The sequence below is a fragment of the Eumetopias jubatus genome, unplaced genomic scaffold (assembly GCF_037043125.1).
Source record: "Eumetopias jubatus isolate StellerSeaLion01/CBP00866 unplaced genomic scaffold, mEumJub1_p1.0 scaffold_1, whole genome shotgun sequence".
NCBI lineage: Eukaryota > Metazoa > Chordata > Mammalia > Carnivora > Otariidae > Eumetopias > Eumetopias jubatus.
The window spans coordinates 107,613,544-107,741,930 of NW_028274807.1; the positions used below are offsets into that span (position 1 = coordinate 107,613,544).

The window sequence follows — 128,387 nt, forward strand, 5'->3', positions numbered from 1 at the left end:
TTTAAACTATAATTTCTGTTAGTGTATTTAAGAACATTTTTTTCATTCTCTCTCAAATCTACCTCCTCTCTCTCTAGTTTATTTACTGCAGCGTCCCTCACTCTACAAATTCATCCACCTTGTGGAAACCTCCTATCCACTGACTTTACCACTGATCATAAATTCCTTTATGTTCTCACTTCTCTCTTTATCCAGCTGGGTACTGGGAATCCATCTCTGGTATCACTCTTTTATATAGGTCATTCATTTTCCTTGCTCCTCTCTCCCTTCACCCTTCTCTTCTGAAAATCCTAATTCTGTTTAATTCAACTCATGACTCCCTCTGCAGTGCTGGGAGTAAAGAGTTGGGTACTGTTTTGTTCTGTGCAGTTGAACAGAGCAGGTTAAAGACACACAATCGTCGTCTCCCTTGAAGTCTGAAAATACAAGTGGGCATTCAGCACTGCCCTGCAATCTAATTGCATTCTCTTAGTAAATTAACTTTCTTCTTCTCTTGGAAAACTAATTCACACCTTCCTTCCTATACTCAAATTTCCATTATCTCCTCCCTCCTTTACCACTTTCTCTTGATGAACTTGACATCTGTATCACTCAGAAAATTAGAAGCAATAGCACTAAGTCCCCTCCAGTGCCAAATATGCTCAACTCCCTACTTCTGTATCCATATACTCTGCCTTCCCTCCTGTTGCAATAGTATTCTTAACTGTATGTGTCATGTATGCATGTGTTTGTGTGCCTGTGCATGCGTGTGTGCACACGTATATGCTGAGACCCTTTAGCAGTCTGGTGAAGCCTATGGATTCTTTTAAGAGTAATGTTCTCAAATGCATAAAACACAATGCTTCGGAATACAAAGGAAACAAATTACATTAAAATTCAACTATCAAAATGTTAAAAAACCTATGGTATTATAACACATGTGTTTCCTTATTAATGCATTATAAAAGATGATCTAGCAGGTACTCTAATAACTACCATATCTTAAGATAGTGAGGAGAAAAATATTGAAGATATTTCCAACAGTTTTGTGATTTGAAAATATCTATATTGGTAACCAACTCTGGCTTGTTGATTCATTATTAAAGGAAACATTACATTTCAGTTAGAGATCAATAAAAATAAAGATGTTGTTTTTTTGCCCATCTGAGCTCACAAATTTTCTGAATTCTTAACTGTGGGCTTCGTGGAAATCGGTGGATATCACATTTTAAATCCCAGACAAAGCCAACTATTCCACTTATACAAAAATTGACCATATATTGGGTGAAAAGCAAATTTCAGGGAATTAAAATCTGACCTTAGTGAAGCTAAATCATAGAAACTGATAATAAAAAGATAACTCCCAAATATCTATATATTTAGAAATTAAGAAATACTAAATAACTCTTGCATCAAATAATGAATTAAAGTAAAAATTAGAAGAGTTTTAAATCTAAATTAAAATAAAATTATAACAAAAGATGAAATATCCAAATTTTTGTGATATAAATAAAGAAATGTTACAGGACATTTATAGCCTTTAAATTTAAATGCATAAATCAGAAAGGAAGGGTTGAAAATTAATGAACCAAGTATCCATCTCAAGAAGTAAGAAAAAAAACCCAAAATAAACCCAAAGAAAATGGAAAAATGATAAGAGCAGAAATTAATGAAATAAATAAATATACATTTAGAGGGAATCAACAAAGCCACAGACTGATTCTTTGAAAAGATTAACCCGTTGGTAAAACCCTTGGAAGAATAATGAAGAAAAACAAGAGACAACACATACCACCCAAAGAACATCACTATAGATCCTACAAACATTGAAAATATATATGAGCATGTTATAAGCAACTTTACACTGATAAAATATTGAAAATTTAAGTGGTATAACACAATTCTAATAAAGAACAATTACGAACAAAGAAGATATAAAAATGTGAATAGTCTTGTGATTATTGAGGAAATTAAGTCCATAATTAAAAACCTCTTAAAGAAAACTCCAGGCCAAGATGGCTTCCCTGGTTAATTTTTCCAAGCATTTAAGGAAGAGTTGTCCTCAATCTTACAAAAACCCTTAGAATATAAAGGGAAAAGTGAAAACTGTTTATCTTGTTTTGCTACCATAATCTTCATATCAAAATCTGACAAGGAAAGCACAAGGAAAGAAAATTAAGTCCAATCCCACCCATGTACATAGACACAAAAATCCTAAACAAGATGTTAGCTAATCATATTCAATAAATACAAAATAAATAAAATATAATAATCAAGATGATAATAATCAAGGTTGTTTTAATGCTTAAAAAATAATAATTCACATTAACAAAATGAAGAGAAAAAATGTGATCTCAGTAGATGCAGGAAAAAAGTTTCATAATATTTGACATCTATTTTAATAATTTAAAAATAGCAACTAGGAGCTTCTTTAATATGATTTTTAAAATGGACAACAAAAATATCTACAAAATATAAAATTTATCTAGGTTAATGAATATAAGATATTCATAAAAGAGCTTTTATTTTCAGAATACCAGCAAGAACAACGTAGAAAATAACCTGTACAAAATAGTATCACTCAAAATAGCATCAACACATACCAAATCGGCACCTTTGTTCCTATTTTCTGGGTGAGGGGAAGCCTAAAGTACGCAAGGAGAAATGAGTAGGAGCAGACGGAGGTGGAGTAGGGGTGGCATTTAAGGCAGGGGTGCAAGGGAGTTTGGAGCTCTTTGATAAGAAAGTGCCACAGACTGTTGAACCAAAATGAGGAGGGACAGCAGGTGCTGCAAAGATGGTGGCAGCTATGGCAGTGCTTCTATCGACATTTTATGTTACATTTCAAACACTGGAAATAAAATGGGTTCAAGTTTATGAAATCAATTTGCAGGATCAGAATTATACACAGCTGCATGTTCTACAAAATCTCCCAGATCAAAAGAAGCATTTTTAAAAATAAATGTCAGGTTTATTTAGCTACAACATAGATACGGTAAAATTGATTCCTTCCTTTGTATATGAGTTTTGACAAACATATTCAGTCATGTAACCAAGACTACAACCAAGACAGAGACTATGGCTGTCACCCTCAAATTTCTCTTGTGCCACTTTCTGGTTCAATCTCCTCCCCTTCTCCCTAGCCTTTGGCAAGGATTGGTATTTCATAGTTTTGTCTTTTACAAAGTGTCACATGTCTCTTTGCTTCCAGAAATATCTTTTAAAAGAATATAGGTACTGGGGCACCTGAGTGTCTCCATTGTTTAAGCATCCAGCTCTTGATTTCAGCTCACTTCATGATCTCAAGGTTGTGAGATGGAGCCTGGAGCCCACGCCGGGCATGGAGCCTGCTTAAGATTCTCTCTCTCTCTCCCACTCCCTCTGCCCCTCCTTCCACCCTCCCAGCTTCCACAAGTGCATGCATGGACTCTCTCTATAAATTAAAAAAAATTTTTTTTAAAGAATATAGCATTTAGGAGGGCACGTGATGTGATGAGTACTGGGTGTTATATGCAACTAATGAATCATTGAACACCACATCAAAAACTAATGATGTACTATAGGTTGGCTAATTGGATTAAAAAAAAAGAATATAGGTATTTCTAAAACACTTTGAAATTTTCTCACTACAACAGAATTTTACTATAGAAATTTCTGATAACTTCATATTCTAAGCAAAATTTTAAGTAAAAATCCTATGTACAGCATAGTCATGTGTATTAAAACAGACAAAATATTAAATACAGATGAAAATACAGTAGTCCCCCCCTTATCTGTGGAGAATATGTTCCAAGACCCCCAGCAGATGCCTGAAACTGCAGATAGTACCAAAATATATATACTATGTTTTTTCCTATGCACGAATACCTATGACAAAGTTTAATTTATAAATTAGGCATAATGAGAGATGAACAGCAGTAACTACTGATAAAAATAGAACAATTATAACAGTATACTGTAATTAAAATTATATGAATGTGGTCTCTCTCTCAAAATATCTTACAGTTCTGTACTCATGCTTCTTGTGATGATGCGAGCTGATAAAATGCTGATGTAATGAGATAAAGGGAGGTGAATGATGCAGGCAGTGTGATGTAGCATTAGGTTACTATTGAACTTCCTGACTATTCAGTTCATCAGAAGGAGGATCATCTGCTTCCAGACCGTGACTGACTGCTGGTAACTGAAACTGCAGAAAACAAAACTGCAGATAAGTGGGGACTACTGTATATGAAAATAAGTTTAAGAGCATTTATATAGTCTCTTCTATGTGTCAGATACTTTCCTAAATACTTGAACACATATTAAACCATTTCATCCCCAACTACTTTTTAAAAAGATTTATTTATTTATTTTAGAGAGAGAGTGAGCAAGGGGTGGGGGAGGAGCAGAGGAAGAAGGAGAGAGAAAACCCCAAGCAGACTCCCGCTGAGCACGGAGCCTGAGGCAGGGCTCAACCTCAGGACCCTGAGATCATGACTTGAGCCAAAATCAAGAGTCAGTTGCTTAACTGACTGAACTACCCAGGTGCTCCCATCCCCAACTATTATAAGTATTTTTATACATAATAAGTCATTTAATCCAACAATGCTATAAGGAAGCTATTGTAATCCAAATTTTATGGATGAAGAAATTAGGGCTCAGACAAAGAAATTTGCCCAAGGCAAATTTACCAAATGACTGGTAAGGGGCAGAATCGCTGGCTTAGCAGACAAGTTGGTTCTATAGCTAGTTTCCAAAAACAAACAAACAAACAAACAAACAAAACAAAACAGAAAAACCAAAAACTGAAGAAAAGAGAATATAAAGTTCAACTAAAATAGATTGGGTCATAACACCCCAGAGTTTGAGGATGACCTGGTCATGCATCTACACATATACGCTAGCAAATTAGATTAATCAAATCAGCACACTGTGTATGGAAAGGAACTTGCAGCCATCACATCAAATTCCCTCATTTTATCACTGGAGAAACAGATCCAGAGACAAAAATTTGTCCAGTATTACTAGGCTAATTTATAGTTTACTTGGCAGTAAAATACAGGCATTCTCTACTACACTCTTTCAAAATATCCTTAAATCACTTTGAAGTAGATACTCCATGCTAGTTTCCTGTCATGTACAGAGTCCTTTTCTGAAAACTCTCAAGGGTCTTTATTCTCACAAAAACCTTCTGAATGAAGTTAGATGAGATGTGTTACACATAGGTGATTATGGCTTATTCCACACGGCCTTCCTAGTCCAGGATCTTTGCATCACCAAAGGGGCCTGTGAGGTGTTTATTACGAGAGCTGAGCCCTATAGGGTTACTCTCTACTGAAGACTGGAAAATCTCGGAGGGGGATACTTTAAATGAGAGAAACAGACATAGTTGACAGGTACAAATGCAGAGGGAAACAGAAAATGCAGAAGTTTGGAGGCACTAGATTCTCTTGAGTAAACCAAAGACTTGAGATCCAAATAAAAACTGGTATCAGAATAAAATGAAATAGGAATATGGAAGCAACATTGAAGGAACCAAGTCACTAGTCCTAGGCTGCCCTACAGTCAACATAGTGACTTTTATATTACTAGGCCAGGGTGCTTAAAGTGCAGACCCAGTCTAGCAGCATCAGAATCACTTGAGAACTGGTTAGAAATACATCAGGGCCCGCACAGATTTACTCAATCCAAAATGGGGTGGGGTCCAGCAAACCGTGTTTTTAATAAGCACATCAGATGATTCTGATGTATCATAAAGTTCAAGAACCACAGCACTAGGTCAGTGACTATACCCTGAATAGTAGTCTGAATGACATTCCATTTCCTTACTTTCTTACTTCCCTAAATCCTTTAAAACAAAATCCTGTGTCCTGGAGTCACCCTGAAGTTTTTGTTCCTTGCAGCAATCTAATTAACACTCAGCTTCAAGTGTTGGAGAACTGTATATAATTAATTTTAATGAATTGTTTGAGCTTTAATTATTCAAATTATGCTACTCTTTTGCATATTAATTACTTCTTTTATTCATTAATTAATTCAGTAAATATTTATTGATTGCTTGCCATGCGGTAGACAGTACACAGCAGTGAATATACAAAAATTCCTGCCTTCATAGAACTTAGACTATGGGGAGAAGAAACAGAAAATAAACCAAATAGATCAGATAAGCTATGGAAAAAAATGAAACAGTGATAAGGAAAAGTGATAAGGAGTTTAGAGCAGGTTTTGTGATTTTAAAAAGGTGGACAGAAGTTAGTAGGAAGGGATAAGTGAAGGGGGGGAAATCGGAGGGGGAGACGAACCATGAGAGACTATGAACTCTGAAAAACAAACTGAGGGTTCTAGAGGGGAGGGGGGTGGGGGGATGGGTTAGCCTGGGGATGGGTATTAAAGAGGGCATGTACTGCATGGAGCACTGGGTGTTATACGCAAACAATGAATCACGGAACACTACAAAAAAAAGAAATGTTACGGTTTTGTAATTTAAAAAAAATAAAAAAATAAAAAGGGTGGACAGGAGGGCATCTCTAAGGTGACATTTGAGCAAACACCTGAGGGCTATATGGGAGTAAGCCTTGTGGGTAATTGAGGGAAGGGAGATTTTAGAGGCTTGTAGGAACAGCAAGGAGGCCAGCATGGCTGGAGCTAAAGGAGTGAAGAGAGGCGCAGCAGACAGAAAACCAGAGAGACTAACAGGCGGCTGGATGGTTTAAGAGTTTATAAGAGATTGTAAGGATTTGGGGGTCATTCATTAGTTTTATAAGGCATGGATATTTTATTTCTCTAGTCACATAAACTTTGGCGTTCTTTATTTGATAGGAATAAACTGCCTCGCTTGTTAACCAACATGTGAAGTATGTTGGTGTCATTTGGGAAGGCCAGATTCACCTACTAGCTTTACGATCATAATTCCTGGCTGGCTCCGGAGAGAGTAATACCAACAGAGGGGTCTAAACCACTCTAAAAAGGAGAATCAAAAAATAAATCTCTTCTGGTGGTCTGGAGATAGATGAATTCTGTGCAGCATTTTGAATAAAGTGACCTTTTCTGAGGTGAAAATGACTCCACAGGGAAAACAATTCTCTTTGGGATAGTTCATCTTTAGGTTGGGAGGATGCATGTGGTACTTTGTGAAACCTTTTGTTGCCAAGCACATAGAAAGTTACATGAAAATGTTCAGCTTCATATAGCTCTAAGATCTAAATCCATTTAAAAGGATGTCCCTGGAGACAGGAATGATTGTAAATAGCACATTCCTTCATTGTACATCTTCTGTATGTTGGGGGATCAGCAATGAACACAACAGACCGCACTTCTAGCCACATGGAGCTCACACTACAAGATAAGGAGGCAGAAAACAACACATAAACCGTAAGCAGGCAAATTTCGGGTAATTACAAGTGGTATGAAAAGGGAAGCAGGGCAAAGAGTGACTTGTAGAGGTTGTGGATTTCTACTTTAGATTAACTGGTCAGGGAAGCCCTTTCTGAAGAGATGACATTTAAGTTAAAGCCTAAAGGGTGAAACAGCAGCCTTGCAAAGGCTGGGGGCCAAGAACAGTTCAGATGGTTTATGACCCACAATAATCCTTAACATTTATATTGTGATCTGTGGCTCTTGCTTGTTTCACCTACACTGTTTTGATTTTTTTTATCCTCACAATATTACTGTAGACAATGTACAGTTGATATTATTTGCCCTATTTTGCAGATGAGAAACTAGGTTTCAGAGAGGTCTAAGGGCTTGCCAAAGACAGGATCAATAGATGGGCCTTGGCAGGCATTCCTTCCTGACCCAGTTTGTTGCACTGTGATTCCAAAGAAAATGAATATTCTCAAGTTGAGTGACACCAGTGTCACATAGAGGACAGAAAACAAGAACAAAATTACATTTAGGTGTCAGTTATTTGTAAAAGATAAAAGATAAGTAATTTTTTAACTATAGTTTTTAATTGCTCTTTATTTTCCATTTAAGAGTTTTAGTTTTGGTCATCTAGGTTTGAGGGGTGATAGTGTTCTCTTAAACTGCCTGAATTTGGGGGTGCCTGGGTGGCTCAGTCAGTTAAGCATCTGCCTTCAGCTCAGGTCACATTCCCAGGGTCCTGGGATCAAGCCCCATATTGGGCTTCCTGCTCAGTGGGGAGTCTGCTTCTCCCTCTCCCTCTAGGTGTGCTGTCTCTCTCTCTCTCACTCTCCTTAAATTAATAAATAAAATCTTTAAAAAAATAAATAAACTGCCTTAATTTGCATTTCCTCCTAATTTAAACAATAGATACTTGATATTATATACTGGATGCTGAAGGATTTAATAAGATTTAAAAAAACAAAGATACAACCAAACAAATTTCTGCTACATTTTGACCTTACATATTCCTTACATGCATGGATTTTCAGAACAAATCCATGTACAATTTCCAAATCTAGGGTTACCAGGGCAAGAATATATTTGACCAAAGGAGACCTTAAAGTTAAAAAGTTTTGAAAAATATAAACTATTATACTCTATTATTGATATTTGTATTAAGATCTATTCAATGGTAAGCTTTTCTTCAATTCCTAGAGGCCTGTATCACAGGGAAGACTATATTTTTCCGAAGAGTCTTTTGTTCCCTGGCATTCTGACATCAACAGTGTAAATAACAAGGAGATTTTTTTCTAGCTATTCTAGAAATGTGTAGTTCTCTTTGTCATTTTACAATGATAAATTTCAGGGAATAAATTTAAGAAATATTCTTGTCATCTTTTCGTGAGATGAGAAAGCCTTTCTTTGTCTCATGGATTTTAGAGGACTACAATTGTAAGTTCAGCTACTACGCACCACAATTAAGTGAGAAGTATTTCTAAAATTCACTGAAACGTAATATTTTGAAATTACAGGATAAAATGTGATCTCATTTAACATTAAAGCTGCTTTTACCACAGTGCTCTCTATCGGTACATAATAATAGACTGTTTGAAAGTTACAGCACATGGCAGGAAGACAGAGGGATAAAGACAAACATTGGTAGTACTGGAGTCAAACAGCAGATGCAAGTTGTGGTAACAGCAGTATTACAGTAAGAGAGACTATGTGCCAGCAGTAGCAGTATACCAGGTGCCAGGCTACGCACTCTACTCACTCTATCTTTTGTGATCCTAACAAACATTCTATCACATGGGGACTTACAGAATCACGGTATCAATTTTACATATGAAGAAACTGACTTGCAAAGATAAAGCAACTTGCCCAAGATCACATATTATTGACTCCCCCATGCAGGGGAGCCTGGATCTGAAGCTGTCCCCTATTGTAATTGTATAGTAATTCTGTGAAGCATATATGGCATATTTATATACTAGTGCAGCATTTGTATTCCACAAAATACTAGTGAAAGTAAATGGTATTTCTTATTAAAAAGGTCCCATGGTCAAATGATCTTAAGAAACCCTGCATATTAAAATCTCTTCTTGCAGATTTACAATGCACATTATCAGATGGAGGCCCGAAGAACTCCTGCAGCGAATAATTCTGTTTAACCAGCATTTTCCAAATGTGTGTGAGAGCGTGTATGAGCGTGTGTGTGCGCGCGTGCACTGTAACACTTCATGGATTTCTAGTGGAATATAGTTTGGGAAACACAACACTCTTAGATTTTTTTTTTTTTTGCCAATATTCCAGTACTTCAGATAGACTCAGGATAGGTATTAAAATCAAATTCAAAACTTGCCATTAAAAAAAAAAAACCTATGGAAAATTTCCAATGGCTTTTCACCTATAGCTATTGTCCCTACATCCCCCACTTCCCATTCACGAGCATGCCAGACATATGAACGTATAATACTCTACAGGATGTCTGCAAAATTGGGAAACACAGGACAAACTTATTGTTAAACAATGTTAGTTTGATTTTCACATATATTTTGTTTTCAGATGTATACTTCTGAAATTAAAGATATGAGTCTAATTGTTCATCTAGTATTTACAGACTTTTGAATTCCCTATATTACTATTGTGTGTCAGATTACGCTAAACTGAGAATTACTGTTAATCAAGAAAACATGGAAAAATAGCTTTACCAAAGCAAAACTGCCGCCAGTATGTAAAATGAGTTGTTGTTTGTATTAGACAGCTACCCATTGTGGGAAGTAGTCAAAAAAAATGTTGACCCTCCTTGTTAGGCATGATATGGATATATGTACATCCTTCATCATCCCATACCTAACTTCACAGCACATCTTTGTGCCCCACTCCCTCCCTTTCCCATGTATCCACTCTGCATCTGCCAGGAGTATCTTCATAGAATATCACATTCATTATAAACTTTCAGGCTCTGTGTTACCAAATCAACATCTCTCAAAGTGAACTCCACAGAGTATAAGCTCCTCAAAATGCACTTGCTATTTTAACAAAGCAAAAGATTCCAGTCAAGAAAGAATTATCCTGGATTAAACAAAATTAAACTGGTTCCTTTACTGTAAAATCTGTGAATTATGAATCTATAAAAGGAGGACATATTGTGCAGAATTTCTGGAATTTGCCTGACCATGAAGACCAGTTATCAAAGAGCATCTCATAGTCCCAGAATTTTTTAGAAGTCATTTGAAGAACTGCTGACCTGAAATAAGAAAAGCAAGTTCTCTGGGGCACCTGGGTGGCTCAGTCATTAAGTGGCTGCCTTCGGCTCAGGGCATGGTCCCAGGGTCCTGGGATCGAGTCCCACATCGGGCTCCTTTCTCCGCGGGAAGCCTGCTTCTCCCTCTCCCACTTCCCCTGCTTGTGTTCCCTCTCTCACTGTCTCTCTCTCTCTCTCTCTCTCTCTCTCTCTCTCTCTCTGTGTCAAATAAATAAATAAAATCTTAAAAAGAAAAAGGAAAAGCAAGTTCTTGGGCCTGGTTTCAAGGTCATTATTATTTGGCTGCATCCTATTCTGTTCAACCTTATTTCCCAACACTCTCCTTAATAAATCCTTCATTAAGCTTCTCTCTTTACTCTATCCCAAATGTGCTACGCTTATTACTGCTTTATTCTTCACTAAATATTTATTGAACATCTATTATATATTATGCACTATGAAATACAATCCCTGCCTTCCAGTAAGGGAGACAGACAAACAGGCAGGACTTGTGCATAAAAATGAGGGCTTTGCTGTTGGTGGCAAAGCAAACTGGTACAGCCACTCTGGAAAACAGTATGAGGTTCCTCAGAAAGTTAAAAATAGAACTACCCTATGATCTGGCAATTGTTACTACTAGGTGTTTATCCAAATGACACAAAAGTGCTGATTTGGAGGGGCACATGCACCCCAATGTTTATAGCAGCACTATCAACAATAACCAAATTATGGAAAGAGCCCATATGTCCATCAACTGATGAATGGATAAAGAAGAAGATGTGTTGTGTAATATTACTCAGAAGCCATCAAAAAGTGTATTATAGTGTATTATGCTAAGCAAAGTAAGTCAGAGAAAGATAAATATATAATTTCGCTCATATGTGGAATTTAAGAAACAAAACAGATAAACATGGAGGGAAGGAAAAATAAAATAAGATAAAAACAGAGAGGGAAGCAAACCATAAGAGACTCTATAGTTAAGAGAACAAACTGAGGGTTGCTGGAGGTGGGAGGGTTAGGGGCATGGGGTAATGGGTGATTAAAGAGGGCACTTGCTGGGATGAGCAGTGGGTGTTATATGTAAGTGATGAATTACTAAATTCTACTCCTGAAACCAATACTACACTATATGTTAACTAACTTGAATTTAAATTTTTTAAAAAAATGAGTGCTCTGATGGAGGGGAATACTGGATTCAAAAGCAAGCACAGGCAAACATCTAGCCCAGCCTTGAGAAAGCTTCTCAGAAGACGTATCATCAGAAATGAAGAAAGATGAGTGAGTGAGCAAGGTGGGGATAACAGGAAACATTGCAGGCAAAAAGCATATGCAGCGAAATGAGAAAGACCGTGTAGGATTGGGTACCATCATATGGCAGTAATGTACTCTAAGGGGGCGGAGTGCAGAGCAACAGGTTGGACAGATAGGCTGAAGGCAAATTTTGCTAGTCCCAGCATACCTTCCTAAAGAATTTAGATTTTATCCTCCTGTATGGACAAAAGATTGGCAAAACATTTTCTGTAAAGTATAAGAGCAAAAATTTTAGGTTTTGTGGGCCATATGTTCTCTCAACTATTTAATGCCACCATTGTAGTATAAATGCAGTCATAGACAATAGGTAAACAAATGGATGTGCCTGTGTTCCAATAAAACTTTATTAAAAAGCAGATGGTAGGCTAGATTTGGTTGATGGGCTATAGTCTGCCTCACCCCCACCCCTCAATACTGCACCTTTTTTTCTCAAAGTTTCATCTGAGATCCAGCAGCAGCAGCAGCAGCAGCAGCAGCAGCAGCCGGAAACTTGTTAAAAATGCAGAATCTCAGACTCCACTGCACACCTACTGAATCATTTAATTGTACGTGCACGTTCAAGTTTAAGAAGCACATCTGGTAAACACTGAATGGTTTTAAGCATAAAAATGATATAATCAGCTTTGTTCCAGCTACAATGTGAATCTTTGGTTTGGTCAATGTGAATATTCTCCATCCAATATTTTCCATATCTGCAAACCCTCAATATTGTTCAAACCCCAGTGTGAATCTATCCCACCTATAAAACCATTTGCACCCAACCTGAAATGATCACTTCCTTCTCTGATATCTTAGAGCACAAAAATATGTTTTATCACTTCATTGTTTCTGTGAATTTTCATAGGTCATAATCTGTTCAAGAATAAGAACTATATCCATATATCTGTATTTCCCACAAAACCTAACAATAAAATTCGTGGAGTAAAAAATGTATTCCAAAAGAATGTGCTAGTTTAGTAATTGGTGTTGATAATTTAGGGCTACAGAGCTGTTAACTGTGGCACTGGTATTACCTTGGGGGTTATGGTTTCATATTCCACAGAAACCAGCTATCACTGGGCTGGGAAATTCTCTAAAAGTATACCTCTAAGCCATGAGTACTCTTAGATGCAAGAAGGCTAGGTCAGAGGAACTGTATGATTCAGAACAAACTTATCAGAAGTTTTGGCAGGGGAAATCAACTCTGAACAAGGGCATCACCTGTGGATATTTCTTTAACTCTTAAAAGTCTGATCTTCAGAAATATCCATCAGAACTTTGTTTCACCATAGCAAGAGGCCTGTGCAATTCCAAATCAAGGCCCTAAAGTGTGGCTGTGTTCACTTGAGGCATTTATGGAATTTGTTATAATCTTGTAACCATCAATCGACGATATCCAGGATTCCAGCATTATCTCATTTTCTCCTGGTTGGTGAAGGTGTGTTGGTGGCTAAGTTGACCCTGAAGCCCTCATTCACACAACCTTGGGTCTCTCTACATAAAAATGAACATGAACTTTTAGTTCTTCAGGAAAATCTCTACACTGGAACACTCAAACTTAGGGCAATTGCTAACTCCCTATTTCTGGACAGGTAAGATTACCCTCTGGGATAATTTACCAGAACCAAGGTTCTAGGGGCCAGGACTAGGGATGGAGTAGAATAATGCTGGTCCATGGGCTGTAGAACATAGAACCCAAGAGGACAATAAAAGAGAGATTATCTAAAGGTAAAACCAGAATCAGAACGACTCTTCTGTCCAGTACAAAAAATCCAGATAGTTACAGAAGAATGTGGAACCATATAGCAGAGCAAACACATGACTAAGGGAAAGTGGAAGGCAGAGCCAGGAATGATTCCCAGAGGTATGAGAATATAACTATAAGACTTTATGGAGTGCCAGAAACCTTTTTTGTGAAAGAGAAGCTGTTACAAACAAGCAGCCTTTTGGAACAATAGGAGTTTGGTCTAAGTTGAATGTAGTTCATCTAGTTCTATAGATCAGAAGGTGGAGAAGAGGATAAAGTCACTCTACTTAACCCCATAGTTTCCTCTATATAATGAATATCACAATATTTTTTAAAACTTTTCATGAATGGTTTTGGGAAGATTTAGATTCATTAACTTTTAAAAGGAAACAGCTTTAAAATCCCTTTTCTGGCCCACTAAGACTTTCCTCATGCTCATCTAGAATGAAGATTGGCAAATAGAAAAATCCCATCAGAACTGAGATCTCACAGCCACAGTTCAATTTAATGACTAAATATTATCAGGTTTTCTTCAAAGAAATGCCATTAGGGAGACATTAGAAAAGCAATGGTTTAGGATTTCAGAAACTGTCTATAAAGATGGTACCACAAATTACAGTAATGAAATAAAAATTAACTTCGAGCACTTACAATATACTAAACCTCAGCACTCCATGCAGATGATATCATTGTTTTCTCACAGAACCCTTTTAAGTGACAATGTACTCCCCATTTTATAGATGAGGAAACTGAAGTACCAAGTGACAGGTTCACACAGAGCCAATCTGACCCTCTGCTTTTAGCCAACACATAGAATGGCACCCCACCATGCTGTGTACTCAACAGCCTATAGAATCCTGTCTTCTTAAGTGATCATTTGTTCAATGTAGAAGAACATCATCAACAGTACAAAAGATTATTTGAGACATTCCCATTTTATGAATAGTTTCACTGAAATAAAATACTTTTAGTTAAATTTACAAACTTTCCAAATATCAATGAGCTTTTTTTCTCACAAAATCAGCCTTAGTTCTGAAATTTATAAGATGGTTTGTTTTTGTGTATATAATGCAGATAGGCTTAAATGTTTCTCTAAATATAACATATTTTCATCAATTATCTTTAGATATCTTCCTGGAAAAAAGAAGCTAAAAGAGTCTAATAATACTGAATTTAATTAGAATGCAATGATTTACAGAACATTTCAGCATTTTAGTCCACAGTTTCTATGTGAATGTTTAAGACTGGAATATGACAAACCTCAATGAAAAAAAAAATGAATGTACTGAAAATACAGCAACTAAATGATATAGACATGGTAAATATTAACTAAAGAAGCTCATTTTGAACAAAATGAAAATGTTTTATTCCCTATAGAAATCTATAGGGAAAATGGTTGAGAAAATATTTTATTTATTTATTTGACAGAGAGAGACAGACAGCGACAGAGGGAACACAAGCAGGGGGAGTGGGAGAGGGAGAAGCAGGCTTCCCGCTGAGCAGGGAGCCTGATGTGGGGCTTGATCCCAGGACCCTGGGATCATGACCTGAGCTGAAGGCAGACACTTAACCAACTGAGCCACCCAGGCTCCCCAAGAAAATATATTATTTATTAAAGAAAGTGACTATTTTTTTAAAGATTTTATTTATTTATTTGTGAGAGAGAGAATGAGAGAGAGCACGAGAGGGAAGAGGGTCAGAGGGAGAAGCAGACTCCCTGCCGAGCAGGGAGCCCGATGTGGGACTCGATCCCAGGACTCCAGGATCATGACCTGAGCTGAAGGCAGTCGCTTAACCAACTGAGCCACCCAGGCGCCCAAAGAAAGTGACTATTTTTAATCAATTTATTTTTTTAGACAGGGGGTGGGGTGGGCAAGAAGAAGAGAGAGAATCAAGGCAGCTCCATGCCCAACATGGAGCCTGACACAGGGTTCAATCTCACAACCCTGAAATCATGATTTGAGCCAAAATCAAGAGTCTGATGTTTAACCAACCCAGGCATCCCAGAAAGTGACTATTTTTAGCAGTATATATAAGTTTACTTAAGTTATCCTTAAGAAACATAGAAACTACAAAATTCTGTATACCTATTCTGATTTATAGATCTTGCTTGGAATGAAAAAAAAAACACGTACTTTAAAACAGCTCATTTTCTTATTCCTTTCAAATCACTCTCCTTAATTGTATAATCCATCTTTTACAAACTGTTTTACTTCCATAAACTCTGGATGTAAGAGAAATATGGATTACTTAATACTTTTACTGTAAGTATGCGTACAAAGACCTTGGAATATTTTGAGCTTTCAAGATGAATAACTAAGTTATTGAGTATAAATTATGTCATTGGTATTTGTTCTTTTACACACATTATCAAAAACTGTGTGATACATATTGCTATCTCCATTTTGTAGATGAGAAAGCCAAGCGATTTACTCAAGGTCACACAGCTAGTAAGTAAAAGTCAAATTACCATTTGATTATTCTTCTTCATATCCCAAATATATCTGCATTCTCATTGACATCAAGAAGAAATCTTATATCAAATAGATCTAGAAGAATCTAGAGTAAAATGAGAATGAAGTCAGGAGAAATGGTAATGATTATAATTATGTTGATGCTATTTAAAAGGTTATTATATCCCAGTCATTAGGTTAAGCATTTTATATGCATCATTTCATTTAATCTTAAGAATATTATATGAAATAAGTAGTTTGACTATCTCCATTTTACAAATAACAGAGACAAAAACATTAAGAAACTTGTCTCACTCCAAAATTAAATATCTTAATCTCCCCAGAATCAGACATGAAAATGTACAGGAAGATTTGTCAAGTTAATTTTATGTAGTATATTATAAACCTATTAAATTTATGGTTATGAAGCCTAATAATGGAAAATGCTTGTGATAGAGTTAAAAGTAGGGTATACATATCTAATTATACTACATTATTATAACTATATGAAAACAGACTTAATGAAGGACTAGAAGTAGAAATATATATTGTTGGAAGAATTCTAAAATGATCTCCAATGACCCATGCCCTTGGTGAAACTATGAATACAACAGAATTTCACTCTTATGATTGTATTATGTTATATGACAAAGAAATTTTTAAAATGTAAATGTAATTGAGGTTCCTAATCAGTTGAGATCATCAAAAGGAATATTATTCGAATTTATTATAATCAGATGAGCTCTTAAAAGCGGGTCTAGAGACAGAAGAGTTTCTCCTGATGGCCTGGAAAAAGCAAACATCTGTGTTGTGAACTGCCTGCAGAAGCCATGTGGCAAGAACTGTGGGCAGCCTCCAGTAGCTGAGAATGGTTTCTGGATAACAGCTAGTAAGAAAACAGGAATCTTCATCACAGAGCCACAGGGAACTGAATTCTGACAGCAACCCTAAAGAGCTTGGAAGAGGACCTTGAACCCAAAATTAGAATTACAGCCTGGGACGAAAACCTTGATTATAGCCTTCTGAGACATGAACAGAGAGCAGCTAAATTGTCCCCAGACCCAAAACTGTACAGTTTTCTTCATCTGTAAATGGGGTTTAAAATAGTGTCCAACTCATAGTGTTATAGGAATTAATTAGTTGATTCATGTGAATTGCTTGAAATAATGGGTTTGACTTATATATTGTCATATAGCAAAATATACCCAAACTTAGTAGCTTAAAACAATCACTTTTTATCATCTCACAGTTTCCAGTGAGGAATCCATATGTAGTTATCTAGATCCTTTAGCTCAGGGTCTGTTTAGAGGCTGCAATCAAAGTGTTGGCCAGAACTGGAGTAAAGGCTTGACTAGGGAAGAATCAGCTGTCAGGTTCGTTCATGTGGTTATTGGCAAGATTCAGTTCCTCTCAGATTGTTGAACTGAAGAACTTAGTTCATTCTGGCTGTTGGCTGGAGGCTACCCATAGTTCCTTGTCACATGAGCCTTTCCACAGAGCAACTCACAACATGGCAGCTTGCTTCATCAGAGAGAAGAAGCAACAGAGTGTGAACACAATGGAAGTCACATTCTCTTTGTAACCTAATCTCAGAAGTGACAGCCAAACACATTTGCTGTATTCTATTCATTAGAAGTATGTTAAAAAGTCTAACCCATAGTTAAAGAGGGGATTACACAGGACATGAATGCCAGCAGGCAGGAAACATTAAAAGGCATCTTGGAAGGCTGATGCCTGAAATAGTAGTTCTCAATAAATGGTAACTATTATTGGTATCATTAAGTGCTTTTTAAGAATAAGCTAAACACAAAATAATAATTGCAAGATAGCCTTAATGAATGTTTTTTGAGTACTGTATGATAAACACAATTTTAAAAAGTAAGATACAAAGATGAAAGGGGCATGGACACTTTTCTTTCAGAGCTCACAGTCTAATGGGGGAGAAAAACTTCCATTTAATGTGATGGAAATAGGTATAAGATTCAGTGGGGTTACAAAGAAAAGAGTAAATGGTCATCTTAAGGAATAAAGTGATGCTTGACTTAAGTCTTGAACAATAAGTAAGTGTTGACAAAATTGGGAAAGAGCATTCTAAGCAAGACAGATATGGATAAAGACAAGAAGGGGCAAAAGAGCATGGCACATTTGGGGAAATACTGGTTGCCAATATGACTGGAGAGTACCAATAAGTAAGTCTACAAGGAAAACATAGATTTCCATATGACAATTCTTTCCAGATGAAAGAATTATGGTTTAGCTTTGAATGTGAAATATGAAGACTCAGAGGTGGGATGTCTAAGCATAGAAACTGAGGAGGCACTCACATACAGGTTTCTAGCTGAAGAGGGATATATCTGAGCTGGAGAGGTAGACTTCAGTATCATCAGAAAGTAGGTGTTAATTGAAATCCTATGAATAGATTAAGTCACCTGGAGAAAGTTTATAGCATAATTAAAGAGTAAGCCTAGGAGGAACCTTAGGAAATCAATATTTAAGATGGAGGATAAGAGCACAAGAAAGAAAAAGAGTAGTCAGAGGGGTAGAGAACAATAAGGAAAGCATGATGTCTTAGAAGTTAAGAAAGTAAATATATTCAAGAAATGGAAAGTGGTCAACAATGTCAAATGACACAGAGGGGTCAAATAAGAGTGACCAAGTAAAATGTGGATGGTCAAAAGAAATCCACTCAGTTGGCAAGAAGAAAAAGGTCAATTATCAATTCTTACACCCATCAACCCTCTATGATCACTTTTTTAAAAGACTTATTTATTTTAGAGAGAGAGCCCGTGAGTGGGGGGGAGGGGAGAGGGAAAGGAACAAGAAGCAGCCTCCCTGCTGAGCATGGAGCCTAACGCAAAGCTCTATGTCACGACCCTGAGAGCATGATCTGCCAAAATCAAGAGTCAGATGCTTAACCTACTGAGCCACCCAAGTGCCCCTATGATCACTATTTTCATCCTTAGTTTCCAAATGTATGCACTGAACTAGTAACTTGCCAAATATCACACAGCTAGTGGGTGGTGGAGCCAACACTTAATTCCACAGTTTACAGATCCCAAAGCCTGTTTTTGAACTCTAAACATAAAGTTTGGGTAAAGCTATTACAGTGGTGATGATGGCTCCCAAAATGATAGGTCTACATCCTCATCCTTGAAACCTGTGAATATTACCTTATTTGGAAAAAGCATCTTTGCAGATCTACTTAAGAATCTCAAAATGAGAACATTCTGGATTATCCAGTAGACCTCAAATCCAATGACAACTGTTCTTAAAAGAAACACAAAGAGGAGAGAGACACAGGGAGAAGAGGCATCCATGTGAAGACAGAGGCAGAAGTTGGAGTGATGCAGTGACAAGACAAGGGATGCCTAGGGACACCAGTATCCAGAAGAGACAAGGAAAGATGCTCTCCTAGAACCTTTAGCAGGCAGCACAGCCCAGCCTACATTTTGATTTCATATTTCTAGCCTCCCGAACTATGAGAATAAATTTCTGTTGTTTTAAACCACCAAGTTTGTGGCAATTTGTTATCGCAGCCTTAGGAAACTAACATAGTTGGTATCTTAGCTTGGGCTGCTATAAAAAATACCAAAAACTAGGTGGCTTATCAAGAAGAGAAACTTACCTTCTCACAGTTCTGAAAGGTAGAAGTCTAAGATCATGGTGCCAGCATGGTCAGATTCTGGTGAGAGTCCTTTCTGAGGCAGTAGATAGCAAACTTCACCTTGTATCCTCACAGAAACAGTGTATCCTAGCAGAAACAGTAAAGAGCTCCTTTGAGGATTGTTTTACAAGGGCACTAATCCCATCAATCCAGCCTCTAATCTCATGATCTTATCACTTCCCAAGGCCCTACATCCTAATACTATCACACTTGGAGTAGGATTTCAACATATGTTTTTGTGAAGACATAAACATTCAGTTCAAAACAGTTGGTAATGGTGTTTTTTGTTTGGTTTTTGCTTCTGTGTTGTTTTGTTTTGGCCACATTTTAGAAGAAAGAATCATTCCCAGGAAAAAGAAATTCCACTAATCAAATGAACCATTTTAAAATAAAAACTTGATTATTGCTATTTAAAAGACCATTACTATGCACATTCTTTAGAGAATCAAAGGTGCTTTTATCATTTGAACTCAATATCTATCACTGGTGTAGCAAAACGTCCTAATAAATCATCAAAACAAAACAATAAGCTTTCAATTAAAGCTTTTGATTATAATAAATAACATATGCTTCCAGAAAAGCAGAATATTTTTAAAAAATATTTTAGTACTTTACAGGAACAATCAACTGTGTCTTCTTAAATCAGATTTAATCAAAAATTTTCCAGAAAAATTATTTTATTCAACAATATTGAGATAGTCCAGCATCATGCAAAACTGACTTAGTTTGACTATTAGAAATGTTGGTGATCTAAGTTAAGAAGTAGTAAGTGGTGGTCCTCAACCAAAATTTTCCCAATGACTCAAACTCAAGATTTCTAGCATTTAATTTTTCAAGTTTATCACAACTTCTTTTTTCTGTGTCAATATATTTTCATTGATTGGGCACCAAAGACACTACATTATCTTCTCCAAAGGTATTTTAAGAGTACCCCATCAGTACTCTTTTCACCAGATTCATAAAAGATAAACGATTTTGCATTGTATATGTGGCTTCATTCCCTTTTGCTATTTGACATTATGACAGATCTTGATTTTAAATACTATAATGCACTCAACATAATTATTCCCTATTTTATAGTTTGCTACATTATATTTAAAAAGTACATTATTCACTGTAGTCTGAAAACTTTCATGGGATAAATGTGAATGTATTAATTTGGTTAACAATGCTTCAAGCAAAGTAAAGATAATATTAAAATTGATGTTTCCACTGACTGCTAGAACACACATATTATGGCAAACATAAATGAAATTACTTATTCTGAAGTCATTACACTAATTTTATTAGTACATTATATTAACATACTATAGTATATTTGCATGTTATATTAATATATTTATTAGTATATATACTAATTTTATTTAGTCATGTTATGCTAATATCCAACAAGTATGAGATAAATATCAGAAGTTAGATTTTACTTTATTGCAACATAAAGTAAAAAGGAATAGGAGATGGGGTTAGTGCATGAAAAATAAGTACATTTTTACCCTCTTAAGGCAATTTCAAAACAGTGTAGTGTTAATGGAAAGACTATGAACCTTTTATTCAAGCAACTATGATTTTCAATTTCTGTTCCATCACTTACTAGCTGAGTGATACAGCATTTGGTAATTAACCTCTGTGAGATTTTATTCTTATCTGCATAATGGGAGATTCCCTACTTTCTGGGCCACTGTGAAAATTAAATGCAGTAAATGAGTAAGGTATTAATAGTGACTGACAGATAGTAAATAATCACTACATGATTGATATTGTTATTGTTGTTGTTGAATCTACCTTTAAGATTTGAAGTGTTAAAAGCAGCAAATGCATGATTTGTGAATCTTCCTAGATACGATATCATTTCGTTCCTTAACATCTCTTTTCAGATTCTGCTACCATTTCTTTGTAAATTCACCTCACTGCTTATATGTTCTACCACAGAGAATCACAACTTTGAGATATCTTATATAACTGACTATATCATTATCATGCGGCTTCTTAATTTTTTTTTTGATGTAGTGTTGCATGATTCATTGTTTGCGGCTTCTTAATGTTTTTAGGCGACTAAGCTCACTGAGGAAACATGGAGTCCATAATGAATGAAGAATAACATACTTAGGAAATGCTTCCACAGATGTTTTCCTTTTACCTGATGTGAGGTAATAAGTTTTTTATACCTCCTTGTGTACAGTAAAGTATGCAAACATTGGAATAAAATTCAAAGTCTCATTAGCAGAGTCTGATGTAGCACCTCTCCTTTAAAACAGATAAATAAGTTTGAAAGATTTCCTTCTATTTTCTATAGTAAAAATTATTCTTGGGATGCGGTGTCTCAGTTGGTTAAGTGTCCAACTCTTGGTTTCGGCTCATGATCTCAAGGTCGTGGGATGGAGCCCTGCATTGGGCTCTGCACTCAATGCGGAGTCTGCTTCAAATCCTCTCTCCCTCTCCCTCCTGCTCACTTTCTCTCTCTCTCTCTCTTAAATAAATTTTTAAAATCTTATATATATATATTCTTTAAAAAAACTAATTACAAGCTTTTGGTACAAGGTAGTATCTTTCTTCTCTCACAAAAAATAACTGGCAAACTCATATAATATCATCTTTTCAGGTGCACTATCTATTGTCATATTATAAAGTTGACAAATATTCAAATTCCTCCATAAGTATAAGAGAGAACAGAAATCTACCTAGGCTGAGGTTCTGAGAGGCCAGCTTAAATGAGGAATAAGGTGGGGCCAAGCCCACCTTGTGTAGCAAGGAGCCTAGGCAGAGGTGGAGGCAAGCTTCCAGGGAGGAGGGCAGCTCAAGAGCCAAATAAAATACCTACAGAGATAATCTATCCCAAAGGACCAAGGCAGAGAAATGAAAAAAAAAAAAAAAAAGGTTTCAGGGTACTAGGTCTGTAGATAGAGCTAAATATATAAAGAGGACAGAGAGGACAGATAAGAAGATGAGCCTGATATATAGACCCAATAGGTAAAAACAGGGACTTTTTTTTTTTCCAGTTATCTGTGGTCTTATCTGTTTACATGAGTGGAGCCATTAAAGGTGTCAAATCAGTCCAAAGAATACAACCAGAAATGACCATCACTCCCTCAAAAGCTCACTTCCCAAATGGTGGTTTAAAAGGGGGCCTTCAGTTCTATCTTCACCAAATATTCTTTGAGCATTTGTATGGCAGGATCATCTATTAAGTGACTTTCATTAGTCACTTCAAGTTGACAATAAAATTTTCCTTTACTAAAAATAATAGTAGGGGCGCCTAAAGCTCAGTCGTTAAGCATCTGCCTTCGGCTCAGGTCATGGTCCCGGGGTCCTGGGATTGAGCCCCCATCGGGCTCCCTACTCAGCGGGAAGACTGCTTCTCCCTCTCCCACTCCCCCTGCTGGTGTTCCCTCTCTCGCTGTGTCTCTCCCTCTGTCATATAAATAAATAAAATCTTTAAAAAAATAAAAAATAAAAATAATAGTAATATTATTCATTGCTATATCTGGAGCAGAAAACATATAAATAAGCCTATAATATTACTTCTTAGCTATACACCAATATGCTAGGAAACTATCAAAGACTACTGGAGTTGTGTGAAAAGGACTCAAGGGCCAACTTTAAGAGGCTCTCACTAGCCAAAGAAGAAAAATCTGAGTATCAATAAAGAAAATTATAATTGACAGAAAAAATTAAAAATTTTATATCCATAAGTTCATAATAATATTTTAAATATAATAACAACTGGTCACCTTTAGAGGATCTTAGGATATTAATTCATTATTTTGAAAATTGGTAAACAAAGGGAAAGAATCCAGAATTTTTTCTGCTGTTTTAAAACATTCTATACCCCAGGATAACACAATAGTTGATGAGGGAGTTTCTGTTTATAATTATTACAGCTAATAAATGAAGATGAACTGACAGATTTTTGTAACCTCTAGTGAATTAATGGATCTGAGAAGTGAGCATCAGTGCTAATGGCATTACAAAAGAGACACATCCCAATATTATGCATTTCCTGGTGGAAATACACATCAGCTATGCAGTATTTAAAAAAAAAAAAAAGGTGAACCTGAATCTTACCAAACCTCTAAATCTAACTATCAATTCACAGAGGACAGAAAAACTTGTTATTTGACAGCATATGAAGCAATCTGATATACAAATTTTAGACTATGAAGAAGATCTACAAGACAAAAGATGTGTTTCTTCAACAAATAGATTTCAAGGACAGAAAAAAAGATTGAGGGAGTATCTACCGATTAAGAGATATTTAAGAGACATAGCAACTAACCTAAATGCATAGATCTTATTTGGATCCTGATTAAACAATCTGTTAAAAAGAAAGAAAAAATGGGGAGGTGGGGAGAGAAAGTATTAGGCAATTGGAAAAATATAAATACAATCTATGTACTTGATATGATAAAATTTCTTGTTAATATTTTTTATTTTAGATGTGATAATAGTATTGGGATTATGTTTTAAAAGCAGTCTTTAGGGGCACTTGGGTGGTGCAGTCGGTTGGGCATCTGACTCTTGGTTTTGACTTGGGTCGTGATCTCAGAGTTGTGATCTCAGGGTCATGAGATCAAGCCCCGATTTGGGGTCCGCACTCAGCTGAGTCTCCTTGAGATTCTCTCCCTCTCCCTCTGCCCCTCGCATTTGTGCTCTCTCTTACTCTTTCTCTCTCTAAAATAAACAAATAAATCTCTTTTTTTAAAAGCAGTCTTTATTCTTGAGAGTTACATATTGAAATATTTACAGTTTTGCAAATCAGAGTTGTCCAATAAATAGTGGTTATTACTATTATTTGACCAGAGAAACTTCCAAAATTAGTACTACAAAAAAGACAAAGCAGAATCTTCTTGGAAATGTGACAAATTGAGATTATACCAGAAGCATCATCACTGCACACAGTAGAGAAGTAATTCCCTCCAAAAGGAAAAATTGGGGCATTTCACCATAGGTAGGAGAACAATGCTGGGTAGCAAAAAAACAAACATCTACCATATGGAGAAAATAGGCAACTTTTGTGTTAAGCCTAGTATGTGACTATATAAAATAAGATTCAGATAGAGTAACATTGCCTTTTATAAATTTCAGTTACATCCTAAATCACAACTAAATTTCTACCCATGCCTTAGCAAAACATTAATCAGACACTCACGTACTTTGCCTTTTTATCCCCTGTATGCATATGTGTATGATTTGGTTAACAGTGTAAAATTTACCCCAAAAGGAACATTGAATCAGGTAATATCCTTTTAGCTTTGACAGTAAGCTTGTGTATAAGGATTATTTATGTGTTGACAAAAATGAACATGTTGAGCTAACATTTTGATCTAAATATGATCCATGCATTTAAGAGAGAAATGTATCATTGTGTCACAAATTAACTTAAGTATTAATTTATTTAATGATCCTGAAGTATGGGAACCTAGATTTAGACTGACTCTGTGGCAGCTTAATAGCAAGAAACCAATGAATAAAGATTTTCAAAATAATGGTCTTTATAATGGCCACCATTTTGTTCTTGGCTTATTTTCTTGAGATTATTATAGTCAAAAGTGTCACTTGGTTTCACATCTTGGGAAAGGGCTTTCTTCACTCTCATTCTCCTTGAGGTATAATTCAGAGAAGAACGATAACCTATCTTTCTATATGGTTTTTATTATTATTCAACAATACAGAGGTTGCAACAAAGATCTAGTATAGTTACCTCTCTTTTAAGTGTTGAAATACTATAGAGAATAAGTCCCCCTTAGAAGTAGTTGAAAAGTTTATAATGATGAAACAAAATAATTAAAAAACCAAGAAGGAAGGAACCAAGAAAATTGGCTAGAATATGGAATTAGTAGTAGAAATACAGTGGACTATAAAAGAGTCATTGGATTTCATACTTCAAACAATTCAAACCTACACATATTTTTAGAAAGATTATTCTGGCAGCAATGATGAAATGAATTGGAATGGGTAAGACTGAAAACAGGAACCCAGGAAGAAAGCTATTTTAAGAGGGGAGAATTAGACCACAGACAAGTGAACGGTGAGGAAAGCTGGACATGAGGATATTTAGAAAGTAGAATTCAGGAGACTTTGTGAGTGATCAGAAAGGAGGTTATGGAGTAAGAGAAGTGATTAGGCCAGTGGTTCTTAAAGCAGGGTACTTGGAACAGAAGCAAAGGCATCTCCTAGGAACTTTGTAGAAATATAAATTCTTTGACCTCACTCCAGACCTCCTAAATCAGAAACTCTGGATATGGGGCCCAGCAATCCATGTTTAACAAGCCCTCTAGGGGATTCCAATGCATGCTAAAGTTTGAAAAGCACTTGAAGCTATTGGTTCCCAAACATAACTGCATATTGGAATTGCCTGGGAAGCTTAGAAAAAGAAAATTCCCACCCCAGAGATTTTGGTTTAATTGGGCCAGACTCTCACCCACAATACACCAGGATTTTTAAAAGTTTCCCCCCAGGTGACTTCAATGAGTGCCCAGTTATATGGTAGACTCTTGGGTCTGGTTGGGGAGGCTGAGTGGATAGTGCTCATCCTCACCAAGGAAAGGGGGAAGGTTTAAATGAAAATCTGATGCCATTTTCCCAGGCTGTTGTCTGTTGAATCTCAAAATAAGCACACCAGACCTTTATCTAACTAGCTTTTCTATAGTTTACTGTAGGCAAACAGACCAACATATCAAATCTTCAAAAGTTCTCATAGCACCCTCTTCATTCTCTGAATCTTTTCTTAAAACTAATTTCCAGAAACTCTAATGTCCTTCTGTTCTCCTCCCCTTTTTATTACAAAAAATGGAATTCATCAGTGCTCCCTCTTCATTTAGTCTACATCCTTAATGTAGTGGTTAAGCACACAGGCTACCTGGGTTCAAATCCTAATTTCACCACTTACTAGCTCTGTGGCCTTAGGCAATTTATTTAACTTCCCTGTGCCTGTTTCTTCATCTTTAAGTGGGAATAACCATAGAACCTACCTCTTAGGGTTGACTGAAGATTGAATGAATTATCAATTGTAAATTTCTTGGAATAGTGCCTGGCATATGGTGCTGTGTGTTTGTTAAGTATAAATTTTAAAAATTAGTATGGAACATTTGGTGTGAGCCATGAGGCATTCAAGGGCTCCCTAGAAGGAGGGAGGTAATTTGCATCAGGTGAGCCTCACCTGGGCCTCCAGGAGACACATACAACATTATAACCCCTGTAACTAGAATGCCAAGTCCTTGAAGGCATGCATCATGGATTACTCATTTTTGTAACCCTACTTCCTAGCACAATGTCTGGCCCACAGTAATTGCTCAATAAATATTTGTTGAATAAATAAACTAATGATGGATTATTCATTTCATTCATTGATTTTTACTCTATATAGAAAATAAGATCTCAAATGATATCTTCTAAGAACAATAAACAGTTTTGAGACGGCGGTTTAAGCCAAAGTGTCCCCAGCTGGAGGCAGAAGAAAAATAGGGCTGACTACATTACACATCTTACCTCATTCAGATCTAGCCAGAAAATCAGGTGGGTCTGGGCCTGCAGAAAAATTTATTAGAGATGCTGGGAGGGGCAGAGGCAGGGAAATGAAGTTGGACGGACACTAGGAATGGAAGAAGAAGAAAAAAAGACTTAGAGCACCAGACATTCATTTCTGAAGCAGTTTCAATTGGCCTAGCAGAAGAACTGGGAGATTGCATAATCTTAAAAATGCTGCCAAAGAAATTAAAGCATTATTTAATCCTTGATGGACTTAGAATCAGGGCCAGCTCTATCATTAGCTAGCTCCTGACCTTGGATGAGTCACTTGCCTCTCTGAGCCTCAGTTTCCAACTCTCCAAAATAAGGCATTGACTAATGATCCAAAAGGTCCTTTGCAGCTCTATAGTTCTTTGATTGTAACAGCAGATTGAGAATTTAAGTTCTTCCATGGAAAAATAAAATATTTTTCTTTTTAATTCATGAGGCTATTGCAGAGACCCTATACCTCTTTTCAGGGTATAATAATACTGTCTACTCTTAAAATCCATTCATTCTTTTGGGCTTTTATTTATAATGATATGGACTGACACCCAGTTTAGGATAATTACCCAAAAATAGAGCTTAATGCACTAGACCAAATTTATTTTTAACTTTGAGTCACCCATCACAACTCTGTAATAGCAAAATGCTATGAAAATCTTAGAAGTCTCTAAAGAGTCTTTGTAAAAACTAGCTTGAAAATATCATGATACCAGTTTAGTTCTTGAACAATTTAGTGGTAAAACTTAAAAGGCTGTACCCATCATCTGGGTTATAGCTGCTCTCTAGACTTACAAAAACCAATTCAACCACTAACTCTGGATAGGTAAGAAGAATGAGTCATGATTCTATGACTTTTATGCTTAGATGCAAATTGCACATAGCACATCTAGGGATTTGTGTCAAACTCAGGTTTAAATGGTGGAAACTGATTTATCTATTTACTTGGATTACAAAGTCTCAGTGCCTCTAGGCAATCAATCTTTTTGCAGAAAGACATCAGTTATTTGAGATTTTTACCACTAAACCTACTATGCCCCCAGTGTGCTGTTCTGATTATTCTTAAATAAAATCCTGGTTGGCAAAAAAGTTCACCATACTAGGGATCTTGATAGCTTCAGAGAAGTACTTCATTAGATCCTAAAGCACTCAAGCCATACCTCCAAAGCACAGACAAACCTCCAGAGTCTCCTTCAGAAATTACTCACAAGCCAGCTACTACTGGGGCTATAAAACGTACAGCCTAAGAACCACAGAGTTAAGGAAGAAACCAGTTCTTTATTCTGCTAACTTCACAAGGAATATTTTCCATGTTATCAAGATCTCTAAAGCCTCATAAAATATCATGTTCCTGTCAACATCGACTTCAGATAAACACTCCAAACATGAAAGCAGTTCCCAGCAACTGAAAGTCAGTTCTTTCTTTGACACATAGCCAGGGCATGTCATTCCCAATGCAACATTCATCATGTTGAGTATTTCTAAGCTTCCAAAAGGTTCATGCCATGTATTAATTTATCAATAGTTTTGCCCAATTTGTGCATGACAAGTCTTTTGTGTAAGAGTGAGACATTTAGCTAGTGAGTAAATCTAGCTGAACACACAGCATCTCAAACTCTACAAATTTTATTGAAATCGATTTGTAATCACAGAAACATTATTCTTTATTTAAAATGTTCTCTGAAAAAAAAATGTTCTCTGAACGTGAAATGTTCATGATGGTCACTAACACGCAGAGAATCATTAGCTTCCCAAAAAAGAGATCATTCTTGACCAGAAAAAGAAAAAAAATCTATGAGGGAAATTATATGCCATAGTAATCTCTTGTACACTGAAAATTTTGAAATGTAGCTACGCATGCAAAAGGCAAAAGATAATGAATGCTTGTAAATATGTTAAATCAGCTATACTGCAGTAGGAGTAAAGATGATCACAATGTAGGTGAAATTGCTTAGTAAACTATAAATCATTTTACAAATAAAAATATTTAAAGTACTAAGATGCATCATCATTTAAGGATGCTAGAGTATAATAAAAGATACAAAGTCCATTTCTGTAATCCTTCTGAGTTCTAATTATATTTTGCCTCTATGCCATTTCTGTTTCCACAAGTTCCTAAAAGGAAATTCTGTGTTTGGAAGAATTACATGAGAAACAAGAAGAGAGAAACAGAAACAGAGACTGAGCGAGGGGGAGGGAAGGAGAGAGAAAAAAATTTAAACTAAAGAGCTAGATTTATATTATTGCATGTATTTAATTGTGGGTAAGTGGAACTATAAAAAGAATATTTTATAGTCTCATAGCATGCTTGCTGTCTTTTCAATAAACTAACAGGAGTTGTATGTTGGTTATTGGCTATGTTAACAGTAGAGTAAAACTCTCTTCTGGGACTATGTTTTAGAGGCAAATGTGTTTTATTGGTTTTATTAATCAAATACTAACTAGCCTCCAATTTACTATTTTAATGTGTGTCCCAAAATCTTCTAGGATAAGTTTAAATTTGCTATAACTTCAACATTTCAGTATCAAAAGGTTGTATTTTTATTTCTAAAAAATCACTATTTTCCTTGAAGAAATCCAAGAAATGGGTCCTAGAATCACAGATATTCGGAATTGGAATAGGCTTTCTAACCTTCAATTGGAATTATGAATTATTTCTAAAATGTCCCAGGCCAGTAAGGATCCAGGTGCTCTTTGGACACTTCCCATGATAGGGAACCTCACTTCTTTCAGTTGCAAAGAGTTCTGATGGGTTCCTTTTAAAATTCATATATTCACTTTATATCTACCTCTAATTTCCACAGTGTGGTCCTAATTTCTTCAGATGGAAAATCAAAGAATAAATCTAATCTCATTTCCATATGAAAACCCTATAAAATGTTCAGTGATGGCTATCATAAGTAAAGCATTTGGAAGAGACTCTAGCAGGTAACATCCATTCAGTAAATGCAAGGTATTATCACTTTTACCATCAAAACTGTTTCTTGCTCAGACTTTTCCATACCCAGTTTCTTCAAGAGCCTCTTATTTGGACTATTTTAAAGACTCCTCTCAAACTCAACTTCAAGCCATGTTCAGGACACCCAAATTTTTTTCAGAGGTTGAGAACCTGACCTAAAATGATAGGTTGCTATGACTCTACCTTCATCTTTATTTCTTCACCATTGTTTGTTTGTTTATAAAGGCAGTTTAGTTTGACTCAATAAAACAAATACTCAGTGCTTACTCTATGTGTGACACAATACAATCTGAAATCTTCCTAGCAGGTGATTCTGAAAGAAGAGAAAATCATAATGCAGGGTTTTTTTTCTCTTTCATAATTATTATTTATATAACTGTTTGCCCATTACCAATACATATTAAAATCCATTTTTATTTATTTTTAAGATTTTATTTATTTGTCAGAGGGAGGGAGGGAGAAAGAGAGAGAGAGAGAAAGTGTGCAAGCAGGGGGAGCTGCTGGCAGGGGGAGAAACAGGCTCCCCACTGAGCAAGGAGCCCGATGCAGGACTTGATCCCAAGAACTGAAGGCAGACACTTAACCGACTGAGCCACCCAGGCGTCCCTAAAATCCATTTTTATACTTAAGATTAATCAGTTTTCTCACCAACTGAGAGTATTCATTGGCTTTATTCAAGAAACTTGACTATAATATTTACATTAATATTATTGTAAATATTTTAAAATGCAAATGTTGGGTTTTTTAATTGGCCAAATCCCATTATAACCAAACTCTATAGAAATAAATAAATAAATAATAAATAAATAAGACATCAGGCTTCAATCTAACAATCCTCTAAGGAGATTCTAGGAATCAGAATCTTTAAGACAATAAAATTTTAGTATAAAGAGAGAATTGGAGGAGTACTGTGAAGTATTTTAAAGAATTTTTACTGTTGAACATGAGTGCAACATAGGCTCTCTGCTTTCACTTGAAGCAAATGAATTCTTGAGTTCTATATGTTTAACTTGTGTTTCATTATCATTATTATCTTCAAATTTTACTTTAAAGTATTTATTAGGGGGATTTCCAATCAAAGATAATAGTGAAAAGGTTCTTCTACTCAACTCTCCCCTATAAAACTAACCAGCCCTCCCCCAAAAAGAGAGAATGACAAATAGAGAATAAAACTCCATCTTTAATGAACGTGTCCAAATCAGTAAATTCCGTACTGAAGGTGGTGGGAAGAGGACAAGGCAAACACACGTTTCCATTACTAAATTAATTAAATGAGGAGGCCATTAGATGGAGGTGGCTCTAAAGCCATCATGGCCTACATAAGCAAACCAAAATCTAAACCTGTAAATAGCTCTAGGCTTGGAAATGGAAACCTAAGGACAACCAATTACAAACAGCCAGCTAGGCTTTAAGATCTAGTCAATGGATCATTTCCTTTCTTTGCTTCCACACCTTCTCCGTGTAAGTAGCTACCCTAGCTCCTCTCAGTGAAGCACTCTTAACCACTTCTGTTTTGCAGCTGCCCAACTCAAATCAATTTTTGCTAAAATAAAACTTCCTTTAAAAAAATTTATTATGCCTCAGTTTATCTTTTAACACTATAGTTCAGAGCAGTTATACAAAAGTCTATGAAATGCTGTATCTTAAAATAGAGACTATATCTTCTTTTTAAGTACCCAAGGATCTTTCATAAAAATGAACTAAATATTATACAACCGAGAAAACCTAAATTCATTCCAAAATTAATAAATAATGTGGGTCATTTTCTTTCATCCAATATAATACTACTAGAAGTATGTACAAAACATTTTTAAAAATCCATCTGGAAATTAAAATGAAAACTCTTTCAAATAATTTTGGATCTAAATGAAAAACAGCCCAAATTGCATATAATTTGTAAAATGATGATAATGAAAGTAATATGAATCCCTACATTCTCCTTCATCTCCTCCTCTCCTGTGTTGTTCATTCTATGCAAGTCTGCTGCCCATTCTATTAGGAGGCGTTGAAGAAGACTCTAGTATTCACCACAACCAGGGCAAAGCCCAAGGAAACAATCAAAACCCAAAACAGAAAGCTATTCATTTTCAAGCAGCAGATAAATCTTATTGAGATTAGTAGGGTTTGTCATTGAAATTAGAATAATAAGAGTTTAATTTGGTAGTCATTCAATGAAATAAACATTTCCACAAGGTTGGAAATGAAGGAACAAGATTAATTTGAGCTCAAAAGAGAAAATGCTACTTTACTTCAGAATTATTCTTCCACAGACAGCAAAATATTCACAATTGGAAAATACCATCTGGTTCCAGCACATACAAATACTTCTGTTCTTACTCCAAATCAGAACCTATGAGATTTAGCTATAACAAAGTATAGATTTAAAAAAAATAATTTTATATATGTATATTTTTAAGCATTCACATTGCTAAGCAAAAGCACATGGAATTAATCAATTATTCAATCCAAGAAGTTAAAAAATACAAATAAAGTGACTTTAATTTAATGAGTAAAAGAAGAAAAACAGTAAATTAGTAAATAAATCCAGAAGCTGGTTCTTTAAATAAAGCAATAAAATAGATTACCTACTACAATCTAATCAAGAAAATAAAGTGCCAAAATAAAAAATATTCAAAATGAAGCTTAGAAGGAGAAAAATAGTCAAGATATGGGAAAGTCATAAAAATCATTGGAGAATGATTTGCTCGACTCATGCAAATATATTTGAAAACCCAAATGAAATAAATTCTTTTTCTTTTTGTCCTTTATCTCTATACCCCAATCCCACTTCCCTTACTCCTTAGGGATCCAATGTGTTTATTATTTACAATACTGTTAGCCATTTCGAAGAGATATCTGAACTTCCATGTTCATTGAAGCGACATTCACAACAGCCAAGATGTGGAAACAACCTAAATGTGCCTTGGTAGATGAATAAAGAAAATGTGATCTAGGGCGTCTGGACGGTTCAGTCAGCTGATTGTCTGACTTTGGGTCAGATCAAGATGTCAGGGTCTTGGGATGAGCTCTGCAGCTGGCTCCCGGCTCAGTGGGGAGTCTGCTTGTCCCTCTGCCCCTCCCCTGCCCCCCCTCCCCACTCCTGCTTTCTCTTTCTCTCTCTCTCACATAGGTAAATAAATTAAAAAAAATATATATGATCTATCCATACAAGGGGATATTATTCAGCCTTAAAAAAAGAAGGAAATTCACCAATATGTGACAATATGACTGAATCTTAAGGACATTATGCTACATGAAATTAGCCACTTACAGATGAAGCTACTACTTTTAATAGACATTAATCATCTTTTGTTTCTCTTTGGTTTTAGCAATTATAAAAATATTCTTTCCTTTTGTAATCTCTCTACAAACCTTGTCCATGGTATTTGTTTTTTTAGCAGAAATACTTAATTCTTTTTTTAATGTAAAAAGCTTCATCAAAGTTTTCCCCTTTTGATTTGTATGTGTTCAATTTTAATTAGTAAGACCTTCACTGCTCTGGATTACAAGAGATCTTAATAGTTTGCCTTTTATATTGAACTCTTTCATTTATCCCAAGTGACCTTTAAATGTGGTACATGGTCAGGATCCTTTTTTATTTTTCTCCATAAAGTAAGCCATCACTTACTCTATAGCTCATCCTTCATGGGGACATATTTGTAATATATGTTGTCAGATATGCACAGGCCCACCTCTGAACTCCCTGTTCTGTTGCATTGGTAGTTCATGTGTTCTTGTACTAATATCACACCACCTTTAGAGCAATGGCTTCATTGTATGTATTATTTCTCTTTTATAACACTGACTTGGCTATTCATGGACCTCTATTCTTACAAATAAATTTTAAGTTATTTATTGAGTTCTTTAAAAAAATTCCACTACAATTTTGATTGGAAATGCATTGTACAGATAAATTTAGAAAGAATTTATATCGTTGTGATACTCTGTCACTTTACCCAGAATCGTGGGATATCTCCTCATTTATTTAAATCATCTTCTTTAGCCTGTGAAAGATTTAAAGTTTTTCCTAAGTAGAGCTTGAGTTTTATGGTTAAATTAATTCCTCAGACACTTCATGATTTTTAGTGCTTCAAGGGCTGAAATTATGAAAATAAGTATTTTATTACATTTTCTAGTTGGTTAGTGCTACTATTCATTTTTAAAAATTGATCTTTTGCCCAACAGATGAATTTTCTTTTTGGTTGTAATAATTTGTCTGTAAGTTCTTTTGCTTCCTAGGTTTATGATATCATTTGCACATAATACTGATTTTCTTTCTTAACTTCCATCCCTTCCAAACTTGTTTGTATTCCTTTCCTCATAACATTGGTTAGGACCCCCAGAAATATGTTCAACAGTAATGGTAATAGTGAGCATACTTGTTCTGTTCTTATTGGGAGACAATTAACCATGCATATCTCATATTTCCAAAGTCTTACAAGCAGAGAACTAACTGCCTTTCTATATTCTCTTTTCAATGATGTTTGTATCTAAAGTAAAAGTCAGGTTTGTTTACAGCCTTGGAAGAAAAAATAGTGTCTCCCTCCAGAGTGAAGGGCTTACTTACTGACTGTGATAAACTATTTGTATTTCCTAAGCTAGTTCAGGGTTTCTCCCCTGTAACACAATCTATCTCTATTGTGTGTGCACGTGGTCATTTGGCCTTCTACATGTTACTCTGTGGAAAGTTGGCCTTGGGAAGCTAATACAAGAAAATATTGATATTCTACTGCTATTGCTATATAATAAAGCTCTTTATTTCTAATCCAGGAATCCCCTGTATTTTGTCACGAAACTGTGGTAAGCTAACTTATTAGCTTGCAAGTAGGGTAAAATCTACAAGTATTTGTTTATAATAGCCCCAAACTGACAACAACACTAACGTCCATCTCTGGTGTAATTGATAAATTATGGGATATTCATAAATATGGAGTATTATACAAAAGAAAAAGAACCACTATATTAAAAAACATGGATAAATCTCACAAACATGATGTTGAGAAAATGCAGCTAGATACACAAGAGTGCATACTTTATCTTTCCAGGGAAAACTACTTTATGATTATAGATTAAAAGTCAGGACATTGGTGACTCTTGGGGTAGGGGAGAGTAGCAATTGGAAGGGACACAAGGGGGCTTCTGACATTTTGGTAATGTATTTCTTCACCTAGGTGCTATTTACACAGGTGAGCTTACTTTGTGAAAATTTATTGATTTGTACATTTATTATTTGCACACTTTTCATATGCATGTTATACTCCAATGGAATTTATAAAAAATACTATTTCATTGGAAAGAAATCAACAGAAAATAATCTGTGAATAGAGAATTAGAGACATAATTCATATGGGAAATTATTATATCTGTGTATTAAAAGTGTTATATGGAATCAGTTGGGAAAAGATAGATTATCTGAAATTGTGTTGGAGCAACTGGATAGATACCCATGAAATAAAAATCAAGCATAGTCCTTTTCTAAATCCTTGTACCAAATCAAATATATTCAATAAGTAAAAATATAAATGTAAAAAGTGCTTTCATAGTAGTACAAAAAAATGAGTTATTTTATGCTTTTGATATGAAGTATTTTGCGTGACACAAATGAAAATATTAATAATTTGCCTTAAAAGTAAAAACTTCTTTTAAAAAACATAAATGGATTAACAAGTATCCTTAAGAGACTATTTCTTAGATCCTGCTTCTCCCCACTCATGAAGTCTTTGATTACCTCTAAGTTGTTCAGTGACAAAATTTATTTTGAACAAAAGGGGAGTTTGACAATGTTGAACTTTATTTGAGCCTTTTGCTCCAAGAAAACAGTAATGGTTGAGAGATTCCCACCCTTTATGTTCTGAAATAACTAAATACAATAGGCCACCATGTTCTGGCATTTTTCCAAATAAGACCACCGCCAACTTTATCAGTAGTTCCTTTGTTTACTTGCCTCTATACAACCTAGGCTCTCTTCTTTGAGTTGTTTCTCATTGATGAATGCTCTCCCAAGCTCAGTAGCCTAAATAAAATAATCTTTTTTAAAAAATAAAAATTAACCATCAATAAGATCAAAATGTAATTGAAAAATTCAGAACAAATATCTGAACATATAAACTTTTTATTTCCTTCATACACAACAGGCACTTATAAATCCGTATTTTTTAACCTAGTAGATTGACCAGAAAAAAAATTTTTTTTCATAATGCTCAGTACTGGTGAGAATGTGAGAAAAACAGGCAGTCTTAATAATATTTGGATTTATGCTACTGTTATTGGTGTAACTTCTTGGTAAGCAGATAGTCAAATCTGTCAAAATTTAAAGTGACTTTGGCCTAGAAATTCCAGTGTTATGAATTTACCTTGCATATGTACTTATAAAAATATGCTTTGATATATGTACAAGGATGTTCATTCAATACTATTTTTAAAGCAAAACAATCAGAAAAAGAATTTATATGTTCTTTAATAAGGAACTAATTAATTATAGCTCATATAATCAAATACAAAACAGCTATGTATAGGAATGAAATGCTGGTATGACATGATCTCCAAGGTGGTTTGACCCATGACAAAAAAAAAAAGATGTAAGTATGATTACATATGTGTATAGATTCCATTTATGTGTACACATGAAACTGCTAATAGGAATTAACTTCTGAATAGTGAGAGCATAGTTTTCTTTTGTTTTATTCAGGGTTTTTCTGTCATCACTTTACAGTTATATCTAACCCATTTTCAAGCCTAACCTTGCTAGACTGGCCATATTCCTCCAACCCCAATACCTACCACCACCAGTACCACAATGTCTTGGCCCAGATACCTCAGGTCTACTCTAAACCCCATCCCCCCAACACACACTCCTTTTCTCTTCTCTTTCATTGCACATTTGAATTTGAGCATCAAAGGGGAAATGGTATAATGTGCACAGTGACTTTGTGGTTCTGATTATGAATCGGACATGGAAGGAAAGGAAGGAGATAAATGCTTCATCACAACTATTTCCCCTTCATTGTCTACCAGAGAACCCAGAGCTGGTGATGTTTTGAAGATAACTTTCAGTTATGAAGATGAACATACCAGAAACTCATCAGTATTTATTCTAAGCTCTTATGATGCTTTTCATCTGAACTTTTAAAGTTCTTCAGGATAGGTATTATTATCCTGTCTATGAAGATAGAGGAGCTGAGCCATAGACAAGATTAAGTGGCTTGTTGAAGGATTCAAAGCAAGCCTAATGAGAGTTAGAAATCACATCCAGGTTGTTGGATGTGGCCAACAGTGACCAGAGAATCAGTATCACTTTTCACCCCTTTAGGACTATTATTTCTAAGCCCATACCATGTCTCTCTTTCATTCAAGGTTTTATATGTTCTTTATAAATAAATAAACTTTCTATTCAAATACACCCAAAACATAGCTCAGAGACACCTCTGTCCTTGTGAGTAAATAACAAAAGAGGAAAAGAAAGAAGGTCGATTTTTACCTTAGTCACTGAATTATAGTATCATCTTGAATACATGATTTTACTTGCATGCTCTAACTTCTCAGCTGTAGAGTTTGGATAAAATTTCACTACTCCTTAAGGAAGTAAGAGCTACTGAGATAATTTCTTTAAAACCCTTGGAGCTCTAGGATACTAAATGAAAAGAAACAACAGGCGGCCATCTGCATCATCCTATTTACTGAATTAGGACCTCAGAAAAGTGTGTTGCCCCAGGACATTCTCTTCTCCAGCAAACCCTCTGATCTACTGAAGCGCCCAGGATGTTTGCAAAGGCAAGAAATCTAGAGAATAGGTCAGGAAAATAAAGCACATACAGTCCTGCCTCTATAAGCGAGGGTTCTGTCTCTGGATTACCTGGATTCAAAAACTAACCCCCCTTCACTTACCAGCAGTGTGACTTTAGGTGGTTTATTTATTCTCAATGCCTCAGTTCCTTTCTTTGCCTGGAAAATGGGGCTAAAACTAATACATCATAGAATTGTGAAATTAATTAATACATGTAAATAACTTTGAAGAATGTCTAGCACATTATAAGACCTAAATAAATGTTAGCCATCATTATTGTTATTGATATTATTACTAATTACATATAATTTACATATAAATATAATGTATAATTCATTATATAATGTAATATATATTATTATATATCTTAGAATACATAAGATATGGATGTGCTCTCACAAATGACCCAAACATTTCACCAATTTGAGATTACTTTGCATTAAAATGCTCCTCTTTCAGATAAACCAAGGATTAACTTTTTTTTTCTGTAAAGGGCCAAATAATCCTTATTTTGGCTTTTGTGGTTTGCAGAGTCTCTGTCACAATTACTCAGGGTTCAATTCTGTTGTTGTAGCTTAAGAGTAACCATAAAAAAAACTTAAATGAATGGGTGTTGTTACATTCCCTTAAAACTTTACTTATAAAGACAGACCATAGTTTGCCAACCACTAAAATAAACCAAGAAATCTTTCAAAGTCATTCACTTTACTTAATGAAGTAACCTAGGACCTCAATAAGGAAAGTACTCTTCTTGCCCGAAGATATGAGATAAAACATATTTCCCATTTCCATGCCATAGATACCATCTCAAGGCAAGACAATGACACTCCTATAGGGCAGAGTGCCCAGGTGAGAAAGTAAAGCCACAGCACTGGGGCACAGAGGAGCCAATCCTAGGGAAACAAGTGGCATTCATTTTACAAAGGACTGGAAAGAGCAACCGTCTCTGAGAACATGATCAATGAAGTTTAGGGACTTAAACCTTGAGCATTTATAGATGTAGAAACTGAAAAGTTCATCTGAAAATACTAAAAAAATCTTTACTTAAGGAAGCAATGTCCCAGCACACACTGGTGTGGAACAGGAATAATGGTGGGGAGAGAAAGGGGTTGTCACATAATAATTGAGGATCTGCATAACATTGACTAATTCAAGATGAAAAGAAATCTGAACCAGACCAGAACGAAGAACTAATCTCATAGCTACTTATGAGTTTTCATCAGCTCCCTAGTGACAAGAAACTAAAAATTAATATCAGATTCCTTTGTATATCACTTAGAGTGATAGTACTTAGCCCAGGATATTATTCCATCCTTGAAATACTAAATGTTGAAATAATTTCTTTGAAACCTTGTAGCTCAAATGGACCTTGGGAAAATAAGGTACAGGGGTCCCCCTGCATTACCCACTGCATTATCAATTTAAGGCTTGTTCAATTTGTTGTGCAGGAAGACATTCTAATCATAAGCATTAAATATTTATTGTATTGAATCTCTTGGAATGAAAGGTTAATCAGAGGGGAATTTAAGGAAAAAGATAGTATGAAAAATGACTGGATCATAAGTTTCACAAGGGCAGAAAACATAACGCACACTATCTGACCTTTAGATATCAAATAGATGTTAAACGAATGAATGAACGTTTATAGTTACCATTATGTTAAGGGTAGCCAAATATTATTTGTATATATTTTTAAAGATTTATCTATTTATTTTAGAGAGAGAGTGTGCATGAATGATTGGGGGGAGGGCAGAGGGAAAGAATTTCAAGCAGACTCCTTGCTGAGTACAGAGCCCAAGGCAAGGCTGGGGCAGGGAGCCCAAATATCCCTACTCCTTATGATCCATGAGATCATGACCTGAGCCAAAACCAAGAGTTCAACGCTTAACTGACTGAGCCACCCAGGTGCCCCAGGATTTATATTTTTATTCTACAGAATGGGTTGTTATTCTCAATCCATTCAACAGCTTCACACAGTTTTACATAAAAACTCTCCTCCAAATATTATCTTTATTATATGGCTAGTGGACCTTACATAACTATCATAATCAAGGTCCTTGACTAAAATGAGTAAACACTGAGCAAGCAGCGACCCTTAATAACAAACCTTATTTCTTTCTGTAGCTAACCTACATTAGCATATTACATATAGTAACTTTCATCATTCATATACTAACATACATTAACATACATACATACTACCAAATTTTGTCTCATCCAGGGAATAGGTTTTAAAAAATCATGCAATTTTCCATTTGAGAGACCTTTGAAACAATCCCCACAAATATCAAGGGGCATTTTTGGGTTGACAGTGTATTGAGCAGGTTTCTAAAGATTACATTCATGAAGTTAGTCTCTGACTTAGAGCCACATTAAACTATGCCCTTACTTATAATTCTTAGATAATATTAAATATCGTAGGTTTCTGACAAGACATTGAAAAAGAAGAAAATAAATCATAGCATTTGGGCTCTCCTATGATGCCAAATTGCTAGTCACTTTTCTGGAAAACCATCAGCTAAAGCAGAATATGCATGTTTTTATAGAATTATATATACATATACACACAATAATATATATTATAAATTTATATGTTTATTATATTTATAAAATTTAGATTTTATTTATATATTATATATGTGTATGCATATATATTGGGTACTTTATGAGATCTTTCATTTGAGTTTTGATGATAAGTTAGTAAGAGTTTAAAGCTGGGCCAGTCTTCTAAAATGTTTTGCCTGCATAACACTATATTTCTAGAAACAAAAATATATTATACCTTCATGATTAACTTTATGATACTTTTTTAATTTAATTAACTAAATGTTTCTATTTGGTCCTGTGGTTACTTTTTTATTCCTAAAGCCCCATGTAGTGAAGGATGTTACTCTGCCATATTCAACTAGAATTTGTTATGCTGTTTTCTACTCTTTCAGGATTTTCAGATACAAATAATGTGGACATTTAGAGAAATGAATTGCCTTCAGTGCTTTGCAAAGGTATAATTACATCAAGGACTTCATAAACTAAAAGCCTAATGAAATTATTGCCATGTAATTCTCTGTTGTTTTACAGGCTGTAATGCTATATTTCGGTATATGTTTCAAAGTAATCAAAGCAGTAATGGGACTATAATAAATAAGTCTTCACTTCAACTGTTCTGGTATAATCATAATTTCTATTTAAATCAATATAAATTTACATTATTTAGTAATTTAAAGACATAATTTAATTTACATTTAATTACATTATTAAGTAATATAAAGACATAAGGCTTTATTGTGAGACAGAGGAAGGAGGTTCACTCACAGGAACTGAGTAAATTTTTTTAAGGCACGAAGGAGCCTCTTAGAACTCTTTCTTCCCGGTCTACTAAAAGTTATACTGGTTATTTGAAAGTACTGAGTGACTTCCTAATTTTTTTAAGCTCACGAGAATATTGTAAAGAAAATGAGATTATGGCTAAGGGGAGGGCTTACAACTTTCAAAAAAGTCATATATATAATATATATGTATTATATGTGTAGATGCCTAACATATGCATATATAATATATATGTATTATAAAATATAATGCCCTGGCAAAAGGTTGTTTATAAATTAACATTTTGAAAAATGAAACATTTCAAACATTCTGTCGTATATATATATATATATATATATATATATATATATATATATATATACAATGGAATATTATGCAGCCATCAAAAATGAAATCTTGCCATTTGCAACTACGTGGATGGAACTAGAGGGTATTATGCTAGGCAAAATAAGTCAGTCAGAGAAAGACAATTATCATATGATCTCACTGATAGGAGGAATTTGAAAAACAAGATAGAGGATCATAGAGGAAGGGAGGGGAAAATGAAACAAGATGTAACTGGAGAGGGAGGCAAACCATAAGAGACTCTTAATCTCAGGAAACAAACTGAGGGTTGCTGGAGTGGAGGGGGGTGGGAGGGATGGGGTGGCTGGGTGATGGACATTGGGGACGGTATGTGCTATGGTGAGCTCTGTGAATTGTGTAAGACTGATGAATCACAGACCTGTACCCCAGATACAAATAATATATTATATGTTAATTTAAAAAAATAAAAAAAAAACAACTCTATGATAATCAACATCCATTGGAAGTGTTCCCAAGCACGAGGTGCTGAAAGGGATAATTAGAAAATGTATGTCTGTTGTGATTTAGAATGCAGAGCCAGATTATGATTTTTAAATCTGGTTCCACCACTTACTGTGTGGGGGGCAATAGTATACCTAAACATATTAGGATGAGCTAGGTTACTACCCAGTAAAACTTAGCCCCCCCAAATCAGCTGACTTACACAATAACTTTTACTTCTCACTCATACAAAGCTTAAATTGGTTCACTCAGATCTCCAGGGCAGCCATGATCCTTCAGTTGGCCCAAATTCAAGGCTGCTGGAATCTTATACCATCTTCACATTTGTAAGGGCCTCCATCCCATCATAGCAGGGGCAGAGAAAGCATGGTAAATCCAGGCATCAGGTCTTACAGGTTTCCCTCTTTTATTTTATGACAATATTGATTATTGTGAAGTAGGCAGAAAAGAAAATTAAGATAAAGTTAACCTGATTTTAAAACTGTATCTAATTTTAGAACTTGAAAGGGTCTAAAAATACTCCCATCAAGCCCCCTTATCTTACAGATGTGGAAACATACACAGAAACAGAAGAAAAAGTATAATAATTTCTGCCTGAGATTTCAGAGCCAGCAATAGCAGGGTCTGAAGTTCACACTCAGAAATCCTTCCTAGCTCCCTACTGACTGCAATTCTACCACCAACCTTTGGAAGTGTGCTAACATTCTTGCCTCTTCTGTCATATCCTAGAGACCAGGGCAACAAAGTGGTTAGGTGTTTCTTTTCCAAATTTATACTAAATGGAAAACCCCAAACTGATGGTAATAATAGAGGAAATGTCTCCAGGCCTCAAATGGTATTGCAACAGCTATTATCAATTTCTACTAATTGTATTTTAACAGTGTCATCTTTATTGTCCAATTCCACTGAAAATCCAGGATTAAATAACATACTGAAAAGAATTTTTTTTTTGCTTATAGGAGGAAAGAATAGGTCTCAGAAAAGACACAGAAGAGCATACCACAGAACTTTGAAAATGATTTTAAAAAGAAAGTCCCGTTTATCATTTTGTGCTTTCTGAAGCAACATTATTTTAACATGAATTTATCCCCAGACTCTTCTAACCTACACTGCACTGCAAGGTCTATTACTATCAGTAGGGAGAACTGGAGTGCTGAGCTAGCTGGAACAGGTGGGTTTGGTTTCCATTTGCTGAGCAAAGGGGAAATAAAACAACATGTCAAGATAAGCAAAGTGCCTACTGTGTTTACTGATGGGTCTGGCTGGCAATGACTAATACAATCACTTTCCACATGAGCAGATTCAGGTTTAAAATGTAGCTTTAGTTACCTCTAAAATGAAAGGAATGATCAGAGTTCTATTACCACTTCCATTCACTTAGATCATTACTGTATCGATTTTCTCCTTTCCCTTCCCTGCTTTCCTTCAGACCCCAGCACAGTATGGGGAAAGGCACCCTCAGCTCATGAGGCTGAGTTGAGGATGAATGCTACCCTAAAGCATCCTGGGAAATGCCTGGCCAGAATGGAGACAGTTAGGGACCATGGGAACAAGCCCCAAGTGAAAAACATTATGCACTTGGGGCGCTTTCTGTTGGTTATTGTTACACTGTTTCTTTTACAGAGCAAAACTGGGATGCGCTCCATATACAAGCTGGATTTGAAACAGAGGACCCAGGCTCCTAAAAGCACGGAGGAGCTGTTTGAGTAGACTGCCAATATAACCAATCAGGATGAGTCTCCTCCAACCAATCAGGGAAGAGGCCCTTATTTTTATTTTTTATTTTTTCCTTTCCCTCATTAGTATATTGGTTCTGGGTGGGAACTTGAGAGGTAACTTTCTCTAAGCTGGGCCTCTCCTACGTTGGGGAGGCTAGAGTTAACTATTCTCTGTTGCTGGTGTGTCACCCCTCTGCTCAAGGCCCCAATAATGCCTTGCCTGTGCCTTTGATTTTGGGGTCTGGCCTTGCTTCTGTTGTCCGGCTCAAATATCTGACTCTGGTAACAGAACAACTGTTGTCTGTTACTTCTTTGCTAAGTAGCTCATCTTGCAAAACTGACAATTTTTTAATGAGTTCAGAGATTCAGTTATTGTATGCAACACCCCAAATACTCTGGTTAAAAATGTTTTTGTGGGGTAAGCTCCCTATAGACCCTACATAATGTCATCTGACTTTAACAACTAGGAAACATTATTTATTCAAGTGGCAGCTTGCTTACTGGACGACATTGATAGGAAATAGTTACATGCCTAAAGCTAGTATGGCTCTACTAAAAGATTCTGCAAAATTTTGTTTAGTGTAATGAAGACCATTATGACATTCTTATTAAGTACACTATATATTTAAAAAATAAACCTGGTACATCCTATTCTTTTAAAACTGGCACTGAGACTACTCTTCCTCTAAAGCATTGTGAATCAGAGAGGTCTAGATAAGAATAAAAGCAATCTCTTAATGGAATAGCTTAGACCTCTCAAAGATGGTATTGTCATTCACATCAAGTCTGAGCAAGTATCTGGGCTAGTTTATATGTTAAAGCCACAAAGGAAGGCTTAGCAAGGACATTGTTTCTTGCTTTGCATGAGGCAGGCTGAGAAGATGTACATCATTTTGCTCATACACTGAACTCCCCTCCCTTTTTGTTCCTGCTTCTCTCCTGCTTGGAGTTGACTCCTCCTTCCTGCAGCTCCGAGGATCACAGGCTGATTGAAGAACACAGCGGTTCGACGGGGAGCTGTGCTCAGTCTCTCTCTCTCTCTCTCTCTCTCTGTCTCTCTCTCCTTTTTGCTTGTGTGTGTCTCTCTCTGAACCCGCAAAGCTGAAACCTACCTAATAATCTTTCTGCCTTTGAATCCAGCTCTGGAACCAAATGCATCGCTTTACTGCTCTTAAAAAGTGAATAGAGTTTGATTATCTCAAGCTACAAGAAGGACATAAAAGGAGCCAGACATCATTGTTTTTCAATCTACCTGAGGAGCTTTTTGCTTTTACGCCAGAAACTTAATGGTTTCAGGAGGAAGTTTTTGGTTCGTTTTTAACTGGAATGTTGAAAAGTTTCTTATTGATGCTTTAAATGGAACCCAATTTTTAAATATGGGTTGAGTCAGATCTAAAGGAGACATGCCTGATCATTTTCTGCTGGACTGACGGGGGAACATCTAGAGGGAAACTTGGTGGGAGAGAATGAAATCTGATTTGCAACTAACAATCATGCTTTATTTTGAGAATATTTACAAACTCACTGAAAGGGAAATTAAATATTAACCAAAGACAATGTCTGGATTTTCCAGTAACTTATCAACAAATGACTCTAGCGTGTGGAAAGAAAATAATTCGACGAACCTTTTAAATCCGCCAAGAACTTCAAATATCTATCTTTTTTGCCTGACATGTTTAATGACTCTTACAGCCCTGGTGGGCAGCATTTATTCACTAGTCTCCCTGCTGAAAATGCAGAACAGAACCATTGTGTCCATGCTTGTGGCTTCCTGGTCTGGGGATGATCTCATGAGTGTCCTGTCGGTGACCATCTTCATGTTTTTGCAGTGGCCAAACGAGGACCCTGATTACTTCCAGTTTCTGTGTACCACCTCTGCCTTACTGTATTTATGCCAGGGCCTCTCAAGCAACTTGAAGGCGACTCTCCTAGTCTCCTACAACTTTTACTCGATGCGCAGGGCTGTGGGGAGCCAGGCAGCCTCCAGAAGATCCGGCCAGGTGCTCGGCGTGGTGCTGACCGTGTGGGCAGCCAGTCTGCTGCTCTCCGCGCTCCCGCTGTGCGGCTGGGGCACCTTCGTGCGCACGCCTTGGGGTTGTCTGGCGGACTGCTCCAGCTCCTACGTGCTGCTCCTCTTCGTTGTGTACACTTCGGCTTTCGGACTCCTCGCTGGCCTCTCGGTTCCTCTCACTCACCAGTTATTGTGTTCGGTGGAGCCGCCGAGACTCCACGCCAACTACCAGGAAATTTCCCGCGGAGCTTCCACTCCTGGGACCCCTCCAAGCAGTGGGAGAGTGCTTTCCTTGTCCCCAGATGATGCTCCCGGCCCTGCGCTTCCGTGTTCTGGGGGATGCTCTCTGAGCTCCGACACTGTATTTGGACCGGGTCCACCAGTGAGGGCACGGCCCGAGCAGAGGCCGGAACACGAGGCTGCCGCTGTGGTTGGAGCCTGGAGGCGGGAGAACCGGGGGACTCTCTATGGCACCAGGAGCTTCACCGTGAGCGTAGCGCAGAAGCGCTTCTCTTTGATCCTAGCGCTGGCAAAAGTCATCCTTTGGCTGCCCATGATGGTAAAAGTGCAGTTGCTCAAGCGCGCGGGTGTGTGTACCAGACAGTGTGAATGCGTGTTGGGACTAGCGTCCCTGGTTGGGAGAGTCCCCAAGAGACGCGCAGTTAAGTCCGTTTCCAACTGTGGCTCGCTCGGTTTTAGAGACGCACTTGGGAGGAAGGCAGCTCACGGGTAGAGCTGGCTGGCTGCGAAGCCTTTGCTACTAAGTGCTTCTCGTTTCAAAATTGGAGAGGGGGGCAGGGAGCGCTTTGGGGCGCGGAAGACGGTTTTCCTAGATCTATGGCGGCCAAGGGTGTTCTCGTCTCTTGTAGCAATATCTGGGAATATTCAGAAAAGAAGGGAGGTAGTAAAAGGGTTTCCTAACCACCCCCACCCCTCAATCCTCTGTCATCCCTTTCTCTCCACTCCATTTCTGCCGAGTAAGGTCTCCGCCTATCCTCAGCAGGGAGAGAGATTGGAGAGGCACGATCAGAAGTCGAAAGAGAAGATAGGGGGCCAAATAGGCTTTTTGTTCAAGCCTTCAAGAGGGAGGCCAGTTTTGACTTGGGAAGGTGGCGCCCTGCTGTGACAAGCAGGCTGGGGGCGGGGGGGGGGGGGTCCAGGGATGTGACAAAAGCCATCTGGAGAACCAGGTGCAGGTTTCCAGTTTGCCTGCCTGTTTTCCTGGTAGCATCCCCAGCATTGTAAATTGTGCTTCCAAAAGAGACCTGAAGTGGTAGGGGGCACAGACCAGGCACCCAGAAGTGGAAACCACCCTGTGGTCTAAATCATCAGGGCTCATCCCAAGGGATCTCAGTGGTGCATCACCAAAACAGGGCTTCTGGCTCTCAGGCATGAAGGGAGCCTGGAGAAAGTGGGGTGGGGCAGCATGCTTGGGGGAAAGCCTTCGCAAAGTGGACAATTGTATCCTGGGATAGGTCTGAAGCTCTTTGCCTTTGCAGATCCACATGATGGTTCAGTACGTGGTGGGGTTTCAGAGCCCTCCCTTCGAGACACTCAGCTTTCTACTAACCCTGCTGGCCACCACTGTAACCCCAGTGTTTGTCTTGTCCAAACGCTGGACCCACTTGCCCTGTGGCTGCATCATCAACTGTAAGCAGAACGCATATACAGTGGCATCTGATGGGGAAAAACGTAAGTCCTTGACAGTGTGGAGATTGGGAGCAATAAGCATACAGTCAAACACAGAAAAGTGGTCTGTTGAGAAGTCGTCTGAGTAGGGAATGACGAATCCAAGGACAAATATAAATGGTAAATAAAGGGAAAAAATTATAATGTGAAACAATTCTTAGCACAGTGTTGGGGTAAGTTTTAAAGGAGACAGGTTTAAAACAACTCTGTGAAGTGCTTGCACACTGAATAATTATTTTAGGGAAGAAAGGGATAGACAGAATTTATTCAACACAGCATGAAGTCAAAAAGGCCCTTAGATGCTTAGATATCCACCTTAGTTCTTAGCCCAGAGTAGAACATCAATTCCCTTCCCAAGTCTATATAAGAAGCCTACATCTGAAAAGAGATTAACTCTTTGAAAAGTTAAAACACATTATATAATAGCCCATTATTTTTTTTATTATGTTATGTTAATCACCATACATTACATCATTCATTGTTGATGTAGTGTTCCATGATTCATTGTTTGCAAGCCCATTATAACTTAATGGAACAGAATTTTTATTATTTTCCTTCTTGTATACTTCCAGGGTTTTGGAAAGTTTTCAAAGTAGAGTGCCTGAAAACAGTTCAAAAGCAAATTTTAAGGGGGGCCTGGCTGGCTTAGTTGGTAGAGCATGTGACTCTTGATCTCAGGGTCTTGAATTTCAGCTCCACATGGGGTGTAGAGATTACTTAAAAATAAAATCTTAAAAAAAAGGACAAGAGGAAAACAAGTTTTAAGTGCATGCCTGTACTTTCAGAAAACACAAAAAACTCTCAGTTTCAGAAGGGAAAAGGTGGAGTATTTGTCCATCTATGTTCATGTATGAATATAGCCATCCTAGTTACATTAAACAGACAACAATAACAACAAAAAACTATATTCTAAAGAGTATACCTAGAATGGGAGTGGGGTCAGTTATAAAACTCTCTAGAATGTGATTGTTCCCATACTGAGACAGGAAAAGTTGAGGAATGACCTTTGTATTTTGACTCTGCCAGGAAGAAAAAGGATATTAGTTTGTCATTCCAGACAAAAGATAGGATGTTCTACCATTTAATGTCTAAAAAATGTATTAGTGTATGCTGAATTAACTGTTTCATTAATTGTTCTTTGCTCAGAAGAAGCAAGTATATTATTCTTTAATAGAGAAAAAAGGTAAACAAAATAGTTCATCTCAGACTATTTCAAAAGTATAGAAACTGGAGAATATGAAAGTATATTCTGCAATCAATTCTACAACAGGATTATTTTATAAACATCAATTAATCATGAACTGGTCATTTTCCATGTATTGATGACATTTAAAATTTAATATGTCTAGGTATTTTTCAAATGACCAGGAGATTTCTTTAGTTTTAAGGATGCCATAAAGTTTTATTGTTAAAATTCATCTATTTCTTTAAAATAAAATAACCATGGAACTTATATAACAATTATGTGCTTCTGGAGATTTAATATCTAGAACAACAAGTGACACAGAAAATTAATAATAAATCCTTCGGGCCACATAGAACATATATAAAAATCATTTACAAGCCTGGAAGTTCTAACATTCTATCAAATGTTAACATTTTGCCACCGAATTAGTAAGCCAGAATTATCTTATAGTATTTAAGATTGTGAGAGAGACAATGAAAGTCCAATGTCAGAGAAAATGAAAAGTTTCAGTGAAGTGACATAGGGCAGTCATTTTTAAGAGGTAAAGGATACCTATTATTAGAGTTGAAAACAAAGCAATGCAACAGACCTATCACTGCAAATGGTCTAGGAAGTATTCTATCTTGTACTGCACAAGATGGAAGAGCCTATGGCAGGCTGACAGAATCAATAATTACATTAATATCTCACATTTGAAGTTAAAATCATGCCTTTCGAGTTCAAAATAATATTTTTCCTCTAAAATTACCATCGCTCTTATTTGTATTTAAAATTTCAGGGAAGAAATTCCCTGAAAAACATAGGTTTATAAAAAGAGGCATGGCTTCAAAAATCAAACATTGTGAGTACATTAGTTTAAAATGCTTGTAGTCCAAATGGCTCCATTCTCTTTTATGATCCCAGGTTCTGCCATAGGGAAATTCTGAGAACAAGAATGATGTATTTTCACTGTCTGAGAGAGAACACATCCTATATTTTCCTATTGCTAGGATGACACCAGAACAGAATTTCAAAATCCCAAAAATGTTCATCCTCAGGTAGGCAAGTGCCTGATCAGGTGCCTTGATTCTTTGGGAATATGGCTTCAGTTTTACATTTAGGCTTTTTCTCTTTAACAAACTAAGATTCCCCCTTTTACATTCTTTACAAGGGAACTCCAGAAACAAGGAAGCTTCCTAACTCATATCTGCCATAGGTTCATTTTGCAGATGTAAATATAATTCTACATCTCAGCCTTAGTGAATGGAAATGAAGAGACATGCAATCAAAAAATGCATGTCAGTAATGGGCAATAAATTGCAGATTAATAATTCTCTCCTGTTTCCAACATTAACCTGTATTACTAGTGTCTCAAAACAAAAGTATTTAAAATAAATGATTTTAACACAGAGGTCTCAGGTGGAAGACATATGGGAAGGATATGGTTTTCACACTCATTTTGTTTGCATGAGATGATGTTTTCTTTTTTAATTAAATAAACAGTTAAAATATTTTCAATAAAATCAGATACTGTTTTTATTTTAAATAAAATCAAAGTATCTGCTAAGTGACGTATTACTCTGAAGAATTATTTATTTTTATAAGCTGATATAATTACTTATGTTTAAAATTGCAATTAGTGAGATATGGTTAAAAGCAAAAGACTAAAGCTAATTCATGTTTCATCCAGGGTTTAGCTTTTCAGAACAAATACATTACATTTATTTATTTATTTTTTGCAAGTATAGTGTAGACTTCAAAAGATCCTGACTGTGTTCTGACAGTCTTTAAGTTTCTGGTAAGTTATTAGTCAAACATTGTCAATTGTTATATTGTTATAACCTATTATCTCCATTAGTTCCCTCAGTCAGAATGTACTTTTAGTTCTCTCATGGGTCTAATTATCAGTAAACCAATTTCACATACAGGTTAGCAACTCGAATTCTGGAATCAGTTGGCTTTTAAGTTCAAATCTCTTTACCAGTTAAGTAATCTTAAGTAGGTTTCCTCTACCAGTCTGTTTTCTCAACTGTAAAATAGAATCAATACACCTTTTATTATGTAGGGTTGTTGCTATGTTAAATGACATGACCTATGTGTATAACTTAGCCCTGGAGTTCTCTGCTTCTCCATGGTGTCCAACACAATTGCACTTCCTTCTCAGAGCCTACCTCAGACTACCTCTTGCACTTCATGACATGGAAGCAGATTCTCCATTGATAGTCTACACACTCCTTCGAAAACATTACTCACTTTTGCTTTACATATTTCATAATCATAATACACAGCTAATAAAATACATTGTCACAGACATCAATTTTATTGTGTTATATGATAAAATTGGGATTTATGAGTTTTTGTTTGCTTTACTGTCCTTGAATTGACAATTTGCCATTTTTTTAGTTCCTTCAGCTTCCACACCACTGAAGGAAGTTAAAAATCCCAACTTAATTTTACTGGACTATATTACCAGAAAAAGTAAATAGAACTATACATAAAAGTATACAGAATATTAACATGTTTCTACTTTTCCAATTTCTTTGGACAGAAATTCTTGTTTGTGTTCTGGTTCGAACAATGACTATTTTGGCTCAAATAATTAATGATACCTATAAGTTCTATTTTCAGTCAGCAGAATTGCTTTGTAAATCTTCAGTTCTGGGAAAATTTCAGTAATAGAATCAGCATGTGAATGGCACTAGGATATATTGTAAAATGAATCAAATTTTATCTGTTATTCCCATAGAAATTTTATAATTTTTCATAGATTTTTCCACCAAGGATAGCTAAATGTCTGGTATAATACATAGAGCTATCCAAGAAGAAAAATACGTTGAAATGAGCCGTGTTTTGAAAGATGAAAACCAAAACATTAAATTGCATTTTGTCTATCACCTTGATGTAACTTCATTCTTAATATATAAAATAATCTAGTATTTAATGACATTCACACATAAAAATTATATCATTTTGTTTCACATTCTCACTTGTTATTCTTCTAAGACTTTGTACCATATCTACCAACTAGTAGTACTATATTAGCATTACAGTAGCATTACAGTTTGCTTGGCTTAAACCATAAAGTTTTATGCATTCCTGCTATTTTCATCTTGTAATTAATCAGATTTAGAGACATGCTGTAAAGTGCTTTAGATCAGAGAAATATAAATCTATTCACTATTTTTTACAATTAATTCCAAATTTATTTGTATCAGAAATGAAAATGTTATTTTAAGAAGTTTAAAAACTATTGCAACATTTCCTAATTTTTAATGTATGCATTTATAAACATAAATGTCAGGAGTGGCATACTTCAAATATTTAACACAGTCATAACTGTTGGTGATATTGTCAGCTGTCAGCTGAATAACTTATATAATATTAAGACCGTCTTAATAACTTCTAGCAAAATAAAATTTATAAACAATATCTTTTATCCCCAAATAAAGAAATGTACAGATAACTTGTAGACTGAAAAAGCTAAAACTAAAATGAATATATGTGAGAATTTTTGAATTTATGGTTAAATTTTTGTTCATTAAACTGCTTAAAAGACTGCAGAGTTCTTGGAATTGTATGTATTTTAAGCCCCTCATTGTACAAGTGAGAAAAGTTAGGCCCAGAGTGATAAAACACCTTGAATTGATAAGGTATAATTGCTTTGCATAATTGACAGGAAATGAAGATAGTTTTTAAATTCTTAGTTATCAGTTTGACTGCACTTTCCTATTTTTGTTCACCATATATATCTAATTGTTGTTTATATCTACCTTCCTAACCATGGAACTTTGTTTTTACTTAGCCAAGAGGAGAGGCTTTGAATTCAGTCTATCGTTCCAACGGAGTTATGGGATTTATAAAATAGCACGTGAAGATTACTATGATGATGATGAAAATTCTACATCCTATCACAATCTCATGAATTCTGAATGCAAAACTACAAAGGACTCTCAGAGAGACACTTGTAATATCTTCAATGCCATAAAAGTGGAAATCAGCACCGCATCCTCTCGGGACAGTTCCATACTAAAAGGGATCAACAAATACACAAATACTGATATTACAGAGACTAAGCAGGAGTGCCACAGTGAAAAGTGCGCTGATCCACTGCTTTCTGAAAAAACAGGAGATGTTATTAACTATGAAGAAACCACCTTTTTGGAAGGGCCAGAAAGAAGACTTTCTCATGAGGAGAGTCAGAAACCAGACCTTTCAGACTGGGAATGGTGTAGAAGTAAATCTGAAAGAACCCCTCGTCAGGTACAGTAAAGGTTGTTCTTTCTGTGAAATTAAAAGTGAGACCAAATATGATAGGCATGAAAAAAATGATCAGCTGTTTATTTCATTCAATCAAATCCAAGGTTAATTTCATTGCTTTGATTTATTTCCATAATATTAAATTTTATTTCAAGGTGTTCTTTGAGGGACTTTAACATTTTTTAAATTACACATTTTCATTCAAAATCTGTATGTTTTGGGATTGGCAGAGTTAAACAGGTTCTTTGAAAAGGCTGGAGCTTTCTAATTTAATGTCAAGTAATCTGTCTAAATTCAGACTAGACTCTCAGAAATTGTTTCAAATTAGTTAACTTGTAAGTTTTATTTTTCCCTCTCCCACCCAAAAAGTATTATTCCACACATGCCCAAGGGAAGTTTTCTTTATAAAGGCAAATATTTATACAGCTAGTGGTGGGGAGGGTAGTCCTGCTGCAACTATACTAGACAGCTTGCCTATTAGTCTTGCTAGAACTAGTCCCTCCAGTACTTAGCAGGGAAAAAAAAGAGCTATTCCAGAATATACCCAAGTGAGCCTTTGTAAGCTCTGCTAAATGTCCTATCCCTTTAAGGATAGAAGAATGGCTTTATGTTTTATAAAACTGAAAGAATTTGCACCTTAATTTTGTCCCATTTTCTCCTAGGTTCCAGCCTGCCTAGAATGATGAGGAATACTTCTTATTTTGTTGAAACTGTAGTGTAATATTGATGTGAGATTGTTCTTTACTCCAAACTCTCATATCTGGCAATTAAAATTGCCCTTGCTTCCCACACTACTGAGTACTAGGGGGAGGAGCCTTTTTCTGCAAGATTCAATGGAAATCAAAGTCCACTTGTCAATACAAAAACATAATTCCAGAAATATGTGCAAGGAATAATACATTCATTGATCAAAACATGACCACATATCACCAAATATGAATGTGGGCAGAATACTTTGTGACTTCTTTTATTCTCAGTGATAATTAAAGCTACTAGTCTTAGTCTAATATCACCATTTAAAAAGTAAGTTGGATAGGGGCACCTGGGTGGCTCAGTTGGTTAAGTGTCTGCCTTTGGCTCAGGTCATGATCTGAGGGTCCTGGGATTGAGCCTCACCCATAATGGTACCCCAGCTAAGAGGAAAATCCCTACAGTTCCATCATCAATTTATTCCTGAATAATCTAAACCTCCTGGTTTTCTTGCACTTAAAAATTGTTAGGTAATATTCATGACAAAATGGTGTGGGTATGTGTGTGTGTGTGTGTGTGTGTGTGTGTGTGTGTGTGTGTGTGTGTATGTACGCATCCCGATAACCTGCAGATACCTTGGTGTGCTATTTCTCTGTCCCATCCCCATGCTTACCCCTTAGGGATTACAGCTATCCTGAATATTGCTCATGCTTTTTGTTTAATTGCTTTATCACAAGTGAGTGCATTTCTAACACAATATATTATTTAGCTTTGCTTATTTTGAACTTTCTAAAGATGGTGTCATACTGTACCTAATCTTCTGGGACTTGCCTTTTTCCCCACTCGACATTTTTTTAATGTATTTTGTCAAAACATTGGAAATTATCATCTAAAATATCACAACTTATAGCCCTCATTTAAAAGTTTGATTATAGTTTGGAGAGTATAATCAATTAACTACCCTAGAAACTTATGAAAGGATCAGACACTTTATACTGTATTATGAGCATAATCTATATGTAGATTTTATAAATCAAAAAAGAAAATGATATATAGAAGGCACAAAATTTTGATCAATCTAAATCAAATACCAATCTATACCTTTCAACTACAAGGATTTGCTTAAGTATTAATATTTTAATATCTGTGAAGAACAAGTAGTTCGGGAAATTGATCTAAAATGGTGCTTGTGAAAAAATGATTAGTGAAAAAATAGAGAACATTCAGGAAAGATAAAATTTCTATTTTCAGAGACTAACTGAAATTAAATGAAATACTATTATAAATGTTCAAACAGCAGTAAGAAATCCTTAAATTATAGGCTGATGTTATTGATATGACTTGCCTTTAACAAAATTGCCTCCAAACTTGAAGGTTCACACGTAACCCAAATACATTTAGGGTTGAAAAGCTTATGAAAACTCTTCCATGGCCAAAGACAGGTTTTCCTCTGTAACCTATTCTTCACCAGCAGATATTTCATGGGAGTAGATGGTGACTTAGAAAGCACTTTCATTTCATCCTTTTCTCCCAGGTACCTTTTTTGCTCTGAAAGCAATGTTAACTTATGTATCTTAAAATGATACACTAAACTTCAGTGGACACTACAGTAAGTTTATAAAAATACTATCTCTTCTGATTTTCTATGTCAAATATTTAGGCTCTATCTATCAGTTCATATTAATTGCTCTACAATTTATAGTGTGTATTCTTTGTTCTTCGGGTTAAAAAAAAGCAGGTTTGATTTAAAATAAATATAGTGAGGCTTATTTTGACAATATACATTGCTTAATTTTTTATTAGAGTTTATGTTAGTAAACAAATTCTCAGTGTATTTTGTTGGAAATCCTGGAAGAAGTGAAAGCATCAGATCAAGGTTAAGGTGTAAAAAAGCTGGTCATAGAATGGCTTCAGTAGGTTTAAATGTGGGATCCAATAAAATTTATCAATTGCAAGTGGTTGTAAGACTGAAATTTAGTGTTAAACTTAACCACACAATTACTTCATTTTGGATCCCTAGTAGGTAGAATCCTAAGAAGTTCACTTTTAAAATATTCATAAAAAATAGAAATGTCAGAGCTCTTCAGTTACAAAGTTTTAATATGGTAGCCGTAAGTGTGACTGTCCCTCAAATGAAATAACGATTTTCCAGAACCTAAAAGTTTTGTCATCTATGAATAAAGAAAATTGGACTTATAAAATAATTTGGCGGCTTGTGGGTGATCACTCTAATTTTCTCTTCTAATATAAAGCCCATCAATGAATTCCATTTTCTTTTCTTTTCTTTTAATGTGTTATCTTAAAGCTCTAGAAACTCATTTGATATAATAAATCAGAAACAAAGATATGCTGTAACTATGCCCCTTAATCCCTTTTATAATCCTATCATCAAAGCATCTGAAAGGTGAAAGGTCCTCCACTATGCCAGTAGAATACAGAAAAACAGAGTCTGAAACAATCCTTCTCAAATGAGAGACCAAGCAGGGGAAAGTGATTACATTTGAATTAGCTACACAAACCACTTAGCATAAGGATGAATAAATAAACAAGAACTAACTTTAAAGTCACCTGAGCATCAAAGAAATTTTATTCTCATTTTAAGAAAAATGTTTTAACTATCTAAAAATAGTTTTACAAAGCAAAGTTGTGTTTGCTAACAGAGTGAAGCAGCAACATTGGTTTCTATAACTTTTAAGTATTATTATTTCTTTAAATAATTTTCATTAAAAACTGTGGAAACCAAGTCAAACTAGATTATTTTGGGTTCTTTACATTAGAGCTTCTCAAATTTTACCCTACAAATAAGTCAAATGGAGATCTTGTTAAAAGGTAGATTGTGACTGAGTAAATCTAAGGTGGGCTCCAAGATTCTGCATTTCTGACAAACTCCTAGCTAACTCTGATAAAAATAAAAAGTCCCATCCCAGATCTATAGAGTAAAAATCCCCAGTTGGTTCAAAAGCACATTAAAATTTAAGAAGTACTGCATTAGTATCTAATCCCTGGGAGATAAATACTAGTTTAAAGGGCAGGGCAAATTAATTCCTTCCATTTAATATATGCCTCATAAAGTAAAATAAGACTAGAAGAAAATACTCCAATACAATAGTCTCCCCTTATCTGTGGGGGATATGTTCCAAGACCCCCAGTGGAAGCCTGAAACTGCAGATAGCACAGACCCTACATATACTATGTTTTTTTCCCCATACAAACATACCTAGATACAGTCTAATTTATAAATGAGGCACAGTAAAAGATTAATAATAATAACTACAATGACAGTAATACACTGTAATAAAAGTTATGTGAGTGTGGTCACTCTCTCAATTTCAAAATATCTTATTGTACTATACTCCCCCTTATTGTGACGATGTGAGATGATAAAATGTTATATGATGAGATGAAATGAGGTGAGTGACATAGGCAGTGTGATGCAGCATTAGGCTACCACTAACCTTCTGATGCTATCTCAGGAGGATTATCTGCTTCTAGACTGTGGTTGACTGTGGGTAACTGAAACCACAGAAAAGTGATACCTGGATAAGTGAGGGAGCTACCTGTACATATTATCTCTTACCTCTCCTAAAAACAGTGCATCTTCTCTTCATTTTTTAAAAAAATAGACTATTAAAAATTAAATCAGGCATAAAATATTAGTGTTTCCTGTGACATTGTTAACTTAATAACTGTAAATGCTTAAACCTATTCTCTGAGTAATTTTTGACATTTTACTGAAGTGACCGTAGGAGAAAAATTCACTTATCACCTTCTATTTGTAGCCTGAAGGCAGTCATTCTAACACAAATGACTGTCTGGAGTATACATATTTTATATTTAGCTATATCTATTTGTTAGAGTGGTTAGTTCATTACTCACTGTTACACTTTCTTTTTTTATAAACATTTATAACTTCTATTGTTTTGTGATTATAAAGTAATATAATTATTGTAGAAAATTTAGAAATTGCTGATAAGCAAAGAAAAAACACCCAATTCCAACTACCCAAAGTTAACCACTATTTACATTTTATCATATAAAACTTGTTTCTTTCTCATGCATATATTCTTTTTGTTTTAAAGATTTTATTTATTTATTTGAGAGAGAGAGAATGAGAGATAGAGAGCACGAGAGGGAAGAGGGTCAGAGGGAGAAGCAGACTCCCTGCTGAGCAGGGAGCCCAATGCGGGACTCGATCCTGGGACTCCAGGATCATGACCTAAGCCGAAGGCAGTTGCTTAACCAACTGAGCCACCCAGGTGCCCCCTCATGCATATATTCTTATTTTTGACAAAAACAGGATCACATTGCATATACTCTTTTGGAATCCGCTTTTCTTTGTATAAGAGTATAATTTCCACCTGCTTTAAATTGTTCAAGCACTTTTTGAGATTATCTGGTACAGTTTAGAATGGCTGTTTGGAGTTCAGCTGAAAACTCATCCATAAATGTAAATTTGTTCTCAAGTACTTCAAGTCTTGATAGTTGAAGCTAAGGGGGTTTCCTTGTAAACTACTTCAAATATTTCATAACAAATGTGTAATCCTCACAGCATGTATCACTTGCTTAAATGAAGTAAAACTGAGCTGTTTAATTGTTGACTTTCTACAAATTCAAGGGGATTGCCATTGGATCAAAGCTTGTGTGGAATTTTATAATTCACATTTTAAGCTAAGAATTTTGTTAACATTCTCAAAAACACCTCGTGGTTTAAGGAGACCTTAAAAGGTTATGTACTGGAACTTCCCATTTATGGCTTGAATCTCTTCTACGACCTCCTTGTGGTCGTAGTGGTTGAGTGGTTATCCCTTACTTGAACTCAAATGCCTGGAAATTCACTACACTTTTCAAACTTTTTATTGTGAACTAATTTTAGACTTACAAAACAGTTTCAAAAATGGTACAGAGAGTTTTAATGTATCCTTCATTCAGCTTCCACTAATGTTAACATGTTATATGACAATAATGTAATTATCAGGAAATTAATAATTGATTTATAGGCGTTATTTCAGTTTTGCCAGTTGTCCTGCTTATGTTCACTTTTTGATCCAGAATCTAATCCCAGATGCCATATTGCATCTTTTGCTATTACTCCTCAGTCTCTTCCAATCTATAGCAGTTCTTCAGTCTTTTCTTCTATGACTTTGGCACTTTTGAACTGGCTAGTTTGTTTTGTTTCTGGAATATCCTTCAATTGTGTTATGTTTTCTATTGATTCAATTGAAGTTATGCATTTTTGGCAAAAATATCACAGAAGTGATGCTTGCCCTTCCCAGCTCATCAGATCAAGAGGTACATGATGTTGATATGTCTTATGATGGTGATTTCGTAAAGGTGATGTGTTCCAGATTTCTCCATGTAAAGTTACTATTTTTTTCCTTTGTAATTTGTAAGTATCTTATGGAGAGACATTATGAAACTATGCAAATATTCTGTTTCATGTCATACTTTTGCCCACTAATTTCAGCTTTAATTGATGAATCTTGCTTGCAATGATTATATGAAGGTAATTTTCTAGTTCTATCATTTCTTCTATATTTATTATTGGAATTCTCCTGTAAGAAAAAGCTATTTCTATTCCTTCACTTGCTTATTTATTTATATCAGTATGGGCGCAAAGATTTTGTTTTAATCTATAAGTTATAAACCATACTATCATTCTTTATTTTGTTACTCCAGTTGCTGTAGATTTGGCCATTGGAAGCTCTTTCAGGGTGATGCCTATATCCATCCAGTGGCTATCCTCATCTTTTTTAGCACTTCCTTATTTTCTAGCAGCACAAGATATTCTAGCCTCATCTTGTATTATTCCTGACCCATCCTTAGACTCAACCATTTTCCCAAGTTCTGGTTCCTTTTATTGGAAAATGGTATTTAGAAACCAATATCGGGTGCTAGGTATGCTCATTGCTACTGGGGTGTCTTGCTTTTAGACCTTATCATTAGACAGATCTAGGAAATGGATATATGTATACTCATGTACACATCTATATTTCTGTAACAGTTTCTCTGTTTCAATAATTTAATACCATGAGTTTGCACTAATACCTCCAAGTCCAATCAAATACCATTGGATTCATTCATGCCTTTCCCTTTTCTTATTTGTTACTTATTTTTCTGGCAGTGAGACAATTGGCTCTCACTCTCCACAAATGTATTTACTTATTTGCTCAATCCTGGTATATATATAAAGTAGTTTTAGAATTGTGAACCTACACTCTTGTGGGGAAAAAAAAGTATTGACTAGAGTATAATACTTGGGTATAGTTCTTTTCATCTTTAACCTTTTGGTTTATAGTTAAAATACGATCTTCCCCATTTACTTAGGTTAGTTACTTTCATTTTCATTCCCTTCATTTTATATTACATTTTGAGTTCCTCCCACTTTCTTTTTGATTTTGGTTATTTATGTTTGGGTATGTTAAACACTGCCATGATTATGAGTCAGAAATACATAAAATATATGCTTTCCTCCTTCATTCCTTCTTCCTTGTTCCCATTTCCCATTCTTTCCACCCTGTACCTACCTATCCCTTGTGTGTAATCAGTCTCATAGTTTCTGGTTTAACGACCTTGTATTTCTTTTTGCAAAATGAGCAGATACATGCATACCTTCTTATATTTCCTTCTTCCTTACATATACTCTTTTGCCTTTACTTTTTCCACTAAACAGTATATCATAGAAGTCACTCCCTATCAGTTCATAGAGATATTTCATTTTTTATAGCTGCATAGTTATACATAGTGTGGATACACCATAGTTAATTCAATCACTCTCTTATATGGGCCTTATGATGTTTCTAGTATTTTACAATTAAAAAACATTGCAGTAAATGTTACGCATATGTATTTTCATATTGCTGGAGGTGTATCTTCAGAATATATTCCTAGAATTAGGATTTTTGTGTCAAAGATAAGTGTAGTTTTGTTAGGAATTGTCAAATTCTCTCCCAGAAGAGTCATACCAATTTGCACTCCCATTAGCAATATGTAACAGAGGACTCTTTTCCTCACAACCTCAGTAACAGTATATTATGGTGTTTTTAAAATTTTTGTCAGCCTGAGAGGACACAATCTCAGAATTGTTTTAAATTATATTTATGTAATTATAAATGAGTTTCTAATAGTTTCATATGTTTAAGAGCCCTTTTTTCTTTTTACTTTTTGTGAATTGTCTGTTCTTATCTTTTCCTTATTTTTCTATCAGGTTTTTGTCCCTTTATCCTTTGATTTTTAAGAGTTCTTTATATATTAGGTATATTAGTCCTTTGTCTGCAATGTATATTACAAAGATATTTTCCCAGTCTGTCAGTTATCTTCTGTTTATGGTTCTTTTTTTTAAGAATGCATTCTTTTAAATTTGTTTAAAGTAAAAATTGTCAGTCTTTTATTTAATTGGCTCTGGATTTTGAGTCATCGTTAGAAAACCAGTTCAAAATGGAATTCACCCATGTTTTCTTCTAGTACTTGTATGATTTCAATTTTTACATTTGGATCCCAGATCCATTTGGAATTTATTTTTGTATTTGGTGTAAGGTATGAATATAATTGTCTTTTTTTAAATGGTTACCTATCATTTAATAAAAAGTATAATTTATTTAAAAGTCCACCATTACTCACAGTGTTTTGAGATATCATTTTTATCTTATACTACATTTCCATACTTACTTGGGTCTATTTCTGGGTCTTCTATTCTATTCCACTATCTATTCATGCACTAGTATCTCACTGTTTAAATTGGAAGGCTATTATAGTGAGTTTTAATGTCTGGTAGGGCTGGTTCCTCTCCCCCACCCCCACTATTTTTTTCTTTTTCAGTATTTTCCATACTATTCTTGAACTTCTGCTTCATATCTAATTCACTTTCAACTCCATAAAAAAGCTTTATCAAGGTGTGTTAAATTTATAAATTAGTTCAGAGAGAACTGACATCTTTATAATGTTTTGTTGTCCTATCCAAGAACAGGAGATGTCTTTCCATTTCTTTTTTTCTCTTTTTTTAATATTTTTTATTGTTACGTTAATCACCATACATCATTAGTTTTTGATGTAGTGTTCCATGATTCATTGTTTGTGCATAACACCCAGTGCTCCACGCAGAATGTGCCCTCTTTAATACCCATCACCAGGCTAACCCATCCCTCCACCCTCCTCTCCTCTAGAACCCCTGGTTTGTTTTTCAGAGTCCATCGTTTCTCATGGTTCATCTCCCCATCCGACTTACTCCCCTTCATTCTTCCCCTCCTGCTATCTTCTTTTTCTTTTTTCTTAACATATGTTGCATTATTTGTTTCAGAAGTACAGATCTGTGGTTCAACAGTCTTGCACAATTCACAGCGCTCACCATAGCACATACCCTCCCCAATGTCTATCACCCAGCTACCCCATCCCTCCCACCCCCCACCACTCCAGCAACACTCAGTTTGTTTCCTGAGATTAAGAATTCCTCATATCAGTGAGGTCATATGATACATGTCTTTCTCTGATTGACTTATTTCACTCAGCATCACACCCTCCAGTTCCATCCACGTCGTTGCAAATGGCAAGATCTCATTCCTTTTGATGGCTGCATAATATTCCATTGTGTATATATACCACATCTTCTTTATCCATTCATCTGTCAATGGACATCTTGGCTCTTTCCACAGTTTGGCTATTGTGGACATTGCTGCTATAAACATTGGGGTGCACGTACCCCTTTGGATCCCTACATTTGTATCTTTGTGGTAAATACCCAGTAGTGCAATTGCTGGATCGAATGGTAGCTCTATTTTCAATTGTTTGAGGAACCTCCATACTGTTTTCCAGAGTGGCTGCACCAGCTTGCATTCCCACCAACAGTGTAGGAGGGTTCCCCTTTCTACACATCCCACCAACATCTGTCGTTTCCTGACTTGTTAATTTTAGCCATTCTGACTGGTGTGAGGTGGTATCCCATTGAGGTTTTGATTTGGATTTCCCTGATGCTGAGTGATGTTGAGCACTTTTTCATATGTCTGTTGGCCATTTGGATGTCTTCTTTGGAAAAATGTCTGTTCATGTCTTCTGCCCATTTCTTGATTGGATTATTTGTTCTTTGAGTGTTGAGTTTGATAAGTTCTTTATAGATTTTGGATACTAGCCCTTTATCTGATATGTCATTTGCCAATATCTTCTCCCATTCTGTCGGTTGTCTTGGTTTTGTGGACTATTTCTTTTGCTGTGCAAAAGCTTTTTATCTTGATGAAATCCCAATAGTTCATTTTTGCCCTTGCTTCCCTTGCCTTTGGCGATGTTTCTAGGAAGAAGTTGCTGCGGCTGAGGTCGAAGAGGTTGTTACCTGTGTTCTCCTTTAGGATTTTGATGGACTCCTATCTCACGTTTAGGTCTTTCAACCATATGGAGTCTCTTTTTGTGTGTGGTGTAAGGAAATGGTCCAGTTTCATTCTTCTGCATGTGGCTGTCCAATTTTCCCAACACCATTTGTTGAAGAGACTGTCTTTTTTCCATTGGACATTCTTTCCTGCTTTGTCAAAGCTGAGTTGACCATAGAGTTGAGGGTCCATTTCTGGGCTCTCAATTCTGTTCCATTGATCTATGTGTCTGTTTTTGTGCCAGTACCATACTGTCTTGATGATGACAGCTTTGTAATAGAGCTGGAAGTCCGGAATTGTGATGCCGCTAGCTTTGCTTTTCTTTTTCAATATTCCTCTGGCTACTCGGGGTCTCTTCTGGTTCTATAGAAATTTTAGAATTATTTGTTCCATTTCTTTGAAAAAAGTGGATGGTATTTTGATGGGAATTGCATTGAATGTGTAGATTGCTCTAGGTAGCACTGACATCTTCACAATGTTTGTTCTTCCAATCCATGAGCATGGAACGTTTTTCCATTTCTTTGTGTCTTCTTTCTTTCATGAGTATTTTATAGTTTTCTGAGTACAGATCCTTTGCCTCTTTGGTTAAATTTATTCCTAGGTATCTTATGGTTTTGGGTGCAATTGTAAATGGGATCGACTCCTTGATTTGTCTCTCTTCTGTCTTGTTGTTGGTGTATAGGAATGCCACTGATTTCTGTGCATTGACTTTATATCCTGCTACTTTACTGAATTCCTGTATGAGATCTAGCAGTTTTGGAGTGGAGTCTTTTGGGTTTTCCACATAAAGTATCATACCATCTGCAAAGAGTGAGAGTTTGACTTCCTCTTTGCCGATTTGGATGCCTTTGATTTCTTTTTGTTGTCTGATTGCTGTGGCTAGGACTTCTAATACTATGTTGAATAGCAGTGGTGAGAGTGGACATCCCTGCCGCGTTCCTGACCTTAGGGGAAAAGCTCTCAGCTTTTCCCCACTGAGAATGATATTCGCTGTAGGTTTTTCATAGATGGCTTTTATGGTATTGAGGTATGTACCCTCTATCCCTATACTCTGAAGAGTTTTGATCAAGAAAGGATGCTGTACTTTGTCAAATGCTTTCTCTGCATCTATTGAGAGGATCATATGATTCTTGTTCTTTCTTTTGTTAATGTATTGTATCACCTTGATTGATTTGCAGATGTTGAACCAGCCTTGCAGCCCAGGGATAAATCCCACTTGGTCATGGTGAATAATCCTTTTAATGTACTGTTGGATCCTATTGGCTAGTATTTTGGTGAGAATTTTTGCATCCATGTTCATCAAGGATATTGGTCTGTAATTCTCTTTTTGATGAAGTCTTTGTCTGGTTTTGGGATCAAGGTAATGGTGGCCTCATAAAATGAGTTTGGAAGTTTTCCTTCCATTTCTATTTTTTGGAACAGTTTCAGGAGAATAGGTATTAATTCTTTTTAAATGTCTGATAGAATTCCCCTGGGAAGCCATCTGGCCCTGGGCTTTTGTTTCTTGGGAGATTTTTGATGACTGCTTCAATTTCCTTAGTGGTTATAGGTCTGTTCATGTTTTCTATTTCTTCCTGGTTCAATTTTGGTAGTTGATACATCTCTAGGAATGCACCCATTTCTTCCAGGTTATCTAATTTACTGGCATAGAGTTGCTCATAATATGTTCTTATAATTATTTATATTTCTTTGGTGATGGTTGTGATCTCTCCTCTTTCATTCATGATTTTGTTGATTTGGGTCCTTTCTCTCTTCTTTTTGATAAGTCTGGCCAGGGGTTTATCAATCTTCTTAATTCTTTCAAAGAACCAGCTCCTAGTTTCGTTGATCTGTTCTATGGTTCTTTTGGTTTCTATTTCATTGATTTCTGCTCTGATCTTTATTATTTCTCTTCACCTGCTGGGTTTAGGCTTTCTTTGCTGTTCTTTCTCCAGCTCCTTTAGGTGTAGGGTTAGGTTGTGTATTTGAGACCTTTCTTGTTTCTTGAGAAAGGCTTGTATTGGTATATACTTTCCTCTCAGGACTGCCTTTGCTGTATCCCAAAGATTTTGAACAGTTGTGTTTTCATTTTCATTGGTTTCCATGAATTTTTTTAATTCTTCTTTAATTTCCTGGTTGACCCATTCATTCTTTAGTAGGATGCTCTTTAGCCTCCATGTATTTGAGTTCTTTCCGACTTTCCTCTTGTGATTGAGTTCTAGTTTCAAAGCATTGTGGTCTGAAAATATGCAGGGAATAATCCCAATCTTTTGGTAGCAGTTGAGACCTGATTTGTGACCTAGGATGTGATCCATGGGCACTAGAGAAGAATGTGTATTCCGTTGCTTTGGGATGGAATGTTCTGAATATGTCTATGAAGTCCATTTGGTCCAGTGTGTCATTTAAAGTCTTTATTTCCTTGTTGATCTTTTGCTTAGATGATCTGTCCATTTCAGTCAGAGGGGTGTTAAAGTCCCCCACTATTATTGTTTTGTTGTCAATGTGTTTCTTTGCTTTTGTTATTAATTGCCTTATATAATTGGCTGCTCCCATGTTAGGGGCATAGATATTTACAACTGTTAGATCTTCTTGTTGGATAGACCCTTTAAGTAGGATATAGTGTCCTTCCTCATCTCTTATTACAGTCTTTGTTTTAAAATCTAATTTGTCTGATATAAGGATTGCCACCCCAGCTTTCTTTTGGTGTCCATTAGCATGGTAAATGGTTTTCCACCCCCTCACTTTCAATCTGGGGGTGTCTTTGGGTCTAAAATGAGTCTCTTGCAGACAGCATATTGATGGGTCTTGTTTTTTAATCCAATCTGATAGCCTGTGTCTTTTGATTGGGGCATTGAGCCCATTTACATTCAGGGTGACTATTGAAAGCTATGAATTTAGTGCTATTGTATTGCCTGTAAGGTGACTGTTACTGTATATTGTCTATGTTCCTTTCTGATCTATGCTGCTTTTAGGCTCTCTCTTTGCTTAGAGGACCCCTTTCAATATTTCCTGGAGGGCTGGTTTCGTGTTTGCAAATTCCTTTAGTTTTTGTTTGTCCTGGAAGCTTTTTATCTCTCCTTCAATTTTCAATGAGAGCGTAGCTGGATATATTATTCTTGGCTGCATATTTTTCTCGTTTAGTGCTCTGAATATATCTTGCCAGTCCTTTCTGGCCTGCCAGGTCTCTGTGGATAGGTCTGTTGCCAATCTAATATTTCTACCTTTGTAGGTTACATATCTCTTCTCCCGAGCTGCTTTCAGGATTTTCTCTTTGTCTCTGAGACTTGTAAGTTTTACTATTAGATGTCGGGGTGTTGACCTATTTTTATTGATTTTGAGAGGGGTTCTCTGTGCCTCCTGGATTTTGATGCCTGTTTCCTTCCTCACATTAGGGAAGTTCTCTGCTATTATTTGCTCCAATATACCTTCTGCCCCTCTCTCTCTTTCTTCTTCTTCTGGGATCCCAATTATTCTAATGTTGTTTCGTCTTATCGTATCACTTATCTCTCGAATTCTGCCCTCGTGATCCTGTAGTTGTTTCTATCTCTTTTTCTCAGCCTCTTTATTTTCCATCATTTGGTCTTCTATATCGCTGACTCTCTCTTCTGCCTCATTTATCCTAGCAGTTAGTGCCCCCATTTTTGATTGCACCTCATTAATAGCCTTTTTGATTTTGACTTGGTTAGATTTTAGTTCTTTTATTTCTCCAGAAAGGGTTTCTCTAATAACTTCCATGCTTTTTTCAAGCCCAGCTAGTATCTTTAAAGTCATGATTCTGAACTCTAGGTCCGACATCGTACTAATGTCCGTATTGAGTAGGTCCCTGGCTGACGGTACTATCTCTTGTTCTTTTTGCTGAGGTGATTTTTTTCATCTTGTCATTTTGTCCAGAGGAGAATAGATGAATGAGAGAACAGAATGCTAAGAGGTTAACAACGTCCCCAGGAAATATACTCTATACAAATCAGAAAAGACCTGAAACCAGGGGAAAAGAAAGGGAAAGAAAGAGAAAAGAAAGAAAGAAAGAAAAAAAACAGACAATACAAAAAAACCCGAATATGATCAAATATGATCAAGCTAGTGCATAGATCAGTGCCACACACTAGATTTTGGGCATATTTTGGTCTGTTAGAAAAAAGTGCCTCCTAAAATTTTAAAGGAAGAAAGACTTATATATGTACAAAATGAAGGGATGGGAGATGACTGTAAAGATGAAAATTATAAAAGATTTTATAAAAGGAATTGATAAGATAAGAAGTTGTTTGAAAAAAGAAAGAAGAAGATTAAAAAAAAAAGGGAGAGAATGTGATCAGGCAGGAGACTAGAACAAAGCCATACACTAGTGATTTAGGGTATATTTTGATCTGTTAGAAGAAACTGTATCTCAAAATTTTAAAGAGAGAACAACTTATATATATATATGCCAAAAATAAGGGTAACTACTATGAAGAGATAAAGTATGACTCTAAAAATGAAAAATAAAAAATGTTTTTTTTAAAAAAGGGATTGATAAAATGTTGGTTGAAAAAGGGAAAAAGAAAAATTAAAAAAAAAAGTTAAAAAAATTAACTTTGAAAAACTAATGAATCATGGTTAAAAAAAAAAGCCATGAATTCTATGTGCAATATTCCCCTAGCGCTGGAGTTCTCCCGTTCTCCTTGATCGGTAAACTTGGTCTTGGCTTGCTGGCTGTTTGTGCTGATCTTCTGGGGGAGGGGCCTGTTGCCATGGTTCCCAAATGTCTTTGCCGGAGGCGGAATTGCCCCACCCTTGGCGGTCCCGGCTAAGCAAGCTGCTCGGGTTTGCTCTCAGGAGCTTTTGTTCCCTGCGAGCTCTGGTACAGCTTTGGAGGACCAGGGTGAAAATGGTGGCCTCCCAATCTCCACTCAGAGGAGCTGAGAACTCGGGGCCCCGCTCCTCAGTGCGCCCCCAGAGAAAAGCAGTCACTCCCGTCTCCCTGGTCTCCAGCCGCACTCCGTGCTCACCTGGCCTGTGACCGAGCGTTTCTATCTCTGGCACACGACCACATGTGGAGTCTCCAAACCCAGCAGATCCCTGCGGTGCGCTCCCGCGCCGCTCCTCCTGGAGGAGGGAGGGGAGTCTCCCCAGCTCTGCCGCTTGTTGGGTCCCTGCTAGAGGAGCAGTGGCCCGACTGGGCCGCGGATCACAGTTTATGGCAACCCCGAGCGGAGAGCCCGTGCCTCGGCTCCGTCTCTGCAGTCGGCTTCCCCGCTCCAATACCTGGGAGCTCTGCTGCACTCAGGCACCCCCAGTCTTTCTGTGACCCCGAGGGTCCTAAGACCACACTGTCCCGCGAGGGTTCCAACCCCCGCTTAGCCACTGGAGCGACGTCCCTCAGCGGAGCCGGCTTCTAAAAGTTCTGATTTTGTGCTCCGCGGCTCTATCACTTGCCAGAAGTGGCCGACGGAGGCCCCCTCCCTCGCCGTCTATTCTCCTGAATATTGCCTTGGATTCACTTCTCTGCACGTCCTACCTTCCAGTAAGTGGTCGCTTCTCTGTTCAGAGAGTTGTTGCTACTCTCTTCTTCGGTCTCCTGTTGAGTTCATAGGTGTTCAGAATGGTTTGATCCCTATTCAGCTGAATTCCTGAGACCAGACGAAATCCAGGTCTTCTACTCCTCCGCCATCTTGCTCCACCCTCCCTGTCTTTCCATTTCTTCTAGTCTACTCTTGTTATTTCTCCTGAAAGATTTTAAAGCTGTCTTCCTACAAGTTTTATACCTTTTCATTACGTTTATTCCAAAATACTCAATCTTCTTTGTTTTCATTGTAAATGAGATTCTTCTACCATTATGTTCTCTAACTGGTTCTTGTTTGTGTATTTTAAGGATACTGATTTCTGCTTGTTAATATTATTCTGCTACATTATCAAATTATTTTATTGTTTAAATAAAATCATTGATTATCTAGGGTTTTCTAGGTATACTATCATATCATCACCAAATAGCGATAGTTTTACTTTTTTATCAATTGTTATACCTGTTTTTAATTTCTCTTGTCTGGTTGCATTGGCTTATACCTCTAGAACAATTTTGAATAGTGGAAGAGACAGGGCATCCTTGCTTTATTCTTGATCTTAGTGAAAGGTTTCTGATGCTTTCTCATTAAAGAAGATATTGGCTCTCACTACTTTGTAAAGCAGGTAGTTTAATATTTTGATGATGATAATATTATGATAACTAATATTTACTGAGCACTTTCTATGTACCACACACTGTTGTAAGCACTTTACATATAATTGCTCATTTAGTATTCACAAAGTCTCTCTGGTAGATATTATCCAAAGTTACAGATGGAAAAACTGAAGCACAGAAAAGTCTATTGGAGCCTAGGAGCAAACTCAGGCTCTGACTCCAGGGATAGTCCACATATGCACTATCATAACTGCTTCAGAGAGATAATTTTCATAGTTAGCAAATCATTCCTTACACTAACTCCTATCCATTCTCCTCACACAGGCGGATCAGTATCACCTAGGGAACCTTTAAAGATGTCCCACCCACAGAAATTCTGATTTAATTGGTATGCAGCAGGATTTGGGTAATGTTTTTAAAAACCCTGTGTGTAGATATTTGCAAAATATATCATCAACAAAGGACTTGCATTTAGAATATATATTTTATAAAGAACACCAATAAATGAACATGAAAATGACAGATAACCCAATAGTATATGACCAGAGATTTAAAGTCATACTTCACATAAGAGGAAATAAAAATAACCATACACATATATAAAGGTATACCACATCATTAATAATCTGGAAATCTCAATTAAAATATAGCAATGAGACACCACTGCACACCCACAAGAATAGCCAAAATTAAGCCATCTAACAATGCCAAGAGTTGGTGAGAAACAGTCTGGGAACATCTACAGAAGTTAAATATATACATGCCTCACACCCCAGCAATTCCACTCTTGGGCATACACCCTAGAATTGCACTGTTCAATACAAGAGCCACTTCTCACATATATCTACTTAAATTTAAATTAATTAGGGGCACCTGGGTGGCTCAGTCAGTTAGGTGTCCAACTTGTATTTCAGCTCAGGTCACAATCTCATGGGTCGTGAGATAGAGCCCTGCATAGGGCTCCACACTCAGCAGGGAATCTGCTTGGGATTCTCTCTCTCCCTCTCCCGCTGCCCCTTCTCTCTCTCTCTCAAATAAATATATCTTTTTAAAAAATTAATTAATTTTTTATTTAAAATTCAGTTCCTCAGTTGCACTATTCACAGTTCTAGGGCTTAATATCCAAATATGACTAGTGGCTACTGTACTGGACAACAAAAATATAAAGCATTTTTATCACTGCAGTTCTATTGGACAGTGCTACCCTAGAACACGTTCATGTTTCTGGAAGATCTTTTTGTAATAGCCGCAATGCTTAGGGATAGACCAAAAGTCCATCAACATCAGAATGGATAAATAAATTGTTGAATATGTTTGCAACAGAATACCATGTGCAAAAGTGTATTTTACATGAAGCCAAATAAGCTTGCCTGATCTCTTCCAAGGCTGGGGAGGGGCTTTAGCAATGTGTTCATATGGACATAGGTTTTTGTAAAATTAACAAAAACAATATTTGTGTATTCCTTTTCTTAAAGAAGACAAGTAAGCCCCTCAATATCTGGTTCAACCCCTAACCAAAAAACAATGAAATTTAAAAAACTAAAGCTACAGAAAATGTGAATGAGTTCTGCAAATATATGAAAGAAACATAACAAAAGGAGCATATACTCTATGATTGTATTTAATAAAGCATAAAAGCAGACACAACTAAATTAAATGATTTAGGGATACATTTAAAACCATAAAGAAGAATTGGGAGGTAATTATCACAGAAGTCTAAGTAGTGTTTGTTTTTAGAAAGAAAGTACACAAGAAAGTACACATGTAGTCCCTTGGGGTGCTGGAAATGTTCTATTTGTCATCTTAGGGAGTGATTATATTCTCTTACACTGCATAGTTATCCTTAATGCTGTCTTGGATGTGTGTTATGTTTCATAATTTTAAATTAGTTAAAAATAAATAGTTTGCCCAGGTGATTTCTCATGAGCATCCATTGCCCTAGGCCTCTCACTATGTCCTGCTTCTAACTCTTGGGACCAACCAGAACCATTCTCTTACCTCTGCCACTTGCTAAGTTAATGGAATATGGTTATCCAATTCTTCATATTGCTCTTTTCTTTTTATTTTCTTTTTTATTTTATTTTTTAAAGATTTTATTTATTTATTAGAGAGAGAATGAGAGATAGCACGAGAGGGAAGAGGGTCAGAGGGAGAAGCAGACTCCCTGCTGAGCAGGGAGCCCGATATGGGACTTGATCCCGGGACTCCAGGATCATGACCTGAGCTGAAGGCAGTCACTTAACCAACTGTCTTTTCTCATCCATGCTAACTAAATGTTGTTACTTACCACAACCTTTCTCATCATAAATTCAATTACAGAGCCCATAGTCCTTTAATTATGCAAAACCCAGAATCAGAATATTCAAGTTGTCTTTTCTCCTTTATGCTATGACCTATACATTTGACCTTGAACAATGCAGGGATTAAGAGAGCCAAAGCCCACCCAGAGTTGGAAATCCACATATAACTTTTGACTCCCCAAGAACTTAACTAACAGTCTACTATTGACCAGAAACCTTACCAATACCATAAACAGTCGATTAACACATATTTTGTGTATGTATTACATACTATATTCTTATAGTAGAGTAAGATAAAGAAAATATTATTGAGAAAATCATAAGGAAGAGAAAATACATTTACAGTGCTGTACTGTATTTTTTAAAAAAATCTGCATATAGGGGCGCCTGGGTGGCTCAGTCGTTAAGCATCTGCCTTCGGCTCAGGTCATGATCCCAGAGTCCTGGGATCGAGCCCCGCATCGGGCTCCCTGCTCCGCAGGGAGTCTGCTTCTCCCTCTCCCACTCCCCCTGCTTGTGTTTTCTCTCTCGCTCTCTGTCAAATAAATAAATAAAATCTTTAAAATAAAAATCTGCATACAAGTAGACCTGTGTGATCCAAACCCATATTGTTCAAGGGTCAACTGTACTTCTCTTAATGCATCTTAAGATCACATTCACTTATTAAGGAGTCATATTGCACTGCTGGTGAATTTGATATCAGCTAACACCCTTATGCTCTTTTTGCTTATGCTGCTGCTTAGCCATTTTGTACATTTGTAGTCTACTGTTTGGACCCAATTATATCTTATCTCTGTTCAATTTCATCTTGTGCCATTTAGCCCACTCTTCCATTACTTTTGGTAGTCTTTTATAGTGCTATCATAAAATGCCTTGAGAGGATTCTAAGACCTGAATTCTATACTATCATTCCCAAATCTGAATCACCCATGGATTTAATAAGTCACCCTTCATATTTTTATTTAAACTGTTAATTAAAAATGTGGAGTGAGACAGGGCCAAAGAGAGAGGTCTGCTGCACACTACCAGAAACAAGTGCCATTGTTCATTTTGGTTTATTTAGAAACACCTTTAGTGTTTAGATTTTGGAGCCTGACAGATCTCTTTCTGGATGTGTTCTTTCCCATTTTATACGGCTAAATCCTGCTTGTCCTTCAGGTCTCCATTTAAATACCTTATACTCTGGGAAGTTTTTCCTAGGTTTCCAGTTAGACATTCATAATATACCCTCTAGTTATCAAATACTCATTTAACTTTTCTATGTTGGGAATTAACTTCACAATGACAGAGTGGATATTTCTTTTGTTAATTGCTTTATCTATCATCGGCACAAAGCATACTGTCTGGAACCTAGTATGCATGCAATGATTAGCTGCTGAATGAATGAATGAAAAGCAAGCAAGCAAGTAAGTAAGCAAGCAAGCAAGCAAGCAAGAAAGAAAGAAAGGAAGAAAGAATAACAGTATCAAATATGGTGTGTTTATTATGTGTTATACACTGAACTAAATATTTGATGTACATTATCTTATCTAATCTTCACAACAGCAGTTTTACTATTTCCCTATATTATAGATGAGGATACAGGGGTACAGAGGTAGAGGCAACACTGAACTCTGGCCTGCCTGTTTCTAAAGCCCATGCTCCATCTGCAACATTCCATAAGAGACTAGTCACTACTAGAGTGAAAATACATTATAATCCATGATTAAAACAAAGGGTATTACATATCATTTTATTTAGAATAATGTTTGTTTCAAAATGAATGGTTGTCAGTGAAAGCAACTATGTTTCAAGCTGAAGTGTAGAGGTGACTGAGTTATCTTCCTGCTCTCTAGTAAAGAGAACTCAGTGTGTCAGATAACAAGGACTTCTTACTAATAGTGCCACAAAGATACCTCAGGCCATGCCTTCAAATACTTCTAACACTCTTACCTGGGCAAATGGACCATCTATCTTTTTTGGGACAGAGGAAAGCAGCCAACAAATCTGAAAACACTTATGGGAATTTTGACTCTAATATGGAGGTAAGCTGCAGGAGGGATTTGGGTTCAAGATAGGATCCAGGGTGATGAGAAAGGAGTCCAAGACTAGTCTAAGGATAAAGGTGATATTTAATATACTAAATGACTTTGTCATTTTTAAAACATCTGTGGGAATCTTAAAATAGATACTATTCTTTATTGTAAATTCCACAGTCTTCATAATTGCAACTGACAAACAGATGTAGTTCTATTATGAACATGGGCTATTCTCATACATTAATAAGATGAAAGTGAAACAAGAAAGACATATGTTCTCCTTTGCAGTCAATGACATGTGACTTTTATTGAATCAGTTTTCAATTTTCCGTGCTCTTCACAACATAATAGTTATATGCAAGATACACTTTTAATTTAATTTTAATTGCCATTACTTTCTTAAGTCCAGACAATTCATAAATAAAAAAAATAAAGCACTAATTTGTTGCATTTGCTGACTTCTACAGTATAAATACTCCCCCACCATGGCTGATTTCAAGCCACCAATGTAACATCATTGAATGCAGAGTTAGGAAGAAATGTGCAGCAGCACATTATATAGTATTTCCTATATATATATATATATATATATATATATATATATATATATATATTAGGTGAAAATAATTTCAAGAGCATATATAATAACAAAATGTAATAAAGTAAATGGGAAATGGTGAATTTTGAGCACTTGTTATCTTTCTAATATAATTTAGTTTAAGTTTATAATTTACTTTTTAACAACTGGCTCTCAAGATTGCTGACATTTTTATGGGTCAGTATAAGCCAGTTTCAGTATTCCACTGGCATACGTTATTCATCATAAAACACATGCAATAACACCCAGTGTCGGATCACATGAGCCATAGTGTCCAAGCCATCTGTCCTGTGCTCTTCCTTCCCTGTCTCTCTCTCTTTTTTTTTTTTTTTTTTTGGTATGTTTCACTCTATCTCTTCTTAGAATCTGATTCTTTCTCTGTTTTACCATTTATGAGGCATCTCACCCCAGGACTGATTTAGGCATTTGTTCTTCCTAGCTTGACTCTCAATTTTTCCCAAACAATAGGGATTGAATTTGCATTCGTTTCAAATGCAGTGTCTACATCATAAACACTTACTTCCCTACCCCCTCACCATTCCCAATGGACATACAAAACAGTGGGAAATATGCAAACACCCCAGTAACATGGCTAGTATTGTAAGCTTAAAACTCAAGGCTGTATCTTCTGGTTCAATGTTTAATGATCTTTTCAGAAACTATATTCTTTGAAATAAGAAGGAACTGACAGAAGAAATCACTCTCTCTCTCCCTCTCTTTTTTTTAAACTTGTCTCCTTCCCTACTGCAGACTGGTGGAAATGATTGATGAAGACTTAAAGGGTTAAAAAGACAAAGGGAAGAGAGAAAGAATCTCTATCCCCTACAAAGTCCTTATGTATATAATAAAAATCTGATCTTAATATTTATATTCCTAAAAATATTTTGTTAGTGTTAAGCTTTCTTTGAAATTGTGTTTATAAAATCATGGTATTTTATCCACCTTCAGACATAATTTAGATTTTAAACTATGTGAATATGACATCTTATCAAATTACATAATGTTCAATTTAGATGGGTAGCTCCTATACTGAGCTGCAACAAGTTTTAGATTTAGGGAGCCTTTCAAGCAAAAGAGGAGTAATAAAATCAACCTATTATAGACAGAAACTTTTTTAAGCCACCCATTATAATTAAAAGTCACAAACAGAGAGAGAGAAAGAGAGAGAATATATAATTAAGAATACTGTTTTTTCTAAATATTTTATTTATTTGACAGAAAGAGAGAGCACAAGCAGAGGGAGCGGCAGGCAGAGAGAGAAGCAGACTCCCTGCTGAGCAGGGAGCCCGATGTGGGACTCGATCCCAGGACCCTGGGATCATGACCTGAGCCAAAGGCAGACGCTTAACTGACTAAGCCACTAAGGGACCCAAGAGTACCACTTCTTTAGCTATATCTTGAAAATATAAATTCCTAAATACAGAAACCAATAACATGTGATCTCTACTATGCCTTGAGAATTATTTAACTGCTTAACTTTATCTCTTAGTGTCTAAGTTAACTCACTTATAAAATGGCAATAGTTATACTGATCCCATACTAAACAAAGATTCCCAAATAAGAAATGGAGGTTAATATGTAGAAAAAATTTAATTTAATTTATAAGTTGAAACTCATCTGGGCAACATTAACAAAACAAAACAAAACTTGCTTGGAATGAAATCTTCCAGTGAGATTCTTAAAAAGTCCTAACCACTTTAGTACTTTTTAGATTTAGGTTCAAAACTAGACACACATTAGCACCTTTATAATTCTTGATAGCTGCTGCCCCTATCTGAGCCCAAGGAATCAGGGAAAGTATAAATAGTCAAGAAACATACCACTTTCATATATTAAATAAATATTCTGAATCCTCTGGCTATGTTTTCCTATCAAAAATTACTTTTACAGGATTTTCTAATTTCCCACATCTGGGTTTTTTGGCTGTTAAGGTTTGGAAAACATTACCTTTAACTGACAGAGTATATGACTTTTTTAGGCATTGATGATTTTAGTCTTGGTCTAGAAATTATTGAACAACCTGATTTAAAAGATATTTTCCCAAATCTACCTCCTTACCTTTCTGTTCACATCCTAAGAATAAGAATACCTCTTAAGGGTATTATTTACTTGCTTTTTTAGGTCAGTATCTTCAGGCCTATCTAACTTCCTATTAGGTGAGTATCCCTGCACTCACTTTTCCTTCTAAAATATTCCAATTTTAAAAATTTCTTCCTCATTATAGTTTTTCATATATAAGAATTACAGACTTGCTGGACCTAAAACAATATATTTCAGACTTGTGATCTATAAGAAAGCAATTACTCTTCTTACAAAGCAAGAAGGGAGGACTCAACTTGAATGATAACTGGTAGACAGAATCTAATCATTGGGGAGTTGGAATGCTAGTCAGCAGACAATTATCATAAAGCCTGTGACAGCTGACTGGTTAATGCTAATCAATGAACTTCTGCACATCTATGTAATTGGAATGTTTAAAACACTTAGATTTGGGCTTAAGCTTTATAGTACCCAAGACTTTCTCCCCATTGTATTGCACTGCCCAGTAATGTAGCCACCAGCCACATATAGCTAGACTTAAATTAAAATTAAAATTAAATAAAATTTAAAAATTATTTCCTCAGTATCCCTGACCACATTTCAAATGGCTTGAAATGTGGCTAGTGGCATGTGGCTAGTGGCTACTTCATTGGAATGTGAAGTCATAGAACATTTCTATCATTGCAGAAAGTTCTGTTGGATGGAGCTGCTCTATAGCATCTATGTTCTAAAGCTTCTTTAAATAGCTGAAGTGCATTTTTTTTCTTTGCATCCATTACTGCCCAAATCAGGTTATTATCAAGAAGAAATCAGAGACACTCAGGACTCAAATTCCATCCTACCCACTCCCAATCTAAGATTAGTGCCAACCCAAACCCAGGAAGCTTTAGTCTGTACTAAAACATCTATACAACATTTGCTTTTCTATATGATGATCCCAGCAGACCCACTGTTTCCCCTGTTAGAAGGGAAGACTCATAGGAGATAAGGGCATTTCCAAAAATGATTTGGACCATTTCCCAGGTGACTTCAGTAAGTTTGGATGCACTCTACCCCTACCATAAGTGATTATTTTTTCCTCTGTGCCTTTTTAAATGCATCTCTCTCTCTCTCTCTCTCTCTCTCTCTCCCCCTGTCTTTAAGTATATGTTTTTGTAATTATGTATTTGCCATCTTTACAATTGAATCTTTGTGTCTCCCAGAGTCTTGTATGGTGCCTGATGTGAACTTAGTACTCCATAATGATGAATAAAAGAATACATGATCTGGGGCTCAACCACTTTCTCCCAGATTCTCCTACAGGCATTTCTGGGGAAAGGGGCAATGGCTATGTTTTCTGAATGTTGCTTCCAAGGTGCCAGAAAGTCATTCTTAAGTGAATCCTCAGGTAAATGCATAGTTGGAGACCCAAGTATTTAGAAACCCAGAAAATTTGAGAAATAAGAGCTTGTAGTGTGGTGGAAAACTGGGGAGAGACAGAGACAGAAGGAAGTTGTTTGAATTCTGATACACTCAGGAAAAACAAAAGGAAAATTGGACTCCAAATTAGTACTTTCCCCACAAATTACAATTTGTAAGAATACATATATTTTGGAATGTTCCTCTTTACTCAGCAATTCACAATTATTTTGTGCCACAGTTCATTTTCATAGATGAGAAAAACTAAATGTAAATGTACTTCCAATGTAAGGTAACAGAGAATCATTGGATTTTCCAAATAATTTATTAACTGAAACATAATTTTTCAAAACCATCTGAAAAACCAGTGGTATTTTTTTAATGCACTTTATTAGAAACTGTATATAGTTCACATTTCAGCATCCTTTCCTCCAACTCAAAGTGGGCAAAAAATTATTATTTCTTTATTTTAAATACTTCTGCACACCTTGAAGCAAGTTACAAAAATCAGTGGTCCTCCACAAAAACAATGCTTAGGCTTATTTTTTTTTTTCACATTTGTCTTTTCCTTTGCTTCATTCTTCTAGAATCATACCATGGGGGTTCACAGGATGTGTACTGTTTAATAATAGAAAACAGCACTGGCAGAATGAAAAATGTTTCCAGGTTGTTTTTTTCTTCTCAGGGTAGATTTTTCAGCACTCAGGAGAGCTTGCTTGATGTGATAATAATAATGTACTCTCTAATAAGAAACCCTTGTTCTTTAGATATGGTCTTATTTATTTTCCACCATTCCCATGTGGTAGGAGAAGGTACAGTTTTTTGAAGTTTAATAAGATGTCCAGAGATGGCAGATGATTGAACTAGGAAAATAACTTAGGCTCACTGGCTCCTACTCTACCAAAATTAAAGGAGATGTGAGATCAGACCTATGCTTGGGTCCAGTCAGGTTTGAGTCACTGCATCTCAACCTTTAGGTAGTGTGGGGAGAATATGAGGGTACCTGACTGTTCCTATATCATTCACTCAACAAACATTCATTCATTGAGCCCAGGGCTTAGGTACTAATATAATATTCAAAGGTAATAAGATAATTTGCTCTCAAGTTATTCAGAGACCAGGAAGGGCGGGAGGGTACAGATAATGACAACATTTCAAGAAAATTGATGACTGCAGTTTGTGCAAAAGTGCTACAGACACAGCTAATTCTGCCAAAGGGGGAGCAGAAATCATCACAACTTTCACTATGAGCCATGAAAGGAGTAAGAGTCCACCCTGCAGGAAGGGGTGGGAGGAAGAGAGCACATTCCAATACACAGAGGCATGAAAAGTCCAGGAACTTTCCACATTACATTTTGGTATAAAATTTTAGTTCAAAAATTGCAGTGATAAGTATTGTTTATATATCTATTCAGTTACACATTTTAAAATTTAACATGTGGTTAGCATAATCCTGAGATTCTCCTGGATACTTCTTTTAAAGGAAAAAAGAGAAAAATACACTTCAACTCCTTCTTCTGAAAGAGAAAAGCTAATTTATCCCAGGTGATTAGGAGGGAAATACACAGATTATTATAATATTTTAAAAATATTGACTCTTATTCAGACAACCCAACTTTATTAATTAGAAATGCCCTTGCAAGAAAAACTATAAATTAATGTTTTTTAAATAACCAAATCTTAGTGTCAGCTTCATGAGGATTAAATTGGCAGTGGCCATGTTTCTTTTTTGTCCCTAGTCCTGTATTTTCTTCAGCAACATCTTCCACAGGGATATCTTGCCCGTATAGAATGCACAGACTCTCTAAGGCAAGCCCCCGTTGGAATCAAAGAGTGAGGGGTGTTCTCTCCTGAGGAATGATGCACATTGCCTTAAGGAATTGGTTTATACCATAAAAGGCTCCCTGTGTAGTCAGAGAGATGAGCACAGGCTCCACTGGAACTCTAATATCTTAAAACATCTGTACAAATAGCACTTTCTTGTGACCATGGAGTTGCACCATGAGACAGCACCCTCCTCCTCCCACAGTAGAGTATTCCTTTGAGGTCAGATCTGAATAATTTTGGTGGGAATTTGTCATGCTGAGCCTATACTGTTACAAACAAAAATGGACCAGTATTCTTGGGTCTTCAGAAATGACATCTAGCTCTTTGTAGTTGTGTAGGTTGCAACTGTGGGTCTCTGGACTCAGAGCCATGTGCCTCAAAGCTGGCACTTTCTAGTTCTGATCCATAACTATTGTTCAACCTTTTTTGGACCCTCAATACCCTCAACTGGAAAGGGAGATAAAAATACTCACCTCACAAGGTATTGAGGTGAAACAAGCTAAAAGTATGAAACATCTTTCAAATATTAGGTGTTTGTTGTTAAATATGTATGTATTCATGAATTCATTCAACTAATATTTGTTATGAGCCATTAGTCATTCTGCTTATCTGAACCAGAGTCAGAAAGTTACAGAAATTTGTTACAGTTATTGCCTTGGAGATGCATACGAGGTCTTCAGATTTATGCCTCTCAACCAGTTCATAAAGGGAGAATTCTATATGTAGATTTTATGGTAAACAGACAGACAAAACAGGAGCTCCCCGCCAAATCACAGAGCTGGTAAACAGCCTAGTCAAGACTCTACCCGGAGTGTGGTAGACTCTAGGACTCATCTCTCTTCTTGCCCTACTCACTCCCCCTACTATCTGTGAGAAGACCAGGCAGTAATTCACAAAGAGGACACTGTTTGGTTTATTGAAATTTTTACAAAGAATTTCCTGCCTATGTAAGAGTTCCTCTTCTGAGTTTTAAGCTTCCTAGTACTCAGCACCATTATAAAAAACATGAATGCTTACTCTGGATTTTCCATCTCCAAAGGCTCCCCAAGGTTAGGGTACAAAAACCAAGTGAAATAACCTTTAAATTCATCATTCTTTCCCTGTCATATAGCAGACATACTGCAAGTTTCTTTCCAGCAAATAACTTCTCTATCTAACAACATCTTAACACCAAGGCCCCAGACCCAGAATGACCCATATATAACCCATAGCTCAGATATGTACTACACACTCATATCCTTTCAGAAATAGTATTTCTCAAAACACAAGCATGCACATGACCACACTCACAAAACAAATAATATGCATTCAAAACTGTAGTCTATTTACATGCCCATTTGGGGGAAGTTCATAGAAGGAGAGAAGGTGAAAAAGAGTCAGCAATGGCTTATATATCACCATTTGCTGCCTATGAGAAGCACTAAAAATTATTCCATAGTTATTCTATAGCCAAAAAGAGTCATCATCCTGATGATGGAGTTCCAATCATAGACCCTACATGACACAGAGTAATCATATATAAAGGCGCATGAGCCCAGAACCTTGGATAACTTTCTTGCTGCTGGGCAGAATTTGGACTCTAGCTCTGGTTCTGTGACCGATTACATGACATTGGGCAGCCTCTTTGCCTTTTTCTCATCTGAAGAATGAGAAATTTGAGGAAGAACTCAAGACTGGAACTAGGTAACCTCAGGCCTTTTCCACCCCTAAAATGCTATGGTCTATAATTCTTTCATATATTGCACAGTCCCCAGATTTCACTTTAAAAAGGTTCTCTCTCCAGAGTACTAGGGTTTTCCCTATTCCAGTTATATAAGCCCAACTTTTGGACTTCCACGGCAACTCTGTAATTGCCTCAGTTGGTATTTCTTTTTTTTTTTTTTTAAGATTTTATTTATTTATTTGAGAGACAGAGAAAGTGAGAGACAGCACGAGTGGATGGGGAGGAGCAGAGGGAGAGGAAGAAGGGCAGAGGGAGAGGGAGGGGCAGAGACAAAGGACTCCATCACAGGACCCAGGGATCATGACCTGAACCCTAGGCAGATGCTTAACCAACTGAGCGCCACACAGGCACCCCTTCAGTTGGTATTTCTTACTGAAGTTGTTTATATCTACTATAAAGCTATGCACCTTCAGGCAGTATTGATGAGGCAAACAGAATTTGGTTTTGAATAATTCTTTTCTTTTTTTAATGTTGGAGGTGTTCTTAATTGTTATATAATTAGAGCCTGGAAATGTTTCCACGGGAGAAAATGGCTATGCCTTTGCTTTACTAGTAATAGTTATTTATAACTTTACTTCTTTCAAGTTGTTTACTAGAAATAAAATCACACTGAGGCTTTAGGGAAGTGCCTGGAGCTTTTTAATCTTCAAGAATTTCTAAACCTCCTTTGAATTTTCAGCCCTCTGAGTGCAGAGGACATGGTTTCAATCAAGTACCTTGCAATGTAACTTTATTTCCTCCTCAAAGGTCAAAGTCTGACTGTAGTACCTCTGTTTCTCAAGCATATGCCTATGGAATATAGGATTCTGAGTAATGGGGAATTTGCCATACAAAGCATAAATCAGAACTTTGCCATGCGAAAGCCTCAAATGACTTAACAAGAGTTTTCAAGAGTCCACGTATTATTATATCAATGAGCACTTTTTTTTAACCTACTTCAGTGTGCCCAGTACTGTGCTCCATATTCACTGCCAGGGACTGAAACAAAATAACTGCAAATACTGCTTCTTTTCAAGGAAAGAAATCTGTATAGAAGCAGGTGCTTGCAGCTTCAGCCAAATCCTACTTGCGTTCTTGCCTATCTTGGGATAACCTATGAGTTAAAGGAAGCATAAATGATAGTGTGCGGTCCAAGATGGTTTAAATGTGGCCTGCTCAGTGGAATTTCTCAGCCCCATGCCTGTTTTCTGAGCTTCCACCTTCCCCAGTTCTCTCACAGCTGGGTCAACTCATTTCATCTTCTGCAAATCCAGCCTCACTATTTATTTTCAGAGCAATTTGGGTTTTAGTAGGCTATAAATGCCTCCATTCATCCAGGCTTATTATAGTATCCCTTTTCCTGCAGGCTGGCCCCAGACACAGGGTCTGGCACTGTGTCCTCAGTTGCCCTTGCTACATTTTAAACTAGAGCAATTTTCTACTCTTTCCAGATCTTGACACCCCCATTTCAGCCCTAACCCTACCTCCCAATTCCAGCTCACACAGAAGACAGAGCAACTCGCCAAAAGCCAATTCCCTGAAGGAGTTACTTTCTGAATAACTAATTCACTGCAATTAATAAATTTATCACTATATCAATAATTTGTTTTAAGTTATGAATTTGGAGATATTCTTATTCAGACTATATTCAAGAATATGTTTTACTTAAATACGATCAAGAATATATTCTTCTTGAATACATTAAATTCTACTTATGAAACTATTCTTCAAGAATATACTCATAAGAAAACTTAATGACCCATATGACCCTCAGCATTTAATAGCTGAACATTGTTTAAAATACAGCTAGAGTAAAATTTAATAATTGAATATATTCAAGAGGACTATTTCTCAGGATCAGCATTTGATAACTGATAAATTTGATGAAATCATCACTTGACAAATTGATCTTTTAATAATTGACTTTCTGCAAAATGATTTTTGGCAAAGGGATATGGAGCTTCCTGGGTGCTATGTCTGTGCTTCCATAGACAGACCTCCTATTCCAATGATCAGCCTTTCTGGATTTCAGAGTATTTTCTACACCACCTACCCCTGGCTAAGCTCTGCTACATATGGCCCCTGGTGTTGACTGGAGAATGTCACTTCCTGAAGTAGCTGGGTCTTACTCATGACTGAAATGCCACTGCTGACTATCTTATCTTACCCAAATGAAGCCATATAGTAGAGACTCAACTCTTCCTACTCTTATTCAGCCTTATTGACAGATCTCAAAATAAAAAAGGGCCAGAGACCTGTCTTTTTCTTTCTAATACCCAGTTTTTAAATGTTTCCTTATCTCTCATAATAGCAGAGTTACAAGAAAACTTGAAAACCCACAGGGAAATATATTAGCTCCCTATGTTGAAAAAAATCTTACTAGCTTTTAGCAGAATAACTTCCATTGGAAGATTTCTTATTGTTTAGAGTATAATAGAAGTAGTTGGGCAGCAAAATGGGCAATTTTAACATCAATTTGACTCATTTAGGTTGAGAATAATATTTCTCTCTTGTAAAGACAAATGCATACTCTTAATAAGTTTGTGCCAGGAAGTAATCAAAGCTTTTAAAAAAAGTGTAACTAATGGAACTCAAATAAAAACTTAAAAAAATAAAAAGTCACTCTCTTACAAAAGAAAAAAACCAGTGTATATCACCAAATTCAATTTTCAATGCTATGATTTAACATATGACTTCACTGCTTTTGCATAAATAGACCTCAAGTCATTACCTTTATTTCTCCAGTTAGATATTAGTAAGTTGTTAGGTTAATTCCACACCATGTATCTTAAAGTCTGTTTTATTTTGCAGCTCCCCACTCCGACCACCACCAAATATAATGACTTTATATTCAATATCTTAAAGCAATAGACATTTCTGGTATGTTAGGGAACATTTCAAAATAGTTATTGGTTATAAGAAAAACTAAACCCTAAGTATTTGGAGGCCAACAGAACTGAATTAACTTGAAAATATAGCAATTCAAACAGTAAAACCTTATTTTGTTGGCACTCAAGAATAATGCTAGCTGGAAAAGCTCAATTTCTCAAGTCTAAATGATATAATGACTGAAAAGTCATGTGAAAAGCAAGTACATGATAAGCAACATGAACACATCAATTTTTCAGATTATTTTCTGTTAGATCATGGCAATGTGAATGAACCAGATAAGCTCAAATGAATAGCCATAGGTATCGAAGTCCAGGGAATGCACCTTGATTCTGTAGTAACCTTCTCCCAGTGGCTTCCATGTTGTATTGAATATGTAGTAACTCATTAAAAAAAATCTCACTTGTATCAGTCATGATATCACACTTAGCTGCCTTTTAGAGATTTTATTTAGAGCAATGGTCCTTAAACCTGACTATACATTAGAATCACCCAATGATGCTCAGTCCCCAACTAGACTAATTAAATCAAAATTTCTGAGACTGGAATCCTGGTATTTATATTTTAAAAGTTTTCCTGAAGAGATTCTGATGAATACCTAGACTTGGAAACTACTGGCTTAGAGCATAGTATTTGCTGGACCCCAAAAATACAATAACTGTAGGAATTTTCTTCCAACTTTTCCTGCCCCAGAGCTTAGTCATTGGCTTTAATGTTCCTACTTTAAAATCCTGTATCTGATATTGACTTAGCTCAGAAGATGTTGGATTTGGGTTTGCCTGAGACTTATTTGGATACACAGCCTAATAGCAGGTGGTTAAGCTAATGGACTTAAAAAAAAAATCTATATGAATAATTTAACCCTTAAGTGCTTTTATAGAATTGGAGATCTACAATTTGGATTTAATTTACTTAGGCACAACAATTCTGAGCTTGAAATAATGAATTTATGTTAATTATTAGTTAAGAATATTAAATTTAACAATTGTTAATTTCTAAAAGAAGGATAGGAAAAAGAGAAATTGATCTAAGGAGGCAGTAGAAGGATATTTGCAGAATAAAAGAGCTTATTTGTTGAATCACATGATGAAAGAGTGACCTCTATTTTTCTCAGCCTTAGTAGGATTCTCATCAGTACAAATGTTTATTTCTATTTTTAATCTTTAATGAGCTATTATCTCCACATTTTAGTTAAAGTTCACAGAGAATCACAAAGTGCCTCAAGAAGATTCAGCAAATAGTTTTGTCTCCGTTCTTTGAACAAACCTGATAATAATGAAGACAGCTATCTAGATAATGAAATCACTACATTTATGAATTATCTTGTTATTCATGGTTTAATATTTCCATATTGTGAGAGAAGCACTATGTTCATGTTTGATCTCTTAACAGTAAACTGAACATGGCATATTGTATGTACACACTGGGGTGAGAGGTAGAGGAGAGCACAATAATTAAGACAAAGAATGTATCATAATAATCTCTAAATTTTTTTTTCATGTAAAAGGGAGTTTTAACGAAGGCTTAGATGAAATAATATTGTTTTTGTTTTATTAACATACGGTGTTATATTAGTTTCAGGTGTACAATATGATTAAACAATTCTATACATTTCTCCAGGCTCATCAGTCTACTCTCTGTTTCACTCATCCTCCCACCCACGTCCCCTCTGGTAACTATCAATTTGTTCTCTGTGTTTAAGAGTATGTTTTCTCGTTTGTCTCTTTTTTTCTTGGTTTGCTCACTTGTTTCTTAAATTTGACATAGAAGTGAAATCATATGGTATCTTTCTCTGACTTATTTCACTTAGCATTATGCTAGGTCTGTTATCCCTAGGTCCATCCATGTTGTTGCAAATGGGAAGATTTCACTCATTTTTATGGCTGAGCAATATTCCATTGTGTGTGTTTGTGTGTGTATGTACCTACTTTATCTATTCATCTGTGGATGGTCAACTGCGTTGCTTCCATATCTTGGTTACTGTAAATAATGTTCCAAAAACATAGAGGTGCACATTTCTTTTCAATATATGGTTTTATTAATATCAATATTAATTGTATTAATATTAATGTTTTATTTCTATAAATCACATAAATAATTTAATGTAATCACATAAATTTAGGAATAAATAGTATAGAAGCAGTTCCCTTGGAAAAAGGACAACTTTCCTGTTGACTTAATTTAATTTTGTTTTGTTCCTTATTTGCATTAAATGACTATGACAACAGAGGGGTTCTGGGGGGAATGGGCATCGTTCAATAGTAGAAAAATCTTTCCACCAAACAATAATTTTGCAATTAATTACTTGGGTTTCTGCAGTACAAGTAAATGCATGCAGTTAATTATCTGGAAGTAGACTGCCTGAATAAAAGTTCAGTTTCCTAGGAATTGCACACCATTGATGCTTACAGGTTTCACCAATAGTAAAACACGCACACTTTATCAGAGGTGTTAATAAAAAAAGAACTAACTAGAGAAGGGGGGAAAATCGGAGGGGAAGACGAACCATGAGAGACTATAGACTCTGAGAAACAAACTGAGGGTTCTAGAGGGGAGGGGGGTGGGGGGATGGGTTAGCCTGGTGATGGGTATTAAAGAGGGCACGTATTGAATGGAGCCCTGGGTGTTATACGCAAACAATGAATCATGGAACACTACATCAAAAACTAATGATGTAACGTATGGTGATTAACATGACATAATAAAATAAAATTAAAAAAAAAACTAACTGGGGCGCCTGGGTGGCTCAGTGGGTTAAGCAGTTAAGTGTCTGCCTTTGGCTCAGGTTATGATCTTCAGGTCCTAGGATCCAGCCCTGCATTGGGCTTCCTGCTCAGCAGGGAGTCTGCCTCTCTCTCTCTCTCTCTCCCCCCCTCTGTCTCTCCCCACCACTGGTTCGCTATCAAAAAAATAAATAAAATCTTTTTAAAAAAGAACTAACTAATGTAAACTATATACCCAAACAAAAACATTTATATTCATTTACCACTTATGCCTAATCTTTATTTTCTAAAAAATAGAAGAGAGTTGAGGGGTGTTTTGTTTTTTGCCATTTTGTTGTTATTGTTGATCTTGTTGTTGTTGGTCAATGGGGGTAGTAAACTGTGGTAGTAAAATTTAGCTTTTAGTAAAAACTAAACAGAACACACACACACACACACACACACACACACACACACACACACACACCAGGATTGATTTTGTGTTCAAATCTTATACTTTTTAGGACGCCTGGGTGGTTCAGTCGTTAAGCGTCTACCTTCAGCTCAGGTCATGATCCCAAGGTCCTGGGATCGAGTCCCACACTGGGCTCCCTCCTCGGGGCGAAGCCTGCTTCTCCCTCTCCCACTCTCGCTGCTTGTGTTCCTGCTCTCGCTATCTCTGTCTCTGTCAAATAAATAAATAAAATCTTTAAAAAAAATCTTATACTTTTTAAAATGTAAACAGTGCTACTATAAATAGCAGCACAAAAGGAAGAACAAGTTGGAGGTCTTACACTTTCTGATTTCAAAACTTACTATAAAGACAGAGTATTCAAGACAGTTTGGTACTGACATAATGACAGACATATTGATAAATGAAACAGAATTAAGAGTCCAGGAAAAAAAAGTCACATTAATGGACAACTGATTTTTGACAAGAAGGCCAAACAATTCAATAGGTAAAGGATATAGACTTTTCAAAATATGGTGCTCACAATTAGATATCAATATGCAAAAAATAAAAGAAGAAATTAGACCTTACTTGAGATCATACATAAAAGTTAACTCAAAATAACTCAAAGGTATAAATACAAGAACTAAAGCCAGAAAACTTGTAGAAGAAAACACAAGAAATAAATATTTATGCCTGTGAGTTAGGCCAAGAGTTCTTAGATATGATACCAAAACAGAATTCATAAAAGAATAAATTGATAAACTTGAACATCACACTAAATAAATAACTTTAATTTATAAAAGTAGGTAAGTAAATAACTTTTATACTTCAAAAGATACCATTAAGAAAAATTAATAAATAAGCCACAGACTGGGAAAAATATTTGCAAATCATACATCTGATTAAGGATTTGAATCCATGATATGTAAAGAATATTTACAATTATGAGAAGAAAAAACAACCCAATTTTTAAAATGAGAATAATATTTGAACAGATAGTTAACCAAAGAAGATACAGAAGGGTTAATAAGCACATGAAAAAGATCCTCAACATCATTAGAGAAACATAAGTTAAAACCATAAGGAGATACCACAACACACCCACTAGAATAACTATAATCAAAAAGATACACAGTAATAAGTGTTGACAAGGATATAAAGAAACCTCAAAGTTCATACACTGCTAGTAGGAATGTAAAATTGTATGCACACTTTGGAAAAAAGTTTGGTGGTCTCCTAAAAAGTTAAACATAAACTTATACAGCACAGCAATTCCACTCCTAGGATTACACCCAAGAGATGAAAACATGGGTTCATACACAGCCATGTACATGAATGTTTACAGCAGCACTATTCATAATAGCCAAAAACTACAAGCAATCCAAATGTTCACTGAGCAGAGGATGGATAAAAGACATGGTATACCCACACAGTGGGATTCTACTCAGCAATAAAAAAGAGTGAACTACTAATACATACTACCACATGGAAAAACTTCAGAAACATGCAAAGGGAGAGAAGCCAGATTCAAAAGACTACATATTGTAAAATTCCATATGGAATGTCCGTAAGATTTAAATTCATATAGACACAAAGCAGAGTAATGGTTTCCAGGGGCTGGAAGCCAGAACGGGGATTAACTAACTATAAATGGGCATGAGGAAGTTTTTTTCCAGGGGGATAATGGAAATGTTCTAAAACTGGATTGTGGCGATGGTTGCACAACTATATAAACTGACTAGAAATCATTGCACTCTGTTTACAGTGAGTGAATTTAGCAGTATGCACATTATACCTTAATAAAGCTGTTTGTAAAAAAAAAAACAATTGCAGAGCACAGCATGAACATGTTCTAGCCTAGAGCATACTGCTCATACTGGCCTACAGATATGTTTTATAAATTTAAAACCAAAATATTCTTTACCTAAAATCTCTTTTAATACTTTAATCTTGTTCAAGGGCCCTATTATCAAATATTAATTAAGTAATGATCCAACCTATTTTCTTCCCACTTACCTTAAAGGATGTTCCACTGCCAATTCACATCTTTTTACTTTTTTTCTTTTTTTCAAAGGACAGAGCACTAGAGAGAGAGAGGGAACATAAGCAGGGGGAGCAGCAGGCAGAGGGAGAGGCAGAAGAAGGCTCCCTGCTGAGCAGGCAGTCCCTGGGGCTCAATCCCAGGGTCCTGGGATCATGACCTGAGCAGAAGGCAGATGCTTAACCGACTGAGCCACCCAGGTGCCCCAGATCTTTTTACTTTCTAAATACCTGTCACAGTTTAGTACCCCTATCTACCCTATGTATTTTACTTATTGTTATCTTTGATATCTTTTTTTTTTAAATTCAGGACTACCAATGTTTAGAGCTTAAAATAATAGTTTCTTGAAACGTACACTCTTCTGAATACATACCCATTTCTTGCTTTATTACATGTAATTCTCAAAATAACCCTATAAAACAGACATTATTGTTATCCCTATATTATGTTAAAGGAAACTGAGGCAAGGAGAAATTGCCCAAGGTCACCTATGTCCAAGGTAGTAGAGCCAAGATACGATTTCCAAGCCCAACCTTTTAACCATTGAGCTGAACCGCTTCTCAGAAGCACTGCAAGAGAGTTTTGCATATTATCTTCCATTTTTATTACAATAGCCTTCTTGCCTTGTGTATTTTTAGATATAGTTCCTTAAAACAGGAATGCCCTGTTCAATATACTGCTCCTTCCCTCCAGCTTTCCTAAGACAAACCATGAAATATGTGCACACATTTATATGAATTTGCTATCCATTTCTCCAAAATAACATTTGTTTGGTGTTAGTAATTCGGAAAAGTTATTAAAAACATATACAAAAAATCTCAATAACACATACATACACGCACAGACATACACATACTTAAACACTGTTTATTTTACTTCCTGATAGAACTTTGAATTTTTATCCCAATAACTAATCTCTTTATACACATGGCTTCATCCTGACCTGCATAATATATTTAAGGAGGAGCAATTTGAATAGACAGAATTGATTTATAAAAGCACAAAGCTACTATAGATACATTTTTAGAAACTTTATAGCAGAGGAAATGAATCTCTAAGAAAATTGAAGCCCTCACTATACCACATCTGTATAAACAATGAGAATTCCATTACGGGTTTCGTGAGCAATGCTTCTTCCAGCAACTAAAGGTTGAATTAAGGAGTAAACAATAAAAATAGAAAGGGATATGAATATACACAAAATTCATAACTCATTTTTTACAATTTTTGTTTGGATTGCCTGCCACTATATGAGCAAATACAATGTGATTCATATTAGCTTTCAGATTAAGATCTGTTCAGCATTTTAAAAACTAACATTCTGGCACATTTAGTCCTCTGGTGAAAATAATGTCCTAGTTTTAAGTTGACAAAATAGCCTAAAGGTATTTTGTACAGGAATTTATACAGATTTAATACTGACAAAGATGTCCTGGGGTGAGCTTTGAGGATGGCATTCAACAGAATTCAATGGGGAGAAAAAAACTTTCAAAAAGATGAAAGTCATTTGAAAAAATACAATATTTACACAATGTCATATTTTGGCATGGAACTATTGAGGACAAATGTTCTCAAATCATTTAATGTTTTTTCAAGGTAATGTTTCCTACTTAACACAAGAAAAATTGCATATTAAAAGAGACAGTGTACCCTTACTAGGAAAAGGAAAGGAAGCAAGCAATATTAAAAAGTGACTTGGGTGAATATTTGGATTAAAATTTCATATTGAATATTTCCTAAGGAGCATAGGATCTTAGAATTTCTAGAAATAAACCTCTATCCAAAGCTGCTCTGCAGCTAGTTCTAACTATTCATCTTCAAACTGTATCACATCATGTAGACTTGGAAGGCTAGCCAGGGAGAACAAGGCTATTGAGTGGCTCTGTAATAATATTCTGTTAGAAAGGATGGGTGCGTTGTTGGAAGTGCCAGTAAGTTTGGTTGGCCCATTCGAAGAGTTTGTCTGAGGATTAAAACCTGCATCTCCAATGATGTTATCACAAAAGCAAGAGACCAGACCAACAGTCAACTGTTTTTCAATCTTTTCCTACTTCCTAATATTTTCCAAGAATAGTTTCTTTTATTAAATCATGCCCCTGAGGTATATACAATAATTCAAACAAATTTGACATGTCTGTGTTCCTCTCCTTTGATATTTGAACAGACCTGGTTTGAGTCAGGAAAACCCTCTATTTCGGAGTATTGTGAAGGACTAGAGTCCTTGCCCCCACACTTGCCATTTGGGGGCTCTTGGAGAATGTTAAGGCTTGTGTGAGCCACTTTAGATATGCGGTCAAGCTCTCAAAGAGTTCATATATTTTTGGAGGGGGGTGCATAATTTTTTAAAACTGATCAGGTAAAAACTCTAATTAGTATATTTTCTGTAGTTTTTTTCTCCCCTCCCCCCACTGTTCTATTAAACATAAATATTAAAATTGCTTTCTCTCTTTACTTTTCATTCATTCATTTGATAAATATTTACTTAGGGCTTACTAAGTGCCAGGCATTGTTTTAGGCACTGAGAATGTAGCAATGGATAGACATCTACCTCTTTTCATGGCATATTATTGCTACTTAAAATCCCACACATCATACTGGTGCGGAAGAGTTAAAGTTAGATGCCTGAAAAAAGGAGTCCTGAGGGAAGCAGGAAAGGATATGGAATTGTGGAACCAAGCTATGTATGTTCTCTTTAGGCCTTTGGTATACAAGAAGGTGGAAGGCAGGATGAACTGTATCTCTTGTTCACATCATCTCTATTCCTAAAACATACAGTGAACATATTTCCTTGAACAGCAACAACAACAAAAATCTGATTACCCCTTCTGACAAAAATAAACATGCATGGCAAGAAAGGCTTTTTCAAACTAAAACTGCCAGATAAAACCCAGCTATTTGATCAAAGCATTTGGCAATCAGTGTTGAAGGCTCATGGGCTTCTTTTAAAATTTTCCAGGGGCTTTTCACTGTGGCTTTCATCAGCCACTGTCCATGTATTGGGCCCTGAGAGGAGAGAGCATATATGTGCATCTTTGCATTGATTCCATTTGTGATGGCTTGATTCTCTGTCTCATATTCCCTCCCTCTCCAGGCATCAATGAACTTTTCAGTCCTTAGCCTACCTGACATCTCAGTAACATGTGACACTGTTGTATCTCTCTTCTACTCTTTCCTTGGTTTCCATTACATTTTACATTTCTGATTATTCTCCTACCACTTTGGCTCACTCCCTGGACTCCTTTATTATCTCCCCTATCTCTGCCCATTCCTTAAATGTTCATGTTCCTCAGGATCTCTTCTCATTTCACACACTCTCCTGATTCAATTTCATCTCAAATATATACCCAAACACATATTCCAGGTCAAATCTCTCCTGAGCCCTATGCCCCAATACCGAACCTCCTGCTGAATTTCTCTAGTTGGACGCATCACAGGCACCTCAATTTTAGCTTTCTAACACTGAACTCCTGATCTTCTCCTGATCCCCCAATCCCATTCCTCCAAACTTGCTTCTCTTCTGGGTTCCCTCTCTCTGGAAATAACACCATCACTCAACCACCTGCCCAAGTCAGATACTTGGTCAACATCCCTGACTCCCTTTTTCTGTCACAACTCATATCAAATCAGTCACCAAATCCTATATCCTAAATATGTCTTGCTATTCCCATGTCTCACCATAGCCACTGTCTTTCCCAATTAAAATCACTATTCTCTCTTAATGGCCTCTTTACTGGTCCTCCTGCCTCTGGGTTTGAACCCTTCCAATCTATTTTACTGACTATAGTTTAGAATAAATTTGCAAAAATGCAATTATCATATCAGACCCCTGTTTAGAACACTTTGGTGGCTTCTTTTTCACTCAAATCAGGGATGAAAATCCTTAATGTGGCCTAAGTGGTTGGTTCTTGTGGCTTCATTTCTCCTCAACCTCCTCTTAAAATCTGCTCCAGTCTTCCAGGTATTAACAATTTTACTTCCTTAATGATGCCATGCCTTTTTTCCGCACCAGAACTTTGAACCCTCTATTCAAGTCCCTCTTAGAGGATTCTTCAAAGATTATCCAGTACTGTGTATTATTAAGTGATCTCATGTCTAATGCTTCTCCAGTGGAATTTCTCTAAATAAGCCTGATATTCCTGCTGTGATTTCTTAATACTGACTGACCCTTGAGACAGGCATTCATACAGGTTATGTGGGACTTAAATATTATATCTTTTGGAGGACACATCTTTTTTTTTAAAAAGTTACAAATCATGAATATAAAATTAGGTATGAAAATGAATATATATTTAGAGCAAGAAAAGAAATCACAACAAATGTACTGGTGCCTTGGAGACTGAGTGTCTTTCTTTTGAGATCTCTTTAGGCCACTTCCCAGATACACTTACCTAGAAATGCTTTCTGATTGCAGCTTGGCTTCCTCACCCCTCCAGAAACCTACAGCTTCCAACAATAATCAGCACTCAGGTTAGCCCATGCTTGTAGGTGGCTCTGGAATTTTAGCTTCATGATAAATCTGTGTCTTCCTGTCTCCTGTTTTAGTATTTTTAAGTAGTCTTTAGGTGTTCCACTTAGTACAAATTCCCATTTGACTTTTTTAGTTATAATTGGGAAATCAGAGAATATATGCATGTAACAAGATATTTCTTAATGTCCTTTTTTTAAGATTTTGTTTATTTATTTGATAGAGTGAGAGAGAGAGAGCACAAGCAGGGGGAGTGGCAGGCAGAGGGAGAGGGAGAAGCAGGCTCCCTGCTGAGCAAGGAGCCCGATGCAGGACTCGATCCCAGAACCCTGGCATTATGACCTGAGCCGAAGGTAGCCACTTAACTGAATGAGCCACCCAGGTGCCCCCTTAATGTCCTTTTCTTAATGTCTATAAATTAACCAGGGAAATTATTTACTCTGTGTGACATCACAGCCCCATTTTACTTTCTATTATCTTCTCAAATCAATGGTTCCCAAATCTGGTTCTATATAAGCATCATCTGGAGAATCCTTTGCAAATATAAATTCTTGGTTCCAGTTCTAAACCTACTCAATTAGAATCTCCCATGGAGAGACCAAAAATCTATACATTTAACAAGTTCTGCTGGTGATTCTTATGTAGTCAGTTCAGCACCAATCTCTGAGTGGCATTTGAGAACAGCTAGTCCCAAATAACTGAACAAGCCAGATTGTAGGCCTGATTCATTAAAGTGCCAGTAGTCTCAATCCATGGATTTAATTTTCTTCAAACACTTTTAGGATACAAAGAATCATTGGATCTAAGAATCTGGATGGCCTATTGCAGATTCCTAGAACTGCCACATTAGGACAACCAACTTGTTCTGAAAAATTAGTAATTACTGATAGACTGATAGGGAAGAGGAAGAAAAACACTATTTACTGCCCAAAATTAAAAAAAAAAAAAGACTGGAGCATCACCAGTTTTCATCCTGTGAAGTTAAAACATGTATTTGTGCATATGGTTGTCCCATCCACTACACAAATAACTAATGTGAATTAAAACCAAAATCCAGAAAAAATTAAATGTAAATATCATAGTAATTCCATCAATTAAAAAACACTATCTTGCATGTTACAAACATGTCAATCTTATTAGGACAAAGACTTTTACCTATTCCTGATATTGTTATATATATGTATATTACCCTCTCCCCAGGAACAAGAAAGACTAGCCAGATATACTATTCTTACTTTCACCGTAGTTATTTCCTCTGAAGGCAAGGGGTTAATTTCCAGAGTGTGCATATGGGTGATATTCCATGAATAAATGCATCATTAACATTCTCCTTTTTGGAGATCCAATGATACCACTAAGATTTTTAGTTAATTTTTTCTAAAGAACCTTTGTAATAATGTTTTTAAAAAGAATTGCTTTAGTATTTGCTGTGTGGGATGGGAAGATTTTGGAGACCCTGCCTTCTAAATCAGTCTTAGAAAACAATTTCCATATGTCATGTTCTATTGCTTTGTAAGTAGTGAGAAGAAAGAAAATTTAAGTGTGAGAAGAAAGAATAGAGCAGTCTTTTTATACTCCTTTGAGTTTAAGATTTGAAATTTTACTTTGTATTTCTTCAAAAGAGCAATGAGTTGCATTAGGTTTTGTCTTAAGAATAATGACTTTATTGTTTTTATAAAAATAACATGCTCACTATTTTTCAAATTCAAGCAAGTACAGAAGAGAAGAGAGAGGCAATTAACTTATAATCATACTACCCAGAAAGAACCATAGCTCTCTAGGCATATATACAGAGAGAAGTATGATGGATGGATGGAGGGAGGGATGGATGGATGGGAGGAAGGAAGGAAGGAAGGAAGGAAGGAAGGAAGGTCATTTTATATCCCCACTCCCTGGAATAGTGTCTGGATCATATTGGGTACTCAATAAAAAATACAGTGAATGAATGGATTATATAACTTTTTCTAGAACTACACTGGCCAGATTAGAATCTCATTTCTACCATTTAGTATCTGTTTGACCTTAAAATAAGTACTGAGGGGCACCTGGGTGACTCAGTTCGTTGAGCATCCAACTCTTAATTTTGGCACAGGTCATGATCTCAGGGTTGTGAGATCAAGCCCCAAGTTGGTCTCTGCTATGCATGGAGTCTGCTTGAGATTCTCTCTCTCCCTCTGCTCTTGCCCTGCTTGCACAAGCACAAGCTCTCTCTCCCTCTCTCTAAAGCAAATATTTTAAAAAAAGAAAAAGGTACTTCAGTCAACTCATCTATAAAGTCAGGATAATAATACTAACCTTTGCCAAGGACATTAAATAAAATTGGACTCTGTGTGTGTGTGTGTGGGTGTATGCACACAATGTCTAGTAGAATTTGATGCCACTGCCTTGATTCACGTTAAAGTGCCAGCAGTTTTATCATTGCTTTTGCACCATCAGTGAACATGTCAAAACAGTGAAAATGTCAAACAAAGCTTTAGTATTAGCATTACAATGAAAAATGCTTTGACTATACAGAATCCCTCACTTTGAGAACCTCTGCTTCAAACCACCTCTTGCCAAAATGGAGTCTATAGCCAGAATTCTCAGGATATTTTCAAGTCGTTTTCTTCCTGTACAGCTGCTTATAGAAGTGTGTCATCATTTGTTTCTTTTTGTGATCACTACCTTCAGAAGCTTACACGTGAGGCTGAGTCTTTTATTTGGTTGCTGCTTGAATCTGTGGCTCTTTTTTTTTTCTTCATTTTATTATTAGATGAGATTCTGTGATTGGACTACATGCATTCTACTACCTTTATCCATAAGTATAGTTGGGTTTTTAAATTAATTAAAAACCACTGTTTTTGTTTGTTGTTTTGTTTTATTATTAAGCTTGAGATTTCTCTTCCATTGAATAGGGCTTTGCATCAGTCAGGATTTAGTCAGGGGAGCAGAAGCACTATGAGTGTTACGGAGTAAGAGACTTTAATTTAGAGTTGTGGGAAATGCTGGGGAAGTAAAGGTCTGGAAGAGAAGTTGGAAAGTCAGAGATGGAGTCACCAATCAGTCATAGTTTGAGAAGCCAAGTATGTCTAGCCACCAATGTAGGAACATGAAGGGGGAATCTGTGTAGAGGTCTATGAAAAACTCCTGCCTATAAATAAACCATGACCTCGATGAGTCCACAACCAAGCACCTGGGGGTGAATCTGTGGCCACTGTTGGTCAACAATGCCAGTAGTCAGGAAGAAAAGCTAGATGTGGAACAGGAGAGGGAAATGACAAGCTGATAGCTGCTAGGCACATCTTCTGCTCATCTCTCTATCTGCCTGTCAAAAGAGCTCCAGATGGTTATGGCCACTGCCTTGTTTCTACCTTCCAAATACTGAGCAAGTTCCTATCTTGGCCAATTCTAACCTGGAAGCATACAAGGAAGGGGATTTTGGAAAATGTAATTCTCAGCTTATTACACTCACAGAGCACAAACCACCAGGGTCTAATGGCATGTATTATGTTTTTTTAAGGTATAAATATTAGCCTTACCAAATGATCTTCCACATAAGAAATATAAAAACTTTCTATAGAATTTTCCCCTATTTTGCAAAAAAATAATATTGCAAAAATTAGAAGAAAATCCCTTTAATTTAGATAACTCATAATATCCATACAGGCTATATAGAGTTGAATGATTCTTTTTTCAAAAGGATTAAAATTCTTAAAATTATAGTCACCTGGAAGTCATCCTTAATTTGCTGTAACCTGGGGACTGTTTGGTGCATATTCTTGATGTAATTTCAATTATAAAAATAAGCTATAAAGTATTTTTATCATCAGAAAAAAACTGTAAGTTATTATACACACACATATAATACACACATACACAAACCCATATATTTATGTACATATAAACACACACTCACCTATGCAAAATTCTATGTGGTCTCTTACCTATATTTAGTGTTCAATAAATGTTTCCCATGATTGGAGATTTAAATCAGAACTATATAAGCATTGTTAAATCCTCCTTACAGGTTTCTTTCTAAACATTGGTTTATAAACTGCTTCACTTTCTTTCTTGTTATTTTATCTTCCTACAACAGACATTTTTATTGTACAGAGTGCACTGTGGCTTGAATTTCATATATTCTGAAAGCAAAGAAAATGTTCCATCAGCAACAGTGCTTGATTAATTTAAAAAAGAGGGTCTTTTAAGGGTCTTGGATCTATCATTTCTTTTGGCAAATTTTCAAAGTAAATTTTGTGATCTTAATTTCTTTCAGAAGAGCATCCCTAATTAGATATTTTTCAAGGAACAAAAGTGCTTTCTTTGAGGCTAACTTTGCCAAAATAGAGTCACAGAATATATAGAGAGTAGAGGACCACAAGGGAAGGGAGGGAAAACTGAATGGGAAGAAATCAGAGAGGGAGACAAACCATGAGAGACTTTGGACTCTGGGAAACAAACTGAGGGTTACAGAAGGGAGGGGGTGGGGGGATGGTGTGACCGGTGATGGGTATTAAGGAGGGCACGTGATGGGTATTAAGGAGGGCACGTGTTGGGATGAGCACTGGGTGTTATACGCAACTAAACTACATCAAAAACTTATGATGTACTATATGTTGACTAACTGAACATAATGAAAAAGAAAAAAAGAATATTGAAATGTAAAGAGACAAAAGATACTCATGTTCATCTGTCCAACTACCCCTTTATATAGATAATGAAACAAAGGCCTACAGGGAGTACACTATTTGTCTAGGGTCACACAGCTACTTATTTAGTGGCAAAACAACTGCTGTATTTCATGGTGTCCTGAATATCAGTCAGATGCTCTTTAAAAAAAAAAAACCTTTACTGAGGGATATTTTACATATCATATCATTCTTCCATTTCAAGTATACAATTGAATGATCTCTAGTAAATTTACCAAGTTGTACAATCACCATAAATCGTTTTAGAATATTTTCCATCACATCAGTTAGATTTCACATGCCCATTTACGCACAATCTATCACCACACCCTGTGCCAGGATACCACTAATCTATGTCTACACAGATTTGTTTTTTGTTTGTTTGATCTTTTTACTGTATTATGCTGTCTGATAAATGCATTTTTGTCTTTTATACTTTTATGAATACCATCAACATGGATTTTAACACCTTTTCTAGAGTATAGTAATCTCACAAAAAACACTGTATTTATCCTTTGAAACTGTCTTTAAAATGAAAACATGTATCTTCTTTCCTGACCTAATTCTGATCAATAAGGTATAAGAAAATTTTTTCATGAAACCATTTTTAGTAGGATTTCTAGCTGATACAGCACCCAATTGAACAAATGCATATTATTAAGATAACTATTTTATTTCTTAAGATTCATTTATTCCTGACAAAATTTTATTTCTTTTCTAAATAGAATCAACGGGTGCTTCCTTTCAAGCTACAGTTTATTTTTTAAACAGGAAGAATTGGAAACATGGAAATAAATTTGGACATATCACATCTGAGTTGAAATGCCATCATTAGAGATAAGAGATTTAATTTCTGTTAGACCAGTGAATTTCAGAAAAACCTATCCACTAATCTCAATAGCAACAACACATTTAAATTCAAAATTCTCACACGATTTCTTTTTTTTTAAGATTTTTATTTATTTGAGAGAGAATGAGAGAGAGAGAGAGAGAGAGAGAGAGCGTGAGAGTCAGAGGGAGAAGCAGACCCCCTGCCGAGCAGGGAGCCCGATGCGGGACTCGATCCTAGGACTCCAGGATCATGACCTGAGCTGAAGGCAGTCGCTTAACCAACTGAGCCACCCAGGTGTCCCTCTCACACGATTTCTTATAGCCTGTGATGGTTGTGCTCATGGGCTCAGATAAAGCCAAAAAGTATAAACTGAAAATATGAGAATACCAATTTCCATAAATAAAAAATAAAATAATTTAAATGCAATGATATATTCATTTCAGAACCTTACATTATGGCTATAAGATTAATGTAAAATGAAGACTGATGATGAAACTTAATCATTTTAAGTGCCCTTTGAATAAGGCATTAGAATATTTTAAAAGTATTCAAAAAGATAAAATTTTGTTTTTCGTTCTGCTCATCTATGAAGTTGGCTTTGGGGGTTTCTGTTATTTCTTTAACTGAAATTGAATTTTCTCCTCTAATTCTCTAAATTGCTAACATGATAACAAAATCTATTTACTCATGAAATCATGTAGTTTTAGAATTGTAAGGAGACTTTTACATATTTTTCAAAATTTTTTATTTAAATTCAATTAATTAACATATAATAATTATTGGTTTCAGAGGTAGAGGTCAGTGATTCAACAGTCTTATATAACAACCAGTGCTCCTTACATCACATGCCTTCCTTAATGTCCATCACCCCATCCCCCATTCCTTTCCCCTCCAGCAATCCTGTTTGTTTCAAAGATTAAGAGTCTCATGGTTTGTCTCACTCTCTGATTTTGTCTTGCTTCATTGTAAGAAGCCTTACAGATTGTATGTCCTTTGCTACTCAAAAAGTGTAGTCCATGGACCAGCAGCCTCAGCATCATCTAAGAGCTTTTACTAAGTGCAGAAACCACAGACCTACTGAATCTGAATCTGCATTTGCACAGAAGTTTTTAACTTTGATGAAGTCTAATTTATCAATTTTCCTTTTATGGATCATGTTTTTGGTATCAAGTCTAAGAACTCTTTGCTTAGCCTTAGATCTCAAAGATTTTCTCCTATGTTTTTAGTAAAAGTTTGTTTTACATTTAAGACTGTGATCCATTTTGAGGTAATTTTTCAATAAAATATGAAACTTAGTTCTAGGTTTTTTGTTTGCCTATAGATGTCCAATTGCTCTAACACCATTTGTTCAAAAGGCTATCTTCTTCTATTGAATTTTTTTTGCACATTTGTCTAAAAGCAGTTGGGCATATTTGTGTGGGTCTTCTATTCTAGGTTCTGTCATTTATCTCTCCACCAACAGCATAGTCTTGATTATCATAGCTATATTGAAGTTAGGTAGACTGATTACTCCCACTATATTCATTTTTTCAAAATAAGTTTACTAGTATTCTAGTTCATTTCCCTTTTCATACAAATTTTTGAATAATCATGTCTATATCTGCAAAAAAAATCTTGATGGGATTTTAATAGGAATTACATTAAACCTATATATCAATTTAGAAAGAACTGACATCTTCACTATATTGAGTCTTCTAGTCCACGTACATAATAGGTCTCTCCATTTATTTAGATCTTTGGTTTTTTCATAGATTTTAGTTTATATGTCCTATACAGGTCTTGTTAGACTAACACCTAAGTATTTCACTTTTCTGAGCAATTGTAAATGGTACTGTATTTTTTTATTTTGATGTCCATATGTTCATTGCTACTATATAGAAATACAATCTTTAACTTGCAGGTAAACTTGATTAGTTCATTTGTTAGTTCTAGGAATTTTTGTATTCTTTGAAAATTTCTAAATAGGCCAATCATGTCACCTGCAGTTTTAGTTCTTCCTTTCTGATCTACTTTTGATTTCCTTTTTTTGACTATTGCACTGACTAGAAGTTCCAGCAGCATTTTTTTTTTTTTTAAGATTTTATTTATTTGACAGAGAGAGAGAGAACACAAGCAGGGGGAGCTGTAGGCAGAGGGAGAGGGGGGTAAGGCTGCCCGCTGAGCTGAGCAGGGAGCCTCATGTGGGGCTTTATCCCAGGACCGAGATCATGACCTGAGCCGAAGGCAGATGCTTAACTGACTGAAAAGGCCAGGTGCCCCACAGCAATATGTTGAAAAGGAGTGGTAAGAACTGACATCCTAACCTTGTTCCTGATCTTAAGGGAAAGCAATCTCTCACCATTAAGTATAACATTAGTTGGAGGGTTTTTAGAGATGCTCTTCATCAAAATGAGACATTTACTCTCTGTTGCTACTTTTATCATGAAAGGATGTTGAATTTTGTCAAGTCATCTTCCTATATCAATGGATATAATCATGTGATTTTTCTTCTTTAGCCTATTAATATGGTGGCTCATATCAGCTTATTTCTGAATATTGAAATTAGCATTGCAGTTCTGGAATAAACCCCACTTAATCATGGAATACAATTCTTTTAATTGACGGCTGAATTCCCTTTGCTAATGTTTGTTAAGGATATTTGCATCTAGGGGCGCTTGGGTGGCTCAGTCAGTTAAGTGTCTGCCTTCGGCTCAGGTCATGATCCCAGGGTCCTGGGATTGAGCTCCATGTCGGGCTCCCTGCTCAGCTCAGCGGGAAGCCTGCTTCTCCCTCTGCCTGCCACTCTCCCTGCTTGTGTTCTCTCTCTCTCTCTGTCAAGTAAATATTTTTTTAAAAAAGGATATTTGCATCTATATTAATAAGTAGTATAGATCTGTAGTTTTTTGTTTTTGCCTTTATTTTTGTTTGTACTGTCTGTCTAGTTTTAGTAACAAGGCAAAACTACCTTCATTTGAGAAGTGTTGCATCTTTTATTTTCAGTAAGAGACTGTGTAGAATTTATATTAATTCTCCTTTAAATGTTTGGCAGATTTCTCCAGTGAAACCATCTGGGCCTGGTGATTTCTTTTTGAGAATTTTAAAATTATGAGTTCAATTACCCTAATAGTTATAGGGCTATTCAAATTATTTATTTCATATTGGGTATATTGTTATATACCCTATATAATAGTTTGTGTTTTATAAGGAATTGGTCCATTTCTTCTAAGTTGTCAAATTTAAATGTGTAAAGTTCTTTGTAGTATTCCCTTATCTTCTGCACAGACTGTGGTGATACCCCATTTCATTCCCAATACTGGTAATTTCTGCCTTCTTTTTTTCTTTGTCACTGTTGCTAAAGGTTTGCCAATTTTATTAATCTGTTAAAAAAAAACAGTTCTTTGCTTCACTATTTTTTCTCTTTTGTTTTGTTTTCAGTTCCATTGATTTCTGTTCTCATCCTGAGGATTTCTTCCCTTATTCTTGCTTGTATTTTATTTTGCTCTTATTTTTCTAGATTATTGAAGCAGGAGCTTACATTATTGACTTGAGACTATTCCTCTTTTCTAATGTGTGCACTTAGTGCCTTAAATTTCCCTTTCAGCACTGCTTTAGATGCATCTCACAAATTTTGATATGTTGTATTTTAATTTTCATTCAGTTCAGTGTATTATTTTTCCCTTAAGACTTTCTGACTCATGGATTATTTAGAAGTGTCTTTACTTTCCAGAGGTTTGGAGATTTTCCTGTTATCTATTATTTATTTCTATCTTGAATCCACTGTGGCTAGAGAACACATTCTGTATAATTTTAATTCTTTTAAATTTATTGAGATTTATTTTATGTCCCAGATTTGATCTATCTTGCTATATGTTCCATGGAAATAATCTGTATTCTGCTCTTGTTGGATGGTTTTCTATAAATAAAAGTATTTCTTTCTATAAAATTTTCTGTAAATGTTGATTCGGTCATGTTAGTTGATGGTATTTTCCTATATCCTTGCTGAATTTCTGTTTAACTGTTCTATTAATTATTAAGAGAAGGGTAGTAAAGTCTCTAGCTGTAATTGTGAACTTGACTATCTCTCCTTTCAGTTCTATCAGTTTGCTTTACGTATTTTGCAACTCTGTTGTTTGGTGTATACACAGTTAGGATTGCTGTATCTTCTTGGTAGATTGATCTTCTTATCATTATTAAAATAATCCTCCCTGTCTCTTGTAATAGTCTTTGCTCTGAAGTCTATTTTATCTGATATTAATATAGCCAGTTCTGCTTCCCTTTGATTGATATTTGCATGCTATATCTTTTTCAATCTTTCAACTGTCAGCCTGCCTACAGCATTATATTTGGAGTGAGTTTCTCATAGACAGTATGCAGTTGTCATGTTTTTAATCCATTCTGGTAATCTCTGGCTTTTATTTAGCATATTTACACCATTAGGATAAAATACTGCAGAGAAATATACTGCCTGATTAGGAGATGAAGACTGCAAAAGTAGCATTACATTATATACATCCTCCTAAACTCTTTATCTCAATTACTGGTACTAGATCCTAGCACTAGAAATCTCAAAGACATCATGGATTTCTCTCTCTTACTCACCTCCTAATAATACCTAATGGCTAATACTTAAGGAGCACTTTGTGTGAAACACTGAGGTAATCATTTTACATCCATTAACTCATTTATTCTTTAAATTTTAGAAATGAGAAACTGAGACTTAGAGAGGTAAGGATTATAGCAATAGTGACTCAACTGAGTTCTACAGCAGGTGTATGTGATTCAACAGCAATATTTTATCATGACCCTCCCCAGTCTCAAATTTTGCCTTTGCAACTCCCCTAGAGTCCATCCCACATTTGTCATTTCTATTATCGGTATTGATACTCAGATTCCCTTTCCTTTTGCACACAATGATTTTAAAAACCTGCTAACAGGTCTCCCTGACACCATGGTCCCCTTCCTCCAATCCATCTTTCACAGGGTCCCCCATTATCTTCTTAGACTTTAAGTGGGATAGTGGAAAACATGGGGAATCTGAGCTGAGTTAAGATCACAGTTCAAAACTTAACTTTGTTTGTAACCTAAGCAAGTTGGTTTACCTCTCCACACCTCAATCTGCTTATCTGTAAAATGGAAATAATTTTATCTCCTTATAGATTATTGTATTAAATTAGATTTTACATGTAAAGTGCCAAGTGCACTGCCTGCACATAGAAGATTTCCATATATCTTACTTTCTTTCCTTCCCATAAATGTGAAAACAAAAATCATTTCACCCTTGCCTATGGAATATAATCAAAACTCATTACCCTGGTGTACAGGGTTCTTCACCCCAGGCCCACCTCTATGTCTAGTCTCATTTCCTTGTACTATGTCATTCCCCTCAAATTCCATTTGCCTTTGCTCTTACTATTCCCTCATTCTGGAATACATTTTTCTTCCTTTCTGCCTACTGAAATTATCTTTTAGGACCCTATTTAGAAACCATTTTCTCAAGTATCTTCTCAAATTACTCCTTTCACTTCCTAGTGTGAATGAATTAATCCCACCTCTCCCTTGTTCCCACAGGATATAGTGGGTTCTAACTGGATTAGGAGAATGAGGTATTATTCATATTGTATCACAAACATCATGACTTGAAGTAGCAGAACGGCTAAGAGCAGAGGGTTTGAGACAGATAATCCTGGATTTGGATTTGACTATGCCATTACCTACTTATATTTATATCCTCATGACTCAATTATGTTATCTATAAAATTGGGATAATGAGTATCTCTATTTTATGAGGTTGATATGAAAATCAAGTAAGAAAATATATATAAAGTGCTTAGTAAGAAGTCTGATATATGGCTTGTGTTTAGTAGAATCAGTAAATATTTGTTATGATGAATATCAATCCTAAATTTGTTACTCAGTTGTGAAACTTTTCATCATTTAAAAAAAAGCTTAATTTACAGTTTGAAGATTTGTGAGGATTTAATGGGACATGTGTTAAACCACCTAGCACTTTCTATGATACATGGTGCCCTTTTATAAAGGCCCTTATTTTCTTGCCCTTACTCTCTTTTCCTTGAGTAATTCATGTGTCCTCCTTATTCTAGTGTACTAAACATTTAAATAAAGGTGGCAAGATGACACAGGAATATTTTAGATGTTGAATATATGAAAATATTGCAGTCTCATGGTTTTAAATAAAATTCCAAAAATATTATTAAAACTATACTTTATTGTTTTTCTCACACAGTTCTCATTCTCCCTGCTATTTTTGTTTTAGTGTCTTTATCTTCTCTTCTCCCCTAAACCATCTTAGATGGTCTCTTTGACTTAATTTCTCAATGTCTGTACTTTTAGATGCCTAAAAGTCACCTAAATAACCTAAAGATCATCTATATGACTTTAATTTAGATTAAAATTGTCAGTCACTTGGGTTATTCATTAGTTAGTGATAGAATTCTAGTTTCCAGGGCAGAAAACCCATGATCTGGATGGGTTATCCAGATAACCCATCTGGATGGGTTAGCATCCAGGATGCTGGATAAAGCAGATTTATTTTAAAGTTACAACATGGTACATTGGAAAAGAGCACTTAACTGGGCATTGAGACACCTGTCCTACTACCATTACTTGCGTGACCCCAGGAAAGTGGCTTCACCTTTCCGGCTGTCAATTCTCCCTTTATAAAATGAGAAATCAGAACTCTGTGGTTTCTGGTTAAGTGCTATGATTTTACATGTTATAATATGTCTTTCTTAAGTTGAGTGATTCAGATAACACAATACCTCACCTTGTTAGGAGAGAAATTTGGAGCAACTCTTTTATATTATAATTTCACCCTGAATTCACCTAGAGGCTTATAGTGAGGAAATAAAAAGTTCAAAATGCCCAAGGTCAGTAAGTCTGAATCAATTATCAGAGCGGATTATTTGTGCTAATGTGTTTACATGGCATGCTCCTCTCTTCCTGAAACATTTGTGAGGTTTAGAGACTACTTTTCATTTTCAAATAAAAAAGCTCCCAGCCACCTATGCTCAGGAGTACAGCAATAATGGATTTTCACTATTCCTGACAGCATATGCTAATTCACAGACTTTTAAATGGAAAGAAAGCAGAGACTATGAAATGACTAGTTTTATACTCTCTGAATCTTATCATTTTTTTTATCATGCAGTAAAAGTTCACATACAATTCGGTCCCATAATATTCTATTTTATTTTTATAAAAAGGGTATGTTCTAATATGACTTTCGGATGCATTTGTAATTATCATCATTTATTATATAGGGCTGTTAAATATAAAAAATTAATATTAAATAGCAATACTTTTGAAAGATGATCTTATTTTTTCTGCTTTAGGAAATTAAAATATGGAATCTAAAAAATCTACGAGGTCAATGTTGCATATTCATTCATTTATGCACACATTTATTTATTCAACAAGTATTTTTTGAGGGCCTACCATGTGTCAGGGACTGGTATAGATTGTAGAGAAAATAAAGACCCACAAGAAAATGTTCCTTTCCCTGGAAATTATATTCCATGTGGATTTGACAAAAATGCCATGCAGTTCCGGTCTCCAGAAGAAAACGGGCAGTTGCAGAACTTTGCAAATGTTTCATTACGTGTTTGCACAAAACACTGTATTAATTTCATAGGGCTTCTGTAACAAATTACTGCAAACTTAAGATAGTTTAAAACAACAGAAATCTATCATCCCATATTTCTGGAAGACAGAAGTTCAAAGTCAAGGTGTCAGCAGGGCTATGCTTTCTTGGTTTACAACAGAATAACTCTAAGTGCCATCTCTTTCTTCACATGGCCATCTTCCATCTATGTGAGTCTGTATCCAAATTTCTCTTTTCTTAAAAGGATACCAGTCACTGGATTAGGGCCCACCCATATCCACTATGACCTCATATTAGTTTATGGGTCTTGAAAAGACCCTATTTCCAAATAACATCATATTCATAAGGTACAGGTAGATACAAATTTTGGAGGGGACACACTAGTCAACCCAGTACAAAGATGAAGATAAATTAAGTCAATAATAATGGGTTTTTTTTTTGTTTTACCTCCTCACAATTAATATTAATTTTCCCTTAAGATTTAATGCCTTTACTTTTAGTCTCATTTTGAAATTATTCTTCAACTTTTTGAATGGCTTTCAAATCTGTGGATTACATTGTAGTTTGTAACTCAAATTACATAATATTTTTTTCTGAAGTGGGATTCTTTATTGGAACTTAATGTTTACCTTGACAGATTGTTGGACTCAAATGTCTATAATAGTTTTTGCAGTAAAATTAGTGAGGAGAATCTGGCTCATTACAGACCCTGGTCACTTTATTTTGTCTGCTTAGGACTAGATGATCCTTTTCCTTTCTGATAATTTAAAATATTTATTTTTCTTGTCAAAAGTGCCATTTGCTACTCTTTAAAAAATTCGAACAGAAAATAAACTATACCCCAGTTGGGACTCTTATTCTAAACAATCAAACTATAAGGGCCAAATTTTGAGACAGTACCCTGCACCTACCTTGTTTCCTCACTTCTAACCTAAAAATAGCACAAACCCAAAATGCAGTGTTGATTCACAAACCCCAAATGCAGCACAAACTCCAAAGTGACTACCAAACTGAACTCTGAACTATCATCATAGGCAACCCCACACCCTGGAAGCCCTTCTAGTAATATTTTGCACTCTGCCTCCTCTATTACCTGATAAAACTTCCACAAGCAAAATCATCATCATCATTGAACAACTTAGATATATAAAACATAAATGTTGAAGTCCTCCCCCCCATCCACTTTCAGATGAAATAACTGTTTGGAATGTAGCCTTTCAGATCTTTTCTGTGCCTAGAATATATATGTGTGCTGTGTGTTTATATATCTTTTATTCCTACACATGTATAATTTGCTGAAACATGTTCTGGGAGATCTTTTTCTACAAGAAAGTTGGATCATACTTTACATATTGTTTTGTAACTTGCTATTATCACTCAAAGTGTATTGAAATTATTTTACCCGGGCAGAACTTACAGCTTTACTTCATTCTTTCAAGACAGTTTTCCAGTACATTTAGGTTATTTCTATTTGGGGACTTACAATAGTGCTGAAATAAACAATAGTATGTGTTGACATTTGGTGGTGGAACTGACTCAGAAATAGGATTGCTGGTAAGTATATGTAGTTTTATTTTATAATCAATCAAAATGTACTCTAAAGTTGGTATCTATCATTTTATTTCTTCATTTCTCTCTCTTTTTTGTGGAGGGCAATCTGAGGTGCTAAAAATGACCCATTGGTTTTACTTACATATTTTTGATTATTGGTGAAATTGAGTATGTTTCCATGTGTTTATTCTCCACTTGTAGTTCTTTATTTATGTATGTATTTATTTATTTAAAGATTTTATTTTTTATTTGGCAGAGAGAGAGAGCACAAGCAGGGGGACTGGCAGGCAGAGGAAGAGGGAGAAGCAGGCTCCCCACTGAGCAGGGAGCCTGACGTGGGGCTGGATCCCAGAACCCTGTGATCATGACCGGAGCCAAAGGCAGATGCTTAACCAACTGAGCCACCCAGGCACCCCATGTAGTTCTCCCTCTAATTGCTTTGCCCACTTCCTTTTTTTCTCCAGGGATGTTTATCTCATTGATTTGGAGAAACTCTCTGTAACTATTAAACTTTGCCCTTTGTATGCTGCAAATATTTTCTCCTGGGATGCCATTTGTTTTTTACCTTTGCTTTCAACATATATTTCTATAGAGACATTTTCAATTTTTCACAATCAAATCTGTCCCTCTTTTAACATTTCTGATTTTCATTCCAGATTTGTAAAGGTCTTTTTCACACAGCATTTTAAAACCATTATTAAGACTCAAGAAATTATTTTTTCATATAACATGAAAAGGAATCTAATTTAATTTTGTAATGGAAAGCCATTTGATTCCTTTCTTATTTTGAAATGACATCTTTGTGATATACTATATTTTGTTTCTTGACTGCTTAATTGTCTTTCCATTAACAACCTGTATTAATTACTGTAGCTTCATATTATGTTTATAAATCTACCTTATTAGTCTGTTTCCAAAATTTCTTGGTTATACATAAGCATTTATTCTTGCAGATAAATCTTAGGAGGAACTTTTCATGTTCTAAAGTAAAATTCCATTGGTATGCTATTTTTTATTAAAATTGTATTAAATCAATAAAATAAAATAAAATTGCCAGATTTACAATAGAGTTTTTCCATGTGGAAACACTGTTTCTTTTGTCTATTTATTCAGGGTTTCTTTCATTATAGTGTTTTTTTTATATTGTTCTTACATATTTCTATAATTTTGTTACATTTTGAGTGGGACCTTTTTAAAATATATTTTTTAATTGGTAACTGCTATTGATGTCTTAACATTTACCTACAATTTAGCAATCTTGCAAAACTCCCAAATTAGTTCTTTTTTAGAGCCCTTCTTTAGAATTTCTAAGTAGACAACATTTTCACATGAAAATGATAATTTTATTTCTTCCTGCTCAATATTTCTTTTTTTTTTAAGATTTTATTTATTTATTTGACAGAGAGAGACACAGCGAGAGAGGGAACACAAGCAGGGGGAATGGGAGAGGGAGAAGCAGGCTTCCCACTGAGCAGGGAGCCTGATGTGGGGCTCAATCCCAGGACCCTGGGATCATGACCTGAGCTGAAGGCAAATGCTTAATGACTGAGCCACCCAGGCGCCCCCTGCTCAATATTTCTTGACTATTATTGTCTAGCTAGGATCTCTAGAACAGTGCTAAATAATAGCACTGATATCAAGCATTTCTTTTCATCTATAAAAATTGAACCTTGCCCAGGTCTCCTTTTCCCTCACTCCACCTAGGTTAAGTGCTTTTATTCCATATTCTTAAAACTCTCCAGCCTGGATCTATTGTAGCACAAGTCACATGGAAATGTAATTGTTTATGAGGTTGGTATTTGTGTATTCTATGAACTCAAGATATGACAGCCTCTTCATTCCATTGCTATAGACCTACCAGCTAACCCAGTCCTAATACACAATAGTGGTTCAGTTAGTCTGTTCTCTTCTCATCTCTCTCCATTTTAGTCTGCCCTCCATATCCTAAAAGAGGTGGAAATTCTGTTGATTTTATACAAATTGTTGGATGTCTCCCTGAATCTCTATCCCTTTACTTCTCCCTTCATTCAAGCTCTTGTTTTCCCTCACCTGGAGGAATGTTTCTTTAACTTAAATAATAGGTCTCTCTGAAAGGAAAAAAAAAATCTATGAATCTTACTGTCGAATCAAATTTTTATGATTTTGCTTAAAGATATGCAAACAATATTTGGTAAAACTTACATTTATAGTTTCTTATACAAATCTAAAACCAAAACAAATTTATACAGTAAATACTTTCATAACCAGTAACATTAAAATTGCAATTTAGGCTTAAAGTGACAGTACCATTTTGCTGAAATTAACATGTCAATTTTGAATAGTGCAAAGATGCATGCTCAGATCTGCTTCTATATAATCTGTCTCTGTGTTTTTACTTCTGTGACTGTCAAATGGAGACTATCCCTTTGAATAATAACGTTACACAGTGTAATTTTTTAAAAAGATTTATTTATTTATTTGAGGGAGAGAGCGAGCACAGACCCAGGTGCATGCGAGTGGGGGGAGGAGCAGAGGGAGGAAATCTTTAAGCAGACACCGTGCTGAGCATGGAGCCCAATGTGAGACTCTAGGGCTTGATCTCACAACGCATGAGATCATGACCTGAGCCAAAACTGAGTCTGACATTTAACCCACTGAGCCACGCAGGTGTCCCTCACCGTGTAATTTTGATAACTCAAGACTTTGTGTAGTATTTCAGAATAACATACTTCATATTTAGCTAAACTCTGGCACTGTGCAATTCTCAAATGCCAATTTTAATGAGATGTCATTTGATAACTCAGTAAAGCTTGTTTGTACATTTAAGTTAGCATGAGAGAGTTATTGAAATCTGCATTATGTGGATGTATAATATCAGATGCAAAAAATCTTTATCACATTTTTTAAAAGATATTATTTATTTATTTCACAGAGAGAGACACAGCGAGAGAGGGAACACAAGCAGAGAATGAGAGATAGAGAGCACAAGAGGGAAGAGGGTCAGAGGGAGAAGCAGGCTCCCCGCTGAGCAGGGAGCCCGATGGGGGGGGGGCTCGATCCCAGGACGCTGGGATCATTGACCTGAGCCCAAGGCAGATGCTTAACGACTGAGCCAACCAGGCGCCCTATCACATTTGCTTTTATATTAGCTCCTCACCAGTGATGCGAGTTGGTACAGATAAAGACATGGTTATACTGTTGATGCTCTAGTGAAGGTTCTTTTAAGATATACATGCCAATACCGCTGAGTACTATCTGGTAACTCAGTTTTCTCATCCCTTTTTTCTTTTTTAAACTAGTATACTCCATCGGACTTTGTTTACACAGTATACTACGTCAAAGAGAAAATAATTTTTTAAGTACTGAGATGGGTTGTTTTTTCTTCCTATAATAAAGTATAACGTAAGGAAGTCCAGCTTTTATATTACTAGTTCTCAGAATGAAGGAGGTTGTGTCTATAATTCACATTATTAAATGACAATTTTTCTGACTAAATAGTATTTCAGTCCAATTTTATTTAAAAAAACAGAAATTTCTGTCTTTGATGAAATTTTTCTCAAGATGGGAAGTTTTTAATTTGGCTCTTCCACTCATGATTTACCACTCAGAAAGCAACGCTTTTAATACTGTAAATCTTTTCTTAAGATCAATTTCAAATGCCACCCCTGTATGAAATCTCTTTACCAAAAGTGGTCATTCCTGGACTCCATAGAGCTTGGTTCCTATCTCTACCAAAATAGTTGGAACTAAAATTTTATTTTCTTTCTTTTTTTTAAATTTTTATTTATTTATTTTTTAAAATGTTTAAAAGATTTTATTTATTTATTTGAGAGAGAGAATGAGATAGAGAGAGAGCATGAGAGGGGGGAGGGTCCGAGGGAGAAGCAGACTCCCTACTGAGCAGGGAGTCCGATGCAGGACTCGATCCCAGGACTCCAGGATCATGACCTGAGCCAAAGGCAGTCACTTAACCAACTGAGCCACTCAGGCGCCCTAAAATTTTATTTTCTTTCTTACATGCTTTTGTCACCCAATTATACAAACATACCTATGATAAAGTTTAATTTATAAATGAGGCACAGTAAGAGATGAACAGAAATAACTAATAAAATGGAACAATTATAACAGTATATAAAACTTGTGTGAATGTATTCTGTCTCTCTCAAAACATCTTATTGTACTATATTCATTCCCTTCTTCTTGTGATGATAAAATACCTACATGATGAGACGAAGTGAGGTGAAGGACGTAAGCACTGTGACACAGTGTTAGGTTACTACTGACCTTCTAACCATAGGGCAGAAGGAGGATCCTGTTTTTAGACCAAACTTGATTGTGGGTAAATGAAATTGTGAAAAGTGAAAATGTGGATAGGGAGGACTACTGTAATACTCAGCAAATGTTTAATGAATGGATAAATAAAAAAATAAATGAAGGCCCTTTCCCCTTTGCCAAAAAGTTGCTACCACTCAAACAATGCTTTGGTACAATAATGAGCCTTAGTATTGTTCCTCTGTTTCTCCTGCTTCAGTTGCACATGTGAAGTTGGTGAAGTTTTTTGCTTCAGCAGAAGAGTAAACTGAACTTTATAGTGTAAGTTTTCAAAATTTTCAGCCCTTTAGGGTAAAAGGCCCTACAGTTAGGTTCCCAGGACCCTTTATGGATAAAGAGGATTCAAGACTTCTCCGTAGCAAATAACTAGAAAAGACTGGTAACATGTCTCACACACCCTAAGACTATATTTTTCATTGTCCCTAAATTCAAAGAATTGGGTATGAAGGCACCCGAATGAATCTCATGATAAATCCTCCCTTAAAATTTTCTCTTAGTAGAAGAGAATCCAAATTGTAGTCCTAGGTTTCCTCCAGCCACACTTAGGTCCAGATACAAAATACCCAAGGCAAATAGGGTGACCAGCTATCCTGGTTTTTCTGAAACTGAGAGGTTTCCTGAGATGCAAGAATTTCAGTGCTAAAGCTGGCATAGTTATAGGCAAACAGGAAGGTTGATCATCCTAAATTGGCAAAATACCATGAGCCCTCATGCCAATTCCCCTGTAAAGACACATTTAAGGTAATCCAGTTAGTAACTCAGCTTTTTAGGTAATCGGCACACGTATAAAAAGTGTCTGTTAACCATTTTCCTTCCCCTTCTTTTTCTAGACTACGATATTTCTTTAGTTAGGGATTGCAAACCTTATAATGCAACAGAATCACTTGGAGGGCTTGCTCAAATAGATTGCCCCAAAGTTTCTAATTCAGTAGGTCTGGAATAGGGCTCAAAAATCTGCATTTCTTACAAGTTATCAAGTAATGCCGATGACACTAGTCTGGGGACCTAGCTCTGAGAGCATTGCTCCAGAAGTTTGGTATCTTCTGAGACTAACATGTAATCAAAAAAGAAAACAAGTCAACTGAAAGTATGAAGATATGAATAATATAAAATACAGGCTATAATAAGATTTAGTCTGTTTTCTTTCATTTCTTAAGCACTTATCAGTGGTGAGTACAGATTTTAAAAAATCTTAACATACGAAGTTTTAAATAAAATATAAAAGGTTCTAACCTTCAAGAAAGTTTTTGCAGAGATGTGGGGGAGTTCTCTATTATTGGGTTTACTTTAATGACTGTGATTTCTCTGTTGAAAAGTAAGCACAGTGTAGCACCATTCTGGGGACATTTGGTTCCTCTTCTGAATGCTCAAACCTAACAGCTGAAATATACTTTATACTTAATCTGAATCATAGTTTCACAATTCATTCTCTGTGATATACTAAACAGGAAAAAAGTGCATTTTGATGACACAGTCTGCATTTCTTTCAACCTATGCAAACTTTTTAATGTAACAAAACTATAAAAGCAATTCCAGATTATAAAAATGCATTTGATTTTATGCCCATATTCTGCCTTTGGAAGCATCTACTGCTGCCCCCATCAGTACACAAATTTTGCCTTAAACTATGGGAATATGTCCTCTTTCTTCAAAGAAAGGTTCCTGATTGTCCTCATTTAGATGTTATATTTGACCTGGGAGAAACTGAGCTCTAGTGCTTTGATGGCAGAATTTAAATCCCATTGATAAAGGTTTCTAGGGAAATGGGCCTGAAATAGAAAAAACTCTACCATATTGATGAGTAAAGTGAATTTCTAAAATGTCCTAATTTCAGAAACTAGTTTTCAATAATAACAATTTTGTTTTCGTCCCCAGCGTTCTGGTGGTGCCCTTGCCATTCCCTTGTGTGCATTCCAGGGGACCGTGTCTCTCCAAGCACCTACGGGGAAAACCCTATCTCTTTCTACCTATGAGGTAAGTGCAGAAGGACAAAAAATAACCCCAGCCTCTAAGAAAATAGAAGTCTATCGATCCAAAAGTGTTGGCCATGAACCGAACTCAGAAGATTCTCCCTCTACATTTGCGGACACCAGTGTGAAAATACACTTGGAAGTTCTCGAAATTTGTGATAATGAAGAAGCCTTGGACACTGTGTCAATCATTAGCAACATCAGCCAGTCCTCTACACAGGTCAGATCTCCATCCCTACGCTACTCACGGAAAGAAAACAGATTTGTTTCTTGTGATTTAGGGGAAACAGCCTCATACTCTCTCTTTTTACCCACGAGCAATCCCGATGGTGATATCAACATCTCCATTCCGGACACTGTTGAAGCACACAGGCAGAACAGTAAAAGGCAGCATCAAGAAAAGGACGGCTACCAGGAGGAAATCCAGCTGTTAAACAAAGCTTACAGAAAAAGAGAGGAAGAAAGCAAGGGTAACTAGTGATCATTTGGTCTAATAAGGCAAGAATGGGTCTGCAAGTTCAAACTGCTAAACTAACAATTTGGTTCTGAGGCTATTTGATTTCCTTTATTACTTGTTGGTTTACATAAGCATTACAGATTTAGTAGTTAACGGTTTTTAGGGCAAGCAGCTGGAACTAGCATAAACACTTAAGTGCTTTTGATGTATTACCTATAGATCACACACTGTGGTAATTAAAAGATTCATTTCTTATCTGATTCCTAAAGCTGTTTTCTAGATTAAATATCAGCCTCATTTACTAATGTTTTTGCCGGTTGGTCACCCTCATAAATTCAATGAATATATTGTTCACATCTCATGTTTCAACACATAATGCTGGCCTTTATCATAAGGGGTAAGAAGATATTTTGGGAATGGAAGAAATGTAGAAAAACTCTGAGTTGTATTTAAAGAGACTTGCCTACATGTGCCTAGCAAGACAAGCTTATTACAGTTACTGCTTTAGATTTACAACCATGTCTAGGAAATATATTTTCATGTAAAATGGCAAACTAGCTAGCTTCCAACTTTGAAACATGCATGCCCATACTCTGTAAATAGTTGTTTCCTTCATTTCTGTAAAGTTCAAATTGCTTACTAAATGTTCTTCTTCCTTTCTCTCTTAAATGTAAGTATTCTCCTTTCATCTTTTCATTATGTCAAGACTTCCCTTGAAACAAAATATTGTGTTACAAGTGGAATTAGTAATCCATAACTCAAACATTATTGTAAATGTTTTAAATGTACACATTATCATTTCTAGAATTGTTTTATTTGAATGGAAATTGGGGAAAAGCACTTCCAGATTAAGTTCTGTGAGGTATGCTCAATTAGATTAACAAAGTTTTGGGTAAAGCAGAGGAAAATCCACTAAGTAAAAAAATAAAAGTATGTTTCTAAAGCTGCAGATTTGGCAAACTTTTTTTTTTTTTTTAAATTTTATTTATTTACTTGACAGAGAGAGAGAAAGAGTGAGAGTAGGAACACAAGCACGGGAGTGGGAGAGGGAGAAGCAGGCTTCCTGCCGAGCAGGGATCCTGTTTCGGGGCTTGATCCCAGGATCCTGGGATCATGACCTGAGCCAAAGGCAGATGCTTAATGACTGAGCCACCCAGGAGTCCCTTGGCAAACTTTCTTAGGCATTCTTGAAGTATAGAAAATTTTAGTAAAAATATTGTTCTAATTTTAGGTGCTTTTTAGTTTTTTTCTCAAAGGCATGTATAGCTCAAGCAAATTCATATATTTTATTAAATGAGTGTAAGGTATACATTTCAACACTAATTTTAAAATGTGTTACATTGTAAAAATGCAGGAATCACCTTGTCAGAATATTAGTAATGTATATTTCAAAAATTATAAAGTGATTTCACTTCAAAATGCTTTATTCTGATCTTTCTTTAAACATACATTAAATGTATTACTTAAATGTTTATTTTCCAAAGTTATTGAGTTGACATTTTACGTGGTATTTGACTGTGCACCGCCACACCTCACTCACATATCTTATTTACTATTTACAGACTGACTGAATAATTTTTCTAAATGATTTATTTTGGTTTCTATTTTATTATACTGAATCAGAATTCTAAATTACTTGATATGGGGTTTCACACTGTTTCATCTTCAGATCTTTTTTTTTTTTGCCATCAAGAACTCATTTTCAAAGTAATTAGCTCAATGGACTTTATCTCTCATTTAATCTCTCAATATCTCCTCTTCTAAGCTTGGGAAGCAAAGGTAATGCCATTAGTAAAGTTGTAAAGCAAGCCTCAAATAATGCATAACATATAAATTCAAATTCAAATATGCTATCATTACAAATATATTTTATTTAAAAAAACTTTTTATATCCCTAAAATTGAGGGCTATTTTGTTTCTTTAAAAGATTTATTAATTTTAGAAAGAGAGAGAGAGTGGGGGGATGGGTAGAGGGAGAGAGAGAATCCTGAAGGAGACTCCCCACTGAGCGCAGAGCCCAATACTCTGCTCTAAACTGGGCTCAATCCCAAGACCCTAAGATCATGACCTGAGCTGATAACAGACTGAGCCACCCAGGTGCCCCAAAATGGAAGGCTATTTTAACATAATGACAAATGGCCTGATCAAATACTATAAATTAATGGCATTGAATGCCTGTTATAAAAGCAAAAGTTGAATATTCTAATAATGCTTTGTAAAAGGTAAGCTGTGATATATTAAATTTAGATGTATAATTTTATGAAAGAGAAAGGTGATTTTGTTGCTTTAAAGTATAATTTTTGGCAGCTAGGAAATTAGAAACAGAAACATAATAAAACTGAAGAAAATAATAAAGATTTCAATAGAAATAAATCCTTCATAACTGGCACAGCTCTTTAATGCATAGGAGAAGATGATGTAAATCAAGAATTAAAGAGCACAAGAACTGGATTGGAAGACAGTAATACTCCTTTTTCCCTCTTGTGTACTATTTTCTTTTCACTGGACTTGGGCCTGTGCTGGAAGAACTGGAAAAATAAAAAACAAAACAAAACAAAAAAAGTAGGATATTTCCATTTAATTTCTCTTGGCTATTGAATCAACTATACACTGGATCCACTTATAAGTTCTGCTATATTAGGGATGCCTGGGTGGCTCAGTCAGTTAAGCATCTGCCTTCCGCTCAGGTCAGGGTCCTGGGATCGAGCCCCACATTGTTGTTGTATCATCGTTGTCATCCAAGCCAATTGCAGTTGAAGCTATAAGAAAAATCTATAGGGGCTATGACTAAGCATTGAATGGCTCCTCCCAATCCTCATTTAGAAACAGTAAAGGTAAGTAAGCTACATCAGTATAAAGTGTACTTACTCTTTATACTGATTATGATTATAAAAATGTGTTTCTGGTACAGGAAATACCCTTATAGAAATCTTGTGCTATATTTAAATAGCTTACCCTGTTATATTTTATTAGTAGTAAGTACTATATTTCATATAGTTGATTTCTCTATAAACTGATGAATCTGAAGACAAAAACTACTTATTATCTAATAAAAATATCACCATCTGGTGGTGACTCCTACAAACTGAAAAGACATAATATCTATGACTCCCAGTTAATATAAACACATGTATAATCCCAAAGAGTTGTGACTGACCGAGGTAACCATTTTGAAGACCACAGCATTATTCAGAATATAATAAAAATCATTTGGTTATACATTACTTGGAAGCTTTTCTCAATATGGTTCTTTAGTATTGGATTTCATTAGATTTTCTCTTAGTTTCTTATTCTATTCAGCTACTTTCATTAATTTATTCATTATAACATTTAATGAATGCCTACTATATGCTAGAAATTATTCTAGGTACTTAGGATCATGACTGTGAACAAAATCAAAACACATACACACACATAAATGAGTTTGAGCAAACTGCAAATTTAGAGAACACAGTCCACACAAGACTTCCCTCACTCTGACACCAACTGCAAGTTTAGGATATCTCCCAAACCACTATCAGTTTCCATAATTCCCTAGAAGGACCCACAGGACTTACAGAAAGCTATATTGTCACAGTTATAGTGCATTACAGGTAAAGGATATAGATTAAAATCAGCCAAGAAGAGAAGCACATACAACAGAATCCAGACAAAGTCTAAATGTGGAGCCTCTGTTGTCTGCTCCCCATGGAGTCATGGACAGCATTACTTTCCCAGACATCAATGTAAGACAACATACAAGGAGTATTACCAAGAAGGAAAGCTCATTTGAATCTTGGTGTTCGGAGTCTTTGTTGGGACTCCATCATGGTAGGAGTAGGGGTAAGCAAGGTTCACTGCTCACATGACTGATTTCCAGCTGCTAAAGAAGTCAAGTTGATAAGGAATGACACAAAGCCCCTACCCTAAATCACACTGTTACTATTTGGCTGATTTATGGTCCCAGACTCTTATAAAGCGACACGTTTCAGGGGCTTAGAGGCAACCTCCTCCAAAGGGGAGAGGCCTCTTTCTGGATGGGTTAAGGTCCACAATATACCATACATTTATACATGTATATATCATACCATATTTACATACCATACATGTATACATGTATATATCTCAGGTAATGTTAAATGAATTGACAGAAAGTAGGTACCAGTGGTAATAAATATAATAAGAAAAAAATGAAAATAATGGGACAATGATGGAAGGAGTGCTTTTTCAAACACTTTAGTTAGGAAAGGCTTCACTGATAAGGTAATATTTCATCAGTCAAATAAAGTGATAAAACATACTATGTATCTAGGGAAATCATAGTTCCGGCAAAGGGACTATCAAGTTCCCAGAAGTGGGAGTATGCCTTTTGTATTTTGTGAAACCATCCATTAGGTCAATGTAAATGCAGATGAGTGAGAAAGAGAAAAAGTGATTGGAAATAAAGACAGATAAGGGCAGGGAGACAGATCATCAGTGCCTTGCAGGCCAGGTAGGACTTTGAATCTTACTCTAAATGAGGTGGGAAGTAATTGGAAGGTTCTGAGCAAAGGAATGACACGTTTGAATACAAAATCCACTGTCTGTTGTCATCAAGGGGAAAAGACTATGCAAGTACAAATATGATTACAGAAGAAACAGGAGGCGATTTTAGCAGTCTGAGTTAGAGATAATATTTGCTAGGATTAGGGTGATAGCAGTGGAGATGGTGATGTATTATATCTGACTCAATAAATAGGAAGGATTTCCTTGGTAACTAAATAAATTACATACTTCCTAAATGTTTTTCTATGGAGCCTGTAACTTGAGGGAAAATATTACCTCTGGCATCTATTTTCTGTTAATACCTTGGAAAATCCCAATGTTTCTAATGTCTTCCATATATCACAGAGGCTAGAAGCCTGCAAACTGTATTTTCCAGTCTCTCTTGCCAGCAAGTTTCAGGTTTGGCAACTGCCAGAGAGAGGCATTTGTGCAAGATTTGGAAGACAGAGTTGAAGAAAAGCAGGAGCAGTTAAATGAATGTTCCCTACCAGTTGAGGCTTTCTCCTCCAAGATATGGTTCAGGGGTCTAGGCTCTTTCTATTTGGCAGTTCCACCTTTTCATTTTTTATGATCATTACCCTCGTCCGTATTAAGCTGGCAGGAGGAGAAAGGGCATGGAGGATCCTGCAAGGACTGCTCCAGGCATGGCCTGGAAGAACAGCACCTCAGCCACTGCAGCTTCTGCTACATTGGAGACATCTCAAATACAGCCATCCCTAAATTCAAAAGACATTGTGAAATATATCTGTCTGTGCACATGAAGAAGACACCTAAATTTGGTGAACAGCTAGCTAGCCAGTCTCTGCCACATGCTATGACCCCAACTAGACAATCATATACCATACTATAATAGAATGTAAATAGTGCACCCTTCCTGGTGTCATGAGATGCAGAGATACTGCATACCATAATCCAAGAATGGTACATCTTCCCAAGTTTGAGTTATTTGGCCTTGACTCTAGACCAGACTATACTGCTCCAAACCTAGGTCAATTTGTTTATATGATCTCTTCTCCAGTTACGATACAAAGAAAATCATATTTGTATGTCTTTCCTACAGTCTTGGGATCTCAACTTCAAAATGCATGAAGAACACATGCACAAACACTCACATATACAAAAACACATGTTTTCTCAAGAATAAGCAGGAACTTGCTGGCATTGGGCAGTCAAAATCCCAATACAAAATTTCCACAATGACAATCTTTTGCAATATTATGCAGAAAAATTTAGATTCCTGGGTTCATATCATCCTGAAGCACTTTGTTACAGAGAAAAATCTTTACCTTCATAATAGCATGGTCTCACTGAGTAATTTTTCCAGAAAAAAAAATATATCTGAAGCAAATTTTAGTTTCTACCACTTGGCGGGAATACAATTCCCATGTGAGGGTCAAAAAATATTAGGGTTTGGACAAATCCGTGGTCACCTGGTTACAGTAGTAAAGATACATAACTACTTGCTTAATTAATGGAAGCCTTAAGATGTCGTATTTTCATTATTTAGAAGAAAATTCATTGATTAAAAATTTTTTTCTCAGTACTCACTCATAATATTTTTTTCCTAAATTCCCAAATTGTCTGCTTACATTAGACAGAGAAAAATCCACTAATTTAATGAGATTATGTAGTTTTCAAGGGAAACTATGTTATGCAAGATGAGAAGATCTTTAACATGGGTCCTGGAATCCATTTTTTTTTCTTTTCATGAGAAACAGATGGAGTTAGCAGACAGTGACAATAATTCATAGTTAGGATGACAAAATGTCTGGTTTGCCTGGGATAGTCCCAATTTACAACTGTTTTTCTGGCATAGCAATTAATAGCATCTGCTTTAACTTAGAGAATTAATTAATTAATTAAAAATTAAGTTAATAGAGAATTTAAAAAATTCTCTTTCAGTATTTTGAGTGAAATAAGAAAATTATGATTGGATATCATCAAGATCTATCCTGAAAGAAGGTACTAAAAGGAGGACAAGAATGTCATGCCTTCAGAAACTTAGCTTAAAGGTGAGGACATCCCCACTCCTGCTAACCGTAAAATACCCCAAATCACAAAGAAAGCAGTGCCTCTGGAGCTACTGAATGTTTGGACAATTAAATTCAAAGAGGAAGCTGAAAACAGATAATACCTGCTTTTTACAGAGAATAAAGGGACAGAAAATTCTCTGATTTATCTCTGCCTCTTACTGAGATATTTACAGTTCACTGCAACTAAAAGCATCAAAGTATGCTCTGGACACTGGTTATGTTAACTTTTCTCCTGCAAATTTCTCTACTCTTCTCCATCCTACTCTCTGCACCAAGTGACTGACTTGCACCAACCATGTAAACAGACAGAAGCAAATGCTCCCTGCTTCCCACTGGGTTTGGCCAATGGGGACTTCCAGCAAGAGATCAGAGACAAAGAGAGTGAGGTCAGGATATTTATTCCTCTTTCCCTGAAAAATCACCTTGGACTGGATCTTACCCTTTTTTAGCAGTCACTGCTTCTTATAGAAAGCTGACTCTATGCCATTTTCTTTCAGGATGCTGGTATTCATTCCATTTCTTCATTCACCTTGGGCCTAGAAATAGTAACATCTCTGTTGCTACTAACTCCAGCTTAATGAAATCATTTATGGTCCCTTTAAAAGATCTTTTGTACTTGTATACATACTTTAACATATATATATATATAAAATATTCTCTGAATTACTTTGTTTTACGATTGCTATCTATTTTCTATAGAGACTCTAACTGACATATCCACAATCTATAGCCTTTCAAGTGTGTAACTATCTTGGCTGTACGGTGGAAAGAGCATTGGGCTAGGAATCAGAAGGCTTAGTTTCAACCTCTGATTCTGATTCTGACTCTACCACTGTTTTACCTACACTTACACTCTCTAGAGCTCAGTTATTCTTGAGTGGATGTTAGAAAGATTAGGGATGAGGAGAGCCCAGGCAGGTAAGGTTATCTGTAAAACCTTTTAGTCATACCATTATTTATAAAATTTTAAAATATTAAAAAAAGGTTAAGGATCTGCAACTTCTCTGTTATATGGAAACCCTACTATGATGAAGATATGATTCTCTTCTTCATTCAAGAAGAATACCCTTGATGGATCTAGGTAGAACACAGGTTTAGTGTTCTTAGAAGATCCAGACAACTCAGTGTTTATCAATTTTAGAATGAAGACCAGGACAAAATCCTGACTTGTCTAAAAGATTCCGTAAAAGTCAGAGAAACAAGGAAACTGGTGATAGGAGCTGACAAAATTGGCATAAAGGAGGATAGATCAATTTGAGATAATGAAAAATCTCCCAGAATTCCAGGGGAATGCAGGGATTCAATAATTAATTTTTCTCTTTAGCACAAACACTGGATATACTAAAAACTATAACCAGAGATTTAAAAAAAAATTCAAAATATGGTGTGCTTTCAAAGCTGTAAGCAGGAAATGTGTTGAAAGCTGAGATGAAGGAGGGAGGTCAAAATTTAAACACATCCTTCCTTCCTTTCCACCCCCACCCATATTCTCTTACAATAATAAGACTTCCTTCTTTTTTTACTTCCTATGTATCAGGGTTTTTCATTCCTTCCTATCATCTTTCTTAGGGCAGACACTCTCCCCTCTCTGGAGTTATAATTGTGAAATGTCTACTGGGGAACATGACTTATAGGGGAGAGGACTGAAAATATGTTGATTTAGTATTTCAAAAGTGTCTCTGATAAATAGATAAATGTGGTTTCAGTGATTGAAAATGGAAGCTTTTAAAGCAAGGAGGAATAAATAATGCTGCAGACACTTAGTTTTTTCTAACTTTCATAAGACTACATTATTTCTCATGAAATAGATCAGTGACAGTGGGATCCTTGCCTTGGGGAGGTCTCATTCTTTTTAGTCCTTCCATCCCTTGACTTTCTTACCCTAGCTGTAATAAAATAGAGAAAAAAATGCCTATTCATAGAACCTGACATATAATAAGCATTCAATAAATATCACTTACAGTATTATCATCCTTTTTTCCTACTTCTAGTAGTCATATGGATAGCGGCAGATGTGTCTGTGATACAACCTGAGAAGTTTTGACAGTAAAACTGTCAAAAGGGTGGTGCCACATGGTTTGAAAAGGATAGCACTTATAGCTGATTGTATATCCTGAAGATGGACTCAATATCTCCCATCCCACATGCTCCTCTTATAATTCACCCTCCCATAGCGTGGTGAGGCCTAACTGCCCTTAAACCTGGGTAGATATCTATTACCATCTCAACTAGTAACTAGTTGCCTAGTTGCTATGTGACTTCTGAGGCTAGTTACTAAAAATGTCAGGTACTTCCACCTTGTTCTGTGACAATTGCTCTTGGAACCAGGCTGCCATACTGTGAGGAGGCTAAAACTAGGCCACACAGAGAAACTAAATGGAGAGGCTATACATAAGTGTTCCAGCCCATAGCCAGCTACAGTTCCAGGCAAAAACCAGGATCGATGGCCACCTCTCTCAATGAAGAGGTCTCCAAATGATTCCAGCCCCCAGCTATTAAGTCTTCCCATTAAGAGAGGGGGAAGAAAAAGAGAAAAAAGCCTAATAGAAGAATTTCATAATTACCTGAGATAAGGAAAATTAGCTAGCAATTTTAAGATGTTTCCACTATTGTTGCCTAGCAAGAAGGGAATTTAGACATTAGATCAGTAATAAATAATGATGATGATAATAATGAAACCCTACATTTTCTTGGTCCACCTGAGTTGTATTTTAAGTAAATTTATAATTTTACTATAACCGTTATAGTCAGGAAATATTCTCCACAAATTCTCTTTCAATGTAACTAAAATTTTCCCAATTTGAGTTCCAAAATTTTATGTGACAAGATACTCTATTGAGCTATTTAATAATTCTCCTGTGTTTTTCTTGATTTGAAAAGAGCCATTTTCTCCATGTCCCCTACCCTACCCCAAAACAGCCAGATTCCTATATATCTAGGATTACTCTTATCAGCATGCCTTCTCCCCACCACCAAGAAGAGGTAAGAGTCCATTAAGGATTCCATTTTCCAAGAGGAACACTAAAAAAAATTCCCACCCAGTCCCTCAGGAACATGAGATGCATGAAAAATTATGTTAGAGTTGTTGCACAGGGTTGGGGTAAAGCAAATGGAGAAGAGATTCCTTAACACTGGGAAAACTGTGGTCATTTCCCATAGTGGTGTGGTCTTTGTGGCTCACCCTTGCTGCATTTCAGAAGTGGCCAGATTGGGATGCCCATGCCTGTGGGCCTAGATACCAAATGCTGTGGGTTTGAAAGCAATGGTTTTGCACTCTGTGCCCAGCCCATGATCAGTGGAGAGCACATTTAAGAAAGACATCTTTTTAGCCTGCCCAGAGCACAGGACAAAGCAGAGAATCAGCAAGAGTAACAATGGCAATTATAATGGGCCAGTCACTCCTTTTGTTTATTGGCATTAGGTATCCTAAGAATTCTTGCTGATTTCAAGCAAAGCAGGAAAACAAAACAAAACAAAACCCAAAGTATCAACTGATACTTTTCTTCCCACTAGTATCTTTGTGGTCTTTCCTTAAAAATCTTCCTTTTGCACAGATTTTTACTACAGTGACATTTGTTCTAAAGTGCCTAAAGCAATAGCCTCAAGCAATATCATATTACTTCATGCTAAAGAAGTCAGGAAAAATTTGCAATTTTATTTTTTAGTTATTGATAACTAAGATTCTACTTAGGATTAACAAACATGAGGTGAAGAGAAATAACAGAATTTATCAGGAAATAGAGATAGCACTACCTGTCTCTGGGGTTGTCATAAGGATTATGCGAAATATGGAATATCATTATTACTTTTCTATTGCTTCCATAACAAATTACCAGAAACTCAGAGTCTTAACTTTAACACAAATGTAGTACCCTACAATTCTGTAGCATAGATGCTTGGTAAGGGTCCTCACTAGGCTAAAATCTAGGGGTAGGTAGGGCGTGTTCCTTTCTGGAAGCTCTAAGGGAGAATCCATTTCCTTGTCCAGCACTAGATGTTGCCTGCACTCCATAGCTTGAGACCCCCTTCCTCCATCTTCAAAGCCAATAGCAGGTGCCTGAGTCTTCAAATCACATCACTATGAAATTCTCTTCTGCCTCTTTCTTCCACTTTGAAGGATGCTTTTAATTATATAGAGCTCATCCAGATAATCTAGGAAAATCTCCCCATTTTTAATGTCAGCTGATTAGCAACCTTAATTTCCCTTGGCCATGTAATTTAACATATTCACAGTTCTAGGGACTAGGATGTGGACATCTATGGGGGTCATTATTCTGCTGACCACAAATGTGAACTGCCTAGCCCAATACTTAGCAAATGTTAGGCAACAAATAAATACTAGTTTTCTTCCCCACTTACTCTCTATTAGTCTTATTACTCTATTAGTCTCTTCAGGCTGCCTTAATAAAACACCACAGGTTTCAGTGGTATTAAACCACTTTACTGGTTTAATAAATACTATTTATAAATAAATAAGTACCATATATTTATGGTATTATTCTGACTTAAACAACAGAAATTTATTTCTCATATTTCTGGAGGCTGAAGTCCAAGATCAAAGTGCTGGCAGATTTGGTTCCTGGTAAAAGCACCCTTCCTGGCTTGTAGACAGCTTCTTTGTCCACACATGGCATTTCCTCTGAGGAAAGAGAGAATGAGCTCTCTGGTATCTTTTCTTATAAGGACACTTATCCTGTAAGATTAGAGCCCCAATTTCATGACCTCATTTAATTGTTTCCTTAAAGGCCCCACCTCCAAATGCAGCTACCCTGGGGGTTAGGTCTTCAACATATAAATTTTGAGGAGACCATTCAGTTCATAAACTCTCTCACCTAACAATCCACACTATTTCCTTCAAATTTTGCCCTGACCATCCCCAATATGCTTACCCAATCTTACCTACTGAATAATTCAAATACTTGTCATAGCAGGTATGCCCAATGAATTCCAATATATTTATTGGAACTATTCATTCTTATAGTCTTAATCATATTTGCCAAGAACTACCAAAATGTATCTGTCTGCTCTCTCTGTGTTTTTAACTGATGTAACCAACCACTTTCTAGACATCTCAATTCGTATGTTTTATGGGCTCCTCAAACTCCACATGTATTATTTAAATGCATTAACTCAACCCTTCCCTCAGTCGAAAAAAAAAAATCCTCCTCATCCTGTGTTCTTCATCTCAGGATATGGTATCTCTTTATTTGGTAGTCATTCAAATCTTAAACTCAAGAGTTATCTGACCCTTTCCTCTAATTGTCCACATCCAGTGAATCATCAAATCTGACATTTTTTATCTCTTAATATCTCTTAATTCCAGTCCTTTCCATATTCCATCTTGCCTCCCCTAGACCATTGCCTTTTAACTAGTCTCTCCATATCCACTCTTGCCTCCTCCATCCCTTTCTTTTCAAAGCAGCCAAAAATAATCACTCTCCTACTTAAAGTTTACTGTTGTTCTCTATATGGCATATAAGGTCCTCCATGATTAGGCTCCTTTCTACCTCTTTGGTCTTCTCCAACAGTCTTTAAGTTTAAGGGTAGACTTTTCTCACTCTCCAATATATATATTTTAAAGATTTTATTTATTTATTTGAGAGAGAGCAAGAGTGAGAGAGAGAACACGAGCAGGGGGAGGGACAGAGGGAGAGGGAGAAGCAGACTCCCCGCTGAGCAGGGAGCCCGACATGGGATTCGACCCCGGGATCCTGAGATCATGACCTGAGCCAAAGACAGATGCTTAACCAACTAAGCCACCCAGGCGCCCCTCACTCTCCAACATTTTATCATCTCTCTTCACACATATTGTTCCCTCCACCTGTAACAATCTCTTGACTCCCCATTAGTCTGGCTAGTCTACTCTCAAAAGTCACTGCTTAACTTCTCATTCTTTAAAAAGGACTTACCTGACTCTAAAATTAAATTATTTTGCTGTAACATCTAATGGCTGTTGGGAAAGAAAATCTTTTCCTCTACTGTCTTAGGTTTATCCTGGGGGTCTAAAAATTAAAACAACAAAAGACAGATTAGCAAGAGAAGAGACAGATTTAATCACATACATGTGGGACTTCATATAAAAATGTGATTCAGAGAGAAGGTTAGAACTTGGGGCTTATATACTATCTTAATAGGGGAAAGGGAGGAAGAAAAACATACTCATGGGAAAACAATTTCTAGGAAGGAAAAATGGGCTCTTATGAGAATAGATGGAATATATAATAGTCTTGTGACAATTCCTGCTTAAGTGTGATGCTGATTTCTAGTCTCCAGTGATAAGAGTCAATTTTGTCAGTTTCTCTCCCAGGGGAAGGGATTTATGACAACTGAGTTCTTTTGAATTCTTTTGGGAGGCTCTGCTTTTAGGCAGTTAAAATATTTCAGGAACTCAAATGCCTCTGCTCAAAATAACTACTATGCCAGAGGTTTAGTCTGGACCCCTTCAGAGCATACATTTTCCTTTCTTAACTCATTGCACAGTCATTTCTTTTGCCTTTCCAAGACTGTAAGCAAATGAAAGCTGATGCCACACTTGTCTTGCTCAGTATCCCCAGCACCTTTAAATCAATTAAAATATGTAAATGAACCAGATGTCTCTGGTGAACATCCAGGCCTGTGTGGCCCAATCACTTGATTTATTCAAAAACAGCTGTGCTAGACACTAAGTGGCCTGGTTAATCAACAATAAATGGCTTCACATGAACATATGAATCTTCAAGTGCCTTTTTATTTACGTTGCCTAAGAGCATTTTTTTGATTTTTGGCAGCCATGCTCCTTGTTATGCTGTTGGATAAAGGCAATAATGACAATCCTTTAAGAGAGGCAGGAACAGTTTTATACTTATTTGAAACACGTGTCAAGCTGTTTTTAAGATGTAGCTACTTAAAAAAATGATAAACTCATTTC

At 36.0% G+C, this 128,387-nt stretch overlaps 1 protein-coding gene across 3 annotated transcripts; it reads left to right on the forward strand.

Annotated features, from left to right (window-relative positions):
* Nucleotides 1-45,362: 45,362 nt before the first annotated feature.
* On the forward strand, nucleotides 45,363-114,944 carry GPR149 (G protein-coupled receptor 149). Of its 3 annotated transcripts, none has more exons than XM_088020921.1 (5): nucleotides 45,363-46,205; nucleotides 46,269-46,376; nucleotides 47,317-47,509; nucleotides 52,474-52,931; nucleotides 114,372-114,944. In XM_088020921.1, the coding sequence occupies exons 1-5, from the start codon at nucleotides 45,363-45,365 to the stop codon at nucleotides 114,942-114,944; spliced, it is 2,175 nt and encodes a 724-aa protein (XP_087877047.1). The 3 variants fall into 3 exon arrangements, with proteins under 3 accessions (XP_087877047.1, XP_027958857.1, XP_087877044.1); XM_028103056.1 differs by having other exon boundaries at nucleotides 45,363-46,199; nucleotides 46,236-46,376; XM_088020918.1 differs by having other exon boundaries at nucleotides 45,363-46,376.
* Nucleotides 114,945-128,387: the final 13,443 nt, after the last annotated feature.

What these genes read in the sequence shown, in the direction of transcription:
- GPR149 (XM_088020918.1), top strand. Translation starts at nt 45,363, where the DNA reads ATGTCTGGATTTTCCAGTAACTTATCAACAAATGACTCTAGCGTGTGG. An exon ending in TCCTTTGGCTGCCCATGATG is followed by an intron (nt 46,377 to 47,316) that starts GTAAAAGTGCAG and finishes TTGCCTTTGCAG; the next exon opens with ATCCACATGATGGTTCAGTA. An exon ending in GGCATCTGATGGGGAAAAAC is followed by an intron (nt 47,510 to 52,473) that starts GTAAGTCCTTGA and finishes GTTTTTACTTAG; the next exon opens with CCAAGAGGAGAGGCTTTGAA.